Genomic DNA, 143,789 nt, shown 5'->3' with positions numbered 1-143,789 from the left:
CAAGTAGCTGGGACTACAGGCACATGCCACCATGCCCAGCTTTTTGTGTGTGTGTGAAGTTAGGTTCTCACTGTGTTGCCAGGGCTGGTCTCAAACTCCTGGGTTCAAGCAACCCTTCTGACTTGGCCTCCCAGAACGTTGGGATTATAGGTGTGAGCCACTGCCCCCAGCCTAGTTCCTTCTTTCATAATGTAAGGAAGACTGGCAATTCCAAAGTTAAGGAGGACATTCAAAGGCAGCGTGTAAAAAGGACGATACTTTGGAAACCACCTGCTTACTCCTGCAGAAGGAGGGGGAGGATGAGGAAAGGTTTCATGGAAGAAACCTTTTTTAACTAAATCGGTCAGACTTAGTTAAGTCTGATTATCTTAACTAAGTTAACTTACAGGATAAGCGGGAGTTGGATGGGGGAAGAGTTCCAGGAAGAACTGTCCAGGCTTGGGGAATGGTAACTGCATTCCCCAATACACACACTTGCTGTGTGTGAAAGAAAGCACAGGGGAGAGGAGAAGAACTGGACAGGTAGGCAGAAAACAATTACGCTAGCTCTGAATGGCATGCTAAGGAGCTTGGGGTCATTGAAGAGTCATATGGCCAGACACGCATTTTAGAACGGCTGTTGTTCAGCACCTCCGTAGAGGAGGGATTTAAAGGAGACAGTATAGACCTGGGTTTCAAAGCATAAGGTGGTTCTTAGAGCCGTCCAGGTGGGAAACAGTGAGGGCCAACCTCATGAGGCAGGGCCTGTGGGACCTAGACGAGGCGACAAACGTGAGAGCTGTTTCAGAAGCAGGAAGAGACTGGGTACTGCTGGGATTTAGGAGTGAGAGGGGGAGAAATTATATATCATTCCAGGGTCTCTGGATTGGGCAACTGGCTGGATACATGACTGGGCAGACAGAGAATCCACTGGAGTAGGTCTAGAACAAAAGGCTAAGGAGTTTGATTTTAGGTATCTGGAGTCGGAGGATCCGAGGAACAGGTGAATGTGGGTGTGTGTGTCTGAATCTCTGAAGAGAGGCCTGAGCCGAACACGGGCTTGGGAGTCACTCCCATGCTCAAGCATCACAAAGGCGTGGATTCATGTGTGTTTGTATGTGGGTTTTTTTGTTTGCTTTTGGTTTTTGTTTTGTTTTGTTTTGTTTGAGACGGAGTCTCACTCTGTCGCCCAGGCTGGAGTGCAGTGGCCGGATCTCAGCTCACTGCAACTTCCGCCTCCTGGGTTCAAGCGATTCTCCTGCCTCAGCCTCCTGAGTAGCTGGGACTACAGGCACGTGCCACTACATCCGGCTAATTTTTTGTATTTTTAGTAGAGATGGAGTTTCACCATGTTGGCCAGGCTAGTCTCGATCTCCTGACCTCATGATCTGCCCACCTCGACCTCCCAGAGTGCTGGGATTACAGGCGTGAGCCACCGCGCGCGGCCCTGTTTGTACCTGTTTTATGCGCTACTCCACATCCAGCACTTAGAACAGCGCACACCGTAAATATCAGGAGTGAAAGAAACTGTCCAAGTAGCTGTGTAGGATGAGAAAGAGGTAACACAGTCACACAGAAATAATAACATGGGCATCTACCACCAGCGGCACCAAACACCAGCTCTCTATAGTTCAAGTTTAATAGAAGTTACAAAATAATTCCCAACTGATTTCATATCACAAGTTCAATACATTTATGCAGTTGTCTCTAGGGTAATAAGAAAATTTTCTTAATTTCCTATAGTGGAAAGGTCTATTTTGTGTATTTTCAACTGATTTTTTTTTTTTTTTTTTTTTTTTTTTTTTTGAGATTCACTTTTGTGAATCTTTTTTGAGTTTTACTCTTGTCGCCCAGGCTGGAGTATAGTGGCACAATCTCGGCTCACTACAATCTCCACCTCCCGGGTTCAAGCAATTCTCCTGCCTCAGCTTCCCGAGTAGGTGGGATTACAGGTACCCACCACCACGCCCAGCTAGTTTTTGTATTTTTGGGAGAGACAGCGTTTCACCACGTTGGCCAGACTGGTCTTGAACTCTTGACCTCAGATGATCCGCTTGCTTCGGCCTCCCAAAGTCCTGAGATTACAGGCATATGCCACTGTGCACAGCCTATTTTCAACTGATTTTTATGTGCTAAAGTGAACATCATGAATAAATGAGAAATCCACCCAACCACATGCAAACAGAAACCCTGCATATTTCATCTAATTTTTAAGAAATTGAAAAGCATAAGTTATATAATAATAAAAGGGCACATCTTGGTTTCCAGACCCATATTCTCATGACTACTCAACATCTGCATTTGGATATAACTCAAAGGCACTTCAAAATAATCCTGCTGAAGATCAAACCTGATCTTCCCCCAGCTCTTGGTGAATGACACCATCCTCCATGCAGAGTCAGGAGTCGGAAACCCAGGATTCATCCCAGGCATCTTCCTCTCCCTCACTTTTCACAGTCATAACACCTTCAGTCCTGCCAACTTTACGTCCTGTGAGCCTCTTGAATGTGGTCACTTTCTCTCCCCATCACCCCACACTGGTCCAAGGAACTGCCACCTCTCCCTGGACGTCTGCAATGGCCGACTCACTATCCATCACAACCCTTACCCTCTCTGCTCCTCCAGATGCCAGATGCTGGTCTGAGTTATTCGGTTTTTTCAAAGCACAAACATGATCACATTTCCCACCTGTGGAGAGCCTTCGTTGGCTCCCTGAGACTCATAGGAGAAAAACCTATCTGTGTATATGGCTGTATGGCGTTCATAGGCGTGGCCTCTGCCTCTCTCTCCAGCCTCATCCGGCTGGCTCTCCCCTGCTCTCTCTGCGCCCAGCAGCTCTTCGGAGCCTCAGGCATGTTGTGTGCACCTGCTGTTCCCTCCACCTGGAACCATTTTCTCATCAGCCTCCCAAATCCAGCTCAACCCATTTGTCTTAAATAACTCCACTTATCCTCACATCTCAGCTGAAACACCCCTTCCTCAGCTTCAGTTCTATTCCACCAGTAGGTGATTCCATGAAATTCCACTGCTATCTCTCAGAGCACATGATCTCACTTTATAATTACACCTATTCTTCACTGTATAATCATACATTCTTTTGTGTAATCAGACAATACCTGTTTGCTTTCCACTGAACCCCAGCCCCCTGTTTTTTGATCACTGTGATATCCCCACCACCCAGCTCTGTGCCAGGCACGTGTATAATAGGTATTCAGTAACTAATTGTTGGAGTGATGGGTGAATATGTGTGGGCATTCTATCATGTCCATTTCCAAAGGCTTTGGAATTATTAACCAAAAAGTATCTCCCCAAACGGAAGTACTGCATGTTTTTTGTTTTTTGCTCCTATCTCTCAGTTATTACACAAGCTCAAACAGAATGTGCCTGCACATGCTCCTTGACAAAGTGTTTGGCTATTGCAGATTCATCTGATTTAACTTTCCAAGTTGAACCAAAAAATCTAGAGCAGCTGGTGCGGTGGCTCACACCTGTAATCCCAGCACTTTGGGAGGCCAAGGTGGGCAGATCACTTGAAGTCAGGAGTTCGAGACCAGCCTGGGCAACATGGTGAAACCCTATCTCTATTAAAACACAAAAATTAGCCCGGCATGGTGGCAGGCACCTATAATCCCAGCTACTTGGGAGGCTGAGGCAGGATAATCACTTGAATCCAGGAGATGGAGGTTGTAGTAAGCTGCGACTGCGTCACTGCACTCTAGCCTTGGTGACAGTGAGACTCCCTCTCAAAAAAACAAAAAAACTTGAGCAATATCCACGTAAAAATTTCAGTGAGTCTCTTTCCTTAGATGTACCTCCATTACAAAGAAGAAATCAACTAGAAATGGCAAATGAAATGCTGTTATATTCTACCCTTTACCATAACACATAATATGAACTCTTTTTATTTATTTTTTACTGTATTTACTTTTTTTTTTTTTTTTTTGAGACAGAGTCTCGCTCTGTCACCCAGGCTGGAGTGCAGTGGCGCGATCTCAGCTCACTGCAAGCTCCGCCTCCCGGGTTCACGCCATTCTCCTGCCTCAGCCTCCCAAGTAGCTAGGACTACAGGCGCCCGCCACCACGCCCAGCTAATTTTTATATTTTTAGTAGAAATGGGGTTTCACAGTGTTGGCCAGGCTGGTCTGGAGCTCCTGACCTCAAATGATCCGCCCACCTCAGCCTCCCAAAGTGTTGAGATTACAGGGGTGAGCCACCACGCCCGGCCTAAACTCTTTTTAAATAAAAAGAAAATAGAAATGTTTTACAACATTACTGTAAGTAATCCATATATTATGGAAATTTAATCAGGATATTGCAGAGTAAATACTACAGAATATCAAAAAGGCAAGACAAGCTTTGTAAATATATTTTAAATAATTCACAACTGTATTTAGTGTTTCACAGAGCCATTTCCTCAATCATATAGAGAGAGGAGGTCTTATTGATCTTTTTATTGTCAAGGGATAGGCCCACATGCTTTCTATCCAGTAGCAACAAGTGTTCCTCGAATAAATAATGCCAGCCTCAAAACTTTCACCAAATCTCTCCTTTTTTCAAAAATAAATAGGAGAGCAGATGTGACAGCTCACGTCTGTAATCGCAGCACTTTGGAAGGCTGAGGCAGGAGGATCACTTGAGGACAGGGGTATGAGACAAGCTTGGGCAACATAGTGAGTCCCTGTCTATAAAAAAAAAAAGTTAAAAAATTAGCTGGGATGGTGGTGGGCACCTGTACTCCCAGCTACTCAGGAGGCTGAGGCAGGAGGATCACTTGAACCCAGGAGTTCGAGGCTGCAGTAAGCTATGATTACGCCACTGCATTCTAGCCTGGGCAACAGAATAAGGCCCTGTCTCAAAAACAAACAAAAAAAGTAACTAGGAGGCATTCAGTTTAAAACAATATCCACAGGCAGGTGGGGCGGCCCACGACTGTAATCCCAGCACTTGGGAAGCCAAGGTGGGCAGATCACTTGAGCCCAGGAGTTTGAGACCAGCCTGGGAAACATGATGAAATCCTGTCTCTACAAAAAATACAAAAATTAGCCAGGCGTGGTGGTGAACCTGCGGTCCCAGCTACTCGGGAGGCTGAGAAGTGGGAGGATCACCAGAGCCTGAGGGGGTCAAGGCTACAGTGAGCCATGATCATGGCACTGCACTTCAGCCTAGGCAAGAGAGTAAGACCATGTTTAAAAAAAAACAAAAATCCCAGAGATTGAATCTCCCATGTTTATAGATATTCTTGTTCCTTTTTTGCCTCAAAGAAAAGATTTATGTTTAAAGGGAGAATGTTGTTGTTTTTGCACAACGTTCTAAGACAGGACAACAGAACCCTCTGTTGAAAGGTGAAAACATTATGGCAAACAGAACCTCAGAAATCACTGCTGCAAAAGAAACCAACGTATGGGGAAGATGTTTAATGTGTTTGTTGCAGCAGCACCTGGAGAGTTGGTGTTGGATACACTGTACTCATTAAGTGAAAACCCTTTATGACTCAGTTGATGACAAAGCCTCATATCTTGCTTGCAAGAAGCTTCCTTGTAGAAGTTTTGGGAACAGGATTCATGTAAATGGCCATGACTGAGTTCAACATTCATAATGGAAATTCTTCCTCACGTTCCAGGTGATTGTCTTAATGTGGGTTTCCCCAGAAGTGGCCCTGAGGAAGGACTTCAGTGCGAGTAGCTTCTTCAGAAGTGGCGAGTGGAAAAATGCAGCAGGGAAGTGGAGAAGAGAGAAGCGGAAGGGAAAACAGTTGCTAAAGCTGCATTATCACAAAAGCCGCCCCTGTGGAAAACTGGAGCTCGGTTCCACTGGGGAACTCATGGAGCCAATGTAAAACCCGAGTCAGTTATTCCAGTCAAGTGGCAGGGGAGCTGGGGTATTTATACATCAGTGGATTCTTGTTTGAAGGTGGCCTCCAGAGTTGTTAATTTCCTGGCTCTTCCAACCTGTTGTGTGAGAGCCACAGAAAGCCCTTGGGCAAAGAAGGGCAGATGCCACAGCTGGAAGTCGGGGCTGTGATTTCTGAAGTAGTAGGAAGGGGTAACATATGGGCACCCATAGCATCTGCATAGTGACAAATCGTTCAAAATTAATTCCCACTTATTTAGTGCTTGCTCTGTGCATAGGCCTTTACGTGTCTTATTTCATCTTCCAACTCATAACAACCCTCTGAGGTAGGTGTAGTTATTAGGAATTCACCACGAAAAAGCAAAGGTAGCTAGTTTTTCCAAGGCTGCGCACCAGTGCACAGCAGAATATATTTGGCTGCAGTCTCAGTTCTGAACCACTACACTGTACCGGCAGGACTATCCCTGCCCTTCCACAAATACATACGGACCCCCGTTCCATACACAGTGGCGTTGATGCAAGATCACCATGTCCCTGCCGTCGGGCACTGTATTCTGCCTTTCCTGATTCTTTCACGTTGGCATGAGAGCAGTGCCAATTATTCAACAGTCAGTTGACCAAATACAGGACAACTTTGTGCGGGGTAGCAGAGCTCTATGGGCCTTTGACTGAAACTTCCAAATGAACATTCCATGTGGCCAGGACGCAGTGAGAAAGTAGGTTTAATGAATTTCCATGGTGTAAGAGTAAAGGCAGAGCCTGAACCACCCGAGCTTGAATGCAATTATAAGGGGGTCATCCCAGTGCTTTGGGGCACAAAGTAACTGTTATCTGAAGTCGGGAAGGAATTTCCTGAAATAGTTGGTAACTGTACAATGAAGCACATCATAAAAGCTTGCTGCCCTGCAGACCCTGGTCACAAAGACAAAACTGGACCAGTTAGAGCTTGAATTTAGACCATGAAATTATTTTCAGAGACTTTTCCTCCAATGGAGAAAAAAAAAATCCACCTCCCTAAAATAACCTCCCTTTAATAGACCGTTGCAGTTAATAAAAGGCTTTATTTTATGGAACCTGCTGTGTATTCGGAATGCAGTTGGACCAACCAAATTCCCATCCTTCTGAGAAAGTACAGTAATGACCTGTTATATATTCACGCATATAAGTCACAGCATTTTAAATTTTGTCTTGAGAAAAGCTGAACTCTTTAAAAGTTAAGTGCTAACTTTTCAGGGTCCTCATTTTTTCTTCTAAATTATGCAAAGAATCTCCATAGGGCTCTTTGTTTCCATGGAAAGCCCACTGCTAAGAAAAAATAAAACTCATTCGCCCTGCAATCCTTTTTTAAAACTAGACAACTATAAAATGATATTCAAGAGATAATCATAACAAATGCAGGATCAATTTTTTTTTGAGGGGGATGGTGTCTTGCTCTGTCACCCAGGCTGGTGTGCAATGGCGCAATCTCGGCTCACTGCAACCTCCACCTCCCGGGTTCAAGCAATTCTCCTGCCTCAGCCTCCTGAGTAGCTGGGACTACAGCTACAGCCACCATGCCCAGCTAATCTTTGTATGTTTAGTAGAGATGGGGTTTCACCATGTTGGTCAGGCTGGTCTCGAACTCCTGACCTCGTGACGTGCCCACCTTGGCCTCCCAAAGTGCTGGGATTACAGGCTGAACCACTGTGCCCAGTCAGGATCAAATATTTAGGAGAAGAATCCAGGAGGTCGGCAGACACTAATCCTCCAGTTTCGACCTGACACTGATTAATTCTCTGTCATACAAGTTGTTCATCATGGTTCACATTCTCTTGAGGCAAAAAAAAAAAAAGGCCGGGTGCGGTGGCTCACGCCTGTAATCCCAGCACTTTGGGAAGCCAAGACGGGCAGATCACGAGGTTAGGAGATCAAGACCATCCTGGCTAACACGCTGAAACCCCGTCTCTACTAAAAAAAAAAAAAAAAATTAGCCGGACGTGGTGGCGGCGCCTGCAGTCCCAGCTACTCAGGAGGCTGAGGCAGGAGAATGGCATGAACCTGGGAGGCGGAGCTTGCAGTGAGGCAAGATCACGCCACTGCACTCCAGCCTGGGCAACAGAGCGAGACTTGGTCTCAAAAAAAAAAAAAGAAAAAAAAAAGTGAACATACTCCACTCTCTGAAACAATTAATTCAAAGGAATATTGCTGCAGACTGGCATCTAGAACAATTTGGAACTCAAATTAGAGTGTGAAATGTTAGGGTCTTCCATATTCCAGCAGATAGAGTCTCCTGACATCAGCTTTTCTACAGGGAATTTGGTTTCTTGTGCCTTTAGCATAGACATTATAGAAGCGTCAATTGATTGTAGAATGAAAGCACATTTAAAGTACCACTGAAAGGAAACCACCAAAAAGAGGGACCCTGGGAATGATGGGCTTATAAACCCAGCAATGGGGACTTCTGACGTTCTGCGTTGCCCCCGCCCATTTAAACAACCAATCGCCTCCTTTTCTCTGGCTGAAAGTGGAGAAATGCTTGGAGACGGGCTTTTCTGAAGAGCAACTCAAATGCTGTGGTTGGTGCTCATTTTTAAAGGATGCTCTTTCTCTACTAAAACCTTTGCATTGATAAAGCAAGGAACAGTTCTCACTGGGAGAGGCCTAGCTGGAATTTCTATGACATAATAACTCCTGACCTGTGAAGACTTGGGCAGAGTAAACCAATGTGTGTAAAGGGTTTGTGCCCTGAGGAAAAACTGAAGTACTGCCACTGCCATCATCAGGACAATCTTGCGTAAGCTTTGAGCCTACCAAATGATATTACTTGCTCCAACCAGCACACATTGGGTGACCATAACACTGGGCTGTGCTGAACAACACTCAGAAATTAAAAAGTTGATTTTTTTATTTTAGCAGGGGATGGAGGATAAAGAGTGGTTTATCTTAGACCTCAAAAAAAAAGTATTTCCGGCTGGGTGCGGTGGCTCACACCTGTAATCCCAGCACTTTGGGAGGCCGAGGTAGATGGATCACTTGAGGTCAGGAGTTTGAGACCAGCCTTGCCAACATGGTGAAACCCCATCTCTATTAAAAATACAAAAATTAGCTGAGCCTGGTGGTGCGCGCCCATAATCCCAGCTACTCGGGAGGCTGAGGCAGAAGAATCGCTTGAACCAAGGAGGCAGAGGTTGTGGTGAGCCAGGATTGCACCACTGCACTCTAGCCTGGGTGACAGAGTGAGACTCCATCTCAAAAACATAAAAATAAAATAAAATAAAGGTATTTCCTATCTTCAATCTCAGCAGTTAAGGATCATGCAAAAAATTAAAAATAACATATAGTGATATGGAAAGGCTTATTTTAAAACAGTTTAAAACAGATGATAGATTACTAGTTTTCCAAGCCACCTTTGTATAAAGAAAGGGACATATACACATACACGTCTAATTATATACAAAATAATCTTAAGAGATAAATAAAATCCCAGAGTGATGGCTGCCTCTGGAGAAGGTCATAAAGGATTTCTTTTCTGTTTTTAACTTTTATTTTAGGTTCAGGGGCACATGTGCAGGTTTGTTATACAGGTAAACTTGTGTCATGGGTGTTTGTTGTACAGATTATTTTTTTACCGTGGTACTAAGTCCAGAACCCAATAGTTTTGTTTGTTTGTTTGTTTTTGTTTTGTTTCATTTTGAGACAGAGTCTCACTCTGTTGCCCAGGCTGGAGTGCAGTGGTGCAATCTTGGCTCACTGCAACCTCCACCTCCCGGGTTCAAGTGATTCTCATGCCTCAGCCTCCCGAGTAGCTGGGATTACAGGCGTGTGCCATGACACCCAGCTAATTTTTTTGTATTTTTAGTAGAGATGGGGTTTCACCATGTTGGGCAGGCTGGTCTCAAACTCCTGACCTCAGGTGATCCACCTGCCTCAGCCTCCCAGAGTGCTGGGATTAAAAACGTGAGCCACTGCGCCTGGCCTCAATAGTTATTTTTTCTAATCTTCTCCCTCCTCCTACTCTCCACCCTCAAGTAGGTCCCAGTGATTGTTGTTCCCCTCTTTGTGTCCATGTGTTGTCATCATTTAGCTCCCACTTTTAAGTGAGAACATGCGGTATTTAATTTTCCTGCATAGCTCCATCCATGTTCCTGCAAAGGACATGATCTCATTCTACTTTACGGCTTCATAGTAATCCATGGTGTATATGTGCCATATTTTCCTTAGCCAGTCTGCCATTGGTGGGCATGTAGGTTGATTCTATGTCTTTGCTATTGTGAATAGTGCTGCATAAACATATGCTTGCATGTGACTTTATAGTATAAACATCCCATTACTGGCTATATACCCAAAGGAATATAGTATATGTTTATACTATATAGTATATATGTTTCTGTTCCTTTGGGTATATACCCAGTAATGGGATTGCTGGGTTAAATGGTAGTTCTGTTTTTAGCACTTTGAGGAATCACCACACTGATTTCCACAATGGTTGAACTAATTTACACTCCCACCAGCAGTGTATGTGTTCCCTTTTCTCCATAACTTCACCAGCATCTGTTATTTTTTGACTTTTCAATAATAGCCATTCTGACTGGTGTGAGATAATATCTCACCATGGTTTTTATTTACATTTCTCTAATAATCAGTGATATTGAGCTTCTTTTCATATGCTTGTTGGTTCTGTGTATGCCTTCTTTTGAAAAGTGTTCATGTCCTTTGCCCACTTTTTAATGGGGTGGTTTGTTTTTTTCTTACACATTTGTTTAATTTCCTTTTAAATACTGGATATTAGGCCTTTGTCAGATGCATAGTTTGAAAATATTTTCTCCCATTCTGTAGGTTGTCTGTTTACTCTGTTGATAGATGTTTTGCTGTACAAAAACTCTTTATTTAGATCTCATTTGTCAAGTTTTGCTTTCGTTGCAATTGCTTTGGCATCTTCTTCATGCTATATTTGCCAGTTCCTGTGTCCAGGGTGGTATTGCCTAGGTTGTGTTCCAGGGTTTTTATAGTTTTGGGTTTTACATTTAAGTAAAAACTCCATCTTGAGTTGATTTTTGTAAATGGTGTAAGAAAGGGGTCAGTTTCCATCTTCTGCGTATGGCTAGCCAGCTATACCGGCACCGTTTATTGAATAGAGAATTCTTTCTGATTCTTTGCTTTTGTCAGCTTTGTTGAAGATTAGAGGTTAGAGGTGTGTGGTCTTATTTCTGGACTCTGTATTCTGCTCCACCAGTCTATATGTCTATTTTCGTACCTGTATCATGCTGTTTTGGTTACTATAGCCCTGCAGTGTAGTTTGAAATCAGGTAACATGACGCCTCCAGGTTTGTTCTTTTTGCTTAGGATTGCCTTGGCTATATGGGGTCTTTTTTAGTTCCATATGAATTTTAAAATAGTTGTTTCTAGTTCTGTGAAGAATGTCATTGGTAATTTGACAGGAATAACATTGAATCTATAAATTGCTTTGGGCAGTGTGGCCATTTTAATCATATTAATTCTTCCTATCTAGGAGCATGGATTGTTTTTCCATTTGTTTGTGTCATCTCTGATTCCTTTGAATGATGTTTTTAAATTTTCTTTGTAGAGATCCTTCAACTAGTGGAGGATTTGAAGTCAAGGATAGAATGAGGACACTTACTCATCTTTCTGTACCTTTTGCATTCTTTGACTTTTTGCCGTGGATGTGTATTTCTTCCTTTTGAGTACTAAATATTTGGAAATGTACAGCCTCTAGAAAGCAGGAGCAGAAGAATATAGAATTTGGAATGTGTTGTGCATGAGTAATACTGCTGGACATTGACGGGAGGCTGAGGCTTAATCCTGCTTGGAGACTCTGGACAACTGCACAGGACATAAGCCCTGGAATTATGCCAACCCAGGCTGGGGGGTCTAGTGGGGGTATTTATGCGCCAACTTCTGAAGGTCCACCGCCTGCTACAATTAGACTCCACTGAGAGCTGCTGGGCAGGAAGAGGTTATTGATTCCTGGGCACTGCAAGGCAGTGTGACTTGGGCTGCTGGGAAGGCAAAGAGTCTTCAGGCCCAGAGAGAAAGATCTGGGCAGCTGGACACTTGCACAGCACCCACGGCACTCCCGCAGGCCTCATCCTTTGAGTGCCACGACAGAGTGGCCCACTGACAGCCACTGAGTGCTCCAGCAGATACCCTTGGGACAGCTCCTACATTCCTAGGCCTTGAGTCAGATCAGGTAGAGCTTTGCTTGTGCTTTTCGGAGATGTTACAGGGACTCTGTGGAAAATAACAAGGCGATGGAAAGGATTGGGAATGATCATGAACGGTGAGCCTTGAACAGAAGCAGCAGCTCTGTGTGCCATCACTGCTCCCAGCATGGACACCAATGCTCAATCACACCGCTCTCAATCAATCCTCTTCAATAGCAGCAGCTCTCAGCTTATCAAAATCAGCCATAAAATGTCAACTACTTGTCATGTCTTTTCTAGAGGATGCAAACAGTTCCACCAGACTAGGGACTATTAATAGCATTTTTTTCTTTTTTAATTGATAAATAAGAAGTGTACATATTTATGGAGTACATGTGGTATTTTGATACATGCATACCATGTGTAATGATCAAGTCAGGGTAATTACGATATCTATCACCTCAAACAATGATCATTTCTTTTTATTGGGAACATTTCTTCTCTTCTAGCTATTTGGAAATATACAATACTGTGTCAGTAACTGCAGTCACCCTGCGGCGGTATTGAACACTACGTCTTAGTCCTTCTATCTAACTGTATGTTTGCATCCATTAACCAACATCCCCCACTGCTCCTGATTCCAAGCTTCTGGTAGCTACCACTCTACCTCCATGCAAACCACTTTTTAAGCTCCCACATATGAGTGAGAACATGCATATTTGTCTTTCTGTTCCTGGCTTATTTCACTCATGATGAACTCCAGTTCCATCCATGTTGCTGCAAATGATGGGATCTCTCATTCTCTCTTATGACCAAATACTACTCCATTGTGTATGTGAACCACATTTTCTTTATCCATTCACCTCTGGATGGACACTTAAGTTGATTCCATATCTTAACTATTGTGAATAGTGCTGCAATAAACACAGGGGTGCAGGTATCCCTTTAATAAACTGATTTCCTTTCCTTTGGATAAATACCCCAGAGTAGGGTTGTTGGATCATATGAAAGTTCTATTTTTAGTTTTTTGAGAAACTTTCATACTGTTTTCCATAAGGGCTGTACTAATTTAAATTTCCACTAACAGTGTTTAAGAGTTCCCATTTCTCCACATCCCCATCAGCATTTACTGTTTTTTGTCTTTTTGATAAGTCATTCTAATTGAGGCAAGATGATACCTCATTGTGCATTTCCCTGATGATGGGTGATACTGAGCATTTTTCATATGCCTGTGGGTCATTTGTATGTATTCTTTTGAGAAATGTCTATTCGGGTCTATTGCTCACTTTTTAATGGGATTATTTGTCTTTCGCTGTTGAGTCATCTGAGTTCCTTGTAAATTCCGAATGCTAGTCGTTTGTCAGATGAGCAGTGTGCAAATATTTTCTCCCATTCTAGATTGTTTCTTTACTCTGTTGATTGTTTCCTTTGTTGTGCAGAAGCTTTTTACTTTAACATAGTCCCATTTGTCTGTTTTTGCTTTTGTTGACTGTGCTTTTGAGGTTTCAGCCATAAATTTTTTGTCTAATGTCCTGAAGTATTTCCCCTATGTTTTCATCTAGTAGTTTTACAGTGGCAGGTCTTATGTTTAAACAGGTTTAAAATAAGTTTTCTTTCTAAGATTTGGTGTGTGGCCTCAGGCAACAGAGGGAAGGGGGGTAAGGAAGGGAGAGAGAGTATCTGCCTGAATCTCCTATACTGCTGTCACAGTGACCACAGACTTGCGACTTACAGCAACATGAATGTATTCTCTTAGAGTTCTGGAGTTCCGAGTCCAATACACAGCTCACTGAACTAAAATCAAGGCGTCAGCAGGCTGCATTCCTCCCTGTAGACTCCATGGAGAATCCATTTCTTTGCCTCCTTCGGTGTCTAGAGGCTGCCTGCACTCCTTGGCTGGTGACCTCCTCCTTCATCTTCAAAGCCAGCAGCAATTGGTCAAGTCCCTTTCACATCTCATCACTCTGAGCTCCTTTTCTGCCTCCCTTCACTGTTAAGGACCCTTCTGAGTCCATTCGGCCCACCAGGATAAATCCAGGATGATCTCTCCATCTCAGGGTTCCTAGCTATTCACTACCTTGGCAAAGTCCCTTCCCAGGTGAGGATGTGCACATCTTTGGGGGACCCTTATTTCTACTTACCACAGGTCCTTATCAACAGTATTTCATCATGTCTTAATTTTTCAGAAAATGGGCCTGATTCTATGCTATCTCCCTTATTCTTTATAATCTGTGTAATTTTTGAAACTCTAACAAAGCTATCTATGACTCTTAGCTCATTTGTTCACATAGAGTTTTACCAGATGTATTCCTCTGACTCTGACTTTGACAATTTTATTAAAGCATTATTGTGGCACTCTACAGAGATTGATACAGCCAAAATCCTACCCCAAGTTCCTGGTAATTAAGATAAAGTTTTAGAGCTAATCCAACACTTCCATTTAATAAATGAGGAAATAAAAGCCAAGAGATGCTACTCCTGGTCACACAGCTGGTCAGTGGCAGGCCAAAGATTGGATTCAGAGTTTTCAGAGCTCTTTCTATGGCGTTGTCTCTGGAGAGCTATGCATCCAAGAAAGCAACCGTGCTTTAGTGCTTGCCATTCCTATTACTATCACTGTTACTATTACTATCACCATTACTATTACTATCACCATCACCATCACTATCACCGTCACCGTCACTATCACCATCACCGTCACTATCACCGTCACCATCACTATCACCGTCACTGTCACTATCACCGTTACTGTCACTATCACCGTTACCATTACTATCACCGTTACTATCACTATCACCGTTACTATTACTATCACTGTTACTATCACTATCACCGTTACTATTACTATCACCGTTACTATTACTGTCACTGTTGCTATTACTATTACTATCACCATTACTATTACTATCACTGTTACTATCACTATCACCGTTACTATCACTATTACTATCACTATTACTATCACTGTTACTATTACTATTACTATCACTGTTACTATTACTATCACTGTTACTATTACTATTACTATCACCATCACTATCACTATCACCGTCACTATCACTATCACTGTTACTATCATCGTTACTATTACTATCACTATCACCGTCACTATCACTATCACCATCACTATTACTATCACCGTCACTATTACTATCACTGTTACTATCACTGTCACTATTACTATTACTATCACTGTTACTATTACTATTACTATCACCGTTACTATCACTATCACCGTCACTATCATTATTACTATCACTATTACTATTACTATCACCGTTACTATTACTATTACTATCACCGTTACTATTACTATCACCGCTACTATCACTATCACCGTTACTATTACTATCACTGTTACTATTACTATCACTATCACTATTGCTATTACTATCACTGTTACTATTACTATTACTGTCACCGTCACTATTACTATCACCGTCACTATCACCATCACCATCACTATCACTATCACCGTTACTATCACTATCACCATTACTATTACTATCACTGTTACTATTACTATCACCATCACTATCACTATCACTGTTACTATTACTATCACCATTACTATCACTATCACTGTCACTGTCACTATCACCATCACCGTTACTATCACCATCACCGTTACTATCACTGTCACCATCACTATTACTATTACTATCACTGTTACTATCACTATCACCGTTACTATTACTATTACTATCACTATTACTATCACTATCACCGTTACTATCACTATCACCGTTACTATCACTATCACCGTTACTATTACTATTACTATCACTATTACTATCACTATCACCGTTACTATCACTATCACCGTTACTATTACTATCACCGTTACTATCACTGTCACCGTCACTATCACTGTCACCGTCACTATTACTGTCACCGTTACTATCACTATCACCATTACCATCACTATCACTGTCACCGTCACTATCACTGTCACCGTTACTATCACCGTCACCATTACTATCACTGTCACTGTCACTATCACTGTCACCGTTACTATTACTGTCACCGTTACTATCACTATCACTGTCACCATCACTATCACTGTCACCGTCACTATCACTGTCACCGTCACTATCACCATCACCGTTACTATCACCGTCACCGTCACTATCACCATCACCGTCACTATCACTGTCACCGTTACTATCACTGTCACCGTTACTATCACTATCACTGTCACCATCACTATCACCGTCACCGTCACTATCACTGTCACCATCACTATCACTGTCACCATTACTATTACTATCACCGTTACTATTACTATTACTATCACTATTACTATCACCGTCACTATCACTATCACCGTCACTATCACTATCACCATCACTATCACTATCACTGTCACTATTACTATTACTATCACCGTTACTATTACTATCACCGTTACTATCACTATCAGCGTTACTATCACTATCACCGTCACTATTACTATCACTGTTACTATTACTATCACTGTTACTATTACTATTATTTTACCTGACTCAAACATCCTATACCCCATATCATGACTGTACCTCTTCTTTCATGCTTCAGAGCCAAGAATTTATTAGAAATAGTGATGTATCCAACTAAATACTCAATTTTCCAGGCTCCCTTGGAGGTAAGTGTGGCTTTGTGAACAATTCTAGCCAATCAGGTGTAAGCTGAAGGCCAGTACTATGAATGGGGAGCCACTGTGAGCGGCTTCTTATAAAAAGGATCCAACTGAAAGCGAGCAAGTGCGTTTTCTTCCTGCCCAGAGCGTGCGTGTGATGCTGGGGTGCTGTCATCTTTGAAGTGTGAGACAGCCACATGCTAAGGGTGACAGAGTGGAAAGTTACAGAGGGCACTGTGACATCAGAGCCCCTGCACCTTCCCAGGGCCACCTATCTCCAGGCTTCTTGGGACATGAGAAAAAGAAACCCTTACTTGCTTTAGCTACTCCAGTCAGAGTTCTGTCAATACTGCCAAAAGCAATCCTAACTGATGCAGATGGCATCAACAAACGCTGACGTTCAGAGAAGAGTCTAATTACATGTTTTCAATCTAATAGGAAAGGGTAGAATTATAGCTTGAATTCTCTCTGTCATTCTCATTCATTATGTTCACTGAGTAGGAACTCAGCTTTCTAATTTCCAGATTACATGTAAATTTTCTTTAAGATTTTGAGTTTGTATACTCTTTGTTTTAAATTTTCCAACTTGGTTTTTCTCTTTTCTCCCAAATTATGTAGCTCTTAACTAATTTTTTAAAAATTGTTGTTGAGACAGGGTTTGCTCTCTCTTCCAGGCTGGAGTGCAGTGGTGTGATCTCAGCTCACAGCAGCCTCAACTTCCTGGGCTCAGGTAATTCTCCCAACTCAGCCTCCCAAGTAGCTGGGACTACAGGCACGCACCACCATGCCCAGCTACTATTTTTTTTTTTTTTTTTTTGGATACAGATGGGGGTCTCCCTATGTTGCCCAGGTGGTCCTAAACTCCTGGGCTCAAGTGATCCCCTGCCTTGGCCTCCCAAAATCTGAGATTACAGGTGTGAGGCACCACACTCAGCCTAACTGCTTTTATAGTACATAGATCATTGTAGGTTTTAGACCAAAGAGCAATATTTTCCCAGCAAGAGTTCAGTTTAATCATGTTTGATAAAAAGTTGACTTGCTATATTGACATTTCTTTAGCTCTAAATTCACTTATTTCCAAGTTCCATACTCACAAAAATATTGTGAAAATACTGTAATAATTTTAATAAATACTTTGGATGCTGCTGATACATTATTTCATATTTCATTTTTAATTTTTGTTTTGTTAAAAGATAAAAATTTTAAAGTTATTTTATATCTTATAAAGATATAAAATTTAAAGATATTTTATAAATTATAAAGATATAAAATAAACACCTGTCAAAGATTTTATTGAACTTGTAATTAATGAGGGAACTAGTAAGACGTTACAACAGAGTGAGAGGTGAATTGAAGTATCATACTGACGGTCTGATAAGGAAGTGTTGAAATGAATTTACAAATAGATGCAAAAACTGGCAAAACCGGTCACTATACACCACAATAATCAGTTTTGTTTCACTAGAATATTTTTGCATTTCTATAGACAAGAATCATTTGTGTTACTATCCATTTTCTATGACTTGTAGTTATAAAGTAGCTCAAGTAAATGGAAGTCTGAATGAACTTAATCCCCACTGAATTAAATTATCTCCCTTGTCAGATATTATGTTCCTATATTTACTAGGAACTATTTCTGTGTTCTCTATTCCATTGACTCAACTATTTGACTTTCCTTATGGTTAGGAATAACCAGACAAAGGTCTAAACGTAAGCTGGAGGATAAGCATGAATTCAGGCTGTCAAGAGAATCTGTCTCTAGGTCCTTAGAGGAAAATAAATAGAATGAAGGAGAACTGAATACATGTGAATAGTTTGGGGTGAGGAAATACAGCCAGTTTTGGTGACATGGAATTTTGAATTTTGGGGAGGTAGCTGTATGATGCTGACTAATTGGCTGTTGAATGAGAAGTCAGGCAAGGCAGTGGATCAAAAGATCACTCATTTAAAAGGAGAAAAGACCTAGCAGTGAGACGAGAAAAACAAATGCAAGGTCTGGGCCATCAGTGCCAACTTCCTGATACTAAAACCAATTTCAATCCCATTCGGAGGGCAGCTGATGGTCTTCCTGGTGGGAAAAGAACCTGTCTCAGGCTGTATGTGAGTCAGGTGAGTGACTGCAGCTGGGAGAGACAAGGGCTTGGCCAAGGGAAGCCCCATCCACTAGCTACAGTGGCTGCATTCACAATGCAATTCCATCTCCCCTTTCTCCTTATGCCAGATCTAGACTAGTGGTTCTCAGATTGGAGCAGGCACCAGAATCACCTGGAGAACTCACACAGGTTGCTGGGCCCCACTCCCAGAGATTCTGACTCAATAGATCTTGGCGGGGGTGGGTGCTGAGAATTTGCATTTCTAACAAGTTCCCAAGTGAGGCTGCTGCTGCTGCTCCAGGGACCACATTCTCAGAACCACTTCTCTAGACTTTTTTTTTTCTTTTTTTTGAGACAGCGTCTCCCTCTATTGCCCAGGCTGGAGTGCAGTGGCACGATCTTGGCTGACTGCAACCTTGGCTTCCCAGGCTCAAGTGATTCTCCTGCTTCAGCTTCCCAAGTAGCTGGGATTACAAGTGCCTGCCACCACGCCCAGCTAATTTTTGTATTTTTAGCAGAGACGGGGTTTCACTGGCTGGTCTCAAACTCCAGACCTTAGGCGATCCGCCTGCCTCGGCCTCCCAAAGTGCTGGGATTACAGGCATGAGCCACCGCGCCCGGCCACTTCTCTAGACTTTAACACCAAAATGACCACCAATACATGAGAGATTTAAATGTATAAGAGGAAGCCTCGTTTGTGAATTTCCTCTGACCCTCTCATGTAGAGTCGATGTCGTCCCCCAGCCCCCACGTGCACTGATGAAGTGGCATTTGAGCTGTGTGCATCTGAAAGGCTATGTGAAAAGTAGAAGATGCAGGAAGTAGGTGAAGGGAAGGACAATGAACGGGTGTGGGAGAGTGAGAAAGTCAGAAAACTGCACGTCACTCTGTTTCTTCACTAAGGAAGAATGGCAGGGTGTGGAGATACGCCGGAGAGGAACACAACAAACAAACTCACCAGGGGCCTTGCAAGCCGCCCCTGAGAATGTGGGCATGGTCCCTGACAAACTCCTTTGGGTAAAGAGAGCGGGAGCCATCAACGGTGCTGCAGAATTGCTGGCTGCATAGCTTGTGATGGAAAGACCCGTTAACTGAGTCAGGAGAGCAGGTGTGGGGCGTGAGGCCGTGATCCCGAATTCAGCTGGAGGAGGCAGGGCAGGGACACGTCAGATCCCCTGTAGATCTGAAGGTCAGGGTAGACAGCTGGGAGGAGACATGGGTAACAGTAGGTTTACCCTCCAGCCTCAAGAGTAAAGAATAAGTCAGCAAAAGAAAATGAGTCTGCGCTGGGACCCCAGGAACACCCAACTTGAAGGAGTAGGTGGAAGAACAGGAACCAGTGGAGAGATTGGAAGGAACAGTGGAGAAGCAGGGCAACAGAGGCCAAGAGAAGTTTGCCACCAGGAGCTGCAGGATGCGAGCACTCCATCGATGAATGTCAAGGCAGTCCTGCCAGTGAGGTGGTTGAAGCCCCTGGGGCAGCATCTCCAGCCACAGGGCAGCTTTCCCCAGAACTCCATGAGTGCAGGTCAGACCACTGAAGTTCACAGGCGTGGGGCCTGAGGGTTCCTTGAGTTCCCACACTTGCTGGTCCATGACATGGAAGCCATGGGCATGCCCTGCCTCCATGAGGCAGCTGGGAAGGCCATGTTTCAGGTGCTCTGAGTGGCTTGTTACTGTTGGGGGCTGGGAGGCAGAGAAGAGCCTGCAGCAATCCCAAATCTCTGTCTTTACAAATATTGAATGTGTCTCTCTTTTTTGCAGCTGGTGCGCTATTTTAATGGTGTCCCAGCTGGCTCAGGGTGGCTCTAATCATGCATGAATATCCTGCAAATGAGAACCTCACTGTTATTTTGAAACGCTTGCTTTGAAAAAGAAGGTGTTATGTGTTGACTTGTGTCCGCCAAAAAAGAAACGTTGAAGTCCTGACCCTCTGCACTTCAGGATGTGACTTTATTTGAAAATAGGGTTGTGACAGATGTAATCAGTTAAGGTGAGGTCACACTGGAGTAGGTGGGTTCCTAATCCAGGAAGATTGATGCCCTAATATGAAGAGGCGGGGACACACAGGGAGAGCTCCATGTGAAGATGGAGGTGGAGACTGGAGAACATCTACAAGCCGAGGAACACCAAGCATCCCCAGCGGTCACCCAGAAGTTAGGAGAGCAGCCCAGAATAGATCACCCCTCAGAGCCCTCAGAAGAAACCAACTCTGGCAACACCTTGATTTCAGATTTCTTGCCTCCAGAACTGTGAGAGAATATATTTGTTTTAAGCCACTAGTGACTGGTTCTTTATTATGGAAGTCCTGGGAAACAAATGTACATGGAAAACTAGAAATCCACTTGCTATTAAAGTCGTACTCAGAGGCTGCATGCTGCCGTTTTAGGCATTAAAAGATTGATATTCATGGAAGGAAGTGTAGGGTTCTCAATCAGACTTGAAAAGCTTTTACTTGGAAGTTTTATATGCATTTCATATTTAATATTTTTTCAAATGCATTGCATCTTTAAAAACTTTATAATCTAAAAAGATATAAATTGTCTACTAAATCCCCCCATAGATAGGTGCTTCAAACCTCTTCCAGTTTATTCCAGTGTGCGTAGCAATATTATCATTCTTTCTATGTGTACCGTGACATAAAAAGTTGGAAAGCACTAGAAACTCTAGAAGAGAGGGTGTTGAGAAGAAGTGATTAGTGGAGCCAGATAGAATTGCATGTCTGGGACTGGGAAGGCGTGCATGTCTGCATGGTCAGAAAGGGTCCTAAAAATGAATGGGCCGATCCATGAGGGTGGGTGGGTGGCTGTTTCAAATCACAGAGTTTAAACGGAAGTGTTCACCTGTTTAAGCAAATAACGAGCCACAATGTGTGAGCCACCTCCTCCTTTGCTTCCTCCTGGCCAGTGCGATCCGTAACTGAATATTTCTGAAGCAGTCTGTCCCTTTACGTGACTTCATCATAAAACTTCCTATCAATGTGCAAACTGACAAGAGAGTTAAGGTCACTATTGTATGGATTTTCACTACCATATACATTTATAACTCCTTCTAGCATTTGTAATAGATAAATAACATCTCCTTATACACAAGGCACCACTGCAATGTCATTGTAAAATGACCCCACTAAAGGGTTGACTTATATACGCAGATTTTTTTTTTTTTTTTTCAGGTGGAGTCTCACTCTGTTGCCCAGGCTGGAGTGCAATGTCACCATCTTGGCTCACTGCAACCTCTGCCTCCTGGGTTCCAGCGATTCTCCTGCCTCAGTCTCCTGAGTAGTTGGGATTACAGGCACCCACCATCACGCCCAAGTAATACTTGTATTTTTAGTAGAGACAGCGTTTCGCCGTGTTGGCCTGGCTGGTCTCAAACTCCTGACCTCAGCTGATCCACCTGCATCGGCCTATATATGCAGATTTTTAAAAACCCACGTTGGGGCTCATAAAGTAGCATTGCATTTGCACATTTTCTAACATTAAGCTTTGTATGGCTTAAATCCCTATAGGAATGGGCTTTCCTCATTTCCTGGGAGGACACTGCGTGGGTTTCTAGACTATACTAAGGGTGGTGAGTTGATGTGGAGTAAGCGCAAATTCAGTCACCCCCAAGGCCAGGGTCTGGGGCCAAGGCAGCGGCTGTGCCCTGGAAACTCCCTGCTCTCGCCCCCTGTCCCGGAGGAATGCCCTTGTCTCATTTTTGTTGTTGTTGTTGTTGTTTGTTTGTTTGTTTTGAGACAGAATCTCACTCTGTCGCCCAGGCTGGACTGAAGTGGCTGATCTCGGCTCACTGCAACCTCTGCCTCCCTGGTTCAAGCGATTCTCCTGCCTCAGCCTCCCTAGTAGCTGGGACTACAGGCACGTGCCACCACACCCAGCTAATATTTGTATTTTTAGTACAGATGGGGTTTTACCATGTTGGCCAGGATAGTCTCGATCTCTTGACCTCGTGATCCACCCACCTCAGCCTCCCAAAGTGCTGGGATTACAGGCGTGAGCCACTGCGCCTGGCTATGAATGCATTCTTATGAGACTTGCTTCTGATCTGGGTATTTCACCCGAGACTATGTTTATGAGGTTCATCTGTGTTGCTGTAAGGTGGCTGTGGCTTGTTGCTTCTCGCTTCTTTGTAGAATTGCATTGCAGAAATTCTCTACTGTTTACCTTTTCTACATTGATGCACATTGTGGTCATATCCAGTTTTATGCTTCTAAAATCAGTGGTGCTGTGGACATCTGGTGTGCATCTCCTGAGCCCTAGTGTGTGCGTCTCCTGAGCCCCACAGAGAACAATTTCTCCTGGGGAGACCCCTAGGAGGGGATTCAGCCTTTCTAGAGAATCCCAAGTTGGTTTCCAGAAGTGATCAAACCAACCTATGCTCAAACGAGTCATGCGCAAACGTTTCCATTGTTTCACAATCTTGATCATCTTTGCTGCAGTCAGACTTTTCGATTTTGACAATCTGATGGGGATAAAATGGTATTTCACAGTACTTTAAGAGAAAATAGCTTTTTTGTTCCCAAATTCCCATCACCTATCAGAGGATGATGCATTTAGAAGCTCACAAACCTTGTATCTGGTGAATGAACAGCAGTAATGTAATGTGATAAATGCTGTAACAGAGGACAGCATCAAGAAGATATTCACCAAATAACCAAGTGTCCCTTAGGTCCTCAAATCCAGTTGCACAGCAGAATAATTCAGGTATCCGTTTATTTTCTTTTTGGCATTTTATTATGAAAAATTTCAGGCTGGGTGCTGTGACTCACGCCTGTAATTACAGCACTTTGGAAGCCAACGCAGGTGGATCACAAGGTCAGGAGCTCGAGACCAGCCTGACCAATATGTTGAAACCCCATCTCTACTAAAAATACAAAAATTAGCCAGGCTTGGTGGCGCGCACCTATAATCCCAGCTACTCAGGACGCTGAGGCAGGAGAATCACTTGAACCCAGGAGGCGGAGGTTGCAGTGAGCCAAGATCATGCCACTGCACTCCAGCCTGGGCAACAGAGCGAGACCCCATCTCAAAGGAAGGAAGGAAGGAAGGAAGGAAGGAAGGAAGGAAGGAAGGAAGGAAGGAAGGAAGGAAAAAAGAAAAATTTCAAACATACAGCAAAGTTGGAAGAATTTTTCAGTGAACACCATATACCCTCTCCTAGATCCTACCACTAGCATTTTACTGTACTTGCTGTAGTAGTCTGTTCTCACTCTGCTGATAAAGACATACCTGAGACTGGGTAATTTATAAAGGAAAGAGGTTTAATGGACTCACAGTTTCACATGGCTGGGGAGGCCTCACAATCATGGCAGAAGGAGAATGAGAAGCAAAGTCACGTCGTACATGGTGGCAGGCAAGAGCATGTGTAGCGAAACTCGCCTTTATAAAACCCATCAGATCTGGTGAGATTTATTCACTATCATGAGAACAGCACAGGAAAGACCTGGCCCCATGATTCAGTTATCTCCCACCAGGTCGTGGGAATTATGGGAGCTACAATTCAAGATGAGGTTTGGATGGGGACCCAGCCAAACCACATCACTTGCTTTAGGGGGATTATTTTTAAAAATACTGATTCTTCAGGGCTGAGAAGCTGATTCTATAGTTCTAGGACGGGGTCAAAGAATCTATTTTTCTTTCTCTGTTTCTTTGTTTTTGTTTTTAAACTCCCCAGGTGATTCTGATGAACAGCAGCCTTGGAAACGACTGCCTTAGGGAACTTGCTGCAACAAATAAAGAAGACAGATTTGTAATTAGCCTAGCAGTGCTCATTCTTTGTGGGGGGGGGGGATATTCTGCTGGGTGCTTAAAGCCATTTTCTTAGACCACCAACATTCTTAGAAAATGTGTCAGCCAGTGTCTGTTTTGTGGAGGTGTAGACAGGTCTCTGAGAGGGGGTGGGTCAGGTCCTTTCAGCACTGGATGCCAGGAAGGACCCAGCTTCAGTCTGCCCTGAGTTCCTCTCCAAACACAGAGCCGAAAAATGAACTTGCCTTTCAGATGCAAGCCAGATCTTTTCGACCTTTGGTTGCTGTTGTGGGCTGAACTGTGTCCCCTCAAAATCCTTCTGTTGAAGTTTTAACCGCTAGTATTTGGAGACTGGGTCTTTAAAGAGGTAATTAACCTAACATGAGGTCATTAGGGTGGGTCCTAATCCAATATGACCAGTGTCCTTGTAAGAAGAGCACATTTGAAGGCTGAGTGTGGGGTCTAATGCCAGTAATCCCAGAACTTTGGGAGGCCAAGGTAAGAGGATCGCTTAAGGCTAGAAGTTTGAGATCAGCCTGGGCACTATGGCCAGACCTCATCTATATGAAAAATTTAAAAAATTAGCCAGGTGTGGTGTCACACGCCTGTAGTCCCAGCTACTCACAAGGCTGAGGCAGGAGGATCACTTGAGCCCAGGAGTTCAAGGCTTCAGTGAGCTATGATTGTGCCATTGTACTCCAGCCTGGGCAACCGAGTGAGACCCTGACTCAAAAGAAAAGAAAAGAAAAGAAAAAGAAATTTCAACACAGACACCCACAGAAGATCAAGCAAGGGCACAAGGAGGGAGGCCTCAGGAGAACCCAACCCTGACGACACCTTGTTCTTGTACTTCCAGCCTCCAGAACTGTGAAGAAAATTCAGGATCTCTGTGTAAGCATCCTAATCTGTGGGACTTTGCTATGGCAGCCCCAGCAAACTCACACAGGTAGAGAAGAAGGCACTGAGCCTGGGATATGGATGGCAGGGCAGGGCCAGCCCAGACCCAAGTTCCCACCTCCCACACTACAAGAAACTGGCCTCAGTCAACAGCTGGTAACACATCCTTTCCACCTCACAAACACAAGGAATGGCACTGTCTGGATGTACGTGAGAAGGGTCTTCAGAACCACCAACCGATCCCACAGATGGCTGGCTGGTTGACCTGCAGGGCACAGCCTAATGAAAGGACTCTCGGAGACTCGGCTTCTCCCACATGGCTCAAACTTGCTCCCTTTTTAGGAGTCTGCTTTACACAACTTCTTTCACAAATAGAGTGGATATAAACTTTGGCTCGCCCCTCCAAATTTTCAATCACGTAACATAAGTAAATGAGCTTCAGTTCTGCACTTTCTCCCACCAATCTTAATAGAAACAAGTGATGAATGTCAAGTTGCGACAATGCAGAATGTGTAAGCAGCGACTTTCATCAGATAGAGGCTGTCATTCATATTCATGACATTTACTCTCTTTATTCAGGCCTCCTAGGTCCAGGTAGAGCCTCATGACAATTTTGGGAACCTGCTTGATCGCAGTGGGATATGTCTCCTGGCACTGAGCCATCGCCCTCACCACCGGCCACCCTGGCCACACTTGCCTCCCACAGTTGACCAGGCCCCTTGGCGTTTCATTTTCTCAGCACATTCTTCATTTACAAGGCTGCCCCTGCAGGTCTTCTGTATTTGGAAAGGTCATCACTGGATGGATAGGAGTCAGTTTGTATGTGTACCACTGTTGCAGGAAGAGCAACTTGAGTGAGTATTGTTTTTTGAGGCGAGAGTTCCACAGGTATCTCTCTATCTGTTTCTTGTTGTCCTGAAATTATCATCTGATTTTTCAAACACCTCCAACTGCCTTCCTACTCCTCAGTAATGGGGTCTGACAAAGCCTGTATTCCATAATATTCCAGGTTTCACTCCATCCCCTCTGTTTCCAAGCTGTATGTTCTGGTGTTTCTACTCATAACACATCATCGCCTTTTCTGTTTTGCAATCCTGTTTTCCTTCTTCTTGTTTTTTGTATTTAAACAATTCCTTTGTTTCAACTCAAGTTATCTTCAATTGTTCATTGAGTCTAATTCTATGTTGTAACAAACACCTTTAAATATTTCTTACCTCTCCAGTCTCCAAAGCTCTAATTCTGAGAGCTGATTTGGCTTGTGAATATCCTCCCACAGGGAAGAGGCCAGGGTAGGAGTGATGGGGGGCAGTCATTTTAGGATTGAAATCCCCACATCGAGCAAGAGCACTTTTACGAAAGCTTGTGAGGATCTGTCTGATCCAGAATCAAAGACTGACCACACCTAAGGTGTGGCTGGTGTGGTATGGCCGCTGACCATGTGCAAAAGTGGCATTCATCTTGAGGTAGAGAGCTCCTTAAATGTGGGCAAGTGTCTCTTCTGAACCCTCAATTACTCATTTGAAAGCCTTCCAATTGCTGGAGGTTACCATGAGGGAGGAGATGAATGGGAGTGCTTAGCCACCCATTTTTATTGGGAGCCAGAGAAGAGGGGAGCTTAAAATGAAGAATGTGAGAATACACGTATGCATGTGCAAGTGTGTGTACGAGTGTGTATGTTGATGGTACAGGGGTAACACTGGGCTGGGCACGGTGGCTCAGGCCTGTAATCTCAGCACTTTGGGAGGCCGAGGTAGGCGAATCACAGGGTCAGGAGATCAAGACCATCCTGGCCAACATGGTGAAACCTCATCTCTACTAAAAATACAAAAATTAGCTGGGTGTGGCGGCGTGTGCCTGTAGTCCCAGTTACTCAAGAGACTGAGAACTGCTTGAACCCAGGAGATGGAGGTTGCAGTGAGCCAAGATTGTGCCACTACACTCCAGCCTGGTGAAATAGCAAGACTCCCTCTCAAAAAAAAAAAAAAAAAAGAATAACACCGTATCTCCGGTAGCGACAATATTCAGAAAGACAACCTTGCCTATGCATACTAATTGTGGTCGGTTTCAGGTCGGTTTCAGGCCTGTTTCAAAAGTCTTATTGTCCCATCTTCCAGTGCCCCCTAAATCTCCATCTGGCCCTGCCCTGAAATCTTCAACTTTGGAATTATTCTTCTGTGTATGGCTCTAAAAGTTCAAGTTAATCAGCAAAAGCATTGTCTAGTAGCTTCATCAGCTATTAACACCTTGATGCCAATTGGCTTATCAGACTGGGAAGACTTGGAGCTGAGCTATGTTGTCTGGTAGCCTTGTGTACCACTAACACCTCCATGCCAATTGGCTTAGATTGGGCAGCGCTAGAGCTGGGTTTTGGGAAGTGGGGAGACATAAGCAACTTTAGAAGTGTGGAGGCAGTTGTTTGATGAGAGAGAGTCCACCCTGGTGGGAGTCTCAGGGAACCACCAGAAGGTAACACATAAGGGTGCTGGGTCCCTGACTCCCAACCAGAACCCATATCATTGACTTGATTTAATGCTTCTAGCGTCTGAGAGCAGAGAGAAGAGAGACATAGCACTGACATAATCTGCAAAGACTGATTTCAAAGGAAGGAAAAGAGAGGTTGCTTTTGGGAGATGTTATATGTAAAATGTTTATTTAGAAACAGAATGCTTGTTCTCTGGTGCTGCAAACAAACAGCACTCGAACATAAATAATTATCTCAGCAAGGCCATTTTTACTTTCTGCAGAAAGGGTGCTCATCGCAGATGAAACAATGTGGAGAGCACACCTCAACAAAGGAGGGAAGCAATTTTTATCCCTTACACAGTTTGTCCCTGCAACTGTGTCCTGTCTCCGATGGCTGGAGCCAGACCTCACAATCGAAACTAAAACCTGACTGGCTAACAGTTTAAAACTTTTCTAAATAGGTAAAAGTAATGGAAAGACAAAGGAAAAGAGGAAGTTGCTTGTGCCAAATAGGGAAGGGGCATAAGCTGCGAGCTGGAACGTACATGCCTGTGAGATACCATAAGTATCTTGGTTAAGGTACAAGGACATAGAATGTAGTACGTGCCTGTGACCATGTTTAACAGCTACATATGATAAGGCTTAACAAAGAGTTATTAGCACAAAGCAAGGAGGCTTGATGGAAGATAGTTTTTAAAAGAAACTATTATTTTTTATCATTTATGATGTATTCTTTAACAAAAAGAGAAACTTTGAAGAGGAATTTTTTACTTTCTACAGGAGAGAACATTTCCAGGGGCTTCCCTCCTTCCTGAACTTATACGTTTTCACACCAGATTTTCTGCTCCCTGCCTCATTATGCCACTCCTGCCCAACTCTAAGTACTTACACTCTCGTGCAAAACGAACTTGTCTTTGCTCCCAACTGTAAAGCCTTGGATAAGATATGACTCATATGAACACATTCAGTCCTAACTAAGGGACAGCGTAGACCAGCAGGACCACAAAGACTGGGGAGCTCCGACGTCCACCCGTCTGCACACTCAAGAGAGGCGATTTGCTGTAAGCCCAGGTAGCTTTAGGACTCCTCCCTGCCCAGGCCACTTCCAAGGCCCTGTACTTAATTTTGTGTTTGTAATTTTGAGTTGCTAAAGAAGCTCCCCCACTCCCCCTTCACTCTGAAAGCTGCCTAAGTCCCAGGCCACACAAAACTAATGTCCACTCTTGAGTATCAGCCTTGGCCACCACTCAACAGGAGCACGCAGCCAGGTGTGCTTCCATTAGGGTCTTCATTTTAACTAGGAAAAGCAAACTCCTCAAGTTCTGCTGGAATTTTCCTAGCAACTCTGCATTGTGGGCCATTTAAATGTCCTTTATCAGCTGTTTCTCTTTTTTCTTATCCCCCTTTCTCCTTCATATTCTAGACCCCTCTATTTGGAGATTATGTATCCCTTCCTGTTCGTAACTCCACCCACATTGATAGAGAAACAGGGCCCTTTGATATGACACAAAAGACAGGGAGAAGTGTTTTGAAGGGAAATGTTGGGTTTTATTTTGTTGTTGTTGTTACAACTATCGTGACTCTTAGAATCCATGGTCAGCCAATATGCATTTGAGTCCATTTTTGACTGAAGTCACTGGCATGAAATGACCTTCTGGACCAGCCAAATTCACAGGGCTGCCCCCATTCGAATGCTTAATTACTTAATGTGTCTCAAACACATACATTCTGGAAACTCAAATGACTCTGCTCAAGAATGGCTATGTCATCGTAGTGGGAGGAGATCCTGAAACCTCTAGGATGATGATTATTATTTAATAACACACGGGGCACCTCTTTTACCCACCCCCCCCCCGCCCCCGCCACACACACACCTAATCACACTGTCAGCCCAGAATGAAGTGAGAAGAGTCTGGCTTTATTTCAAGACCAGCTAGTTAGCTCTTCTGAGTTGCAGTAAACGTTCTCACTCCCTCCACCCTGCCCTTGTATCTGTAATTCATCTTGATTCATAATGTGGCCCATTTAAAGAGGCGGTGTGTGAAATACCGTCTACCAGCGGCGGGGTTGAGCAGATAAAATGTCAGACATTGTAGCGGGGGCGCTCCCGAATAGGACGTTTCAGTCTTGGGTGAGAGCAGGGTGCTCCGCGAGACCCACCAGCTCCTAGGTCTAGGCCAGTCACCCAAGGCCGCCTGGCACAGGAAGGCATAGTGGGTGGGAGCATTTGGGTGGCATAGCCCAGAAACCACAGGAATCGGAAGGGAAAGGGAGCAAATGTCAATCCGTGATTCTTCGGAGCAGCTACCCATCTTGGTTTCCAAAGGACGCCACCTTGGTCTCTCAGAAGCAGCGGCTTCCCAGGGACCGACACGAATCCGCACACAGCTCGCGCTGAAATTTCCCCGGGCAGGCGCTGTGATCTGTCCAGCTCTCCTGCTCTCCGCCTCCCTGGCGGCCTGTGGGCCTGTCATCTAGAAGGCTCCCAGCTTTTCCGCGCTGCCGTGGGAATGGGAGCAGGGAAGGCTTTGAGAATGCAGGCATGAAAGGTGGTGTTCTTCCGCAGCCCTCTGGGCACCCCCCACTTCCCGGAGCGCTGGGGATGCTAAAAGGAGCTTCCTTGCTTCCCCACACCTCCCCCCGCCGGCGTTCTGGCAAGATGGCCAAACGTGAGCAAATAATGTGTGCGGGGGCGGGGGAGCCGAGCACAAGGTGGAGAAGCCGCGGGAGCGCGCGGAGACCCCCCGCCCGGCGGCCCCCCGCAGACAGGGCCGCGGGGGGCGGGGAGGGGGCGGCTAGGCTCGCGGGAGCTCGCCGGGCCGAGCGCCTCCCAGGAAGGCGGGGAGGGGAGCGCCTGTTTACCCAGGAGGGCTGTGCTGATAGCACGTTCCTCGAGTTTACTTTGCTTTCCTTGAGTTTATTGTAAAGGGGTAAAGTTTTCGGATCCGTCACGTGACCCTGACAGGTCCTGCCTATGGCGCGGCAGACCACCCACGCCGAGGGCCATGGAACTGCTTAATAGAAACAGGCTTGTAATTGTGAGTCCGCGCTGCACTCCGCCGAAAGCCTCCGGCGGCCCAGCGCGCCGGGGTTTTTACACTTTCCGTTCCTTTTGTAAAGACGGAGGAGGAGGAGAAGAAGAAAACGGAGGAGAAGAAAAAGACGACGGGGAGACAAAGAGACCCGCAGCGACAAGGCACGGGGGAGAAGAGGGGAGAAGACGGAGGAGCGGAGGACGAGGAAAGGGGGGCCAGGAAAAAAGGAATTGATGTGAAATCCAAACCCAGCGTCCGCGCCATCGGCACCCGCGCTCCGAGCAGGGGTTGACGGCCGGCTATGGTGAGTGCAGCCAGCGCGGCGGCCGCCGACGCCACCTCGCCCTCGCCCTCGCGCGCCGTGCGCCCCGGGCGGCGCGGGGACACGGGGACGCGGGACGCCCCGCGCGGCGGACGGAGGAGCGAGCCCCGAGCGCCGGGCGGGAGGGGCGGGCCGCGCGCCGGGGCCGTGGGGCCGGGTGGGCTGCGCTGCCTGGGCGCGGGAGCGCGGGTCCCGCGCCTCCACGCTCGCTCGCACGCCCGGGCCCCCGCCCCCGAGGCCAGCCCCGCGGGGCGGGGAGGAGGGGCTGGCCGCGGCGGGCCCCGGCCGAGGAACGGCTCCGAGGGGAAGTCTCACGGAGGGGGTCGCCGGGGCCCCCATTTTCACGCCTGAAAGGGTCGCCACCTTGGCTTCCGCTCATCAGCCTGGTGGTGGCTACTGACTCGCCAGCGGAGGCAGAGCTGGTGATGGAAGGGCTCGTGCGGAGAGTGACAGCGCCGAGGGGAGGGGGCTCGAGGCGCGCGCGCGGAAGCCGCTGCAGCCGGCTCGCGGGAGCAGCCGCAGGGAAGGGCGCACGCTCGCGCCCCGCAGACACGCTCTCGAGCCGGCACGCACGCCTAGGGGAGCGGGACACCCGGGCTAGAAGAGACGCACCTTACCCACCTCCCCTCCCACGCTGCGGGAAAAAGGCCAGAGGGGCTTTTGGAGTTCAGGAAGGGGCGGTGGGTAGGAGAGGTGATGTGTGTGACTCTTGCGCCCACCGATTCCGGCGCTCGAGTGCCTGCCACCCTTACAGAGGTGGGCGACCAGCCCTGTGCTGAGAGTGCAGAGTGCGGCCTCAGGGGAGCCCGGGGGCGAGCAGGACCGATTCGCACCTTACAGACCTGGGCCCAGCGCTGAACCCCAAAACCCCCAGAGACTGTGCCTCTGGGTGACATGCGCTGTGTCTCCACGTATTTACTAGGTTCATGTTTAAAATGATGCTAGCGTGTGGATGAGCACACTCTCATGGAAACTGATCTGTTTCCATCACCTAAGAAGAACCACATGGGTGGGTGGCTGTGGAAGACACCCACAGACCTGTTTTCCTGCACCTGGGAGAGAAGACCGTCTTCCTCCCTTTTTATCCTTTCTTCCTCCCTGGGGAGGAGAAATACAAAAGAACTAGACATAAATAATAAAAAGCCACAATGGGTGGCTCTAAATATTTGATAATTGGATCACTGAGGTCTTGAACTACCACAATAGTCCTTTTTCAGCATTCTGTGTGTGTTCATTTCTTTTAGGTTTTTCTTTATTTCTGTGTTTATTGGCGACAGTAGTTCAGCATGCAATTAATCTCCTCCACAAAGAAAGACAATGCTTTATGGTGTCATCCTTTGTTATTGCAACTTAAAATTTCTGGGTGGTACTCAGGATAAATTGTTGCCTCAGGTGCATGGAGTGCCCAAGTTGTAAAACAAGGGGCCTTCAATTGTGAGTTTGTGTGTGTTCCAGTTGTCACCCAGCTTCCTTCCACAAGGCTATAAAATGCCTTTAAGTCCATGATCTGTTTCAATTAAAATGTTGAATCAAGGTAGACATGAATAGGCCCCGCCATTCTCAATTTGGGGTATTAGCTTCATTTCAAACTCACTGTGAGAGGTGTATCTAATTTCTGGTTATAAAGTAGTCATAATCTGACAAGCTATTTGAACAAAACTTAGACCCATTTGGAATTATTTTGTGAAAAGAAAAAGGCTGTTTTACAAATTCAACTTTCTACAGATAGATAAACTGATGAGGTTAATCAATGTGGATTAAAATATGTCTCCCGTTTTTATCTTCATTCCTCTCTCTCTCTCTCTCTCTCTCACACACACACACACACACACACCTTTTATTTTCTCCAGCCTCTGCCACAGTGTATAATGCCCTATTGAGACGTGTAGGCGTGATGTGTAAACCGGATTAGCAGTATGAAAGAAGGACACACAATAAGCTGGAATTGTTTTACTTCCCTTTCATTTCTCATGCCTATATTTCTAATAAATTTGTTGCTCCAGCAGTGGGTCAAAGGGATCATGTTGCTCAGCTTCTTTTTCATGCAGGACCCAATGGCAGAGATCACTGAAATGAATGGTGTGCCTCCTAGCAAACGCAAAGCTTGATAGAGATATATTAGACAGGGAGATAGAGGCGAGGCGAGGGAAGGATGCAAAACATGTTCAAAGTCTGGGTGTTTCAGGAATACATCTCTATCCATTAGAGGAAAGCAATGTGGGTAAGCATATATTTGGAGAAAGGGGGATCAATGCAGGGGTCAACGCTCTGTTTTCTTTCAAGTTCATAGTAGGCTCTGAACATTCTCTCAGCAGTTGGTGACATGCTTAGCAAGAGAATACCAGTAGCTTTTGGCAATACATAAAGTCTAATTCCCCTTTCAAGCTAGCATTTAAACCTGGAGTAATCAATGTGGAGATTTCTGGGACCTTCTCAGGACACTCCCCTCTGCCGCTTTCCCCACCCCCAGCTCACTGTAAGCTCAAAAAATGCCAGTGCTCCCGGGTTTGTGCTGTAGACCCCTCATTTACTCCTTTGTGGAGTTAGGAGCAGCTTCCCATTAAAGGAGATCAGGGGTAATTAGCAGCATTATTTTGACAAGTTGGCTAGAGCTGTTCCCTTTCCTCCAGCCTGGGGAGGGGGGGTAAATAAGGGGAGGAAACAGAAGGTGGAAGGGAGTAGGGGAGGGGAGTCAAGCCCAGTAGTTTCACATTTTGTAGCTGCTGAATCTCCCCCCACCCTGCCTCCAACTTCCCTGAAACCTTTTAGACTCATTTTCTACCATTACCTTTTAAGAATATACAAAAGCTGCCGGGCGCGGTGGCTCAAGCCTGTAATCCCAGCACTTTGGGAGGCCGAGACGGGCGGATCACGAGGTCAGGAGATCGAGACCATCCTGGCTAACACAGTGAAACCCCGTCTCTACTAAAAACACAAAAAACTAGCCGGGCGAGGTGGCGGGCGCCTGTAGTCCCCGCTACTCGGGAGGCTGAGGCAGGAGAATGGCGTAAACCCGGGAGGCGGAGCTTGCAGTGAGCTGAGATCCGGCCACTGCACTCCAGCCCGGGCGACAGAGCAAGACTCCGTCTCAAAAAAAAAAAAAAAAAAAAAAAAGAATATACAAAAGCTGCCAATGAGAAAATAATAAGGCATTCTTAGGGGGCCAAGAAAATGTGGTGGATGGTGGCACATTGGCTTGAGTTGAGTCGACTCAACTCTTATTCAAGGTACCTGCTTGGAACTTCTGAAGCCCTGCCTTGACCATCACTCACATCCTGTATCCTGGGCTCCCTATGCAGTAAAAGAATATTGCATCAAATCCCCAATGCCTCTGTCCATCCCACCCTCTCAACAAGAATACTGAAGGACTTAAAATCATGTTTGCAATTCCTTGTATTTCTGGAAAAGAGTATGAAACTCAGTAGGCAAAATTATAAATGGCCCCAGGGTCAAATTACTGGAATACATTTATACTCTGCAAAAGTCAGCCAAATTACATTGAATTTTAAAGACTCATTTGGTTTGATCTGAGAAACCAGCGAAAAGTTAAAATCTCAATGTGGTTTTTCATAACTCCACCAAGTCTGCCTTCCACAATTGCTTACCATTGGAACATCCCAACACAAAGGGCAGATGTTTTATTTCATTGTCATCATTTGGATAATCTGATGTCACTTTTGAAATGTGTGTGGCGTGGCCATGGATATTTGTAGTATTGGAACAGAGAAGTGGGGAGATGTGAGGGAATCCAGAGAGCTTAAGGCATCTTAAGGCTTTGAAAACTACACACTGCAATGAAAAGTCTTGGATCATGACCGGGAGACCAAAATGACAATTTATGCATTGAGATGAACTTTACCTGGAAAGGGGAAATGGAACACTCAGCTCTTGCTTCACAGAGGCTGGCAACTCCTGCTGGCTGATAAGGCCCTAAGTTCTCACTTATTTGGTAACTGTCACAAGGGGTGCCACGAGGCAGAAGGGCCATTTAAAGGGACTGTCTTCCCGGAGGACACCTTAGCAGGTCTGGCTGCCCTAGTCAGCCTCATCTCAGGTCTGTGGAATCCTTGTGGTTAGTTGAAGTTAACAAACCCGGTGTGGCACAGCAGTCCCCTGCACAGGGCATGCATATTAAAGCCAACAATGCTTACAAATGTAAATAAGGGCAGATTGATTAGGAACAACATTATCGCTGGGAATGTCGCACTCGCATGCATCAGCAATGAGGCAAATTGGGGGCAGCCTCAGCCCTGACCACCCAAGTCGAGCAGGCTTTTACACTGGCTCCTCTTCCCTTTCTTAAAACGTTACAGAAACAAGGCCAATTAGATCCTCAAAGTAATTCATCTCTGAGTATGAAAAAAGCAGACCACAGGGGAAGCGGCGGGTGGGGGGTGGGGAGATTAAGATAGCGCTCGTTAGAGCCGAGGCTCTAGAGTGCGTCCTGGAACCCACGGCGAGAATTTACAGGCCGGGACCATTGTCTGAGATGCTGAAAAGTTAACCCATCAAACAGCGGGTGAGTGGGCTCGGGGCACTGAAAGCTCCGGGGATCAATGTTCAAAACGTTTAGGAATTAAGTCAAGTCGAACCACTGTGTGCTTGCTTCTGGAAATTGCTTTTTATAGCCTGAGTGGAAGAGGCTTTGCCACTGAAATGACCTGCATGTGGCAGCCGCGGAACCAGAGGACATGCAGCCGCGCGCGGAGAGTGATGCGTCTCCATTAGGGGCACACTGCTTACCATTTCCTTCCAGAATTCCTTCATCCAAGCAGCTATACCGAAATCCCTCTAGTAAAAGATTGAGACGAAACACTAATAGTTTTGGGCCAAAACGTGGTGGAAAAGTTTGAAAAGACAAACATAGCAAGGAGTCTATGGCTACATGATTCCTTGCTCTCCGGCAAGCTTGAAATATAAAAAGGCTGACATGCAAAACTAGGGGTACTACCCCCCTCCCCCAGTTTTTAAAAAGCAATTTCCAGAAGCAAGCACACAGTGGTTCGACTTGAAGTGTCTGCATAACCGTTCAGTAAGAAAAGCTAGACTAGTAAACCTCTTTTCCTGTTTTGTGCTATTTATCAAACCTAATAAACATCAGGATCGTACTCAAAAGATGAAACTGGAAATGTGTGGAGCCGTCTGCGCTCTTTATCAACGCAGTGTCACTTTCGTCGCACGCCGCCCGCCTGCCTTCCGAGCTTCCGCAGCCCTTCCCTGAGCCACTCACAAAATCACGTGCTCCTTAAGCGGTCTGAGTTTTGAATTTCCGCGCTGGCCCGGTGCTCAGGTCCCCCTCCGGATCCCGCGAACGCCCCCAAACACCTCCACCCCGTCTCTCTCTCTTCCTCGGGACCTCCCGCCCTGCCCCCGGTACCGCACTCGGTTTGCGGGTTAGGGGGTCGGGGGCAGGGCCTCCCCCTGAAGCCGAGGAGAGGCTGGAGGGAAGGTGGCCGGGCTGGTGGGGGAGGGAGCGGGGCGAGGGAGGAAGGAGAAGGCGCAGGCCGAGGGAAGGAAGCGGGGAGGGGAATCCGCCGGGGAGGAAGGAAGGGGGCGGGGAGAGCCAGCGGACGGGCCCCCTGCGGGAGCCGCATGGACCGCCCCGGTGGCCGGCGCGCCCCGCCGCAGCCCCCAGCGCGCCCGGGCCGCCAGCGCCGTGCCGCCGAATGGGCAGGGACTCGAGAGCGCGACCATTGGCCGGCCGCGGGGAGGCGGCGCGGGCATTGGGCAGCGTAAGGGGGCCGGGCCGCCTTCAGGAATGTACTACGGCGCGTCCGGCACGTCCGTCCGCGCCGGCTGGGCGCGCGCCTTGCCTAGGCTCCCGGGAGGCCGCGCTGGAGGCCCGGAGCCCGCCTGGCGCACCCGCCTCCCTACCTGCTCTGCCCCGGCCGCGCGGGCGCGGGGAGTCCCGGAGCCGGGCACGCGCGCGCGCACCCGGGCACACGTGCGCGCGCACACAAGGCCTCCCGGCGCGGGGTCACGTGGCCACCGGAGCTCCGCCTTCTCCCTGCTCCTCCCCCTTTCCCTCCATCTGGGTTTCTTTCTTTCCTTTCCTTTCCTTTCTTTCTTCTTTTTTTTTCAATGAACACACACCGTGTGCATCTTAAAGCCACACCGCCCCATTTCACGACTTCACTAGGCTTCTTGCTACTGCGAGTGCTTCTGCAGTTCAACCCCGTTTTTTTTAAAAAAAGAAAGTGAAGCAAATGAAGGGTTTGCGGGGGCTCCTACCGCAGGGAGGAACGTAGTAACTTGCAAACGTAAGAAAAACACATTCCACTTTCCGAAAACAAAATTTTTTAAAAATAAAAAGCCTAGTTGTGTAGACGTGCCTGACTCCAGGATCCACCTCAAAGGGTCGCGTGTTTTCCTCCTCCGCGGGAAGCGAATCCCCGGGATGTCTTGGTGACACTGGACGCGGTGTCGGGACAAACCCTCGCGATCCGCGCACAGTTTGTTTTGAATGAATCCAACATCGGGGCATTTATAATCTCCTACGTCATACTATTATTAAATATAACATGCATACCGGGTTTTGTAAAAAACTTACTATATAAACATCTGGTTAATAAAAAGGGGGGTACAAATGAACCCAAAATAATCAGGAAATTTACTCTCTCAAGGAAGCAATTACGTTTCTCTGAGTTGTAAAAAAGGATTCTGTTGTTTCTCTTTTACTTATGTCACATTCGAGATTCAAATAAAAACGCCTCTGCCTCTACAAGACTGCTTCGGTGTCTGGATTCCACGTTTATAGAACACTGACTCCCTCAAACCAAGACTGTACTGTCGGTTTTTTTTTTTTTAAGTTGGGGGAGAAAGCGGCGGGGGGAGGGCAGACGGATTTGAAGAAAGGGTGGCTTTTCCCAACGTCTTTGCTTTCCTCTTTAACTTTCCATTCTGTTTATCTTAATGCGAGGCGTTGTTCCCTGCAAGAGCCTAAGTCTTCCCTTTAGTTATAAAATAAAAGAGAGGAGGAGAAAAAAATCTGGCACACACTGGCGCACTATCCAGCACGCTGTCATTATTGGTGCAGGCCTGGGAATGCGAGCCGGACCTCCCAGTATTTGCTGCAGCTTGAGGCCAAGGTGCCTCTGAAAGGCTTTTCTTTGAGGAATTTCAGAAATTGTTTAAGCGCTTAAAAAAATATTACATTTCCCCCCGTGTCTACCGCGAGGCAAATGTTCGTGTGTGTGCGTGCGCGCGCGTGTGTGCGCGCAAAGGGCATCCCACAAAAAAGAAGACACTGTTGAAAAGAAAAGGAATAAGAGAGAAAGGAGGGGGAGCATTCCTTAATGGAAGTATTGCATGCGAGAAGGTTGGCGCTCTCTGAGGCTGCCCCGAAGCCGGGGATGCACACACTGGGTTGCCTACCTGGGTGGTCTCTCTACTTTGGTGAGCTGTTGCTAAGCAGCTAATAATAGTCATGTTTGCTGAGTAATTTCTGCCCTCCGCGAGCCAATCGCGTCGCAGAAACCCAAGCCATCTGACAGCCCCGGGGGCGGGAGCTCCAGCCTTTTTCTCTTTCGCTCGCTCTCTCCCCCTCCACCCCCTCCCCTCCTCCTCTTCTTTCTCCAAATGGAGAGAGTTCTTTTTTTTCTTCTTCCATCTCATCTATTGAATCAAGGAGCTGCTGCGGCCGCTGCCCGCTGCACACACACAGAGCGGAGTCCCCAGGTCCCGGGAGCGAGAGAGGCGCGCTGCACGGGGACAGAATGGTCCAGCGGGTTGCCGAGGAGCACAAGAAAGCAGAGTCCGGGACCGAGCAGCCACCGCGAACCCAGCAGCCAGAGCCCGAGCAGCCCGAGCAGCAGCTCCTGGATCCGCCACCGCCAGCAGCAGCCACCGCGGGAGCAGCGGCAGCGGCGGCTGCCCCGGCCCGGCAGCGCTGAGACCCGCCGGGCACCCTCGGACCCCGCGGCGGCGGCGGCTCTGCGCTTGCCCTCCGCGGCCGCTCGGGCGACCCGGGAGGCGCCGAGGGAGCCAGCGCAGCCGGCGGGAGCGACGGGGATTCGCTGGCTCTTTCTGCAGTGAAGGGGTCGCGGCGCGGGGCGGGGGGCGGGTAGGGGGTGTTGGGGACCGCAAGGAGTGCCGCGGAAGCGCCCGAAGGACAGGCTCGCTCGGCGCGCCGGCTCTCGCCCTCCCGCGAACTGGATGTGGGCAGCGGCGGCCGCAGAGACCTCGGGACCCCCGCGCAATGTGGCAATGGAAGGCGCAGGGTCTGACTCCCCGGCAGCGGCCGCGGCCGCAGCGGCAGCAGCGCCCGCCGTGTGAGCAGCAGCAGCGGCTGGTCTGTCAACCGGAGCCCGAGCCCGAGCAGCCTGCGGCCAGCAGCGTCCTCGCGAGCCGAGCGCCCAGGCGCGCCAGGAGCCCGCAGCAGCGGCAGCAGCCCGCCGGGCCGCCCGGGAAGCCTCCGTCCCCGCGGCGGCGGCGGCGGCGGCGGCGGCAACATGGCCTCGGCTGGTAACGTCGCCGAGCCCCAGGACCGCGGCGGCGGCGGCGGCGGCAGCGGCTGCATCGGTGCCCCGGGCCGGCCGGCTGGAGGTGGGAGGCGCAGACGGACGGGGGTGCTGCGCCGTGCTGCCGCGCCGGACCGGGACTATCTGCACCGGCCCAGCTACTGCGACGCCGCCTTCGCTCTGGAGCAGATTTCCAAGGTGCATTTCAGACTCTCTCCTCTCCTCCCACTTTCTCTTCCCTCCTCTAACTCTTTGGGATCGCCCCCGCCACACACACACACACACACACAAACACACTCTCACTCTCTCTCTCACACACACACACTCACACCTCTCCAGGAAAAGCAGCAGACAAGTGGGGATTGAAAAATTCAAACCCTCCCTCTAGTACTTGGAGGAAAGGGCTGTCTCAGGTCCGCAGGGGGTGGAGGTGTGTGCTTGTGTGTGTGTGTGTGTGTGTGTGTGTGTGTACACACGCCCTCCCCGGCGTGCCTTTTCCGGAGCACTGGAAAGCCGTCCACGGCGGACCACCTCAAAGGCGGCCGTGGTACTGCCCTGCCCCGTGCCCCCTGCCCTGGAACTCCCTCCTCCTGCGCCCCTGCTCCTATTTGCAGCCTAAACCCCTGTAATGCTGCCACATTTCTTAACATCTTGGAGGGGGAGGCGGAGTGGAGAGAGGCGGAGAGAGGAAGGGGGGAGGGAGCCGAAATAAAGGTGGTTTCCTTTTTTGGCAGCCGGTTTTGCTTTTGTTGAGCATGAAATCTCTGCTCCCTTAAAAAATTATTCTCGGAAAAAGACATTCCCCGTGTTTTCCAGGTTTTGAGCCGCCTCTCCTCAGGGCCTGGTAGGGGGAGGGAAAGTTGTAAACAAATTGCCACCTTAAATTCGCGGTGCGAGTCTGCGGAGCGGCCGGGTTCATTGTGTTTACGAGGCTCGCTGAAATGTGTGGAATCCGGGGAAGGCGAGCACCCAGACGGGGGCCCGCCGGGGCCGCGGCCAGCGCCGGGGAAACGCCGCGCCGGGGAGCAGCCTGCGCCGGCCTGGGCCCTTCCCTGTGCACTCGGCTGTTTTTTACGTTTAACCAGAAAGGAAGGGAGAGGAGGGAAGGATCCATGTGGCCGCCCTCTTCCGATCACAAATATTGTCGTAAGTTGCAGATGGCTGCCCCACTTCCTAATTCAGCTCACACAGCCTCTTCCAACGCTATGGAAAAGCGTCGGAGTGAACTCCGGCGGCCGCGCTCACCACGTGGATCCCCACTTACTACCACTCTAGGCGGGGGTCCAGTTGGGGGAACCCGCAATATGTTGTTCCCAAGCGCGCTCGCCCCTAGCGCCCGTCCCCGAGGGTGATGGACGGAACAGGACTGGTTTGCTGGCTCCTGAACCTTGGGTTCCATCGCTGGGATTACGCAGCCCCTCCCTTCTCAGGTCTGGGGTGACTATTGCCTGTGTCTAGTGGTTTCTCTCCTCTCTACCTCGGCTTCCTCTTCTCCTGTATTGCAGCCCCAGTGCCCCAAGTGGTACTCAGGGATCCCGCGGGTGGGGGCGCCCTGATGTCCCCGAGGTGCAGCTCCCACGCTGCGGCCCGGCTTTGATTTATGACCGAGCCCGCCCCCCCCCCCATGACGCTCAGGTCCGCCGGGGCTGCAGCCTCGAGGGCGAGTCCGTGTGCCGCGGCCACCTGCGCCCCCACGGCTGCTAGGGGCTCACCGGGCGGGTGCGCGCGAGCGGGCGTGGGCGCGCGGGCCGCGACTCCCCGGCGCTCACTCCTCCCTTCTGCTTCGTCCCCAGGGGAAGGCTACTGGCCGGAAAGCGCCGCTGTGGCTGAGAGCGAAGTTTCAGAGACTCTTATTTAAACTGGGTTGTTACATTCAAAAAAACTGCGGCAAGTTCTTGGTTGTGGGCCTCCTCATATTTGGGGCCTTCGCGGTGGGATTAAAGGCAGCGAACCTCGAGACCAACGTGGAGGAGCTGTGGGTGGAAGGTAAGAGCGCCCGCCGCGGCGCCCGCGCCCCCGGCCCGGTCCCTCCTCGCGGTTGATAGAGATATTCGCCAGCGCACACCTAGAGCCCGGCTGCGGCCGGCGAAACCCCCTGCCCGCACCCGGGGGATTGTTTATTGTTTGGGCGCCTGGCCGGGAGCCAGGCCCGCCCGACAAAGGCCGCGCTGTAATCTACTCGGGGCGCTGCGCCGGCCGAGGTGTGGTGGGAGAGAGCGGCGGGGGCGGGCCGGGGGCGCGGGGCCCCTCCGGGACGGACCACTCCGCGCGCCGGGGGCTCCCGGGCCCGCCGCCGCCGCCGCCGCCCGCCTGGGCCGCGCCCCGAGACGCGCCCCGGGGCTGGCCTCTCCCGGCCGGGCTCCCCGGCCCGGCTTCCTTCTCCTCCCCACCCCCACCCACCGCGTCCAAAGAGAAAGGAGTCGGGGGGAGCCAGAGGCCACCCCTCCGGCTGGCTGGAGTGTGCGCGCCCCCGGCGGCCGCGGCCGGCGCGCTGGGGAGGGCCGGGGGCGGGCGCAGCGCGGGCCTGCGGAGGCGGCGGCGTGTGTGGTCCTGTTTTTGGACCGCTTTCAACTCTGAGGGAAAAAACCATTTGTCTCAAGGTACAAAAAAAGCGGGGTGGGGGTGGAAGGAGTGGAAAAAAAATAGTAAGGCACAGACTGGAACGCATGTTTGCAAAGTAGATTAATGTTTCCTCGCGGGTGGGGGCTTTTTACATGGAATTATTCTGGGAGAAGGCTGCATTCTGCAGGCAAAGGAAAGAAATGTTTTAAGAACGCGGGGTTGAAGGGACCTCTTGGAGGGGTTCTGCCAGTCTTTTTTCCACGGTCCTCAGTTTTAGAGTTCTTGGGACCTTAGCAAAGCAGTTGCAGATTTAAAATAGATGTGTATTTTTTCGAGGGCAAACATTTTTACATTATTTTGGTGACACGGGCTTCCATTTTTTACCCTGCTGGTTGTTTCTTATTTATCTTTTTGGCAAATTCCAAATCCTGCTATTTGGAATCATTTTAACCCTAAACACCACTTGGGGCATCCCTTATCTTACAAGAGGGTGGTAGGGGAGAGCTGAGGTGACTCTGTAGATATTTCAAACCAAAATGCTGGAGCGTTCCTCCGGACAGCCTGTGGAAGCTGCGGACTTCTGCGCCTCATCGCTTCAATGATCCCTTTCAGGATGCTGTTGGAGACGAACCCTGGAGAATATTTCCTTAATCTCTCCTTGTTTGTGAAGATTCAGCTTGCGGAGTTTTGCAAGCCTGTGGTGGAGTTGGAGTATTTAATTGAGAAGTGACAATTAAAATAATAGTCTACATAATTAAGACAAAACATTCCTGCCTTAAGTAGTTTGGTAATTAATACAAAAGCGTTCTTTGGATTGAATCCATGGAGTAATTTACTTCAGTTCAGCGATTCAGTATCGCTGATAGATAAAAGAAGGGTTTTATCGAGCAGCTATTATGCTCCTAGCAACAAGTTTCCTGAGCACCTATGATATCCCTAGCACTGTGTTAAGCACCGTAAGAGACTCAAGTGTGTGCGACACTGCACAATTTAAAACTGTTGGGATTCGATGCATTTGGACTACATTTGGGTTCACAGTTGAAATGGGCTGTGAAAGTTACAAGAGGGTGGTAGGGGAGCTTCCATGGAAGTGGTGAGGCAGACTAGGGGTGGGGGGAGAGAATTGGAGACGGTGGGGGAAGGAGGGCATTTTAGGCAGGGGCATGACACACCAGCAGGGGCCCCAGCTGAGGAGTTTGGAAGTGATGTGATTGGCTAGACTGTAGGGGCACTGCCATAGATTCTGGGACAGAAGAGGGCCTGAGAACAGGGAGGGCCGTCTCATCCACCACTTTCCACCACTTGATCCAACCTGTATTTGTTGCCATCTGATGAGGATGACAAAACGCGATTTTGTGTTCTTAGCAAGTTTTCAGTGGACCTTTAACACGTCGAAGGAGAGAGAATGTGATTTATTTTCTTAACATTGCATATTTCTGGAAATAACTTGCTTTCTGCATAACACGACCCATTTCAAGTCCCGGAAGGAGATGCAGTGTGCTTCCTAGCAGTTTTATGGGAGCTGCCAGTTGTGTAGTGAGAGGGAGTAGAGGTTTTCTTTTTCAGTGGACTGGATGAGGACACGTCTGAGGGGCACGCTCACTTTGCTTACTTTTGGCAGTTCCAGCATGGCTCATTGGTTCTTGGGCCAAATGTTATTTACTCATTACTAATACTATCACTTGTTGAGCAACTGCCATGTACCAGGCATTTGTTATATATTATCACATGCCTTACAACTCAATAAAATAGCTGTCTATTATTACTTTATTTTGTTTTTATAACATGATAGTGGATGTAATATCTTTATGATGAGGATTGTCCCATTTTACAGATGGGAAACTATGGGTTGCTGTGTGTCTCCAGGTCTGTTTTGCCTACTGATGACATAAGTCACTTGTTCTCCTGTTGCCCTGTCCTTGATCTCTCATTCATTCATTCATTCATTCATTCATTCATTCTGTGCTAGATTCTCTCTCCCCCTAAAGAAGAAGCGACAGTTTCGTAAATGCAGATAAACCCAACTAGATAGGTGACAATACGCACTAGCCATATAGATTTAATTTCATTTGAAAGCAGAAGTAACTGTGTGGAGATCTTGTTTGTGACACAGTGAGCTGAGTGTTCACGTCAGCAGTAAGTAGTGTGAGCATTTGCATTCAGAAGTGAGAAATCTGCTGTCCTAGACCTCAGTAGACGTCCGTGAATTGAATTGAGTAGCAGCTCCAAATTTAAGTTCATTTTGTGCATCTGTCTCATAGATAAATTCCTCATGGCGATCAGTAAAGAAATCTGTTAGATGGTGCTTTGTTAAGAGGTACGTTGTTCTGAAAGTTCTGGACATGAATTTTTATATGAACTGGGCGAGAACAGAGTGCTTGCTACACAAATAAACAAAATGGATAGAGGTAGCATATTGCCCTAGTTAGAAAACAACAGAAGAGAGTAAAGTATGAGATTTTAAGGGGAGAGGGATGCTGAGGGATAGTTTGGAAGAACCTCTTTCTCTTGTGATTTAAAATCACAGGAGCGTGTGTGTGTATGCACATTGTCTTATTCTGCATATCCTCCTATCTGCCAAAGTCATGTTAATGTTATCTTTTTAATACAGCCAGCAAATTAAAGGGATCCACTCGAAAGGCTGTATCTTCAAATTGACTTGCATGCTTTGTTTAACATGCTGGGGAAATGTGGCTTTATAAAGAGTTAGACTACATCAGCCGCAATGTGCAGACTAATATATGCTAGATGAGGAAGAGTCCGTGTGCGTGCGCGGGTGTGTGCGTGTGTAGGCATTGGTGATAAGAATGATTGTATTCTGTTGTTAAAATGTCCATATAATGCTTGCCTTTTAAGAAACTGTCAATTACATGTTAAGATATCAGCTTGAGTTTTAGGGTTATAGTGTTTGCAGATGAAAATTGTCAAATCAGTTTCACATATATTGTGGAGTAGTGAGGTTTGATAGAGAATATGTTGACTGATGCAGTGGACATCTGCTATTGCAGAAACACACGACCATGGCAGCAAGGTGGGGGAGAACCTAATTGTCATTGTATAAAAATAGAAGCGTTCATTCTGCACATGTTCTCAGTACCACCATTGGTTCTGCACCGCCATTGCAGAAAGCTCTCCAGAGAGATGTTGGTGAAAAGCCACAGTCTCTGCCCTCAGGGGAACTCCGTCCAAACATTCAGCAGGCACATGGACTGGTGTGTGGGTGGTTAACATGAAGGACAGCAGTGCCAAAATGGCAGGAAAATCGGGGACATCTTCCAGGATGGCCTCAAGGGTGGAGGCCTGAGCCAGGCACAGGGGCTGGAGGGGAGAGGGTAGGGGGCTTTCCAGGCAGAAGGAACAGCATGGGCAAAGGCTCAGAGAACAGGAATGTGGTCTCCTGGAGGGCAGCCATTGCCTCCCTTTGTGGGGTGGTTGAGATTGGGTGGGAGCCTGGAAGCTGGGCTGGTCCCTCGGGGCCATTTCACAGAAGTCTCCCTGCTTGGGCTGGGGGCTGTCAGCCCTTGCTGCTAGCCATCCCTGTCTCCTGAGTGTGCTCACATGTTGGCCTCTAGTGTTTTCCCTGGAGCCATGAGTGCTTCACCTGGATCTCGCCCTTCTGGGCACAGACTGGTATTATTTTAAATCTCGCCTGTTTCTTTGTTGGTATTTCCTTTTTGTTGAGCAGTTTTAGCCCATCTCCCTCAGTATCTATTTCTTTTCATATCAACTCCCTCACTCCAGCCCTCCCTCAGACACAAGTTTCTTGCCAAGCTTCTCCAGTGATAGAACATTCATTTATCTCTCTGAGCTTTTTGTTTTTTCTAAAAGTTTGCCCAGCTCCTGGCCTCCTTTTCTGCAGAGGGCAGCAGCCTTGAAATGAATCCATATTGCCTTGGTGTTTGGATGTTAACATTGCTGCAGGCCAGTGTCAAGCGGGGAGGAGGCAGGTTGTGATTTTGACTTTTTTTTTTTTTTTAAGGAAAATAGAAGAAATTGTGTTTTTAAATACTGCATGATATGTGTAAGTGCTTTCAAGTTTGTACCTTGCTAGTGTTAACTCTTTCAGTGTTCTTGAACTCAGGCAGTCAGTTGTAGGAGATAACTGAGTTTCACCACTCCTTCAATTTGGAGCAAGGTCCCTCAGCCTCAGGACTATTGACGTTGGGGCTGGATCATCCTCTGTTGTTGGGGGCTGTTCTGTGCACTATAAGATGTTTAACAGCATCCTGGCCTCTACCCACTAGATGCCAGTAGCACCCTCCCAGTTGTGACCACCAGTGTTTCCAGTCATTGCCAGATGTCACTGGGGGAGAGGGTGTACCAAATCATCTCAGTTGAGACCCACTGGTTTAGATGCTAAAAAGATTTTGACTGAAAGACCCATGCTGTGCAGATGGAAGACGTTTACCATGATGCAGTTGTGGCTACAATGCATTGCAGAGATGCAAGAGTATTAGTCTCTTCTTTAAGATAACTCCCCCATCCCATTCCTGTATTTACTGACCCAGATAACTGTTTTTCTTAGAATGACATTAAACATCAAAGAAAAACACTATGACGGGTCGAAAGAGGAAAGAGGCCGTGGAAGAAAGAAATGCTTTATATTTGAGTACCTTTTGGTGGGGGATATCTAAATTTGCAGAAAGACTGGTTCCACCTCGACCCCAATAGCCTGAAGGTTTTTAGCATGGGTGACCTTCTGGAAAGCTTTAATAGAAGACACCACTGCCCTTGTGTATGTTGAAATAACAGCTCCTTCCGAAGCCTGGCTAGCGTGTGAACTCTTTGGTGGTGTCATTCTCCTCCAGCTGCTTCTGTCACAAACCACTCTCCCATGTCCCCCCAGGAGCCCTTATGGAGCAGAACCAAGGGACAGCAAGGGACCAAGGCGTCCCAGCGAGAAGGGCAGAATGGACTCTGCTGTCATTGCCCTTCCGCAGTGAGCACCTGGTTTCTTTTCTCTGGGGCTGCCATTTTGGGGGCATTTCACAAGGGACAGGAAGAAAAATGCAGCTCCTTTCTGCTCCCTGGACCCTCCCCTGCCATACATGGTTTGAAAGGAAGAATATGTTTAGATAGGTATTTATTAGTTTCCACTAGTGCGTATGCACAGTTAGGTGGAAGAAGTTGTGGGGTCTCTTTCATATTTGGAGAAAAACAATTGGAAATGCGAAGTTAGCAATGATTGTTTAAAAAAGAACAAATAGCCCTCAGGTGTCTTCTCCACAGGGCAGTTGACCCTGCGAATCCTCCCCATCTCTTTGCTATCTGCCATTCTTGACCCTTCAGCAAGTTGAGGGGACAGGTTGGGTAATGGGGTGTTTCAGATACATCAGATGCCGCCCGGAGGTTCCAGAAGATGACAGCTTCCAGATGTATGAACAGCCTGATCCGTGTGTTTAGATTATGCGCCACAGCTGATGCCGAGATTAATGCTGGCTGGACAAGCCACGGGAGATTTGTCTGGTTTCCACAATGCCATGTTTATGTTTCATTTGGGTTTCTCCTTCAAAGCTGACCTGCCTGTGACCCCAGGCTCTGTCCACTCGGGGCAAGCCGAAACTCGTCTGCCCTGCTCTCCTGCTTGTATTGGGGTAGGGGAGAGTCACAGTTGGGCAGAGAAAGGGGGCGCTCTGTGGCCGCCTCCCGCCTCACCATGCTAGCTATCTGCCCAGATTTAGCCCTGATGAGTGTTCAGTTCTACTCGGGGATGTGTTTCACTGTAAAAGGTTTTTTGGCTTTTAAAACAAATATGGAAATATTATAAAATAACTGTAAAGGGGACCAGATTTAATAGAAGCCTCTTTGCATAAAGGTAGTATTTTAACTTCTGGCACTCTTTTGACACTATTTAGGGGGAGAAAAAGTTGAGGGAATTCCAGCTACGTCAGACACCCCCACATAATAACCATAGCTGTGTTGTCCTATTATGATACTATTAATGTTTCCTGTGCCCCTCACTGGCTCCCAGAACCTCTGCTGCCTCCTCCCCCTCCCCGCTTCCCTCCTGCCCTTTCTCCCACCCACCCACTCTAAGCTGCCCACGTCATTTCCTTCCAAGTGGATCTCTGCAGTTACTAGTGTGAACTCTGAAATGGTTGTAAGTCTGGCTAATCACAAACTAAGAGGAGGGAATGAGAACATTTATTATTTCAAGCCAGCTGCGGGAGATACTAGATACAGAGCTGCCATTTGCATCCTTGGCATTCTTATTTTGGTTAGGGTTGGTTCCAAGACCACACTCTTTGATGGGCTCTTGGCAGAAGATGTGATTACCCTGTTGAAGAATCATGACTTTTTTTAATGGACTGCTGAGGCAACTTTAAAATCCATTGACACGTTTCTTCAGCCCATACCACACCGCCAGAGAGAGCGGGAAATAAGTCTTGGTCCCCTGTGCTTACCGTGGCGCATGGACAGTGGAAGAACCGGGTTCCGTAGCATTTCTGAGATGGTGAGTGGAGCGCAAACCATGGCTCTCCCTCCCAGGTGCCCCACTTCAGGTTTTCCTTGCTTAGAACTCCCGCCAAAGCCAGTGGGCACAAGGAGCTTGGCTAGATCAAAGACGATGGAATTCCTTCTCCAGATTTTATGGTCCATCCTCACCAGAGGTCTTGGTTGACATCCAGAGAGCAGAGGGCTTTGCTGGTGAGGGCACTTCTGCCTGCAGGAGGAGGAAGCTCTGCGGGATTCTCTCGGTGGGAACATTCCTTGAATACACAGATATAATCAGGGTCATCAAAATATAAACACTTCTGTTACTTTCTCGTCTAATCTTTGAATTTGGGTGCTTATGATAATACTTACTGGATTTTTTTTCTCTTAAATTGGATTTAGGGCGCTTTTTTCCTTTACACTGCAATGTCTGATGCCTTCCGTAAGCAGAATACGGCCATCGAGAAACTGCTGGGCTGTGGTGGGGGATTGTAGGAGTCTGGTGTATGGGAAGATGCGCCCCCCATCCTTAGTCCCTCCAGGAAGGAATATGACTGTTTCATTTGGGGTTTAGAGTGTGGCTGGAGAAACAGCTGACATGTGTTAGGGAAACTATTGTTGGTGGGCAGTCAGATACCTGCTAATGAATGGCAAGTTTGTTGTTGGAGAGATTTATAATGTGGGGGCAGGACCTTATTTCTAATCCAGAAACCCAGGTGTGAGTTGGCCCAAATAGTCCGCTCTGCATGTGGGTCCTGTAATGCCACTGCTATGAAAGCAAGGCTAGTGAGAAGCAGGTCCCCATACCACAGTGCAAGCTTTATTTATTATTGTTAGGATAAATGAAAAGAAGCAGTAGACTTACCCAATTTAGCAACCAAGATAGTTTTCAGTTATTAATGAAACATGTACAAAAGTAAGCAAAAGGAACTGGAAATGGGCTTTGTTAAGTCAATGTGCATGGCTTTTTTTTTTCCCCTTAAATCATTGCTTAAGGGCTTCTGGCCCCTAGCTCAGGAATCCTGCCCAAAAATGCCAGATGTATTACACAGTCAAGTATTGCAATGTAAACACCGCTCCGTGCCACGAGGCAGGGTGGTCCATCTCCTATTTAAGAAGAGTGCGATATTGAGAGGATGGGGGCTGGGGGTAAACCCTGCGCTTTGCAGTGAGCACCGTAGCGGTTGTGTCATTTGTGTTTTTGGCTGCACAGTCAAGATTTGAAACTACAACACCCAGATAAACACATTGGAATGGCAAAGAATAGCAACTTGAATTGGGATGCCAAACAAATCAAGATGTGGCTTGGATAGGGTTGCTTCATTGGGTCAGAGAAGTGTATAAAATGTGGGACAGAATGGAGGGTGGGGAGAGACAAGAGTGCTCTTGTCACAGCAGCATCTTTAAGTTGCGTGAGCGTCCTGTTTTTCATTTGCTGGTGGTTAAACGGAAAGGTGAGCGGAAGCGAGGCCGAGGACCCGAGCCTCGGGGTGACCTCCTCTGTGGGAGGAAGCCCCTGGGGTGGGTGCACCTTCCAAGCGTGGAAAGCTGACGGGTCACAAAGCCAGTCTGGTGTTGTGCAGCCCGGAGGGGTGTAGCCCACAGTATATTCTGGAGTAAATGGCCTTCCAGTTTTCTCCTGCTTTCTGCGTTTCTGAAGTAAGGAGTCTGCTAATGATGATTGTTTGGAGGTGAGAAAGTCACTGGCACTTTGGGCCACCCTCCGGTAAAACATGTCGTACGATGCTGCCAGCAATGACAAGAAATCGGAGTGCCCAGATAGTACCTGTCCATCCAGATAGCCTAATACGAAGCAGCCCTGAGACTGACTACGTTCGGGGTTTTTAAAAATTAATATGCACATGTTTTGTGAGTTAGGAAGAAATAGGATTTCAGTCTGAATTTGGGGAATTGTTGAAATACCTGCACCAATATTCTCCCGATTAAGAAATTTATTCTACAGAGTGATCTGAGGAAACAGCTCTAAGAAATGGTGATGATAAATACAGGAATTTTGAGATGAAGGAAAATGTAGGCTTCTTGACTCCCTCTTTCTCCTCCCACCACTGTTTTTTTTTCTTTTGTGAATTCTTCCACATTCCCACCCCCACTCCCTGATTTCCTCTGCTCCTTTAGTGGGAAACCAGCAACCTTCACAAAATAGACTCAAACATCACACAGCCTCTTTATAAATAGAGGCTTTCTAAGAGAAAATAACAAAAGCATTTTCCTAGCTGCCTAAGAAATTCTTTCTTTCTTCTTACTTTATTTTCCTCATGAGATTTACATGTTGTTGTAATAAATAAAAAATGATAAATACGATAGCATCATTTTGGTCTACACATGATCCAGAAAAAAAAAATTGCACATGTTTAATACCTTGCTTAATTGCAAACAAAGCTTGCAATTTGAGAGAATTGGGATTAGGGCTAAATATCTATTAACTGCTCTTTCTAGAGATTTGGGGAATAGGATGACCCTTTTTTTTTCCTTTTTTTTTTTTTTAATAGGCTACAGTTTCACATGGCTCCCAAAAGAAATCTCTCTCCCTTTTTGTTTCCCACACCAATTGATTTATCATTTTGCTTGCAAGCAGATCCAGAATGTTAGGGCAAGAACACACTCACTTTTTTCTCGTAACTTTTTTGTTGCGGACCGAAACCAGTTGACTTGAATAAATTTTTCTGAGGCCTGAATGTAGCCAGCAACGTGGAAAAATCTTGCCATTCAGGGCCGTCTGAATGTACATTTCAGCCACACAGTAAGCTGCATTGGGAGGCGCTGGACTGCTAAATGCAACCATTTTTCGCAGCAGCGAGTTAGACAGGTGATTAGCATAATTAGCACTGAGCAGCTATACATATGGTAATGCTGAGTGTGTAAATGCCAGCTGCGGTGTAAAATTTATGTCAGGGGTCGGCAGGGCTGTGCGAAAGTATTGTGTTCCAGCTGCAGGTCAGGGCCGCCAAAGCTTACCTCCTTTTCTCTTGTTGGTGAATACGCCAAACAGAAGAGAAAGACAGAAATATAACAGATACGGCTTTGATGGGACAGCCCAGTTCTGTGCAAGAGGGACTGCTCTATAAAATACACACTCGCACACACTTGCAGAAATCCCATTACTTTCTGTAGAAATTGTGTGTTTACTTCACGCAGGGTCCAGATGAGTGGGGCCAGGATGGAGGTAGGTAAATGATTCCCTGGGAGGAAAAAAAATCAGTCATTGAAGTTTTAAAAGGAGTTAAAAGTTCTGTTTTGTTTTTCTCTCCATCCTTTTACCCCCCACACCATTCCGTCCACCACTCTCCTGCCCACATTGTCTTATTTCACGTTAGACGGGGGGATATCCTTGCTGGATGGGATAGCTTTGGTCCTTCAGAAGAAGAGGACTAACCATTCTGGAGGTGTTAGCCTTGAACAAAATATAAGGTTTCAGCAGTGCAACTCTTCCCAAACTGTTTGACTAGCTTTAGAAAAGGGCTAGAAGGCTTTTTGTGGGCTTTTTGTTCTTCCTCTGGGTAGTTATACGTACTTGCCTACCCATATTTACTCTCCCTACCTCCACTGTCAGACTCACCAAATTCTTCATAGATTAAAAAAAAGAGAGAGAGAATCACATAGGTTTCTTGTTTGAAAGAAGAATAGTCTTGAATGACTCACACACTTTGAAATGCATGATGTGGGACTGTATTGCTATGATGAGTTTATACATTTTGCACTCCAGGCATTTCTCTGCCACGCCCCCACCTCCATCCTCCCCCCTTTTTTGGTTGGTGGCTATAAGGAGTGGTGGTGTTGACAGAATATAGTTCACACCACGCTGACCCGGTGATGAAACTTCCTCACGGCACCAGGGGGTCCTTATGTACCGGCCCCTAATCCAGCTAATCCTGATGGCAACAAAATCATGAAAGTGGCCCCCAGTGACGTGAGTCTCCCTGCACAGATGCAGAGGGAAGGAACAGTGCAGGAGATAAATGAGGCCAGCGTGGTGTTCCCCGGAGGCCAGGGAGCCTGCGTGCGAAGGTGGAGACTCGCATTGTCTTCTCCCCCATGCGGGCTCAAGTGGGAGGCCAATGAACAGAGGCGCAGGCTGGATAATGGCAAGAAGACTGTCGAGAGCTGAGAGGCGATGTCAGCCCCACAGAAGCTGGGAGAAGGGAGCTGGGGTTAATGTTATGCAGTGCCTGAGTGCTGTGATGGAGAGCCTGCCGGGGAAGCACTTGGGTTTTGTTGTTGGTGGTGGGTTGCTTTCTGTTTCTGTTTTTTTAATGAAGACTTTAGGAGGTTTCAACTAAGCTTGATGAAAACACGCTGTGTTGGTTCCTGGGTTCTGCTGCCTGGTGGAGTGTGGCCTCTGAGCCCGCGTGCGCTTCCTGCAGAGCGACGGGACCTGGGTGCGCCTCTGCCTGCCTGTGGCGCTGGAGCGGCCTGGTTGCACCTGAGGTTGTGGTAGAACCTGGGACAGTTCCCAGCTTGGAAGGTATAGGCCGTTCCGGATGGAAGACATTTCCGCCTGTGCCCTGCAGGAAGTCAGCGACGTTCTTGGGCCTGTCTCAGGTGGCGCGGTGCACAGCCCTCATTTGCCAGTGTGGCAAGTAACCAAAGAAGAAGGGGCCTCCTGGCAGATGCAGTGTTGTCTTGGGAACTCGTGGCTCCGTGGGAGCTGGTGGGAGCCGCGACAGGCAGCAGGTCCAGCGTGGGCAGAGTGCCGGGCTGACCTGATTGCATCTGACAGGGCGAGCAGGTCTGCGTCAGGGAAAGCCATTCAGAGGCAGCAGCCTGGGCAAGGCTGATAACAGATGGCACTGCCAGCAGCTGGTGGGGGCGGGGACCTTGCTTCCGGCACATGCGCGGTGCGGACCCGGCGCCTGCGCACTACCTGCGCCCAGCCTGCCGCGTGCGGGCCCGTGCGGGTGTCCTGTTTTCGTTCCCTTTTGGTGGTTGTCCTCTCGCTGGGCTCACTTCACGAAGGCACTTTCTCTTTGGGCTAACTGTAGCGTTTTCCCCATGGCAACACGCAGGGGCACAATCTCACAAGGAGAAAAGGGGAAAAACGGCCCAGAAATTTGGGCAGCGGTTGGCTCCTCCTGAATAAAAGAGATGGGTGGTGGGAGAGGACTAAAATTCACAACCCGTGAGTTTTCAGCCAGTTGCCCACATGACTGGATCTTCTTTTTTTCGGTTATAAAAAAAGAGGCAGTGGTAATAATTTTGCAGTTACGCCCGCTTAGAGATTTGTACTTTTTCGACCTCACAGTAACTAAATGCAACATTGAAAGGAGGACCTGAGCAACTAAAAGAAAAAGAAAATCTCTCTAGAGGCTGTTAGATAATTCATGGGATTAATCAAATGCAAATGCAACGCTTGCATATACACAGACCCTATTTTCCTAATTGGACTCTGAGTGGGTACTTTTCAGGCTGAAAGGGTCATTTGTTTTGACTGATTGACTTTTTGAGGCTTTGGGGGGAATTAATAACTTATACAGATGACTGCCTGTTCCCAAGGCTCTGTATTGAGACCGCGCATTCATTTATTCATTCAGCACACTTGGTGTGCCATGGCCCTGCCGCCCCTCTGCGTCCCTCACATACGGAGGTGCATGGGCAGGACTTGAGTTTTGTGGAAAATAACTTTAGTTGGTCCCTCAGATCATCTTTATGTGGATCACAATAAGCTTTTGCTAAAAGGTTTTTGTGTGAATGCCACAGACGTTTCTTAAGCTCTGTGCAGAAGGCTGCGCTGAAGAGAGGGGCACAGCAGGGAAGCGTGATGAGGGAAACATCGCTTGTCTACAATGGATTGGAATCATACTGACCTAGAAGTATGGGCCTCTGGGTCAGCTGGCATCCCACCTGAGCTAGCTAGCCTTTCCTCACTTTGGAAAGGTAAGCCTGGCTCTATTTGGGGATGAGAGGGTCCTCAGAGCTTGATCAAAAATACTGGCAGAAGTGATGCTTCTTTTGCCTTTCAAAGAATTGGCTTAAGCCTTGGATTTCTGGAGAATAAGATGGCAGAATTTGCAAGTAAAGAGGCCTAGGGCTGCATGGTCTCTGTGTGCTTTCATCTGCACCCTCTAAGACAGGCCCCTCTGGGGACCAGAAGGAAAACGAGGCCTGTCCACTGCGGCCCCGGGAGCCCTGTTGAAAAAACCTGCATCTCCTCACTGGGTGAGAAAAATCTTTGGGGCAACGTGGTTGTACTTTAAATAAAAATACGGATTATTGTCATGTTTCATGCGTTCTAAAATTCTAGCTGTGAGCATAATACAGGGTGAGTGTCCCTTATACAAAATGTTTGGGACCGGAAGTGTTTGGGATTTTGGATTTTTTGGGGGGGTGATATTCACACATATACATAATGAGATAGCTTGAGGATGGGACCCAAGTCTGAACATGAAATTTGTTTGTGTTTCAACTGCTTTATGCATCTAGCCTGAAGGGAATTTTATACGATATTTAAAATAATTGTGTCCCAGAAACAACGTTGGTGTACATTGAACTGTCTAACAGCAAAGATGTCACGATCTCAGCCACCCATGTGGACAATCTGGTTGTGTGGCATTCCCGTCCTTCCTGACTTAGAATTTATATGCTAGCGATAAGCAATCATTTTCTTAAACTAAATCACACATATGTACTTACCAGTAAAAAAAAAAAATATATCACATTCCATTAATGCAGTGAAAAAATAATGTGTTCAGGGTATCCAGGCAGCCCGATAGCATCACCAGATACCTGCATCAGCGGCTAAACGACGACAGCTTCCGGCCTCCACCTGCAATGCTGTGTTTTCACTGAGAGGTTGCTGTACACCATGTTTTATTTTCTTAGGCGAGAATAAACGTCAGAAGCAGTGGAAGGCTCAGGGAGTGGGTCCTGTAGGGGTGAGGAGGCATCTGCTGGATGGCTTTTCAGAATGTTTCCTCCAGCATCACAGGCCTCATTAGCAACAGACCTCTTAGACGTGTCTCTTTGATTTTAGGAACTGACGTGATTTCCTGTTTGGTTGTGAATGCACAGTGCGTTAGTTTTCAATAAGCCCATCACACATTTTCACCAGGTCTGCTATAGTTACTTTTTGTGCAGTGGTGACAATGTCGTCTTCATGGTTGTGAGCCTATTTTGACTGTGACTGACTACATGAGGTCAGGTGTGGAATTTTCCACTTGGAGCATCCTGTCGGCACTCAGGAAGGTTTTGGAGCCTTTGAGACTTTCAGATTAGAGATGCTTAACCTGTCTAGTGTGCTCTGTGGAATTTGGTGCTCCTAGACTACTTCCTCCTGCTGTACTCAGGTTCTCAGCTGGTGCTCAGAAGCCATGAGGCTTGCAGCGCAGTTGGATTCTGGGTTGAAGGGTCAGTTCTGCCTCTTACTAATACGGTGGGTAACCCTGGGCAAGCCACCCAAACTCTGCAGCTGTGCCCCCTCCCCTGTAACATTAGGGCAGTGAAACAATTTTCTGTGACAAGTGCATGGGTGAACAGACGCTTGCTCAGCTCTCGGGTAAGGGTCTGGGAAATTTCACACACATCGTCAGCTCAGGCTCACACAGTCCTGTGAGGTTTGTCACAGCATTTGTCATCCGTTATCCTCAGCAGCGTCAGGGACTTGTCCCAGATCTCTCTGCCAGTAGTGGCAGTGCTGGGGTCTTCCGGTCCGCATGCTCACCTCCTGCCTGGGGTCTTCCGGTCCCCATGCTCACCTCCTGCCTGGTAGTGCTGGGGTCTTCCGGTCCCCATGCTCACTTCCTGCCTGGGGTCTTCCGGTCCCCATGCTCACCTCCTGCCTGGGGTCTTCCAGTCCCCATGCTCACCTCCTGCCTGGCAGTGCTGGGATCTTCCGGTCCCCATGCTCACCTCCTGCCTGGTAGTGCTGGGGTCTTCCGGTCCCCATGCTCACCTCCTGCCTGGGGTCTTCCGGTCCCCATGCTCACCTCCTGCCTGGCAGTGCTGGGGCCTTCCGGTCCCCATGCTCACCTCCTGCCTGGTAGTGCTGGGGTCTTCCAGTCCCATGCTCACCTCCTGCCTGGTAGTGCTGGGGTCTTCGGGTCCCCATGCTCACCTCCTGCCTGGGGTCTTCCGGTCCCCATGCTCACCTCCTGCCTGGGGTCTTCCGGTCCCCATGCTCACCTCCTGCCTGGCAGTGCTGGGGTCTTCCGGTCCCCATGCTCACCTCCTGCCTCGTAGTGCTGGGGTCTTCCGGTCCCCATGCTCACCTCCTGCCTGGGGTCTTCCGGTCCCCATGCTCACCTCCTGCCTGGCAGTGCTGGGGTCTTCCGGTCCCCATGCTCACCTCCTGCCTGGCAGTGCTGGGGTCTTCCAGTCCCCATGCTCACCTCCTGCCTGGTAGTGCTGGGGTCTTCCGGTCCCCATGCTCACCTCCTGCCTGGTAGTGCTGGGGTCTTCCGGTCCCCATGCTCACCTCCTGCCTGGGGTCTTCCGGTCCCCATGCTCACCTCCTGCCTGGCAGTGCTGGGGTCTTCCGGTCCCCATGCTCACCTCCTGCCTGGCAGTGCTGGGGTCTTCCGGTCCCCATGCTCACCTCCTGCCTGGTAGTGCTGGGGTCTTCCGGTCCCCATGCTCACCTCCTGCCTCGTAGTGCTGGGGTCTTCCGGTCCCCATGCTCACCTCCTGCCTGGGGTCTTCCAGTCCCCATGCTCACCTTCTGCCTGGCAGTGCTGGGATCTTCCAGTCCCCATGCTCACCTCCTGCCTGGGGTCTTCCGGTCCCCATGCTCACCTTCTGTCTGGCAGTGCTGGGGTCTTCCGGTCCCCATGCTCACCTCCTGCCTGGTAGTGCTGGGGTCTTCCAGTCCCCATGCTCACCTTCTGCCTGGCAGTGCTGGGATCTTCCGGTCCCCATGCTCTCCTCCTGCCTGGGGTCTTCCGGTCCCCATGCTCACCTTCTGCCTGGCAGTGCTGGGATCTTCTGGTCCCCATGCTCACCTCCTGCCTGGTAGTGCTGGGGTCTTCCGGTCCCCATGCTCACCTCCTGCCTCGTAGTGCTGGGGTCTTCCGGTCCCCATGCTCACCTCCTGCCTGGGGTCTTCCGGTCCCCATGCTCACCTTCTGCCTGGCAGTGCTGGGATCTTCTGGTCCCCATGCTCACCTTCTGCCTGGCAGTGCTGGGATCTTCCGGTCCCCATGCTCACCTCCTGCCTGGTACAGCTGGCCCCAGCTTGATGTAGGAGCAGCAATGATCAAAATATTTCCAAAGACATAAAGAATACAGGTTCAAAGGGCTTTGCAAGTGGAAAGCAGAACCCAAGTATAAAACGTTATTTTGTGTCCCAGGATCCTGAGATAATGATTTTTCTGGAGTCTTCTTCAGAGGGGTTGTTATTTGATTGTTAATATAGGAGGACTTCAGAATATGATGGACGTGCGTATGATTATTTTTATAGTTTATTAGTATTGATACATAATACTGTATATATCTGTGGTGTATATGTGATGTTTTGGTATAAGCATATGATGTCTAATGATCAGATGAGAGTAGTTGGAGTGTCCATCACCTCAAACACATTCATCACTTTTTTGTGTTGAGAACATTCTAAATCTTCTCTTCCAGTTATTTTGACATATGCAATATATTGTTGTTAACTGTAGTCTCCCTACTATGCTATGGAACACTAGAATGTATTCTTAACTGTATGTTGGTACCCATTAACCCACCTCTCTTCATTTCCCCTCATTCTTCCCAGCCTCTGGTAACCCTCATTCTACTCTCTATCTCCATCAGATTAACCTTTTTTTTTAACCTCTCACATATGAGTGAGAACAGAGATGCATATTATTTTTTTGCATTGAGTTTGTTTTTAATTCATATCTCTACCAAGTAGCTCTCATATCTATTTTTCTCTTTTTTTTTTTTTTTTTTTGTGTGTGTGTGTGTGTGTGTGTGTGTCACATAGAAGATTTTGTTTTTCTGGTTTTTGTTTTGTTTTGAGGTGGGGTCTCATGCCGTTGCCCAGGCTGGAGTGCAGTGACACAGTCACAGCACACTGGACCCCCCCAACTCCTGGGCTCAGGCGATCCTCCCACTTCAGCCTCTGAAGTAGCTAGAACTCAAGGCAGCCTCCACTACTCCACAGCTGTTTTTTTAACTTTTTATTTGTAGAGATGAATATGTTTATCTGTGTTGCCCAGACTGGTGTCGAATCCTGGCCTTGAGTGATCCTCCCACCTTGGCCTCCCAGAGCGCTGGGATTACAGGCATGAGCCACCATGTCCAACCATAGAAGTTTTTAATTATACTCTTTCATTGTAGAAAAATTAATAGAAATAAACTTAAAAAAGCAAAGCAGGTAAATATTACCCATAGCCCAGCCAGGCACAGTGGCTCACGCCTGTAATCCCAGCACTTTGGGAGGCCAAGGAGGGCAGATCACAAGGTCAGGAGATCGAGACCATCCTGGTTAACACGGTGACACCCCATCTGTACTAAAAATACAAAAAACTAGCCGGGCGTGATGGCGGGCGCCTGTAGTCCCAGCTACTCGGGAGGCTGAGGCAGGAGAATGGCGGGAACCCGGGAGGCGGAGCTTGCAGTGAGCTGAGATTGGGCCACTGCACTCCAGTCTGGGTGACAGAGCAAGACTCCGTCTCACAAAAAAAAAACAAAAACAAAAACAAAGTTATTCATAGCCCACCACACAGCAAAAATGGCTATTAACTTGGTTCCCTATACCTACATCTACGTAACAGATACTGGATTTAATAGTGATTTTCTTCTGCACTATTTCATGAACATTAGATTATTTTTAAAATACATTAGGACTTTGATCCTGAAAATGGACAAGAGTCATGCCTGAAATCCCAGCACTTTGGGAGGTGAAGGCAGGAGGATTACTTGAGCCAAGGAGTTTGAGACCAGCTTGGGCAACATAGTAAGGCCCCCGTATCTACCCAAAAAAATGAAAAAGTAGCTGGGCATGGTGGTGTGTGCCTGTAGTTGTAGTTATCTTGGGGACTGGGGGGCAGGAGGATCGTTTAAACCCAGGAGGTTGAGGCTGCAGTGAGCTGTGATTGTGCCTCTGCACTCCAGCCTGGGTGACAGAGCAAGACCTTGTCTTTAAATAAAGAGAAGGAAAAGAAAGGAGAAACCTGTTTCTCCAACACCACGACCTTCATCTCAATCATCTAAAATGGGTTCTGTGGAGCTTCCTGGGCTCAAAGCTTCACACTTAGGGATGATAAGGTAGACAGCAAGGTAATGAACAGCTTTCAGCTGTCATTCAGCAGTGATTTAGGATAGGTGTTTGCTAGGGTAGCAAATGTCAGACGCGTCTGTAAAATTGCTCTATCCTGAAGGGTTTCTGTTTCTGGCAGCTTGTTCCAGAGCGTGTTGGGTGAATACTGATGTCAGGATATATGAGTGTCGTGTACTTTATGACACAGTTATACCCAGGAAGGGGCTGAGTCTACCAGTGAACGTGGTAAATGACACAAGACTTAATGATGGTCTCAGCAAGCTCCACCACACTTGCCTCCCTTCTCTCCCTGCAATAAGCCAAACCTGGGGCATTTGCAGCTGCTAGTTCCTCTACCCAGAACGCTGTTCCTCCAGCCCTTCAAAGTCACCTAAATGTTGTTTCCCTTTAGGTCTTCCCTGCTATCCCATTTGAAGTAGCTTTTCCCCTTCCCCACCACCCAACATGGCATCACCATCTTTGTTTTCTCCATCACACTTGTGCTATGAAGGTATCTTACTGCTTTGCTTGGCTGTTGCCTGTTCCCTTCACTGGCCAGCACGCCTCTTGGAGAGAGACCACACTGACTGGTTTTGTCCACCACATCCCCACGGCGTACGACAAAGTACCCACCCACAAATGCTTGCTGGATGAATGAATCACGTTATGGCTGTTGGTCAGATAAAATGCATGGCAACCAAACGTCATTAAAGTTTTTGAATCATTTTGCAAAACATTCATATTTGGTTAAATGTAAGATGAAAGATTAGATAAAATATGACCATGTAATATGTAAAAATGAATTGAATTGAACAGTACATATGGCAGAGGTGGTTGAGAAAACTGTAGAGGTCAGAGTCTCAACTCTCGTTGCTTGGCCACCCTGTAGCGATAGTCTTGGTTGAAACATCATGTTGGCAAAATTGTGTTCATCACTAGAGCAAAGAGATGGAGGAGAGAAAAGTTTTCCAATTCTAGAGAAAGGACAAATCTATACCTTTATTAAAATGTTTATGTCAATATACATCTTAAAACATCTAAAAAGGGGACATGATGGAGACTCCCCGGGTACATTTTATATCTTGTAGAAAATAAGTGCCATTTCCGAAACACCCTGTGTTTCCATTATGAGGTTGGTCTGGAAGAGTATGGTAAAAAGTTCTTAGCAGCGCAGACTTTGTGTTTGGTTTTGCTATTTTTGTGCACACTGCACTCGGGTCACCTCGAGGGCTGTACAGTTAACAGGCAGCTGCTCTGCTACGGCCTGATGGGCAGAATCCTACAGAAGCCGGGCTGTCTGTCATGGACTGCTGCTCACTGGAACAGCACCCAAATCACCATCCTAAGGGTGCGGGCTGTGCTTTGTCGCTGTTGTTTTTTAGTTTCGTGGATTTAAGTTACCTGATATTCTAAACTTCAGTAAATGTGCAGAAGGTGCTACTTTGTAAGCAGAATGAAAAACCATGCGCATGCTCGTGTTTGAGGAGGCAGGTAAACATGGGAATGACTTCTAGGTTTGTGGCGTGAGATGTGATAACACCAGGAAAAAAGAAGGGGTGAGCAAAGGCTGCGTTGAGCTCCTTGATGGGCAGCTCTGCAGCTGTGACCTCTGGACTCATAACTGGCTTTTTAGTCTCAGATAACTTCTGCACTTCTAGGGCTTGTGGGCTGGCTCAAATTCAGTGAATTGGTTGGAAGTCTGCGTGGTGTTAAGTACTGTGCTTTGTGCTAGAGTGAGCAAGGCCCTGCCTTCAGGCAGCTTTCCCAGGGCTTACAGAAAAGGGCAGCCGAGTAGGGAAATGCTTCTCTGTGCCAGTTGTTGCCCAGTGTTTTCCCGTGGCTTTTCCTTAACTTCACATTGATTGCAAGGCCCTCGGCAGTCCCCCCTGGCATTTTTCAAAGTTTTCTGCACACAGAAGTTTTATTCCTTTTTATTAACCGACGGATACTTTCCTCCCTCCTTCCCGACCCCACACGCAGTATGTTAAACCTCACCTCACGGGGCTCCTGGCCTTGGCATCCGCGTGGACCTGCACAGAGGGTCCTGCCAGGCGGTGAATTTGTACTGGTTTTCCTAATGAGGGCATTATTTGCTTTTTAGCCTGCCCCCTTGTTTATAAAATATGCCAAGAGAACTAAACAACCCGCTGTTCCCAGTCCTTATTTACTTGTCCAAACCAAATGTTTATGTCCTTGAATACTAAACTTGAAGAAAAAGGATTCCTCCTCGTGGGAAAGCTATGATCACTGAGTTTTTTCTAAACTGTAGCTGCAGGCCTGCTTTTCAGTCAACATGCAACTTATCAGTGACTTTAGGGACAATTCAGACCCGCTTCCTTTGCCCTAGAGTGTGGGGTGGGGGAGCTCTACGTTCCCGGGTCTGTAACTGTTAATATCTCCCTGAGACACCTCCTGGGCCAGGTGCAGCATTCGGAGCTTGGCTTGGCCCAGAACCGTTCATTGAACATAACCTTGGGCCTAACGATGTAAAAAGGAGAGGAAGAGAAAAGGCAGTTGGCAGTCACAGTGATGATGGTTTTCTTTGGTCACCTGTGCCTGCGCTGGCTTTGGGCATGCCGCGTGCTGGCCAGCTTGCTGGAAAGCCGGGTCGGTGTGAGGCAGGACTTCTCGGCCTGGGCAGCAGGTTCAGGATCACCTGGGACGCTTCCGGAACACAGGCTGCTTGCCCCCAGCTGACTCAGAACCTGGCACCTGTGTTTTCTGGATGCTGACCAGGGGAGTCTGATGGAACCAGGTTCCAGGGACTGCCCATGATGGCTGTGGCTAATACATTTTGTTCCTCTCAAGTGGAATTTCCCCATGGGCATCTGACTTGAACCACTTTATCTTCTCCTGGCAAGTTTTGTGCGGAACACACACTTGTCACCTGTCCTTGTTTCTTTTTCCACGAGGAGAAACATTTCCTTGTTACCTTTGCCAGATTACTTAGGAGAAGAGTGTAAATTGAAGCCATTTATCTTGAAATGTGCTGCAGGGGCACGTTGTTTATACAAGTGAAAGAAATTGTAACAGGGTTATTTGGTCTGGTCTGCAAGGAAAAGGTGTCTCAAGTTTTCCTTTCTGCTCCCCCCCTTCTGCTCCCCCTTTCTGCACATAGTATATTAGTTAGAATTAGGTTTGCGTCTGTGACAGGCGGGACAGCCATTAATAGGCTTAGTGAGTATTTTTTATGTTTACTATTGGTAAAGTTAACAATGCCATTAATAATAAAGTGAATGTTACTGCTCACACATCAGCCAGTCTCATGACCAGAGTTCATCTATTGTGTATCCTATGGCAGGTAGTCAGATAACAGATAAAACGTGAGTTTGCAGTGATTTTGCTATTCTAATTAAACCTGTACATGTTTGTCAGTTGGAGGACGAGTAAGTCGTGAATTAAATTATACTCGCCAGAAGATTGGAGAAGAGGCTATGTTTAATCCTCAACTCATGATACAGACCCCTAAGGAAGAAGGTGCTAACGTCCTGACCACAGAAGCACTCCTACAGCACCTGGACTCCGCGCTCCAGGCCAGCCGTGTCCACGTATACATGTACAACAGGTAATGCCCACCGCGCCCACCCACTGATGAGCAGCAGGTAAGGCGGTGGGAGAAGGCTACTGGTGTAGGTCCTGTTATTTTAGTAAATGGAGTTGCCCTGGAAATGCACCTGGAGTATTAGTTCAGATAGCTTTGCAATGAAAGGATTTTTTTCATCTTGATTTGTTTCTCCAGTGTGGTAACAAAGCAAGTGCATTACTTGATAATGTATTACCAGTAAGTATCTTGGCACTGTCCCCAAATGAGAGTGACCCTGAGCCCGTTGGGGTCTGTACACCAACGCTGTAAGATGTTTCATTGCTTAAGAGATTTTCGGAGCAGTGATACTTTGAGTTGCCCTTAGTGAACTCACAATGCGAAAAAGAAGAGCTGTTTCTTGTGACTTTGTACTCGTGGTTATTTTGTGTCACACAGCGTGTTGGGGGCTGAGCCACCATGGGAATTGTTGCTGACACCTTTTTATATTTTTTTGAGACAGAGCCTCTGTTGCCCAGGCTGGAGTGCAGCGGTGCAATCTCGGCTCACTGCAACCTCTGTTTCCTGGGTTCAAGCAGTCCTCATGCCTCAGCTTTCCAAGTAGCTGGGACTAGAGGCACCTGCCACCACGCCTGGCTAATTTTTGTATTTTCAGTAGAGATGGGGTTTCACCATGTTGGCCAGGCTGGTCTCGAACTCCTGACCTCAGGTGATCCACCCACCTCAGCCTCCCAAAGTGCTGGGACTACAAGTGTGAGCCACCATGCCTGGCCCGCTGACACCTTTTGAAAAAGTCATCTTTTAGCATCATATTGCTGATTTCACAATGCTGTGAGTAGAGTAAAGCATTAGGAAGAGTTCAAAACTCGGTCCTTTTTCTCATGTATCTAGACTGTCGGTTACTACAGGGCAGGGGCCACCTCTCACCTGTTTTCACCCCAGCATTGAGAACAGAGTGGGCATTCAGTTTGTTGATTGCTATTGAGGTTGGCATCACTAAACCCCATTTCCAGGGGACCTCTGAGTTGATGTCACCCAACCCCATTGCCTTCCCTAGGCTTTCAGCACCTCTTCACTGAGGCCTTCACTAGTACCCTTTATTCTTCCTGGAAGAGGTGAGGAAGGAGCAGTGTAGGCATATTCGGCAGCCAGGGAGAACCAAAGAAGAGAATAAAATTAAGATTTTTACTTGTCCCTGCTCTAACCTCTGCTTACGTTCCAGCTTGACAGGATCCTAGGGACAAGCACAGCCAGGGGCAAGTCACATGTCCATGTCTTTGGCACATTCTTGTTTGCTTATCTGTGACCTGGGCTTATGGTCATGTGTGTTGGTGTCCTCCGTGGTCGCCAGAGCAAGATCAGATATATGAATGCAAGGGCCTTAGAACATGTAAAATCATGTTTCTGCCAGGCAGACTTGCCCTGCTGGTCTGTAACAAGCATTGTAGGGAAGCAACTACCCAGTGTAGTTTTGCAGAATGTGAAGTGGCATCCCTGATGGCTCCCTGGGAGCCAGGAAATGCGTGTCCTAGGGCCACTGCAAGCATGGCCAGTGCATTCTTAGTGTGTGTCACCTACATGCTTCTGGAGAAGACGTGAGGGTCTGTGCAATTAAATTACACTCTTAAGCTGAGATGGGTCGAGAGTAATTTTATGCATTGGAATGAACTTTAAGAACGTGTAGTTCAACCCATCCCACGTTCTAGGTGAGAAAACTGGGAATTAGACTAATTAGAGCATTTGTCCAAGTTCATGCAGTTATGAAATGAGAGAACCAGGTTTCAAAGCCTTTTTCTGGCTTCAAGCCCGTTAGTTTTTCTAATGCACAGTGATGCCCTTCTCAAGCAAGTGTAGATGAGAGTTGATCAAGTAATATAAACTGAGAACCAACTCACGCTGGATATTCTATGTTGATGCTATGTAGAATTACAATAGAAATACGTCCATGGATGGATGGCTGGGTGGAGGATGGAGGAGAGATGGGTAACTTAGGCACAGCTCTCAGAGAGGAAAGACATGAGTATAGATAGACATGAACAGAGCAAACGGGGGCGGTCCCCATGACAGCTGCGCAGGAGATCTGGCCAGCCAGGGCTCTAGAGTTCAGGAGAAAGGGGTCATTTTCAACAAACTTAACAGGGGGGTGACATTTCAACAGGGTGCTGAGAGACAGATAGGAAGGCACAGGGAAGAGGACACAGTAAGCTCCCGGGGTGAAGACAGTCCTGCCGTAGGAGGCCAATAATAGAGCAGTTGGGAGGGAGGTTTTTACTTTTTTTTTTTTTTTCTTCCCTTGGACTTTTCCATCCCCACCGCTTTCAAATTTTCTTTTCTTTTTTCTTTTTCTTCTTCTTTTTTTTTCAGTTAGACTGATCTCCCTAACACACTTGGAAAGATATGGGCGTATATAACGCTTTTCTAGAGACAATAAAACTCCAGATTAATTTTTCTTTCTTTGTTTGTTTGTTTTTGAGAGATGGGATCTTGCTCATCTAGGCTGGAGTGCAGTGGAGCAATCATAACTTACTGCAGCCTCGAGCTCCTGGGCTCAAGTGATCCTCCCACCTCTGCCTCCCGAGTAGCTGGGACTATATACGTGTGGCACCACGCCTGGCAATTTGTTTTTCATTTTTTTTGTAGAGACAGGGTCACTCTCTGTTGCCCAGGCTGGAGTGTGGTGGCACGATCACAGCTCACTGCCTCAGCCTTCCAGGCTCAAGTAATTTCCTGTCTAGAGCTGGGACGACAGGCGTGCACCACTGCGCCCAGCTATTTTTTTAAGTTTATTTATTCACTCACTCATTCATTCATTTATAGTAGAGCTAGGGTCTCACTTTGTTGCCCAGGCTGGTTTCAAACTCCTGGCTTCATGCTGTCCTCCCGCCTGCACCTCCCAAAGTGCTGGGATTACAGGCGTGAGCTGCAGCACCCAGCCCCAAATTAATTCTCGATCTGTGTATGTATTCACGTTTCTGTGCGATAGGAATAGAAGAGACTGTGAAGTTAGAATGTGGCCCACCTGGCACATGTTGTTGTTTATAATATTAATGGTTAAGAGCAGAAGCGTTCATTTTGAACACTACCCATTCAGGACATGATCTGCCAGTAAAACACCTCCGCACCTGAATACGTGTCAATACTTTGCAAACCTAATTTAATCCCCACCTATTTTGAATTTGTGATAATTCAGCTGGGCTGCCCTGAAGTTGTTTAATGTATGTAGAAAAGCAGATTAATGGTGTAAACAAGATTATTGGGAGAACACTTAAGAAAACAAGACTTTTCAAGTACTTTGGTAGCATTCATTTACATAAACACCCTACATGTTAATTACGATTGAGTATTATCTATTCATTAAAGCAAGCTTGCTGGGTCTCTACTTGGCAAAAGCGCTGCTCGTTTTGACAGATGCTTAAAAGTGATCGAAATTGCAGTTCTTTTTATATGTTCTGTCATTCCGAATTTGCACTCATTTTCTTACCTTCCAGTGAGAAATGTTTGTCTCTGCTTTTCGTTTTATTAGGCAGTGGAAGTTGGAACATTTGTGTTACAAATCCGGAGAGCTTATCACAGAAACAGGTTACATGGATCAGGTACATTTTCTTCTTGTTGGCAAAAATTTCTCAGGAACACCCCAATAGTATGCCTTAACCTAACACGTGGCCTCTTCTTTTTAACTTCGACAGATAATAGAGTATCTTTACCCTTGTTTGATTATTACACCTTTGGACTGCTTCTGGGAAGGGGCGAAATTACAGTCTGGGACAGCGTACCTCCTGTAAGTGTGTGATCGCGCTTTCTGATGTCTGTGACTTCTCTAGGACTCAGTGTTTCTGATGTTGCTTATCATTGCTTGTTCCATTTCGGTTTTGAACAAGAAATAAAAACATTGAAATTCCATGTGCATTTTTTGAGTGAATAGTCGGGGGAGAGGGGATTTCAGCAGAATGTTTTTTCTCTTTTCAAAAAACAGTTCTGTAGGCGTCATTAAATTTCATTCACTTTTACCAACCTATTTATATGCAAATAAAATGCAAATTATTGCAGAGTACGTGTGATTTTTTAACTCTTTAAAATGTTCGTAGTTTCGAAGACTAGGCATTTAGACACTTATTTTTTAAGGAGATACTTTATTAGTGGGTACACGTCAGAATGAAATATTTTAAGTCTGAGATCTTCCTGTGAAGTGAAATGCTAACCTTTCTTCAGATCACACTAATGGCATTTAAGGGGAAAATCCAGTATCTGTGAAGGCCACGGTGGGGAATACTTCACCGTTTAGCAGTTGGATATTATATATACCGCATCATTTAGAGAATAATTGTTAATCAGCATAGACATTTTCAGTTAATTATGCAAGAGTGAGAGCTTGGGTTATTGTTTCTGTCCTGGCTTGCACGTATCTGCAAAAGCAATTTGCAGTGGCCATCCCCTGACCTTCAGTGTACAGTTTTAGATGGGAAATAAGGGGTTTTGTGTTTTCTGGTTGGGAGATTCCGAATAATGACTTCAGCCTGGTTAAGCAGCTACAGTGTGGTTTGAACCACATAACAGGCAGCCAAAAGCCTTTCTGGTCTGTCAACAGCACAAATTCAAAAGTGAGTGTGGGGGGAAGTGGCTGTGATGGTGGTGATGGCAGAGGCCGCAGGGGGCTTGCCCACTCCATTGCCAGGCTGTCAGAGAGCTCATAAGTATGGAATTGTTAAAGGTAGCAGGGATCAAATATTTTGATTGATGACATTTACAAAGCATTTATTAGGCTGCCAAGTGCTAATTTGACATTGTGACACCCTCTTTTAAAAAAAAAAAAATTAATTTTGGATCTGTCTTTTGGCTAATTTTGTCTGTAGATATTAAATATACAATATCAGCAGTTAAAGATTGTTCAGTGCCCTCATTAATTTATGAGTCCTCTCTCTGCTTAGCATCTTCAGTCATGAATTATTTTCCTGACCTAAGTTTGCATGCAGATATGCTGGAAAGGAGCATTTGTTTTGATGCCAGAGTCCCAAAATTGCAGCATTGCCAGGAGCCTCCTACAAGGCGGATGCAGTGGGTGCAGCCCTGTGACTTTACGATGAGTTTAGAAGGCTCTTTTCATGGTCTCGTCTGCTGATTTCTTTCGCAGAGGTAAACCTCCTTTGCGATGGACAAACTTCGACCCTTTGGAATTCCTAGAAGAGTTAAAGAAAATAAACTATCAAGTGGACAGCTGGGAGGAAATGCTGAATAAGGCTGAGGTTGGTCATGGTTACATGGACCGCCCCTGCCTCAATCCGGCCGATCCAGACTGCCCCGCCACAGCTCCCAACAAAAATTCAACCAAAGTGAGTGTCAGCAGTGAGCGCGCTCAGAAGGGGTGGAGAGCAAAACACTTTTTTGTGTCCATTCATCGTTCACTTTATTATTTTCATTTTTAACATTTCATTCTCCACGATCGTCTTTGTCTATGGAACTAAGTTTGTTTATAGAGCTAAATTTTGCTGTAAGATTTGCCATACGCCTCTCATTAGCCCAGCTATTAATGTTCTCTCTGAAACACACAAGCCCTTAATGCACTGGATTTTAACAAGGCATGTGACCTGCCTACTAATTCCCATAATTATGTGGCTGTCTTTTTATTTTAGCCTCTTGATATGGCCCTTGTTTTGAATGGTGGATGTCATGGCTTATCCAGAAAGTATATGCACTGGCAGGAGGAGTTGATTGTGGGTGGCACAGTCAAGAACAGCACTGGAAAACTCGTCAGGTAAGCCAGCTCCCGAAGACAGTCTATGCCCTCTCGTCTTCCTTTCTTCAAAAGCCACTTCCCTCCTGACATCAGCAAGTATATTTGTGTTAATACTTAAACCATTATCCTTGCTAGCTGGGTGGCGTCCTAGAATATTAAGAAATACTAGCAGACTGCAACAGCTTGAAAAAGCACCTTGTGGGGAATTTTTCAAGAATGGATTTGTAGTTTTCATCAAGACCGTAGTTCCTGACTGTAGGATTTCAGGAGATCGGCCCATTATGTAGAGAAGCGGGGCAGGTGTAAAGTAGGCCGGGAGACACTGGTCAGAGAGAGTTCATGGTGCAAGCTGCACAGTGTCAGACTGTTAAAGGAAAAGACGAAGAGCCAACGGCTCAATAAGAATTATCCTTTGTGCACTTGTGGACTCTGGTCAGTCAGGTGTCTGGCATTTCGTGTAAGATTTCTCCCCTGGGAACACCGTCGTCTGGGATTTCTGCGCGGCGAGTATGCTTCGCTGAGCCCGGTGTATCTGCTCAAGCTATCTGCTCCTCTCCCCTTCCTGTTTCATGGAATGGAAACTGTGAAAGGAAATTGCCTATTAATTTAATTTTGGGGTCTATCTGTAAAAGGTTTGTAAGGTTACACCTTTAATATGGTACCTCAATCTATTAAATAAAATAACCATCCTGGTTCCATTTTAATGGAAACATGTGCTCACGGAGAAGGAAGAGAATTGCAGCCAGTGAGTTGGGGGAACTGGCTGGGGATTTGAGGCAGTGGAAACAGCTTCCTGGGCGTACTGATGATGTGCCTTCCCTTGGACTGTGCCACAGCGCTCATGCCCTGCAGACCATGTTCCAGTTAATGACTCCCAAGCAGATGTACGAGCACTTCAAGGGGTACGAGTATGTCTCACACATCAACTGGAATGAGGACAAGGCGGCAGCCATCCTGGAGGCCTGGCAGAGGACGTATGTGGAGGTAAACCCACCTTCGAGTCGGCCTGCAGACTCGCTGGTTACGCAATTCTTCGTTTTCACCATTATTTAAAACATTTCTTTCCATTCGCTTTATTTTCAAAATGTTGCAATTCCGGGAACTTGATGGCATGAAAACTTTTTTCCTCTTCTTTGATATTGAAAATCCTAGGATACTATCGAAGAGACCAGTTCTAATTGGGGTGCCCTCAGACATGTTTAGTAAGCGGTTGTGAACTACAGAACTAAAGCACCTAACAGTGTTTAAAAAAACACTTGGTTAGCAAAGGTGTCTGGAAAACATTAGCAAGGCATAGAATCTGTTCACAGCTGCAGGCCCCTTGGCCAGGTCATGTGACAGGAGCTGGCCTTTGTTTCCCAAGCAGTGACCTCTGCCAGGCTGCATGTGACCTTTTAAAAGTGGCCAGCAAATGAACAGGGGGAGGAGGGCCGTACGAATGGGTTGTTTTGGATTAGGGGGGAGCTGATGGGACCGCAAGTCAATTGTGAAGTTACAGAGAAGAGACGAGCAGTCTCAGCCCTGGAGTAAGTACAGCACTCGGAGTGAACTCCATCAACACTGGCCCTCAGCAGCACCCACTGCCGCTGATTAGCCACGGCCCTTGTCCTCAAACAGGGTTCTTTAATGTTAGCCCAAGTTCAGCTTCCCTCCCTGCCCTGGAATCACGTAGAGCTTTTTTAAAAATGCATTAGAATAAAAGAAGGCCTGGGCTGTGTCACCTGAGGTCTGTGCTGTCGAGGCTTGTGAAGCGTTCATTACATTTGGGCATTTCACCTTCTCTTGTGACCACAGGTGGTTCATCAGAGTGTCGCACAGAACTCCACTCAAAAGGTGCTTTCCTTCACCACCACGACCCTGGACGACATCCTGAAATCCTTCTCTGACGTCAGTGTCATCCGCGTGGCCAGCGGCTACTTACTCATGGTAATGCTCAGTGCCATGCTCTGGGGGGCTGGAGTTTGGTTTGGTTGTTTTAGTCTTTACTTTTCCATGACCGCTCCTGCTTCTTAACTGCTCTTAACATCCACGTGCATCCGGGCCAGAGAGAGCGTGGCGTCACAGTGGTTTAAAAGTGGTCGTGTAAAGCGTTTTTCCCATTTGCCGTTGGCCTACCTTTGACTCCTATCATTTTATGTGACGTCCTTGATGTAAAGTTTTGTTGTTGTTGGATTTCATAAGTTCTGCCTTTTGATTTGGGGTGATGGGTGGGGGGAAACATCAGAATCATGACACATTCTAATGTTCGGCTTTTGTTCTGTGCCCCCATTGTTCTGCTTGCAGCTCGCCTATGCCTGTCTAACCATGCTGCGCTGGGACTGCTCCAAGTCCCAGGGTGCCGTGGGGCTGGCTGGCGTCCTGCTGGTTGCACTGTCAGTGGCTGCAGGACTGGGCCTGTGCTCATTGATCGGAATTTCCTTTAACGCTGCAACAACTCAGGTACTAAAGGAGCCATTCATCCGCTGTCCGTTGACAAACGCCCCGGTCCCCCAGGCTCGGCCCAGCCAGCCTTCTGTGTGTCCTTCTCACCAGAAGGGTCTTGCAGCCTTTTCCACCAGGATGCTACTGGCCTCAGGGAGATGCTGTCTCTTGATGCCGTCTGCCCTGAGGGCAGTGGGTGGGAAGTCTGTTGGACTTACTGGTTAGTAGAGACACTTCGCGGATAGGAATGTATGTCATTGACCAGGGTTGTGGCTCTCCAACTCTGGCATTGGCATGGCTTGCAGGGCTTGTGAAAGCTCAGATTGCCAGGTCCCACTCCCGGGGTTTCTCAGTAAGTCTGGGGCTGGGGCTGAGAATGTGTACTTCAGGGCAGTTCCCAGTGATGCTGGTCCATGGACCACACTCTGCGAATCGTTGCTTAAATGAGTTAGATTCCTTCTCATGTACTAGCCTAAAAAAATGATAGTACACAGACCTTCGAAGTAGAAATGTGCAGGCTCTTCTGTGCCTGAAACTGCTAGGCTTTGGGATGTCGGGTGAATTCTTCACCATGAGGTCACGAAGCTCTGCTTTGGGAGCTATCAGGCGCTGGTGGCAGTGTCCTAACTAGCTTTAGAATCCTCTGAATTGGATCTCACGTGTCTAATGCCAGCATCCTCTGTTTTTGCGGTAGGTTTTGCCATTTCTTGCTCTTGGTGTTGGTGTGGATGATGTTTTTCTTCTGGCCCACGCCTTCAGTGAAACCGGACAGAATAAAAGAATCCCTTTTGAGGTAATGCAAAATAGCAAAAGACGAGAGCTTTGGGGACATAGCAGCTTCCTCTGTTCCTATTTGTCCTTTAATTTTCCTCAGTCTGGCCCAGTGAAGATTTCAGTCCCATGTCAGATGATGTGCCACTGGCTGCCAGGCAATGAAATCAGCTGGAAGACCCTCCGGACATGTATTTGCTATGAGACGTCCCAAGAGCTGCATTTGGGGTGCCTTTGGGAATATGGGTGTTTATTTTAGTGTGGCACTTTACCCCTAGCTGCCATACCTTTCCAATGCCTGCTTTTGCTTCTCTGGAGATGTCCGTCACTTAGCCATCACCTTGCTCCACTCCCTTTTAAAATTAGACTTCAGCGTTAAGTCATTATCTTGCAGCTTTCTGCTCTGGACGGTAATAACCATGAGGAATCCATGACTCCGTAGATAGTACTGAATAATGCTGGTGTTAGAGGGCAAGGCAGGTGGCTCTTTCTCTTCCCCTCATGCCAGCATAAGCTACAGTTGTGTGACTCTGCCACGTATCTGCTCACACAGTCTGTGCTCCAAGGGGACCCTGTCCAGTGCAGCTCTCAGCGCTGTGGTTTCTTATTCCCAGGACAGGACCGGGGAGTGCCTGAAGCGCACAGGAGCCAGCGTGGCCCTCACGTCCATCAGCAACGTCACAGCCTTCTTCATGGCCGCGTTAATCCCGATTCCCGCTCTGCGGGCGTTCTCCCTCCAGGTGAGCTTCTGGTGATGAAGGCTACGGTGATCCTGAGCGGGGCACTGACTTCCAGCATCCCATGTCTGCGGTCTCTGCTAAGGCACTTCAGTTACTTACGAAGTGAAATAGAAATGCCTGTGTTTGAGGCTCTGTTGAACTGGGTGGATGCTTCTTTAAGCTCATAACCGTGACACTCCCTCCAAAAAACTCAGCACTTCTGGAGTTTTTCCTTCCTTTCTATCCCTATGAAGCCCAGATGCCTGTTGCCTTATAGAGTGGCCCTGTCCTTTGTATGTGGCTTTCAGGGCTACTCTGTGTTGTCCTCTGGGGTCACCAGTGCTGAAGCCAGCTTCTGGGCCATAGCCTGCTTTCAAACACCACTCCCAGTACCTGTGCTTACCCCTTCTCCCGCTGCCCACCTCATCCCAAACAGGCCACCTTTTCTTTTGCTTTTGCCAAAGCAGCCCCAACCCAAGACAGTATTAAGCTGAGGTCGCATGTCAGACGGCACTGCAGGACCACGGACGGGCCAGGCTGCCGTGGAGAATTTCCTGCAGGGTGTTCCTCGGCGGGCCCTCACTTTCCACCTCCCTTTCCTAAGTTGGCCTCCACAGTCTCTCCTGTCCCCTCTTCTCTTTCCTTTTGGTCCCCTGCTCCCCTCTCAGGCTGCCCAAGCAGATTCACAGTCCCTCTCACTTCCCATGCGGAGCACGTGGGCCCCTCATGACTTGTCCTCTCCTTCCAGGCCAGGCTGTCACCTCCAGAGGCCGTAAGGATATTTGCTAATCAGAGACTCAGCTTCTGTGAATTGTGAGCACGGACAGTTCCCTGGGATGGGGATAGAGCTGTAGTCCTTCTGTGCCTGGAGTAAATTACTGACATTGCCCTTGAGCTACTTGAAACGCATAGGAATCCTAAAATGAGTTACTGCGGCTGATAGAGCAGAGACTTCACCAGTTTGTGCCATGGTCTTCTGGAGCCCAAAGTGGCCTGGAGTTTTGATATCTCAAGATGTTATTGGGGTTTTGTGAATTAATTTCAAATTTTAAAACCTCGATTGTTTCCCCTTTCTTCTCTGTGAAGATATGATATATAATTCTCAAGCTGGCCAGGTTTTTAAAGGAAACGACATTTGTGTCACTTTGTAGCCTGCTGTTACGATGCCCAGTGCACTCACACAGCTTTACGCTACTCACCAAGAGCTCTTGCAGATGCGAGCAGGAAGAGAAATTGACCAGTAATGCATCTGGTTTCTGCTTATATTTTGTCAATATGTTTAGCTCTTTCCTACTCTTTTACGTTTGTCTTATACGATGAACCAATCAATCACGTATTTGAATGCCATTTCACTAGATACCAAGGCCTGGGCAACTACTGATCCTACTGGGTTTGGGAATCGAGGCATCCTTAGTCTTTAGTGTGAGGCACAGTTGGATAAAAGATTCTATGCCAATGGCCATAACCACCAGCCCCAAAAGAAACACAAAAAGAAAAGAAAACAGGGTTTATTTGTATTATAAATCTACATAGAAGTAAAAATAGTGAATCAATGAATAATGTTCAGATCTGACGCTCGAACCAAAGCACAGGACAAGGAAACTCTCTGATTGCTCAGTGGCATGAAAGGTGAGCCAGACTCGCAGCGCAGCTGAAGTTGTAGAATGCCTTTGTGTGCAGGCGTGCATCTGCTCAGCACCCTGTGGTACCCTAGTCTCGTTTCATGTGCAGCAGGTGCTGGTATTGAGAAACCATTCTAGAGTCTTTCAGTCGTGGGACCCTCTCTCCCCATTCTCTCTCCTCTCCCCTTCTTTTCTGCTTGCCTTTTTGCTCACTGTCCTTCTGTACCTGCTCACACTCCTTCTTTTCTTCTTTTCTCTCTCATTCTCTCCTCTGCTCTCTCAGTACATACTGATGGCTCATCGAGGCCGACTGTCCTTTAACGACACCCTATGGTGTGGTGGTCTGAAACGCTACATGAGGTTTCCTTACGAGGAGTAGCCTTGTAGAAAATCCAGTGCGTTAAGTTCTCCCAAGGTAAGCACCTTACAGAGACGAAAATGAGTACTGTTGGTTTTTGTGTTTCTGTTTCAAACCACGGCAGTTATCACTGTAGAAAATTGCAACTATAGTTTCCAAGAGTCCTCATCTTATTAAAGAATGCCTCCCCGTGACACTGGTTCATTCTCTGTCAAAAAAAAAAAGATTGCTGGGCACGGTGACTCATACCTGTAATCCCAGCACTTTGGGAGGCCGAGGCAGGCGGATCACCTGAGGTCGGAGTTCAAGACCTCCTTGACCAACATGGAGAAACCCCGTCTCTACTGAAAATAAAAAATTAGCTGGGCATGGTGGTGCATGCCTGTAATCCCAGCTACTCGGGAGGCTGAGGCAGGAGAATTGCTTGAACCCAGGAGGCGGAGGTTGCAGTGAGCCAAGATCGTGCCATTGCACTGCAGCCTGGGTGACAGAGCAAGACTCCGTCTCAAAAAAAAAAAAAAAAGAAAGAAAATGCAAGGAAGAGAGTGAGCTTGCAATGGTATTTGCAGTGGCCATCAGAAGATTTTCCCTGGTTCTGTTTTAAATGTATTGACCCTCAAATTTAGTCATTATGTAGCTTCTCTTTCTGTTGGTGAACAGTATCAGGTTTGACTCTGGGTGTTCAGTTGTGTTTATATTTGCAAGATGCCACAAATTAAACTTCAAAAGGGAGTGACTCAAGGTGGTTCTGTCCAATAGTAAACCTGCGTTACCTTCAGAATTTTCCATATAAACTCCAATTTTGTAGACTGACCAAATAGTTAGGTTTTTTTTTCCACAAAGAAACTGTCTTAAACCTCATCAGCCTTTATCTATCTGCCTAAATGCCACCTCTACACCAGGAATCACTGGCACCAGCTGTAATTCTCTGTAATGAACTAGGGCTTGCTGGTAGCCCAGTAGTGTTTATTCTTCAATGAAAACTCGCAGAACAGAACCCCTTGTTGTTCTATCTGGTCTAGGAGGGTTCGACTGGAACCTTCTCTGCACGTGTCCCAGCCTTAGCTGCTTTGAGGGGATGGGCCATTTCCTATGAGCACAATAACTAGAATTGATTCACAGTTACAGTATCACCCCCATCATCTTCTCTGGTTTACTTACACTCTCTTGCCTTTGCGACAACCCTCTTCACTTTCTGAGCAGCCCTTGCTGGTTATTTTACTATTTTGGTGTCCATCTGGGAACCTGGCGTTGAGAAAATACTCCCCCATACATGTAGTAGGTTATGAGAAAGTCAGTTAGATGGGACTCCGCTTGGGGTTCTTCTCTCATCCCTTAACTGCCGTCAGGGACATGGAGCAAGGTGCCCAGCAGGCTTCTCTGACCGATGAGTCCTGGTAGCCAAGAAGCTGCCCAACCTCTGTGGTGGTGGGTGTGGCTGGCAGGTGCCCATCCCTGCACCCGTGGGGTTCCCTGTGTCACAAACCTCTGCTCTCCTCATCCTCATGAACACCTGTCCAAACCGGGATGCCCAGGGTCTCTTCTCTACATTCCACTCCTCAATTCTAAACATGACTGATTATAAAAGCTAAAAGGATTCGGCCCCCAGGATTACATGCTCCTGGAAGATCTCCGTTAGAATCCTACCTGTTCTTGCCATCCCCTGCTGTCTCACGGTCATGGATCCTAACCCCGTCCACAGACATCCTCTCGGTAAGGGACCAGATCTCACAAAACTCCTGGTTCTCAGCTGCGCTGGGGGCTTTGATCTGATTTACTGGATAACCTCAGGCAGGTGACTTGACTGCACTTGGGGGACGTTATCAGATAATACTGTCAACAGCAGCGAGCACCCCCTGCTTGCTGTGAATCAGGCATGAATGACCTGATCTTCATAGCTTCTCCTTTCTCTTCCCCAAAGTGAATCTCAAACCCCAGCCGTACTGAGGTGCCTGCGCCAGGTGTCTCCTCTAGCACAGTCTGTGTTTTCTTCACAGGAAGCACCTACCATTCCCCTGCTCCTGACTGACCTCTTTTTATTTTCTTTTCTTTTTCTTTTTTTGTTTTTATTTTTTATTTTTTTGAGGTGGAGCCTCACTCTTGTTGCCCAGGCTGGAGTGCAGTGGTGCGATCTCGGCTCACCACAACCTCCACCTCCTGGGTTCAAGCGATTCTTCTGCCTCAGCTGCCCGAGTAGCTGGGATTTTAGGCACACGCCACCACACCTGGCTAACTTTGTATTTTTAGTAGAGATGGAGGTTTTTCCGTGTTGGTCAGGCTGGTCTCAAACTCCAACCTCAAGTGATCCTCCTGCCTTGACCTCCCAAAGTGCTGGGATTACAGGCGTGAGCCACCATGCCCGGCCCTCTTTATCATCCTCTAAACCCTGCTGAAGCCTCTCCCAGAAAGCCTGCCTTGACTGATCACCCCTACACCCCACTGAGTTGTTCTGCAGCCTGGCACCTGCCTTTATGACACCATCCATCATTTGGGATTGTCATTTGCGTATAGGTCTTGCTCTGTGAGAATTGAGAGTAGGATTTTTCTTATCTTTGTGTCTTCAGCACCCAGCACAGTACTGGATTTTTCTTTTTAAAAGATCTTTCTCTCAGGTGAATTCTCCTGTCACAGTGGTGATGAGCTTATTTGTGTAGGCCTGTCAGACAGGTCTTACATACATGAGAGTGGTAAGCTAACATGCTTCATGTATTTCAATTGATGAAGGATTTTCAAGATAGACCAAGAAGAAAGAGGTTGGGTCGTTTTTAGAAGAAGACTCTTGACAGGGAATTAATTATTAGAAGACATCTCTCCAGAACTCAGGCTTGCTGGTTTACCTTGAGCATAAACTCCCAATTCCCATCCAAAGCCATTTGTGGAAGTTCTCCCTCGATTGTGTTAGGTGCCAGTTACAGCCAGGTTTTCTTTCCTTACCCTAGGACGTTTATCAATTTGACGTTTGTGAACTAAGCAGTTCTTTGAGAAGCCTCGTTTTTTATTTTCTTTCTTTTTTTTTTTTTTTTGAGACAGAGTCTCTCTCTGTCACCCAGGCTGGAGTGCAGTGGTGCAATCTTGGCTCACTGCAACCTCTACCTCCCAGGTTCAAGCGATTCTCCTGCCTCAGCCTCCCAAGTAGCTGAGACTACAGGCGCCCGCCACCACGCTCAGCTAATTTTTGTGTGTGTTTTTAGTAGAGACGGGGTTTCACCATGTTAACAGGGATGGTATTGATCTCCTGACCTCATGATCCACCTGCCTCGGCCTCCCAAAGTGCTGGGATAACAGGCGTGAGCCACCGTGCCTGGCTTCGTTTTTTATTTTCAAAGCCATGTCTGTCAATGTCCTGGCTCCTAAGCGTCGCCAGTGCGTTTCTCTGTGGTGCCCCCTCTGCCATGCCCTTCCGAGCTAGGTCGACTTTCCACTGGCCTCTGTTGGCTTCGTCTATTAACAGCCCAATTTTGTAATTTTTACTAGGTCAGCAGGAGATTTGCCAACACACTGCAGAATCTAGCCCTGTGTTTATTCTAGGTTATAGAGTGACTTTTGAATCTATACTTATTTATTCTGCCTACTATAATCACACACAGGAATTTCTTTCTGCTTAACTGTCCTTGGCCTTCTCTGTTTCTTGCTCTCACACCCCACTGGCTACTCCAGAGGCTGTTTGGAATTTGCCTATGAAAACCTCAGGGGACACGTGCGAAATGGGATTTCATGTTTTAAAGGGGGACATTTTGATATACTCGCTCCACTTTATATAAAAATGTTTAACTGTAAAATCAGGGTCGCGTGACCTCTTGGAAGCATTCTGGAAGGGAAATGCTTCTGTTTTACATTCTGTCTGGAGCGTGCTCTCTGTTCTCCTTTGTGGATTCGGTTTGGTTAGGTTACTGCAACACGTTAGTAGTGTAGTTCCCAGGTGTGTGCCTTACCGGTTCATGGAATTATTAGAAAGTCCAGAAATAGTCAAGACTATTCTTGTCACATCGGCTCTTGATGATGTAGCAAAAGAACCTCTTAACATCTGTCATAGTTTCAAACACGTCAAGAGGAAAGGGAAAGAAAAATACTGTTTAAAAGCGTCTTTATTTTCGAAGCGGTCCTCCGACTGGGCGGAGGGGTATTGGTGACCTCTGACTGGGCGGAGGCGTGTCGGTGACCTCTGATTGGGTGGAGGGGTGTCGGTGACCTCTGACTGGGTGGAGGGGTGTCGGTGACCTCTGACTGGGTGGAGGCGTGTCGGTGACCTCTGACTGGGCGGAGGCGTGTCGGTGACCTCTGATTGGGTGGAGGGGTGTCGGTGACCTCTGATTGGGTGGAGGGGTGTCGGTGACCTCTGACTGGGTGGAGGGGTGTCGGTGACCTCTGACTGGGTGGAGGGGTGTCGGTGACCTCTGACTGGGCGGAGGCGTGTCGGTGACCTCTGATTGGGTGGAGGGGTGTCGGTGACCTCTGGGTGGAGGGGTGTCGGTGACCTCTGACTGGGCGGAGGCGTGTCGGTGACCTCTGACTGGGCGGAGGGGTATTGGTGACCTCTGACTGGGCGGAGGAGTATTGGTGACCTCTGGGCGGAGGCATGTGGGTGACCTCTGGGCGGAGGCGTGTCGGTGACCTCTGACTGGGCGGAGGGGTATTGGTGACCTCTGGGCGGAGGGGTATTGGTGACCTCTGATTGGGCGGAGGCGTGTGGGTGACCTCTGACTGGGCGGAGGCGTGTCGGTGACCTCTGACTGGGCGGAGGCGTGTCGGTGACCTCTGACTGGGCGGAGGCGTGTGGGTGACCTCTGATTGGGCGGAGGCGTGTCGGTGACCTCTGATTGGGCGGAGGCGTGTCGGTGACCTCTGATTGGGCGGAGGCGTGTTGGTGACCTCTGATTGGTCGGAGGCGTGCTGGTGACCTCTGGGTGGAGGCGTGTCAGTGACCTCTGACTGGGCGGAGGGGTATTGGTGACCTCTGATTGGGCGGAGGCGTGTTGGTGACCTCTGATTGGGCGGAGGCGTGTTGGTGACCTCTGGGCGGAGGCGTGTCGGTGACCTCTGATTGGGCGGAGGCGTGTTGGTGACCTCTGGGCGGAGGCGTGTTGGTGACCTCTGATTGGGCGGAGGCGTGTTGGTGACCTCTGGGCGGAGGCGTGTCGGTGACCTCTGATTGGGCGGAGGAATATTGGTGACCTCTGGGCGGAGGGGTGTTGGTGACCTGTGACTGGGCAGAGGCGTGTTGGTGACCTCTGGGCGGAGGCGTGTTGGTGACCTCTGATTGGTCGGAGGCGTGCTGGTGACCTCTGGGCGGAGGCGTGTTGTGACCTCTGGGCGGAGGCGTGTCAGTGACCTCTGACTGGGCGGAGGGGTATTGGTGACCTCTGATTGGGCGGAGGCGTGTCGGTGACCTCTGGGCGGAGGCGTGTTGGTTACCTCTAATTGGGCGGAGGCGTGTTGGTGACCTCTGGGCGGAGGCGTGTCGGTGACCTCTGAATTTCTTTCCTGTTCCCAGGCGGCGGTAGTAGTGGTGTTCAATTTTGCCATGGTTCTGCTCATCTTTCCTGCCATTCTCAGCATGGATTTATATCGACGCGAGGACAGGAGACTGGATATTTTCTGCTGTTTTACAAGGTACGTTTTCAGACCGCTGTGGCCTTTTGGTTGGGTGCAGAATTGTGCAGCGAGAGAACTCTTTCAGCCTGTGGACTTAGGAACGTGGGTGACAGGGTTTGTGATGGCGTGGAGGATACAAGGGAGAGATGGCACAGAGGCTGCCTCCCTAGGGGGGCATCAGAGTCCCCTGGGCTTCCTTCTCCCCTGCCCCAGCCGAACAGTCTCACAGCCCTCGGGATGCTGGTACCGATGACCCCTTTGCCCATCATGAACTGATGTTGCCAATTGTGGGAGCACTTCATATCTCCGCGTTAGAGCAGAACAAGATTGAAAACCACCGTCTAGAAGATGTGTAGTCCTTTGGTGGTGGTTTGATTTTGTTTGGAATTATGCTTTGAAGGATTCGTCATGATGGAACTTGCTTTTGGAAGCCAAATTTAGGATCAGTTCTCCATGTGGCCTCCTCAGACTGACTTTTATCTAGTTCACCAAGCAATGATGTTATCAGCCAGGCGATGTTTCTGGAGCTCAGCAGTGTAACGTTTGTCTTCCCAAGTCAGGGCTGTGTAAAATGGGTTCCCCGTACGCAGTGAAAATGGCAGAATGAAAGCACCGTTTCCCTCTTTCAGCATAACATTGCATCGTGCTTCCCTCCTTTCAGCCCCTGCGTCAGCAGAGTGATTCAGGTTGAACCTCAGGCCTACACCGACACGCGCGACAATACCCGTTACAGCCCCCCACCGCCCTACAGCAGCCACAGCTTTGCCCATGAAACGCAGATTACCATGCAGTCCACTGTCCAGCTCCGCACGGAGTACGACCCCCACACACACGTGTACTACACCACCGCCGAGCCGCGCTCCGAGATCTCCGTGCAGCCCGTCACCGTGACACAGGACACCCTCAGCTGCCAGAGCCCGGAGAGCACCAGCTCCACAAGGGACCTGCTCTCCCAGTTCTCCGACTCCAGCCTCCACTGCCTCGAGCCCCCCTGTACCAAGTGGACGCTCTCGTCTTTTGCTGAGAAGCACTATGCTCCTTTCCTCTTGAAACCAAAAGCCAAGGTAATCTGCCACAACTTAAGACTCTTCCTGTCTTCAAAAAAATAACAGAACCTTTGGAGCTCATCAGATTGCTTCTACTTTTCTTCTTTTTCCTTAAAAAAATTCATATAAGTATGATATATTTCAGTCCTCCAAAAGTCAACACTTTTAGAGCATAGGGCCATTTTAATGAGGTTATCTTCCGTGGGAGTGAACCTCCATGCAGCGAATCTTTTTATGAATGAGGTTGTTTAAAAATGTGATTATTGCCAGGTGCGGTGGCTCATGCCTGTTATCCCAGCGCTTTGGGAGGCTGAGGTGGGAGGATTGCTTGAGCCGGGAGTTCGAGAACAGCCTTGGGCAACAAAGGACGACCCTGTCTCTACAAAATATTTTAAAAATTAGCCAGGGACAGGTGTGGCTCACGCCTCTAATCCCAGCATTCTGAGAGGCCAAGGCCAGCGGATTGCTTGAACCCAGGAGTTCGAGACCAGCCCAGGCAACGTGGTGAAACTCCATCCCTACAAAAAATTGGCAGGGCATGGTGCTGTGCTTATAGTCCCAGCTGCTTAGGAGGCTGAGATGGGAAGATCACTGAGCCCGGGGATTCAAGGCTACAGTGAACCGTGATGGCACCACTTCATTCCAGCCTGGGTGAGAGAGTGAGACCCTGTCTCAAAAGAGAGAGAGGAAAAAAAAAGGCATGGTGCTGTGTACCTGTAGTCCTAGCTACTTGGGCAGCTGAGACAGGAGGATCACTTGAGCCCAGGAGTTGGAGGCAACAGTGAACCCTGATCGTGCCACTGCACTCCATTCTGGGAAACAGAGTGAGATCCCAACTCAGATAAACAACAAAACAAGGCTGGGCATGGTGGCTCACGCCTGCAATCCCAGCACTTTGGGAGGCTGAGGCAGGTGGATCACCTGAGGTCAGGAGTTCAAGACCAGCCTGGCCAACATGGTGAATCCACATCTCTACTAAAAATACAAAAAAAAATAGCCAGGCATGGTAGTGCACACCTGTAATCCCAGCTACTCAGGAGGCTGAGGCACGAGAATTGCTTGAACCTGGGAGGTGGAGGTTACAGTGAGCCGAGATGGCACCACAACACTCTAGCCTGGGCAACACAAGACTCTATCTCACCAAAAAAAAATATATATATATATACACACATACATATACACACATATATGATTAACAAAAATGTGATTACTGTGATTTTATACTTTTTCTCTGGGAGAACAACTCCTACAAGCTAAATCAGGTCAAGTGTGGTGGTGAAAACAAGGTATTAACTAGACAGCTTCTCTTTGTCCAGGCAGAGTCAGTGGTACTCCCTGGGATCTGTCTGACCTTGTACCTCTTCTGTTTCAGGTAGTGGTGATCTTCCTTTTTCTGGGCTTGCTGGGGGTCAGCCTTTATGGGACTACCCGAGTGAGAGACGGGCTGGACCTTACGGACATTGTACCTCGGGAAACCAGAGAATATGACTTTATTGCTGCACAGTTCAAATACTTTTCTTTCTACAACATGTATATAGTCACCCAGAAAGCAGACTACCCGAATATCCAGCACTTACTTTACGACCTTCACAGGAGTTTCAGTAACGTGAAGTATGTCATGTTGGAAGAAAACAAACAGCTTCCCAAAATGTGGCTGCACTACTTCAGAGACTGGCTTCAAGGTAAGACGCCGTGGGAGGGCTTTCATCCTTTTGCTCTTTTGCATGTTCAGCTTCAACAGGTTCCTTTGTCCTGATTATGAAAGTGTTAGAATGTAACACTGACGTGTTTCGTGGACTTGTAAGAGTTGCTCAAGAGTCTTACCTGGACTGTTTCTGCAGCAGCCTCCCAGCTCTGGGTTTTCCCTGTAAAATGATGCAGATAATTCAGACGAGCTTCTGTGAGAAGGTACAGATGCACGTTAGGAAAAGGGGAGCGTGTAACAGGTGGAGCCGAGGCTGCTGGTGCTTTCCTCTTGGATAGATGGTGGCTAGTTTGGTGACCACATGAAATCAAAGTGTGGCTAGGATTTCTAGACTGATTGCCAAATTATAGCTTACTGTACCAGGAGACGCTAGATAAGCAGTGGACATAGTCTGAAACTCCGTATTTTGACCGTCCTTTAAGAAGTTATTTTGCCTATTTCTAATTGACTTTGTTTTTAGAGCAGTTTCAGGTTTCCAGGAAAATTGAGCAGAAGGTGCTGAGATGGCCCATGTCCCCCTTCCTCACCCATGCACAGCCCCCCGCTATAAACGTCCCGCAGCAGGGGCTGCATTTGTTACAGCTGACGAACCTGCACGCTGTTACCCAGGCTCCATACTTTACGGTTGGGTTCATTTTGACCATTTCGTGATTTGGTACATGAAGTAAAGTTATAAATGTTTAATCACATTTCACATTATTTTATAAATAATCAAATTCTGCTTTAAAATGCCTTTCTTCGTGGGGTGCAGTGGCTCACACCTGTAAATCCCAGCACTTTGGGATGCCAAGGTGGGCAGATCACCTGAGGTCAGGAGTTCGAGACCAGCCCGGCCAACATGGTGAAACCCCATCTCTACTAAAAATACAAAAATTAGCTGGGTGTGGTGGTGGGTGCCTGTAATCCCAGCTACTCAGGAGACTGAGGCAGGAGAATCACTTGAACCTGGGAGGTGGAGGTTGCAGTGAGCCTAGATTGCACCGCTGCACTCCAGCCTGGGCGACAAGAGCAAGACTCCATCTCAAAAAATAAATAATAAAGTGCCTTTATTGGTTTCTTTGCTCTTAGAAATGTTTCTAGGAAATATTCATCAGCTGGAGGGAAAAAAAAGTCTAAATTTTCTCCTGACCAACTGCATAGAAATGTATGCAGTGATTCCAAGAACATCTGTTCATTTATTCTGCTTTGACACATGCAAAGCCAAGTAGAGAATCAGGATAATTATCCACCCAATTCAAGCAAAAACGCTTTTACTGGAGTACCAAATCATTATGGCTCCCAACATTTTTTGGCTTAGATTATCCAAATGATTGTCTTAATTTCCCACTTAATTAGGCTTGTTTAAACACAGATGGAAGTGCCTTTTTTGGTCTGAAGTCAATACACTTGTATGTAAAGACTCGGCAGCCAGTTTCCCTGAGAGTTTGCAGGAAATGGTCAACAACTTGAGGTTGGTGGAGGATGGTTCCATACAGCTAGCTTCTGACCTTCACTTGTGTTTACCAGAACTTTCTGCCTACATGTATACCCAGTTTGACTTTCCTTTTGGAGGAAGGTAAAGAGAACATGCCATGATTATTATCTATTAACAGCCTCCTGAGACAAACGTGAATTTGTTCCAAGCTTTATTTTTCACATTTAGTTTAGAAAGCAATGGTTTTCGGGATAATGAGTTAAAAGAGAGACAGTGGAGAGAGTCCCTGCTTTTCATTTTCCCTACATTGACCAAAGACATGCAAATAACTTGCCACAGATAACAAAGAGATCTGCTGTGCCCTGCCAGTCTCTGAGCAGAGGAGGGTTACTGTAGAGTGTATTTCAGTGTCTTTGGCCACTGCTCTGGAGGCTCAGTGTGGCATGCTAGGCAAGGATTGGGAAGGGGGTAAAGGGGGATTGTCTTAAGGCCGTGCAGGGTGTTAACTTTTTTATAGAGCATTGTAGATCATCTCTATACATTTCTTCCTTTATAGATGTAAAGCAGCTGGACTTGAGATTTCTTTTTTAAGGTGCATTGGAATCATGTTTTGATTGCTATGTGAACGGCATACACCTAGACCAAGTGAGATCCATTGGTGCTGAGCAGTCAGGGTCCCAGGCAGCCCTGGGACTCCAGGACTGACTCTTACAGGGTCCACTAGAGCACTCAACACAGAATGACCAGACCCTGGAGCCCTTTGCTGCCTACACGTTCTTTAGGCCTGTTGAGTGGTTGATGTGGTCTTTGAACATTTTTTCCAAGGAAACAATTAGCCTCGAGTCAGCTTCCCTTGCTAACGTTTTTGTGTGGTTTTTAAATGGGGGGAGCCTCATTGGTTTTTAATGGAATTCCTGTTAAAACCATGTTATCTCATTGGTCTTTATCAACATTCCAAAAGTTTATCTTTGATTTGTTTTACTCCTAAAACTACATAATGGTTAATTTCAAAACTGTCCCACATGTCACATCTTAAAACATACATGCAAACAAGGCAGAGTCAGATCAAAATCATGCCTCAAATCATGTGCAAATGTGTTCTTTTTTATTTCACACTGGATTATGCAAACAAAATTGTGATTAACATTTTATTTCTGGGGTTCCATAGCTGAAGGAAAATGGGCAATCGGGGTTACTCCTTTAGGCCAGAACTTTACACTAGAAATTACTAGCACAAGGTATTCATAAGGGGAGAACTTCTAGCTGACATGTTAAGATTTGCTGTAAAGTAAGTAAAATGTCACAGTCTTCTAGAGTGTGCGTGCGTTAGAATATGAAGCACTGGCTAAGGGGCAGTGGAAACCCAACCTTATCCCTTGTTTTGTGTCCGGGTCGTACCTTGTACCTGTGCTTAGGCCAGCCCATTGTTACTTGAGCTTTTTGGTGATTCATCAGAAAATACTGTAGTAATGGGGAAAAAACTTAACTGTTCCATAAAGTCGATCACTGTTTCATATTCATCTTTGAACCCCTGGTAGAGTGAATGGCACCTAAGGGACCAGCAGTGTAGATTCAGAGTTGAATCCAGTTTCCAACAAGGCTGACTTCCCCAAATAGGTTCTTTCTTCCTTTGCTTCACCCTCGGGTGTCCCAGAAGTCTTTGTGTGTGACTATCGTAAAACCGCCCTCAGATTTTGGGGACCCTGTTTGCCACCAGATGTTGCTGATGCTGGAGTTGAATCTGCTTGTCTTACTCCTGCCTTTGACACATCTTTGGGTACCACGGTGTGCCCCGGCACTGTAGGCCAGTGAGTGGCTCCGTCTGCCTCTGCTGACTTGCTGCCTGGGTTTGAGCTCCGTCCAACACTCACCTGCTGCGTGGCCTTCTCCAGGCTCCCCTCTCCAAGCCTCAGTTCCTCCATGTGTGAAGCCGGAGTGACAGACTGTAACGGGGCTGTCCCTTGGTAGCTGTGATGCCCAGCGCTGCCCCACACTCACCAAGCATGAGCCTGTCTTCAGGATTAGCCAGTTAAGGGAGAGGAGCTTAAAGCCCAGGACGCGCCGTGACGTCATGAAAACTGTTACGGCGAGGAAAACAGATGAGGCCTCCCTTTTTGAGGGGAAAGGAGGAGCAGTAATTTTTCTTCTCCTGTTCACTTTTTTTCAAAAACAGGAAGAAAGGGCTTTCAGTAATAACATAACATCTGCTCGGTGCTGTGTGTGTGCATGCCTCCCTATGAAAACCGTGTGTCTGAGAGGTACGCGGCCCACCCGGTGGTCTCCTGTCCCGTCTCCCCTCCACGCTCACCCCGACACAGCCTCCTTTCGTTACTGTCATCCCCAAATTGTTCCTCTAGCCAGTCGTGTCAGAAGGAGGGTTTCACTTCTCAGAGAGACGGAAGGGGGCCTGTGCTCCCCCTCCCTCCCCCCACTTCAGACCCCAAGAGCTTAACCATTCTGAGCACTAACGCAACCAGATTTTTTTTTGAAGCCTTTGAAGTCATCCAAGGCATGTCCTGAAATGAAATAAACCCTTCTCCCTTCTTACTAGCCGTGTCCAACCCATACATGTACAGCTTGTTCAAAAGCTGTGGTTTCCTGAGCTGCTGGGGTTGGGAGTTCTACTTGGGAGGTGGCTGGGAGGGGCAGGGGTGGGTGAGGGGGTGGGGGTGTCCCGGAGAGTGTGCGCACCAGCCAGCACTCAGACCCTAAGGCCGGGTCACCGGGGCCCTGTTTTCTCTTCCAACACGCTTATCTCTTTACAGCTGCAGCCAAACCGTCAGGTCTGTAATGATGGTTTTGATTACGAGGCCAAGCGCAGCTGTGTGTGGTGGGCTGGCGGGCTCGCCCATCCCCCAGGCCCAGAAAGCTCTTTCCTCCCCCTCCCCGGCTTGTGGTTTGTCATCTGTTCTCACAGAGCCTCCTTGTATTGGCCTGTGGCTTCCTGTTCTCAATCGGATCCAAATTTACCCTGTGAGGTATTTCTCTGCACGCACATGAGTGCCTTCCCTTCCTTCTCCTCCACCCCCTCTCCTGAGGAAGGGTGGCAGAGAGGAAGAGAGCAGTCGAGAGTGAATAGGTGTTGGCTGTGATCTTTACACAACCTGGCAGCGGATCCCACAGCTTGTGTTAGCTCCACAAGTCGAACAGATGGAACAAATTGACAGAATCGTGTTCGCTCACCCTGGGCTCCAGAAGCAGCTGAGCTGCTGTTTGAAGTTGGGAGTTTGAGTATGCTTTTCCCCTCCACGTGGAATTTCTGGGTGTGCTGAAGAACCCGTGACTTAGCACCCCGAGTGGCACGAAACGGTGAATGACCCTGGTGGGTATCTCTCCGCCGCACTCCTGCCGCCTTTTGTAACTGTCATGGGGCGGAAGGAGGAGAGCGGTTTTCCTTAAGATAAAATAGGAATATTTGTTTCACAGAAACAGATCATCTCCTTCCCCGTTTTCAGCAGTGGCTGGCAGCAGCTGCAGTTCATTCATGAAAGTCCAGTGCTGTCAGTCAAAGTGGATGTGGAACAGAGGGCGTGTTTCTGATGGACGTCTGAGAGCCCCTTGCCCTGCTCCCTCTCCTCAGCCCACCCCGTTAGGACCGGGGTCCTTCCGGCTGCGAGTTATAATGTGTTACAATCGTTTGCCATTTCTAGGACTTCAGGATGCATTTGACAGTGACTGGGAAACCGGGAAAATCATGCCAAACAATTACAAGAACGGATCAGACGATGGAGTCCTTGCCTACAAACTCCTGGTGCAAACCGGCAGCCGCGACAAGCCCATCGACATCAGCCAGGTACTGCAGCTGCTGCGCACCGAGGGCGCGTCCGGGGCTGCGGGGCCGCTGCCCTGGTGGAGGCCGCTGCACAGCATGTGACCCCACCCTGTGCTTTCTGGAGACCTGAGGCACTGGGAGCTGGTAGAAGGAATACTGGGTCACTCTACTTCACCTCCTCCCACCAGCTCATTGTGTGACCTCAGGCCAGCCAGGGCGCCTCGCTTTCCTCATCTGTCAAATGGGGCAGGCGTGTTCCTGCCGCCAGAGCAATGGTCAGAATGAAGTACAGCCGAGAGAGTGCAGGCTCTTTCCAGTGTTGGAAGTGCAGCAGCGTGTGATCCTCTCAGTTCCAGGACTCGGTACCCCATGTTGGCCTACATGGTATTCAGGCTTGGAAAGATGGGTTTCTTGGGTAGCGGTCATTTGGATGAGCAGAATTTGGGGTAGGTGGGTGGGTTAGGAGATTGGAGAGGCGATAGCAGGATAGGAGGGTTTGTTACATTTGAGATCTCCGGGTGGCCCGGGCCCCAGGAGTAGACCGATCGCTCTGTGATAAGTGAAGCAAATGGAAACATGCACCCTTGGAATCGGAGTGGCTGCGCCATTTTGCTCACTCCTGCAGTAATAACTGTGTCTGTTTGGGAATCATATTCTCCACCTGTGTCTGCATCTTCTTCCTGCCGTTTGCTTTCCAGCGTACCCCTTTCGGTTCCGCAAGTGTGTTCAGGAGTGTGTTTGACTCTTCCTGTTGCACGGGGCCCGGGCTAGGGCTGCTTCAGCTTCCTCAGAGCCTCTTCCCTCGGCTCTTTGTAGCTTGCTTGCTTCACCTTCAGGCAGAAAACCGTCATACTAATGATCTTCTCAGCAGCTCTGTTTATCGTCTCCCCTTTTTTGCTGGCGTTCAAGGTGACAGATTTACAAAGTACATTGTTCAGAGTTGTTAGGGAGTGTGAAACTCCGAGCTCACAGCAGCAGGCAGCAGACCGTCACGTTTCCCAAGGATGCGGGCAGAGGAGTCTGCCTCAGAGACACCAGGGAGGTGCCCAGGCAGCAGGGCTGGGCGAGGGACCAGGGACACTGTGGGACAAACGGGATTGGGCCGGGCCCCCAGATACCATCTCCTCCTCCTGGGAAGGAGAAAGGCGAGCCTCATGCACGGAGGCCACAGGCTGTGCTGTGTGATTCCAGGGACGTGTTGAGGACGTACAGTTGTTACATATCCTGTGGATTAATTGAATCCAGATTCCCGAAGTCCAGTTCTCTCACTCTCTCCCTGGTCCTTTTTCCTTCGCTCCTTCTCTGGGAGCTGCTGTCACTGGTGTTTTCATTTTGTTTTAAAAAGACCCAAAGTGAGGAACGAGGCCCGAATCTAAAATAAACAGGAAACAGAATTTTTCTCTGTCTATAAAATATACATACACATACTGAGTCCCACAGAGCTCCCCGCCTCAGCCACAAGCCTTCCTGCAGAGGGAGCAGATTTGGCCACGCAGACGACGCGGCCTGCCGAGTCCAGCGACCTCCGGGAACGAGATCACCCTGCGAGGCTGAGGGTGTGCACTCGTCCCTTGCACTTTCTGGCACTGGGCATTTTTTGAATCCACAGGTCATAGGAGGCTAGTGTTAGCAAAATTGATACAGATGTTGTTTTATTTTTATAGCTCTCCTCCATTTACTGGGTGGCATTTCCTTCAGTGTTAACAACAGAGGTTAACTGCACACAGACGTGCATGGGGGTTCTTGCCAGGTTTCTCCCCCTTCCCCTCCTATAAATATGTTTCTCCAGATTGTTCATTCTCTGCCTTGGCTGCAGACGGTCTTTTAGCATATTCAGATTTAATTGGTTCAGCCAATTCCTGGGCCATCTGCAGAACTGTGTTTGTTATAAACACGCCAATGATTGCATCCTCTGATAAGTGCACATTGAAAGAAATCAAAGGTGTTCTGATGGGATTTTCGACACTTTCAACAGTGGGCATTCTATCCTTTGTTGTGATGCTGGTGCGAAGCTCGGCTTCTGTGCTCTCAAGGCAGAAGTATGTTTACCCCCAACCCCATTCTCAAAGGCCTCTGTTCTTCCCGTTTCTGTAGTTGACTAAACAGCGTCTGGTGGACGCAGATGGCATCATTAATCCCAGCGCTTTCTACACCTACCTGACGGCTTGGGTCAGCAATGACCCTGTCGCGTACGCTGCCTCCCAGGCCAACATCCGGCCGCACCGACCGGAGTGGGTCCATGACAAAGCTGACTACATGCCTGAAACAAGGCTGAGAAGTAAGTAGTGTTTTATCGGGGGCGCTGGGAGCTTCCAGAGGTGCCTTCCCTGGTTCTCCAAACTCAGCCACAGCCTTCGTCCGTTGACACTACCCAGGGTTCAAAAGTGTAAACAGAACAAACCATTTCTTCTCGTTTAAAACTCCGGGAGACAGACAAGGATGTGTAATGGGATACAGCCCCACACTCTATCACGTTGGGAAGTAAGCGTCTCGTCTCCGTGCGTAGCTTCAATGCTAAGACGCTCATTAGGCACTGCTCTCGCATGCCAGCTGTTCCCTGTGAACACCGGGGACGCCTCCAGGTTGAGTGTTATTTTACTATTGCAGAGTTTTATCGCTGAGGATTATATGTTTATCTTCACTTTGTCAACTCTGGTGTTGAAGGGATTTTTGGCACATCGGGTCATTCCTATAAGCCACCAAGCACCTGCAGTCTGTCAAAGCTGTTTAAACCGGAGCGGAGAAGTCTGTATACAACAGTGTCCTCTTCCTTTCACCTCTCAGCCCAGAGTTTGAAAGGTGGTTCTGTGTGGATTTCATTTGCGTTTCTGGTGGAGATATTAGTAGCGTATGCTTTGGATACCGGGCCAAGGGAGGATGTGAGAGAGAAGACGGGTCCCCTTGCAAACATGGCTGGAGACTCAGCGAGTAGTGCTTCCCGGGATCTAAACCCCAGAGCCCTGTGGCAGGCAGCCAAGGCTTGTCTTAATGAAAATTTATAGTTGAGATTATAATAGGGCAAATCATGTTTAGCAAGTCAACTGAATGACCCCAGAGGGTCTGGAACACACAACGGCAGTAACTAAATGCTTGTTGTGTAAGGATTTCTTCCCCTGTTGCTGAAGACTTAGCATTGCATTAGAAAAGCAGCATACAAGGTTTAAGTTTGTTCAGTCACTAAAAGGATAAGTTAAGCATTTTTCTCAGGAAAGCAGGACTCGAGTTATTTTGCTCTTGGAGGTGATTGACTCAAACTGCATAAACTCGGTATTTTCATGTGTGTCAAGAGAACAAAAAATGTTCCCAGAATGTAAGCCTGGAGTTTTTAGACCCCTCAGAAAGAATGACTGCTAGAAGATTAAAATTGAATGTTAAAAAATACACAGATCATAGAGTTAAACGTTTTTAAACCAAATGGGAAGATTGTAAAGGCCTGGAGGCTGTGATCACCATTGTTTGTCCTTTGTATCATGTAGAAGAGCAGTCAGTAAGCTTTCATGCAAAGTTCTTCTCACTTTCCATTGAAACTGTGATGCTCCTCTCCCCTGGGCTGCTCCTAACCTGTGCCCTTCTCTGTCCAGTCCCGGCAGCAGAGCCCATCGAGTATGCCCAGTTCCCTTTCTACCTCAACGGCTTGCGGGACACCTCAGACTTTGTGGAGGCGATTGAAAAAGTAAGGACCATCTGCAGCAACTATACGAGCCTGGGGCTGTCCAGTTACCCCAACGGCTACCCCTTCCTCTTCTGGGAGCAGTACCTCGGCCTCCGCCACTGGCTGCTGCTGTTCATCAGCGTGGTGCTGGCCTGCACGTTCCTCGTGTGCGCCGTCTTCCTTCTGAACCCCTGGACGGCCGGGATCATTGTGAGTGTATTATAAGGGGCTTTGTGGAAGTCAAATTCCTTTCAGCATAGCTCTTTCTGCAGCCGGGAAGTTTGGTTTATGTCTGGGCCTCTGGAGGAGGGTATAGCTTGCATCATCCGTAATATGTTTATTCTACTGGAGGTGGTGAGGGCCATGGTTAAGGTGGAACCTCTAATGGCCTCATTCTTAGGTCCTCTCTCCCGTAGCTAGAAGATTTTTGTGGAAAGATAGGGGACTTTTTAAAGCACACTTTCTATCACAACTCTGAGCATTTATTAAATCAAAACACTCAAAGCCTAGCTCATTTTTTCTTTTATTGAAAAGTGTCATTCTGTGACCTCATCCAGGCCTAATAATAACATAGCAGGTTCTTCTACGTTTAACATGGGGGGACAATCAGAGAAGTTAGGACAGTGACATATGGAGAAAATGATTTTGTGTGTTTTAAGTCCTGGGGGAAAATGATAAACTAATATTACGAGCCTGTTTTTTGGCATCCCTTCTCCAAAATACTCTCAGATTTGACGTAAGTTTCATGTAAAGTCCAATAAAACCGTGGCAGTGTTTAAATTCTGTGAACTATGGTGTAGCCTTTAAAATGCCAAAATTATAAAAACAGAGGCCAGATTTTGTGTCTGCACCATGAGTCTGTGCAGCAGGTACATTAAAAGGTAAATGTTTAGTCTGTGAGAGTTTTCATGGCACTTAGCAATTGATGTTGTCCATCTTTCATCATTCCTTCCCCTCCCTCCACCGCTGCCCACCGCCCACCCCCAGAAAAGAAAGATCATTTTTCTCCTTCTCTTCCATCTGGGTAACTTGTTGTTTATTTGTATCTTCTCCCCTTTGGACCAAGAAACCCCAAATCTAACTCACAGATTTCATTTCCATTTCCCCACAAATTTTTACAAGGAAGATGAAAGGCAAGAAGCTTTTCCTTGGATTTAGCAATTGGCTCAGTCCACCCCAGCTGTCCCCAGCTCTTCAAAGTGCGGGGGTCCTGTAACCTGACACGCGTCAGCTGACGACGACCTCCCCGCTTACCTGGCCCCCAGATCATCTTCACTTAACCTGCAGGTTCGCCCACAAAAGCAAAACTACTTTGACCTGCAAGAACTTTTATTCACCCCGTCCCATCCGCTTTCTTTAGAATGGAGAGTGAGGCAACCAAATACTTAATGATGGGTTCACGGATGGTTTCTGACGGCTGAGACCCAAGAGAAGGAGAGATGGATCTTGTTGTAATCTAGGTGAAATTCGTAGCTAAGTGGTGCATCCATGTTTGTGTAATTCCTCGTGGATTGCTGTGGTGGAGTCGTTCTGTATGTTTTTTGCTGTCTCCTTTCAAAGCGGGAAGATGAATTAGGCAGTAAAGGTGGTGTCCAGAGTTAAAGCAAGTCAGTCCGTTCATTGTTTTGATCTGAACCGAGGACACCTTAGCCCTCTGGCGGCCTCCCTTGTGGGCAGCCCCGGAGGGTGACCTGCCCACTCACTGATCACTGTGTGCCCCGCTCCAGGTGATGGTCCTGGCACTGATGACGGTCGAGCTCTTTGGCATGATGGGCCTCATCGGAATCAAGCTCAGCGCCGTGCCCGTGGTCATCCTGATCGCGTCTGTTGGCATAGGAGTGGAGTTCACCGTTCACGTTGCTTTGGTATGGGAGATGTTTGAAGCAGAAACTTTGTGAAAAACAACGGCTCTGTTTGTTTCCAAGTGGGAACCTTGGCATTCTCCCTGTGCATGGCAGCGAAGAGGCCTCCGGGCACAGGGGCCCCCTAGGAGAGCCTGTGAGGTTTCTGGATTCCTTTCCCTCGAGGGAGGCAGAGGAGAGGGGTGCGGAAGGCACATGGCAGTGGGCCCTGTCAGCCGTCGGCAGTGCAGGGTTGGTGTGTGGGAGTGGGCCTGGAAGGGCCGTGCTCACCTGACGTTGACTGTCGTTATACCCCCATGATTCCTGACATTGTGACGTTTGTTCGTAAGGCAGATGACGCGGTGAGTGTGTGGGTGGGCATACACAGAGTTTTAAAAACAACAGGAACGGTGGGGATAAAATGAGACCACGCTCACAGGCTTGGGGATGGCATCATTGAGGGTGAGGTGAGCTGGCAGCCAAGGAAGTACCCTCGGGCTTAGGAGTGGAGGCTCCATTGTTCAGCCCCGGGGAACTGGCTCTTCTCCCTAAGCCCACCCAGCTCCTCAGACCTCCCAGCCTCTGCATTCATGACAGCAGAAAGTAAGAGAACCAGTGTTGCTTTCAACAGACATTTTTTTCCCCTCTCTTTTTCTGTGCCTTGCCCTGTGAATGCTTTGTTGGAGGTAATTAAACTTCAGAAGGAGTCTTTAGCCCAAGAGATAAATCTGTCGTATACTTTTATGAAAGAATTATCCAAAACCTCACAACTGTGTAAATTATGTTCCATCTACAGATTAGAGCCTAAGAATTTGGGGTTATCAGTAGGCATTCAATGAATAAACGCGTTCACCTATTAAATACCGAGGTGCGACATACCCTAGCTAGGAAGCCAGCGCTGGGCTTGGACCGAGTCACTTCCGCCATTGCTTTTGCAATCTCCAGCGTGGGTTCCCTTTGGGCTCAGCACACAGCACATGCCTGTCTCCACACAGGCCGCAGCCTTGTGCCTTCTGCAGTCTCTCCAGGGCTATTGTGATACAATTGAGAGATTGTAAACTTTTGTGTTTTGGAAGGAATGCTTTGTTGAAGTTATCCCATTTTTTTACAGTGTATCATAAAAAGCCAATAATACAGAAACAATATTCTCTAAATTTTGAGCCTGCTCAAATTATTTTCTTCCTTTGAGCTGGGAGGAGGGACCATTTTTTTAAAAAGAAGAGTGCCAGCCTAGAGTTTAGAAAACCCATAATTCTAATACAGTTCTTCAAAAGGGAGATAAATTTGCATGTGAGTTAAGAATCCACAAGTTATTTTATTCTGATGCAAATGGAAACCACCTTTTTTGGAAGCTAGCATGGCAAACAGGTCTCCAGAGCAGATTTTTACCATGGAAATGCTCACTACAGTCTCTAAACTCCAGGACCTCGAGTCCAAGCCATTTTCAGTATTCTCATCCTCCGTGTGAAACTGCATTTAGAGTTGCCAGTTACTGCTCTTTTGAGGTTTGTAAAATGGTGGAATAAGGCTGTGAAGAAGTCTCTTCTTCCACGAATGTCTTCAGGAAATCAGTGGGTTCCCGTTCATTTGCTGTCTTGGTAACACAGAAGCAGCGTGTGACAGGGTCATCACGACTTGGCCCTTATGGCCTCATGGCCCAAATATGACATAAGGCAGCATGGCTGAAAACCCCACTGGTGCCTTCTGCCAAGAGCCGAAGGCAGCCATGTTGACCCTAATGTCTTTACCAACTCTGAAAGAGTAGAACCTGCTTGAGAGAAAAGTATGAAAACTCTTAGCACACCTTTGTATATTGGTATTTTTCATCTGTTAAGGAGAACGACCGTCTCAGTCCTTCTGCGGGTAGGTAAGGCGTAGAAACGCATCCTGCCAAAGACACCCAGCCCTCTCCTCTCGGCATAACCCAGAACAGCCTGAACTTCAGAGAGAGAACTTGTGCCAGGCTTAACACTCCCTGCAGGGGTCACACGTTCAGGCCAACAGTCTGATCTTCCAGAATTTACTCTGCAAAGTTCCCATTAAGTATCAACAGCATTCCTGGCCTGGAAGAGCCTTAGGACTGCAGGAGAGACAGGGATGCGTCCACACAGCCTTCGAAAGGGCTTGATTCGAATGCACGGTCCTGTGTGTTTCTTGCAATACTCTCATAGTGCTTAGCTGTACTACAAACACAGCCTGAAACAGCGACAGAAGGTCTCACCTCTGCATAATCGTGAGGACGTGTGTGTAGCACCCAGTGACTTGGGACACTGAGCTAAGCTCTTGGCCATCCAGTGCATTAGCCAGAATCCTGTTGCTGTGGGAATTGGAGGTCTCACGTGTGAGTGGGGTGAGATCATTTAACGGGGGGGACTTAGGGGTGAGTAGCAGTGAAAGAAGGGGACATTTCTGTCCATTTTATATAGTTTTGGTTTTACTGTGTTCAGGATTTATGTCAACACCAAATATGACCCAGTGTCATGAAGAGGTCATCTTAGTTTAAGTCTAGATGCAGCTAGTTGAGCTACTCTGATTACACATTCTAGCAGCTGAAACAGCAAGGTGTGAGCAGTTCTGAGAGCTTGTAGCATTTAGAACAGAGCTGAGCACTTACCATGTGAAGTCCAGGAACCTGATCTTGTGAACATCCTCCTTGCACAGGCCTTTCTGACGGCCATCGGTGACAAGAACCGCAGGGCTGTGCTTGCCCTGGAGCACATGTTTGCGCCCGTCCTGGACGGCGCCGTGTCCACTCTCCTGGGAGTGCTGATGCTTGCGGGATCTGAGTTCGACTTCATTGTCAGGTAAGCAGGCGTGTGCAAGGAGACATGTTTTAATAATCATTGTTATTGGGCCAGGTGCAGTGGCTCATGTCTGTAATCCCAGCACTTTGGGAGGTCGAGGCAGGTAGATCACAAGGTCAGGAGTTCAAGATCAGCCTGGCCAAGATGGTGAAACCCCATCTCTACTCAAAATACAAAAATTAGCCAGGCGTGGTGGCGGGCACCTGTAATCCCAGCTACTCAGGAAGCTGAGGCAGGGAACGGCTTGAACCCAGGAGGCAGAGGTTGCAGTGAGCCAAGATCACACCACTGCACTCCAGCCAGGGCGACAGAGCAAGACTCCACCTCAAAAAAAAAAATTTAAAAAAAAATCATTGTCGTTAACTCAGGCGATCTTGGTTGCTTATTTCCTTCTGTATCTGGTAGACTGCAGCATCTTGTCATTGTGACTCTGCTTTCTTTTGAATTTGTTAACTTAGAGATACTCAGAGGTATGAAGACAGGCTCTCTTCTAGAGCTGTCTTGCAGAATATTTTGGAAACAGAAGATAAAGGGTTTGGGACTGGCAGCAAGGACAGTTCCACAGCTTGAAGCCAAAGGATCACCCAATAGGTGGCCCGTTATTGGTGTCTCGGGTTAGAAACATCGGTAGAAAGAGATGCCAAATTTGACCTATGCTCCCTTTCCTTCAAACTGTAGACAGGAAAGCTTAAAAATACCTAAATTTGTCACCTGACTTTATTCTTCTAAGAAGTGAAAATGATGTGCCCAGATTTCATATTCAAGTCCCCACAATTAGGAAGCATTTAGCATTGGACTTTAGTGTCAACTCTTGGGAATCTAAGCCTAGTTTGGATCTCAAGGCAAGTCATTTCCAGTTGATTTAATTAAGAATACGACTTTGTGAAATATAAAAGAACAGTGAGTTTTCCTTCTGAAAAGAATTTGAGAACTGCAGAGGAGGAAACCACTTGCTATTTTGAGCAGCCTCCATAGCTTTGTGAGGGAGCTGCTCTCGGATGGAACCCTGCTGCTTTATGGAGCGCTAAGGCCAGAATCCCCAATAAGTAAAAGATAGTCCAGGATTAGAACCATGACAGGGCACAACCAGATGTGAGAAACGATGGGTTTGTTTGGCACACTTCAGTACTGCGAGGTGGCGTGTGCGTCAGAGAGAGAGAGAGAGAGGCTTCTCGTCTTTGAGTAAAAAGAAGACGGTTTCAACTAGAAGTTTTAGCCAAAGTTTTATTACGAGAGAAAGATGAGTCCATTGGTTGGCCTGTGGCAAAGCCCACTGGGCGGTTTGGCATCGTGGAGGCTGCCTTCCTAGAATGAGTGCCAAGCTTGCTTGTTGCAGTTTTTGCGTAGAGTGATGGTGAAGTGGGATCGCTGTAGACCAGCGCTTCTCACACCGATGTGCTGAGGAATCATCGAGGCTAAGTGCAGGGCTGATTTCGGGGGGCAGGGGGCGGGAGGCGGGGTGAGGGCTGGGTCTGCATCTCCAGCTACCTCCCTGCAGGGTCCATGGAGCTAGACTTCTCAGCACAAGCTACTGCTAAGCCAGCAAGCCAGTTCCTAAATTCCTGTTTGCCAATACCAAATAGATCGTTGCCCAACTGAGTTAAATGTTTTGGTCTACGTTTTATTTATTTTAGTTCTTAGTTTGATTTTAGCTTTTCCTTTGTTCTTAGTATCCACTTTTTCAGGCACTAACGTGTTATCGCTATGATATAAAAGCCCAATGTCAAGTAGAGTTTCTTCTGCATATTTACTTTCTCATTTAACACAAATATAACAAGCATCTCGTAAGTGCCATTTGCACAACAGCAAATAATGGGGACCCCCCATATCCCTCTGTGTAGTTTAAGGTCTTTTGGGGGCAGAGACGAGTTCACAGGCAAAACTAGGGGAAATGCAAGGTGTGCTGTGGTCTCGTGAGTTTACAGGAGGGTCTCACTCAGCCTTGTGGGGGGGCGCTGAATGAGGAAACTGAGCCTGAATTAGAGCCCCCAGCTGGAAACCTGGCAACCAGAATCCCAGCACTCTCCTGTCACCCGGGGTTGTTCCCGCCCAGAAATATCAGGGTTCCTCTTTCAAGCACTTAAAAGGGCTTCCCATTTTCTAGAACGGGATGGATTAACCTGATGAAGGCCTCACCAAGGTCAAATACATGAGCAGACACTGTATATGCTGAGCCGTCAGAAACCTAATTGGCCTGTTTATGCTTCAGCTAGATGGATGGGATGCAAATGTCTTCATGTGGCTGCTGATACGTGCCCCAGCCGAAAGTTCCAGCAGTTTACATTAGACCAAGACATTGGCTGCTTGGCTTTTACTAATGCAGTTCAGAAGTTTTGAGTGTTTACAATAGCTGCGAGGTATTTGTATTTTTGTAGGGATTCTCTCTCCTTTCATCTGATGTCAAAACATATATAGACATGGCAGCACTGGTTGCCTGTTTAATTTTATGAACCAGAGGACCATTAACAAATAGATATCTTGCCTTCCCTCTTCCCAGAACATCCTGATTCTCTCCCCCACCCCAGCCCACTTCCATCCAAGTTGCCCCAGAAATCATTAGTTCCAGAAACGCATCCCTGTGTGGAGTCCATGCCCTCCAGCCGTGCAGAGTGTCCGCCAGAGGCTGTCCCTGGCTGACAGGTTTACCTTGGTATTCATGAAGGATTCCAGACCTTAGCCCTCAATGGTGGGAAAGCAGAACTACTTGTGCACTCTTCTCCTCTGCCATGGTGCTGCGGCCTTTATGTTTGAATTGGCTGACGCAAAACAAGAGTATTCAGAGATGCTAAATTGTTCAACAAAAGATTGGCCGGCAGAGCAGCCCCGCCATTGTGGAGCGCCCTCGCCCAGCACAATGCTCCGGCTCCCACAGATTGGGCAGCCTTTTCTTTGCAGAAAGCTGGTTCCTGTGTTCTAAAAAGGTTGCAATTGGAGCTATTTGGTAAAACTGGAACTCACAGAATTCTAGGCAGAAAGTTGTGATTAATGAAAGCCCAGGGAAAGCCTTACCTGATATGCTAGAGACTTAATTAGAGATTCTGCCGTAAGATGCAGAAGCATTTCACAGTGGATTAGCAGCCTGCAGAAGGGGGCTGCTTTTCCTCCTGGGCTAAATTGTTTAAATTCTACACCCTTCACTTCATTTGTTTGCTTCTGCTGGGTTTTCATGAGCGGGGCCCCTCGGCATTGTGTTTGTGCTTTCAGTCTGCCCAGCCATTCAGGTCGCATTCCATATTTTTGTGTTTGTGTAACACATTCATAAATAACATTACATGCCATCAGAGTTCAGCAAATTAACAAACTGATTTTTTTTTCTTCCCTTCATGAACTAACACTCTGGGTTGTGGAATGTAGTCCTCAAAGCCATAAGGTAAAGAAACAAAAACAAAAGCTCACCTTGTGTTGAATGTGAACTGCGGTTGGATAACAGCCTCTTCAGTGGGTGGGTTTTGGTCGTCACTGGCGTTGCCATGCTGCTGTGTCGGGCACACGGAGGGTGGCGCGATCCACCCTGTCACAGCGTCTGTTCCCGTTTCCTCTCGATCTCCCAGGTATTTCTTTGCTGTGCTGGCGATCCTCACCATCCTCGGCGTTCTCAATGGGCTGGTTTTGCTTCCCGTGCTTTTGTCTTTCTTTGGACCATATCCTGAGGTCAGTAGTGACATGGGGATGTCCCACGTGTAGGCCGGCTGAGTGCTGTGTTAACTTTGCCGCTCTTCATGTCTACACTTCGCTGCCTCCCCACTTGCTGGTCGTTCTTCAGTAAACATCTGGGGCGTGTCTGTTTCCTCCTCGGTGTGCTGGCTTTGAGGGCTGGAGGGCGGGTTTGGTTCGGTTCCTCTCAACCAACCTGTTGCAGCCTGGGTCTTACAGATCTTTGTACAGTAAATGAAGACTTTCCCCTTGAGATGCATAATCGGACTTCACAAGGGTAAAAAGTACACATCCCGCCTTTCCAGTGTGGAGCAGAGGACAGTTCTGCTCCAGCTGCAGGACCGAGGATCCTCCAGGTGGTAGAACGGGGGAGGCTAACTCCCATTCTAGAACTGGGGACTCCCGGGGAGGCTAACTCCCATTCTAGAACTGGAGGCACAGTGCGCAGGGCCCCAGGGCAGGGGACAGAGGCCTGTGAATAACACCATGCTTTGAACTCTGAGAGTGGCCAGCAGGTAAATGGACAAGAACACTTGTAACACGGAATCCCCTTAAATAGGTGTCTCCAGCCAACGGCTTGAACCGCCTGCCCACACCCTCCCCTGAGCCACCCCCCAGCGTGGTCCGGTTCGCCATGCCCCCCGGCCACATGCACAGCGGGTCTGATTCCTCCGACTCGGAGTATAGTTCCCAGACGACAGTGTCAGGCCTCAGCGAGGAGCTTCGACACTACGAGGCCCAGCAGGGCATGGGAGGTCCTGCCCACCAAGTGATCGTGGAAGCCACAGAAAACCCCGTCTTCGCCCACTCCACTGTAAGTGACCCGCAGAACAGGGGGAGGGGTCTGCCCACCGAGGTAGTGGGCCCGGTGGTCCAGTGGGGCTCCTGTCCGCTTTGCACAGCACATCACACAGGCAGATGGGATGCAGAGATAAAGTACAGGCTAGGTCAGATCATAGGAGATGGCCAATATTCAACTCTTTTCAACTATAAAAATGCCATCTTCCTGTGGTTTGATCTCATAAAGGATAAAAAAGGGGCAGGGGCCAGTAATGTCACTGCACAAAGCAGTAGCATCTGTCTTGTTTGGGGTAAGGACATTTGGGCTTCAAAGGCCAGAGATAAAACATTCTTTGTGTTTCCCCGCCCCCACCTTAAGGTACATGTCATTTGAGTGATATTTTCTAAAACTGTAGTAGTAGTTTTATTGCCCGCAGAAGTAAGGTTTTTTTTTTCTCTCATTTCTGTTAGGTTTCATTGCCCTTGACACAATGTTCATTATTATTGTCTAAATACTTTACCGTAGCTTTTGTGGCTCCAAGCTCATGTTCCAGGTGACAGGAAAGAGCAGAGAGGCCGAGAACCACCCCTGAGTTCTTGGCCTTCAGTGATTCAGGAGGTCACCCGGAGCCTGGGGGCCCCTCCTCGGAGGGCCAGGGACCTGGGTCCTTCCCTCCACCCTGTGCTCCCTGGGATGGGCTCAGCCCCGAAAACTCAAGGAAGGTTCTGAGGCTCATGTTGCTCCACTGAGGACCCCCTGCTGTCCCTCCAGGAAATGGGTATTCCAGTCCCAGGCCAGAGCAGCCCTTCCGTGAAAGAGAGAAAGGCCAACCAAATAACCTGAATTGTCCTCCTCCTACCCCCCGTGACGACCCCGCTGAGCTGCAGTGTGAATCTGGTTTTGTTCAGCGGGAGCCTAAAAATAGGTACAAGCTGAACGACTTTGAAGTTGGTCACGGTCCTTTTGATTGATGTGGCCACTGTGTTGCTCTGTGCTTTGTATAGAGACGCAGAGACCAGATTCTTCACAATCAGATGAAGCGGGCTGCCCGCCACAGCCCTCCGCGGTGACGAGAGTGCCCTCTGCTCTCAAGGACGGGAGCCACCGGCCACACGTGGCTGGGAGAGCTTGAAATGTGGCCGGGGCTACCGAGGAGCTGGATTTCGGATTTTAGTTCATTAAAACTGAAGCAGCCACACGTCTGGAGCGGCTGCTATGTTGGACAGAGTAGGCAGAGACAGTCCTGCCAGCGTCCTGCACTCAGGCCAACCAGGGCCGCACACTTAGCAGCTTTGGGAGAAGAGCAGCTCAGGGCCTGCAGGACTGAACAGGGTGGGGGGCAGCAGCTTGGTTGCTCTGACCACAGCCCACATTTATGGGCAACAGCAGTACATGTCCAGCCAGCTGTGTCAGAGAAGGCCTGGAAACAGGATTCAAACAACACGCTCCTCTGCCAGGTCCTGGAGGTTATTAGAAGAACGGGCTTTTCTTTTGTGGGTGGAAGGCCCCCATGGGCTCCCCAGGGTTGACTGAGTCTTTGGTGAAACCCAAGGAGGGAGGTGTGGGAGCTGCGGGGACCATGCCCAGCCTGGGGCAGACCCTCCCCCGCCTTCTAACCCACCCTCGCCTTCTGCAGGTGGTCCATCCCGAATCCAGGCATCACCCACCCTCGAACCCGCGACAGCAGCCCCACCTGGACTCAGGGTCCCTGCCTCCCGGACGGCAAGGCCAGCAGCCCCGCAGGGACGCCCCCAGAGAAGGCTTGTGGCCACCCCCCTACAGACCGCGCAGAGACGCTTTTGAAATTTCTACTGAAGGGCATTCTGGCCCTAGCAATAGGGACCGCTGGGGCCCCCGCGGGGCCCGTTCTCACAACCCTCGGAACCCAGCATCCACTGCCATGGGCAGCTCCGTGCCCGGCTACTGCCCGCCCATCACCACTGTGACGGCGTCTGCCTCTGTGACTGTCGCCGTGCACCCACCGCCTGCCCCCGGGCCTGGGCGGAACCCCCGAGGGGGGCTCTGCCCGGGCTACGAGGGCTACCCCGAGACTGACCATGGCCTGTTCGAGGACCCCCACGTGCCTTTCCACGTCCGGTGTGAGAGGAGGGATTCGAAGGTGGAAGTCATTGAGCTGCAGGACGTGGAGTGCGAGGAGAGGCTCCGGGGAAGCAGCTCCAACTGAGGTGTGTGCCACTGACAAGGGCAGCCGAGGGACCTAGAGCCAGGCAGAGAGGAGGGCAAGGTTCTCCTGGGGTTCTCGGCATCGCCGAGGGGCCGCGGCACTCGGGCACATCCCACGCTGGACCCCAGTGACCTTTTATCCCCAGAGCAAGGCTGATGTGTTGGAGTTTTGTCATCCTTGGGGGACCGGCCCAGCTGCACACCGGGTCTCTTCCCCTGCTGCTGGCCTGCGGAGGGTCGGTGCGGTGCCACAATGGCACCAACAGCACCACCTTTTACCTGTGCCAGTCTGTATGGAGGTGCATGCCACAGCGAATTGGTCACATGGGAACGCATCCGTGTAACCAGCCCCCAGATGAAGGGAGAGGTCAGAAGCGGCCCTCAGGGACCCCTCAGGCCCACACCCCACTCTCGTGATTTCTAATACCAAGATCACTCCCGCCTGCTTTTGTACTTTATAAATATGGACTCGCATACCTCTTACTCTGTTCAACTTCCTTTTTTGTTTCCTTTTAAAGGGTGATTAAAATCTGAAGCAAAGAGGCCAAAGATTGGAAACCCCCCACCCCCACCTCTTTCCAGAACTGCTTGAAGAGAACTGCTTGGAGTTATGGAAAAGATGCCCTGCGCCAGGACAGCAGTTCACTGTTACTGTAACCGATTGTATTATTTTGTTAAATATTTCTATAAATATTTAAGAGGTGTACACATGTGTAATATAGGAAGGAAGGATGTAAAGCTATGATCTGGGGCTTCTCCATGCCTGCCCCAGAGTGCAGAGGCCACAGCGGGGCCTGTCCGTACTCAAGCATTGGGCTCCGTGCCACAACCAAGCTTCATTAGTCTTAAATTCCAGCATATGTTGCTGCTGCTTAAATATTGTATAATTTACTTGTATAATTCTATGCAAATATTGCTTATGTAATAGGATTATTTTGTAAAGGTTTCTGTTTAAAATATTTTAAATTTGCATATCACAACCCTGTGGTAGTATGAAATGTTACTGTTAACTTTCAAACACGCTATGCGTGATAATTTTTTTGTTTAATGAGCGGATATGAAGAAAGCACGTTAACCCTGGTGGCTTCTCTAGCTGTCGTCGTGTGCGGTCCTCTTGTTTGGCTGTGCGTGTGAACACGTGTGTGAGTTCACCATGTACTGTACTGTGATTTTTTTTTTTTTTTTTGTCTTGTTTTGTTTCTCTGCACTGTCTGTAACCTTTAGTAGGCTCTGACCTAGTCAGGCTGGAAGCGTCAGGATATCTCTTACTACTTTGTGCTGGTGAGGGCTGGCCCTAAACATCCACCCAATCCTTTCGAATCAGCCCGGCAAAAGCTAGATTCTCCTCGTGTCCACGGCATCTCTTACGATCATTGGCTGCCATCCAGGACCCCAATTTGTGCTTCAGGGGAATAAGCTCCTTCTCCCGGATCATTGTGATGGATGCTGGAACCTCAGGGTGTGGAGCTCACATCAGTTCAGCATCGTGGGTGTTAGAGAATTGGGTGACATGCCTGGTGCTGAGCTTTGGCTGGGCTGTGAGAGTATGTACACTCTAAAAAGGTGCAGCATTGTGCCCCTCTTGCAACCAACACACACGACCCCTCCCCCAACACCCCCAAATTCAAGAGTGGATGTGGCAGGTCACAGGTAGAAAAACCTATTTGGTTGATTCTTGGCCCACAATCACCCAGAAATGATGTTTTGAGTCCCTATAGTTTAAACTCCCTCTCTTAAATGGAGCAGCTGGTTGAGGCCTTCTGGATCCGTTTGCATCTTCTTTAAAAATAAGCGGTGAGCATGCTTTGTGGTGGTGCAGAGGCAGGCATTCTGCAGGATAAGAGCTCCACAGGGGTTCTTCGTGCACCAGCGTTTAGGGTGCGCACTTCCTAAATAAATCCAAACATCGTCTCCATGCTCCCCATCATTAGTGCTCTTTCAGTGTAATATGGGAAAGCAGGCGGGTAGATACACCCCACTGAAGGCTGTAGGCAGGGGCAGGTCTCATCCAGGCGTATTTTTAAAGTTGCTTCTGTACTGGTTCTCTTTTGCTCTGAGGTGCGGGCTCCCTCAGCTTGTAGCCAGAGACCAGCAGACGTCAGGGAAGCACCCAGTGTCGGCTCCCCCTCCAAGTGCATACCAGCACCTTGTTACAAGAAGTCAGAAGAAAGGGCGGGGTCCTTGCAGGGCTGAAGCCTGAGCTACTGTGAGGTGCTCACGAGTGGCAGCTCCTGTTACTCCTCTTTAAATTACATGGGAAATCTGAACGGAGAGGCAATGGGCCCCCAGAAATACCCGCAGCGTAGTGACCTCAGACCCTGATACTCACCACGAAACTCTAAAAGACGCAGATTGGGAGCCGCTTGTGGCTGCTGGCTGTGTGTGTGTGTGACTCTGCTGGGGACCCTGGCCACCCCCTGCTGCTGTCTTGGTGCCTGTCGCCCACACGGTCTGCTGACCTCACACCCAGCTCTGCTCAGAAAACGTGTCCGGCGTGGAGGAGGGACGATGCGAAATTCTGAAGTCGACTTCCCTCTGGCTCCTGGCGTGCCCTCGCTCCCTTCCTGAGCCCAGCTCGTGGTGCGCCAGGGCCTGTGCGGCCCCTGATTTCTGCACGGTGTAGAACTTCCTCCCATAGTCACATTGGCAGAGGGAGAACTGGGGGGCTGGCAGGGAATTAGAATTTCTCTCTCTCTTTTAATAGTTTTATTTTGTCTGTCCTGTTTGTTCATTTGGATGTTTTAATTTTAAGAGAAAAGAACTTTGCTGATATTTATAATTTTGTATCATAAGAATGTTTTCCTCTACAGTATTTGTCATGCCAGTTTATAACAAAAAAAATGCAGGGATTTTATTTCTATTGGAAACATTACAGCTATGTTTTACTTTGGGACAGAATTTTTATTTGTATAGAGTGCTTACTAATGTTAAATAGTTCAGAGTATATAACATTGACATTAAGGACTCATGGTAGGTTTTAGGGGAAGGAGTTTAAAGGAAATAAATATTCAAACTGGGTCTCATTGCCAATTTTGGTGGAAATGAGTTTGTGTCATTTCAATTACAAAGATAAAAGTATGCCATATAATTTATTTATATGAAGATTTATTTTTGTAGTGTACATAGTAGTCATCAAGTCTTTTGACAGAAGTATATTTTTAAAGAATTTATATGTGATGAATCCATAATGTCTGGAACTTTGCTGAGACATGAGTGGGGCACAGTTTTCATTGTAAATTACAGCAAGGAAAGAAAATGTTTACCAGTGTTAAGAGAGTCAGAGCAGAATGGATATTCATGCGATTGTCAAGTGTTTATTAGTTACCATTGGTGACCTAGCATGCTTCTCATTTCAAACCTTGGAAGGTGAAAATGTACAAACTCTCTAAATATTAATGTTCAAACACTGATAGAAATTCTAACATGAATAAAAAATAATATAACTTGTTGGTTATATCTTTGTTTGTAGAATGCTTTTTTTCCTTAAAATACTTGGGAGAGGCGGTCAGTGTTGGAGCCATCAGAAACTGTTTCATCTTGCTGACCTTGCGACACTCTTTTTTGCTGTGTCTGATGGAGACATTTTATGTTTTTCTCCTTTTTGTTTTGTATAAATAGTGGGTACAAGCATAGCTCTGTTACATGGATGTATTACAAAGTGGGGGCTGAGCTTTTAGTGTGACCATCATCCAGACAGTGTACATTGTACCCATTAATTCATTTCTTATCACCCAGCCCTATTTTTGTTTTCTCATACCAAGAAACTTCCTAAGTTAACCATCAAAATTAGTCCTTCTGTCATCTCTCTTAGCGTACTTATTTCCCTTATGTGATGCCTAATAATGAGGGAACATAAAGAAAGCCAAATTCAAAGATGATCCTCATCAGTGAAGGTGTCATACTTCTAACCAGTGTCAAAGATAATAGGGAACTGATTGAACCCGATAAAGAACAGTCATTGAGTGTTTCCTGGTAAGCAATGATTTCATCATAGGCATGGAGAAAAACATGGCCAGGAATAGCATGTCCATGTTACAGCTGTGTAAGCAAGGAGTGGTGGGGCTGAATAAGGTCCCCACTGCCTTGCGCATGGGCCAGTTGCAGAGCGGTCAGCGAGCCACAGCCGGCTGGCCATGTCCTGTTGTACAGGTTTATGAGGAGACAGCCGTGCCTGTTGCAGCACATATTGTTGATGGCTGCTTTGCTGCTGCAACAGCAGAGTTCAGTAGCTGCCACACAGACTATGGTCTGCGGAGACTGTGATATTTACTATCTGACTATAAGACCCCTGCCAGTCCGTCTCTAGACAAGGCGACATAGGCCAGTACTAGTCAAGTGTGGTCCATGAATCAGCCTGCCTGGGAAGCTTGCTAGAAAAACCGAATCCAACATCACCCCAGACCTACTAAATCAGAATCTCGGCGTGAGGTCCAGGAATCTCTGCTTTAACCGTCTGTCCTGGGGGTTGTGACGCACCAGCAGAGGTGACCCCAAAATTCCAGCCGAGTGTGGCCAGGTTCTATCATGTGGCTTCGGCTCCTGGGCCGGTGCGGGCTGGATCTGGAAACAGCACAGAGATACCGACTCCACTGTGTAGTTCTTTCACAAAACACATGCTCCTCTGTGGGTGAGCCCAGGCCAGAAGCGTGGCTCTTAGGTCTGGGAGTCCAGAGTGAGGAATTCCCTTCTTAGTGCTCGCCCCATGGTGAGGGAGGACCTGGGTGGAGAGTGCAGGCCCCTTTCCTAGAGGGGAGGGGGAGCCATGCCAGGCCAGACCCGCTTCCGCCCTTCCACGGAGAGGGCTCCCTGTCACCCACTTGACTGGCTTGGGCAAGTCTCTTAAAACCCCAGAGCCTGTGTGTCCTCATCTGTAAATTAAAGACATAAGCATCCCTTGAAAACTTCCGCAGGGCGGCAGCAGTGATGCTGGTGACAAGGTCTGGACCTCAGGGACTGGCCAGAGTCATCTGAGTGAGAATCAGATAGCCCCGTCCTGAGAATGCCACTCTGAACCCCAGTTCAGTCACCAACTCTGCCTCAGGGTTCCCATCTTGAAAATGACAAGGGCTCGCCATAGAAATGATGGGCACTGCTATGGGAATAGTTCGTGTTTACTGAGACCCTCTTGGGAGGCATTTGAGGTAGCACGGTAAACTCTGACCAGGTCATGTTCAGGTAATACAACGCCCTCAGTACTACACATAACAGATAAGTTGGCTCATTTAAGTTACAGAGAATACGTGCTCCCTGAATCTGAATATGGAAAATAGTAATTGCATTAATTGGAATTCAAACTGGGACAGGCTTTCCCCAAGACATGTTTAATACCACCAAAATGGCCATTTGCTACCATCCAGTTTTATATTCTTAGTTAGCTAACTAACTAACTTTTTAACCACGTTGGCCTAGGGAGAAGTTTTTAATCAGATTTATGCCCCCAAATCCACCATATTTATTCAGGACTTGGGTCAACATAGCGCTCCATTGTTTTTGGCACAACAGAGGTATTTCACGGCGTTGTGAAAGTTGTGTCCTGCGATGTCTCGGCAGCAGCCCATTGTAAAGGCAGGTGTTTCATTTTTGGTAACTGGTAACCGGCCTCCCAAAAGGAGAAGTGGAGATGGTCTGTTAATCATCTGAGAAGAGTATTTGCCAAGTTTTAATTACTTTTAACGAAGGTTGCACATAATGAGAACATGCCTTGAACATGAATCTGTTTCATCCTTTGCACTGTTGTGACGGAGGGCATGTCAGGTCCCATTTTCTGCGTAGGTTCCCTGCCAGGAAATTCCAACCACTGCCACCAGAAGGATCTGGAAGGGATATTCCGGCCTGTTAGGAACATGGTGGGCCTCAGGAAGGGTGAACTATAGAGATGGCCCAAATCAAGCTTGGTGCGCATGGGAAGCACATACAGAAAGCGTGCACTTTGGCACCGTGAGGTGGTGGGTGTATCACGGATTCCTGCCCGCTCTCGGGGAGGTCCCTTTTCGGGGGGGGGGGGCACAAAAGGAACAGGGCCCTTGAGGTGACAGGCTGTAGAGAAAACCAGTTTTGTGAAGACGGTGTTTGCCCTGAGAATGAGTCGGGCCCCTGCGAGCAGTGCCACCCTGCAGAGACAGCCGCAGCCGCAGCCGCAGTGCCAGCACTGCCATGCGCACATGTCTCACAGGTGACCCTGGAGCGGCATGGGTTTGCAGTGCATGGATCCACTTCTACATGCTGCTTCTTCCCACTCTGCCCACCCTGAGGCAGCAAGACCGACTCCTCCGCCTGCCCTCCTCCCTCCGCTTTTCTTCCCTCTCTCACTTTCCTCCTCCTCCTCTTCTCCCTCATCCCCCTCCCCCTCCTCCACCTACTCAACGTGGAGACAGGGAGGATGAAGACCTTTGCGATGCTCCACTTCCACCTAATGAATAGTAAATAGGTTTTATCTCTTCCTTATCAGTTTCTTCGTAACGTTTTCTTTTATCTCGCTTACTCTACTTTAAGAAAAAGTATGTAATACACGTCATATACGAAGCGTGTGTTAGTCACCGTGTTACAGGTAAAGCTTCTGGTCGGCAGTAGGCTACCATCTTGGAGTAGCCTAGGTCTTTGAGTCAGAAGTTATACACGAATTTTCAACTGCTAGGGGATCAGCACCTCCAATTCCCACGTTATTCAAGGGTCCACAGTGCATCCCACTTTCCTGGAGAGTGTTGTCTTAATTCATCTGCTTCCCATCCACAGGGCTTGCGGCCAAAGATATAGGAATGTGATGTAAGCTACCAACAAGGCAAACCATAAAGTCCAAGAAGAAAAGCAAGCACATGAAACACCTAAGCCAACAGCACCGTCTCTCAGGGCAAACTCTCTCTTGACAAAATGGGTTCCCTACAGCCTCTCGCCGGAAGGGCCCTGTTCCTTTTGCCCCCGCAAAAGGGAATTCCCACAGAGTAGGCAGGAACCAGTGATAATAACACCTCCTCGCGATGTAGAAAGGACAACAGCTTGTATTGCTATGGAAAGGGGGATGGTAGATAATAACCTGTTTTATTTTTATAAGGAAAAATTCCTGTAGTGGGAGAAGGATTGATGAGCAAGTTCTAACTGGTGAGTTATTATGTAATAATGAGGAGTGCGGCATGAAGCCCAAGTCAAGATGCCAGAGAACCCTCTTGATAATTACAGACCTCCGTCAGCAGCAGTGGTCGGTGGACTTGTGTTGAGAGCCTATTTTACAGAAAGAGGAGAGGAAAAGCAAGACAAGGCAGGAATGGAGACCACCAGCAGGCTCTCCGCTGTGGTTTAAGAGCGAGAGCAGAACTATCCATTGGTGAGGACTGGGTCAGACATCAGAAAGTGAGGCCAGGCCAGGCGTGGTGGCTTAAGCCTGTGATCCCAGCACTTTGGGAGGCCGAGGCGGGCGGATCACGAGGTCAGGAGATTGAGACCATCCTGGCGAACATGGTGAAACCCCGTCTCTACTAAAAATACAAAAAAATTAGCCAGGCGTGGTGGTGGCGCCTGTAGTTCCAGCTACTCGGGAGGCTGAGGCAGGAGAATGGCGTCAACCTGGGAGGCGGCAGAGCTTGCAGTGAGCTGAGATCCAGCCACTGCACTCCAGCCTGGGCGACAGAGTGAGACTCCATCTCAAAAAAAAAAAAAAAGACAGTGAGGCCAGTACTGGGGAAAAGAACAAGGTACCACCGAAACCAGGAAAAGGCCATTGAAATTAGGGAAGAGTACGAAAAACGATAAAATGGAAGGGTGCCAAGAGACAAAGACCTTCTCCTTCAAAAAAACCCATGGACTGCAAAAGCAGTGGCCAGCCCCGATCCTCACATTGTGACCGTGCGGTGTCCACAGGCATACTCGGCCCTTCTGTCAATAGATGCTTTTGCATTTCTCACACAGCTTCCATTTACATGGCAGCATGGTAGGTTACCACGAATCATGGAAGCTTGTCATGAATCATGGAAACTCATCATAAGCTGTAAGAGACCTTTGCCATCTTGTATCCAGGAAGCCTGGAGAAGTGATATGACATGTCCAGTGTTAGCTAACAGCCCCGGGCGTTGAGTCAGATTGAGAACCTGGATCTCTGGAGTCCAGTCCTATGTTTTTCTTTCTTAGTGTCCTCGTTTTTTTCTGTTTGTTTCATGTTGCTAATTCCAACATTATGGTGACTGCTGTCTACACAACGACTCTAGCAGTGGAGTTTCCGAGCCTCTCAGCCATGCGTGTGTGTACGCAGCATCACATGCAGACGGTATATGTTTGCTCTAAAGGCAAACAGCTGCAGTGGAGGAAGCAATTAGCAAATTTCTGAATTATCCTTCTGATTTCACTTAAATTCCAAAAGCTAATTGGCCAAAATGTTCCTCCTTAATTAGAAGCAATTAATATGTGAAACCAGGTTTCTATTTCACAAGAGAGTGTGCATTTCACGATTGAAATCGCGTAGTTCATTTACTAATGGCCTCTAATGGCCTGTAATCGTAAGGCAGACACAATTAAGGTGGGATTTTCAAAGTGTAAGTACGGAAGGAAGCCTGAATGTATGAATTATTCTTCTGCTGCTGAGAATCCACTTTGAGCTGTAAAGTATCCACTGAGGGCTGTAAAACATACATCATGCATGCACACCCTTGCCCAAACACATCCACATGCATAGGCAGTCCTGACCTGTTACCTTTGACCCCTTTTGAATTCCCTCCTCTCTACTGTCACTCCCTCTCCCTGGGAAGACTTGTCTTCTCTCCCTGACTCCACCAAGACACCCACCCTCGGCACCAATGCCAACAGAAATCTATCCATGATAAAAACGCTGATAGTCGGACCCCATCTTGGGTAGCAGTAATACCAATAACCAAAGCCACCGTTTCCTGCTCAGTATGTGCCATGCTATAGCTTCTCTCACTAGGTGAACCCAATAAATAAGATGTTGGCAGAGACTAGAAATAAGCAGGAAAGAGCGCGAAGATGCAGGAGGAAATACGAAAGATGAGAAAGACGTGGGGCAGGGCGGCAAGGATGAGAAATAAGGAATTATGGAGGTGAATTCAGAAGGATAGAGGAAAGGGCCGCGCTTGGGTTAGAAGAAGTCAGCAGAGTTGAGGCAAGGACAGGCATTTCTCACTACACCACCCAGGTGGTTTTTATGAGAAAGGCGGTGTTCTAAAGTGAAAGTAGAAAGATGGATCATTAAAATGCAGCATCTTTGTTTTATGTACTGATGTTTTCCACTATTTTCCTTTCGTTGTTCAAAATCAGAGCATGATAGATGTGTTTAGAGTAGGGTCCACAAACTACAGCCTGCAGGCCAAATCTGGACCCAACTTGTTTTGGTAAATAACGTTTGCGCAACACAGCTCTGCCTATTTATTTATGTCTCGTCTAGGCCTGCTTTTGTGCTATAATGGCAGTTAAGTGGTTGCAACAGAAACCACATGGCCTGTAAAGCCTAAAACATTTACTATCAAGTCCTTTAAAGAAAGAGTTGCCATCCCTCCCTGATCTGGAGCGTAACATCTCCGCACCAAACCAAGCAGGCACTTTTAGCCACTGTAGAGACCGCTGGTGCTGTTTCTTGCTACTCCTCAAACACACCAGGCACTGTTCTGCCTCAGGGCATGCACTTATTCATTCCTGCACCTGTAATATCAGTCTCCCAGGCAGACACGTGGCTCATTCCCTTATGAAATTCAGGTCTTTGTAGAAATATCATCTTTTCACTGGGACGCTGCCTGACCACCCAGTTTAAAGTTGCAAATCCAGGCCGGGAGTGGTGGCTCAAGCCTGTAATCCCAGCACTTTGGGAGGCCGAGGCAGGCGGATCACGAGGTCAGGAGATCGAGACCATCCTGGCTAACGTGGTGAAACCCCGTCTCTACTAAAAATACAAAAAAATTAGCCGGGCGTGGTGGCGGCGCCTGTAGTCCCAGCTACTCGGGAGGCTGAGGCAGGAGAATGGCGGGAACCCGGGGGGCGGAGCTTGCAGTGAGCCCAGATTGAGCCACTGCACTCCAGTCTGGACGACAGAGCGAGACTCCATCTCAAAAAAATAAAAAATAAAAAAAGTTGCAAATCCAATCCCCACCCCCACCCAACATATCCCCTCTTCCTTTACTACTTAATTTTCTCCATAGCACTTACCATTATCTAACATCCTTTATATTTGCCAATGTATTTGTTTCTCTTTCTTACACTACGAGAACAATGTCCGCTCTTGGAAGACAGGAATTTTTTACTGTTGTATCCACTGCTTATTCCCAAAATCTAGAACAGAGCCTGGAACATAGTACTCTCGGTTTAGTACAGTATTTGTTTTTTTAAAAAATGAGACCTACGATGCGTCTGCAGTATTATTCCTGTTTCACAGATGAGAAAGCTAAATTCCATGAGGTTCAATGACTTCCCAGAGATTGCAGTGCTGGTAAGGGTGAAAGGCAGCCATGGATTCCTGAGTTTGCTAAAGGATCGCAATGGGAACGGTTTCTGGAGCTACTGGTTGCTTCCACTGCTTGCTCACGCTGAAGCTAGCTCAGAGCATAGCACCCTGCCTAGACCCAGGCACCATGCTAGGTTTTGTGCAGGATAAAAACATGAATATGACAGTTCCGGACAAAAAGAACCTTAAAATCTACCTCTTTCTATCTCTATAAATATACATCATCTATAAAACATAAGGACACATATGTGTATTCTTATTTTAGTGTGCTTTATTTTTTATTATGAAAAAATTGTAAACACACAAGCAGCATAGAATAACAAAGTCCCTGTATCCACCACCCAGTTCTGACAATTAGTAACAATAATTCTGTTTTATCTGTCTCCCTTGAATTTTTGGCTATTTGCTGGAATATTTTAATGCAAATTCCAGACAGCACACTACTTCACCTGCAGTTATTTCAGTATACATCCCAAAACTGAGGAGAACTTTTTAAAAACCTAATCACCCACTATTATTACAGCAAACAGAATTAACAAGAATTCCTTCACATCAAGTCATATCTAATTCACACAGAAATCTCCCCCAATTGTCCCAAAGATGTCTTTGTGTGTGTATTTATTTTCTTCTATTTTTTGATGTGAATATTTATTTTTGAGATACAGTCTCACTCTGTCACACAGGCTGGAGTACAGTGGAGTGATCTCGGCTCACTGCAACCTCCACCTCCCAGGTTCAAGCAGTTCCCCTGTCTCAGCCTACCAAGTAGCAGGGATTACAGGCACCCGCCACCACACCCGGCTAATTTTTGTATTTTTAGTAGAGACGAGGTTTTGCCATGTTGGCCAGGCTGGTGTCGAACTCCTGGCCTCAAGTCATCTGCCTTCCTTCACCTCCCAAAGTGCGGTGATTACAGGAATGATCTACCATGCCCAGCTGATGTGAATATTTCTATAATAAACCTGTCTTGTTTTGTTTTGAAACAAACAAAAAAAAGCTACAATTTGTTATGTTATGAAGAAACATGTAAGATAAAGTAAGGTAAATGCACAGCTAAGTTATAATATATAATATGATGCATTATTTTATTTTATTTGTGTTTTATAGAGATGCTGGTCTCACCATGTTGCTCAGGCTGGTGTCAAACTCCTGGGCTCAAGTGATCCTCCTGCCTCAGCCTCCCAAAGTGTTGGGATTACAGGAGTGAGCCACCATGCCCAGTCTACGATGCATGATTTTTGAGAAGGAGTATATTAGGTACAACGAGACTCAAAGGGATGGAAAAGATGTCCTGGAAGACGTGGCATTTGAATTTGGCCTTGAAAGCTAGGATTTCAGCAGACAGAAATCATGGGAAGGGCATTATCAAAAGGAAGTAAGAGCTTGAGCTAAGTCCCAGAGGATAAGAAAGTAGAGGTGGCCGGGCGCAGTGGCTTGCTCCTGTAATCCCAGCACTCTGGGAGACCGAGGCAGGTGGATCACCTAAGGTCAGGAGTTTGAGACCAGCCTGATCAACACGGTGAAACCCTGTCTCTACGAAAAATACAAAAATTAGCCAGGTGTGGTGGCGGGCACCTGTAATCCCTGCTACTCGGTAGGCTGAGACAGGAGAATTGCTTGAACCTGGGAGGTGGAGATTTCAGTGAGCCGAGATCATACCACTGCACTCCAGCCTGAGTGGCAGAGAGAGATTTTTGTCTCAAATAAAATAAAATAAAGTAGAGGTGCGTCTGAAAAACAAACAGCCCATTTTGCAGGAGCAGTTGCCACCCATGAGCTGTGGTTCTGAGTGTGGTTCTAGGACTGGCAGTTTCAGTGCCAAGTGAGAAACTGCTAGACATGCAAACACATCGGCCCCCTCCCAGCCCCACTAAGTCGGAATTTCTGGGTTGGAGGCCCAGAAATCTGGGTTTCAATTAGCCTTCCAGGAGATTCTTAATCTTCTGAAAGTTAATAAGTGCTCCATGTAAGGTGCACTGGAAGAAGGTGAGGTTGAAAGCTAAACTGAAGACAATGGCCATTATCTGGTTGCAAAGCAGTGACACCTTCTCGAAGACTGTTGAACAGATACGTGATCGTACCTGTGATTTAGAGCTCCGCCAGATGGATGAGAGGTGCAGAAAGAGAACCTTGAAGTGGGAAGCTCATACGAACCTTTTATATTGGTTGCAAAATGGAAACAAAGAAGCAACCTGTTGTTCATCATAAACGTGTTTCCCAACATCCATTCACTATTCGGGTCCCCATAACCTAATTTCCTTCTAGAGGAACCATCCCATTTCCCACTGTCAGTCTTGTTTGGTTCGAACAGCGCTGCCTTCCTCGCAGGATCCAGGGTTGTTCATGTGACTCAGACTGTCCAATAAGAGCATCACATTCTCTTGGCCAACGTCATTGGTTTAAGGATAAAAGCATGGACCAATCAGAATGTGTTACATGTTGTGACACTTTGAAACACAAAATGTGCCTTTCCATGGGTCTTTAATCTAAAAATCTTCAGCTTTCTTAAGGGAATTGAGGATGGGGGCCTTTTCTAGAAAGGAACAAATACAGCAGAAAACAGATTCAATGAAGGAAGAGAGAGAAGCCAACTCTGTTCACATCACTTGAACCCTGGGTCAAACTGTACCTAAAGCTAAATCTATTTCTGCTAAACTTTCCTTTCTAACGGGCCTTTGTGCTCAGGGCAATTGGAATGAGATTTTTTGTCTTGATTGACCCAAACTCAGTCATGGCTCCGGACTTCAGATGAAGGAGTCACAGATTCATAAGATGTTGGCAGGCTTTGGACTATGATTCAGAGACGAGAGGGAAGGTCACGGGCAATTGACAGTGTTGCAGGATGGATTTCATGAGAAGCAGGCTGTGAGAGGGAGCCTTGTGTGTGGGGAGAGCACCCAGGGGTGGTCCCGGGTCAGCGCCTATGGGGGAGTGAAGAAGCAGCACTGCGCCCTGGGGGAAGTCAAATTGCCATGCGGCTGAGCCTATGAGGAGCTGAGATGCCCTTTGGAGTTGGCTCAGGTTAGGGCAAGGAGGCCAGAGCCTCATGCTCTCACACTGACCGTCATTGGATGCAGGCGGCCACCAGGAGACATGATCTTGGGCCAGATCTTGGGTCTCTCTTCCATACAGTCTCAAGGAAGGACTCAGCTGAGCCACCGGCCAGCGCACCCCTGCAGCGGGGGACACGGTGCTGAGTCAGGGTGTGGGCGGAACGGGGGACACGGTGCTGAGTCAGGGTGTGGGCGGAGCCGGGGATACAGTGCTGAGTCAGGGTGTGGGCGGAGCGGGGGACAGAGTGCTGAGTCAGGGTGTGGGCGGAGCGGGGGACACGGTGCTGAGTCAGGGTGTGGGCGGAGCGGGGACACGGTGCTGAGTCAGGGTGTGGGCGGAGCGGGGGACACGGTGCTGAGTCAGGGTGTGGGCGGAGCGGGGGACACGGTGCTGAGTCAGGGTGTGGGCGGAGCTGCGGACACGGTGCTGAGTCAGGGTGTGGGCGGAGCGGGGGACACGGAGCTGAGTCAGGGTGTGGGCGGAGCTGCGGACACGGTGCTGAGTCAGGGTGTGGGTGGACGAGGGACACGGTGCTGAGTCAGGGTGTGGGCGGAGCGGGGGACACGGTGCTGAGTCAGGGTGTGGGAGGACGGGGGGACACGGTGCTGAGTCAGGGTGTGGGCGGAGCTGCGGACACGGTGCTGAGTCAGGGTGTGGGCGGAGTGGCGGCGCTCAGGACAACGAGGTTCCCAGTGCGGTGAGCAGCGTGAGGACACTGAGCCTTGCAGCTGGAATGAGGAAGTGGGAGGAGCAGATGGCATCAGAGAGAGGACAGATTTCGTTCTGAGCTGGCGGCATTTAAACGCTGGAGAAGGTGTCGACCTTGGGAGTAGAAACCACGGTTGATGAACCCTGGCCCTGATGAACCCTGGCCCGAGGAGAGCGCAGACAGAGAGACTGGGGAGCTCCAAGCTCAGGGAGCGGAGGGAAGAAACTTTGGAGCCCATAGGCCGGGCGCGGTGGCTCAGCCTGTAATCCCAGCACTTTGGGAGGCCAAGGCGGGCGGATCACGAGGTCAGGAGATCGAGACCATCCTGGCTAACACAGTGAAACCCCGTCTCTACTAAAAAATACAAAAATCTAGCCGGGCGCGGTGGCGGCGCCTGTAGTCCCAGCTACTCGGGAGGCTGAGGCAGGAGAATGGCGGGAACCCGGGAGGTGGAGCTTGCAGTGAGCCGAGATCGCGCCACTCACTCCAGCCTGGGCGACAGAGCGAGACTTCGTTAAAAAAAAAAAAAAAAAAAAAAAAAAAAAAAGGAAGGAAAGAACAAAAGAAAAGAAAATAAAAGAGGAAAGGAAAGGAAAGGATAAGAAAAGAAAAGAAAAGAATAAATTTGGAGCCTATGAAGGGGAGGAAAGGAGTAGCTAAAGAGGTAGCAGAAACAGATGATAACAATGTAAATAGTAAACGCTTATAGACTCTTGACTGTGTGCCGAACAGTATTTACCATGGAACGTTGTTCTACATTCTTAGCTTGTATTGTTTCTTCATAGGAAACAAAGGAGGTGACGGCCAGTGAGTGGGGTGGGGTCATCTGTGATGAGGAGTTAAATTAGGGAAGTTAAATTAGCAGTTAACTTACGGAAGCATCTGGACTCTGCGTGTAAGGCAGGTATTTTAAAAGTCATCGAAAAGGAGTTTGTGTGTTTGCTGAAGAATTGTGTCCCCACTCTCCTCATTCCTGTTCTTTTAACAGCTTTATTGGGTTATCATTCACATACCATACAATTCACCCATGTAAAGTATATTATAATTCAGTAGTTTTTATATTCACAGCGTTGTGGAACCATCACCATAGTCAATCTTAGGACAATTTTGTCACCTTCAAAAGCAACTCCATATCCTTCGGCACTCACTCCCCCACTGTCCGCCACAACAGGTGCCTGTCCGCCTGTGCAACCCTAGGCAATCATGAATCTACTTTCTGCCTGCTCTGGATATTTCCTATGAACACAGTCTTACAGTATGCAAGCTCTCATGGCTGGCTTCTTTCACTTAGCATAATGTTTTTTCCAGTTTCATCTATGTGATAACATAAATCAACACTTCATTCCTTTTTATGTCCAAATAATATTTCATTGTATGACTATCCACATTTTGTGTGTCTTTCATCAGCTGATGAATGTGTGGATGATGCCTGCCTTTTGACTATTATGAATAATGCTGCTGTGAACATTTGTGCACAGGTTTTGTCGAACGCTTGTTTTCCATTTTCTTAGGTGTACACCTAGGAGTGGAGTTGCTGGGTCTCTGTTTGGCTTTTTGAGGAGCCACCAAACTCTTTTCTGCAGTGGCTGCACCAGTTTATATTCCCACCAGCAGTGGAAGAGTGTTCTGATTTCCCCACGTCCTCACCAACATGTGTGATTACCTGAATTTTCTTTTTAATGGACTTTTTTTTTTTTTTTTGAGACGGAGTCTTGCTCTGTCGCCCAGGCTGGAGTGCAGTGGCCGGATCTCAGCTCACTGCAAGCTCCGCCTCCTGGGTTCATGCCATTCTCCTGCCTCAGCCTCTCGAGTAGCTGGGACTACAGGTGTCTGCCACCTCGCCCGGCTAATTTTTTTCTTTTGTATTTTTAGTAGAGGCGGGGTTTCACTGGGTTCGCCAGAATGGTCTCTATCTCCTGACCTTGTGATCCGCCCGCCTCGGCCTCCCAAAGTGCTGGGATTACAGGCGTGAGCCACCGTGCCTGGCCATCTGAATGTTTATTCTAGCCATCCTAATAGGGATGAAATAGCATCCCAATGTGATTTTTTGGGTTCCTTGTAGATTAGACTGAATTTCTTGCCCATGCTGACATTCAACTCACATGCAAAGAGACAGACACACACACATCCCACATGGGGAAGTGAGCTCAGGGGGACAAACCAGGGTAGTCCCTTGGGAACGCCCAGCTCTGAAAGAGGAGAGGCACACAGGGAGAATAGGAGTGTCTGGCGTCTGAAGGCACAGGGTAAGAATAAAGCCAAGCACTTACCATCCTAGGGAATGACCCTACCCTCGACCTTCCACTTCAGCAGTGCAGAGATATTCTCCATTTGGTTCTCGAAGTGGCCATGGATTCAGTCCACCCCATGTTCTACCCCTGCCCATCGCCGCCACCTGTTCTAGGGGGTGGGGTGAGGAAGGAAGGAGCAGGAGGGGTCCTTTGATCCCAATTAACACACACATTTTGCTTCCAAAGCTTATTATGCACTTTATGCCAAAATTTGAGTTGGACTCAACCAGTATATGCCAAAGTCTTCTCGGGACTTGGAGAAAACGGATGATGCATATGATGCTGTGTCACAGATGATTAAATAATACTACCAGGCAGATCGGGCAGGCTTTGGGAAGGGGTAAGCAGAGCCTAGAAATTCAGAGGCAGGAAGGATCACTGTGGGCTGGCAGGGCCATTTTGATATTTCTGTGGTGGGAGGGGCTGGGTTCTGAGATGACCTTTCTGGCAGGGCCGTAGTCACCTGCCACCCTAAGAATGAAATTCTAGGAGAGGATGAAAGCAGAGACGGTGTCCAAAATAGATCTGACGTCTTTGCCAAGGACTTTACACTTATTCTCTGTGCTTTACATTTATTCTCTATGGAACCTTTAGAGCAGGCCTGTGTGCCAGACATGAAGTGCCAATTTGCAGTCGAAGAAGCTGAGGCTGAGAGAGAGTATCAGTTAGGGTTCAACCAGAGAAGCAGAGCCAATAGAAGACATGAGAAATAGATAGACAGACAGACAGAGATGATAGATAGATAGATAGATAGATAGATAGATAGATAGATAGATGATAGATAGATTGATAGATAACAGATGATAGAAGATTGATAGATGATAGATAATAGATGATTGATATATGATAGACTGATAGGTGATAGATAGATGATAGATGATTGATAGACAATAGATGATAGATGATAGATGATTGATAGATGATACATAATAGATGATTGATAGATGATAGACTGATAGATGATAGATGATTGATAGACAGCAAATAGATGCTAGATGCCAGATAGATAGATAGATAGATAGATAGATAGATAGATAGATAGATTTATTTATCTACATTTGCTTATGCAAGTCTGGGTTGTCCTGAGGACAGACAATCAGAAAGGGGAGATCATGAGCAGGCTGGAGACCCATAGGCATGAGCTGAAGCCTCTTACTCGTAGAGAATCTCTAAACATAGGAAAGCCTATACCTTCTTTTAAAGGTCTTCAAACTGATTAGGTCAGGCTCACCTATAATAACCTCCTTTTTGATCAGCTTACAGCGGATCGATCAGGGACTTTGATCATATCTGTAAAATACCTTCACAGCAGCACCCACATTAGCGTTTGAGGGAATACCTGGGAGAAGGTGCATGCATGCTACAAAATGGCCACTGCTTCCCTTCTATCCTCCAATTCTCCAAAAAGAAAATTTCTTGCAGCCCACCCTAACCAGAAACGTACTCAAAAGAGAATGCTGGGGTCTGTAGCTGAGCCTATCCCAGGTAACGTAACAGAAGCTGTCACCACCACATATCACAGAGAGGTTAAAGAACCCTGTTGGTCAGGATTCCATTACAGGGAACAGATTTCACTCTCCCTAGTTTAAAAAAATATTTATTACAAGGTAATGAATGGTTTACAGAATTATTGAGATGGCTAGAGGGAAAACTGTGGGATGAGATTTCAGAAGCAATGCCAATACCACAGAAGCAGACCACCAAGAGGGTTTCTGCCTCTTTTAAGATCAAGAAGCCACCAGTCAAACTGGAAAGTCCTTGACAACTCCTGAACCAAGCCACCAAAACCATGCTTCCCAGGAGAAATACCAGTAACAACACAGAAACGGCCTCGTACTCATTTCTGCTTTCTGCTTTCTCTGACTGTACCAAATGGGTAGGACCTAAACACTAGGTCCTAACCCCTAGCTGCAAGGGAGTCTGGGAAATGTTTTCAGTTTCTCGTCTCTGAGATACAAGTTGAATGGACATAGAGTACCAATCCACTGCCGTAATATACTCAAGATCCTTCTGTCATGAAGGAGCAAAGTCAGGATTCAAACCCAGGTCATGCTCTTGACCTCCAGAGTGCACTTCATCCCATGATCTGGAATGGCCTTTCTTCCCTTGCCATAATGGGGGCTTCTCTCAGTCTGTTTGTACTGCTGTAACAAAATACCACAAACTGGGTAGCTTCTAAACAAAGACATTCGTTTCTCAGGGTTCTGGAGGCTCAGAAGTCCAGATCAAGGTGCCGGCAGGTTCAGTGTCTGGTGAGGGCCTGCTTTCTGACTCGTAGGTGGCCCCCCTCTCAGTGTACCTTTGTAAGGCGGATGGGGCAAGGCAGCTCTTCAGGTCCTCTTTTATAAGGGCACTAGTCTCATTCATGAGGCCCTCCCAAAGGTCTTGCCTCCCAATACCATCACACTGGTGATTAGGCTTAACATGAGACCTGGGGGGACACAACTCACATCATAGCAGGCCTCTTTCTTGCAAGTATTTCTGGTCTCTACTAAGTTGACATTTACTGCCTATATCCACAGTTTCCATTCTTGTCATCAGCTGCAGAATATTCTGGAATAGTCCATACAGGAGGAAATGAAAATGATCGGTTGTGTCTCCAGCCCATCTGCATCGCCTCAGGATTGGGAAGGCTGCAGTGTGTACAATCCCCTTTTCTTCCCAAGCCAGTCATGTCAAAATGCTTCTGTTTATGGATGTCACCAAAGCAGTTACTGGGCAATTCAGTCCAGTGGTCTCAGGGACCCCTGGAAAGGTAGGAGGCACTTGGAAAAAAACAAAACACAATCTATGGCCATGATAATAGAAAGTATCTGTAGTGAAAGCCCTACCTTCCTCGGGTCTTCTCTTTGTGTCCTAATCTACCAGTCCCACACCCCACAATTCCTAAATAAGCCCCAGTGAACAAACCTGGGCAGGTTCTGGGCAGGCACATGAGTGCGGCAGCACGGCATTCTCAAAGGAGCTGTGTCAGCCATGGAGGGACAGTTCCTGAATGAAGACAGACAGAAAGACCTGCACGAGTCAGTGATGCTCATTCACAGTGGAAAGACCCTGGAAATAAACAGTGTAAAGGCTCTCAAGGGAATCAAATTCACATTCCGGACAAATGTCCCTGTATTAGTCAGTTCTCGCACTGCTGTAAGGAACTACCTGAGACTGGGTAATTTATGAAGAAAGAGGTTTAATTAACTCACGGTTCCACAGTCTTAAGAGGAGGCATGGCTGGGGAGCCTCAGGAAACTTACGATCATGGCGGAAGGGGAGGCACGTCTTCACATGGCTGGAGAAGAAGAAAGAAAGCAAAGGGGAAAGTGCCACACACTTTAAACAACTAGATCTCGTGAGAACCCCCTACCATGAAAACGGCAAGGGGGAAATCTGTCCCCATGATCCAGTCACCTCCCCCAGGCCCTTCCTCCAACATGTGGGATTACAATTCAACATGAGATGTGGGCAGGGACACAGATCCAAACCACATCAGTCCCTAATAGCCAAGTTTCAGGTACATGGTGCAGGACTCCAAAATTTATAAACCCAAACAAATGGATTTTTCCCACACAATTGTACAAATCCTTTGTAGGGAAGCATTTGCACGGTAAACCTTTGTTTAAGGGAAATAGCCTTTCTTCAGGTGGCTCATTATGTAAACACTGCACATTTGTATTCAGCTGTATACATCTAAGGGTGGCATAGCAAAACCTGTGTACATATTTATTTGTGACAATTTATCTGGAAGTTTAGAAAAATCCTTGTGGGTCTGCAGAGACCATATATCTACTGATACTGAAAAATGTTCATGACCTATTATCAATGAAAATGTGGATTACCCAAAAAAGTAGGCACATTATAATCCTGTTTCTGAAAAAAAAAATGTATCTTTATATAAAAGTAGAGGCAGGCCCGGCATGGTGGCTCATGCCCATAATCCCAGCATTTTGGGAGGCCTAGACAGGTGGATCACTTGAGGTCAGGTCTTTGAGACCAGCCTGGCCAACATGGTGAAACCCCGTCTCTACTGAAAATACAAAAATTAGCTGGGTGTGGTGGCATGCACCTGCAGTCCCAGCTACTTGGGAGGCTGAGGCAGGAGAATTGCCTGAACCTGGGAGGCAGAGGTTGCAGTGAGCCGAGATGGTGAGACTGTACTCCAGCCTAGGTGACACAGCAAGACTCTGTATCAAAAAAAAAAAACAAAAAATGTACATTTTTATTTTATTATTATAGTAGTCATACAGATGAAATTTAATATTGATTACTGATATTAACTATATTATTGAATAATTATAATTATTACTTAATATGTCATATATTATTCATTGTATTATTTCCTTATATTATTTTAAAAAATTATTTTAAATTACTTTTAAAATTTGTTGTGGGTTGTGGGTACATAGTAGGTATATAGATTTATGGGGTATATTAGGTGTTTTGATACAGGAATGCAATGTGAACTAAGTACACCATGAGGAATGGGCTATCCATCCCCTCAACGTTTATACTTTGAGTTGCAAACAATCCGATTAACACTCTTTAAGTAATTTTTAAATGTACAATTAAGTTATTATTAACTATAGTCACCCTATTGTGCTGTCAAATAGTAGGTCTTATTCGTTCTTTCTTAGGTTTTGTACTAACCATCCGCACCTCCCCCAAGCCCGGCGCTCGCCTTCCCAGCCTCTGGTAACCATCCTTCTACTCTCTGTGTCCACGAGTCCAAATTTGATTTCTAGATTCCACTAATAAGTGAGAACATGTGATGTTTGTCTTTCTGAGCCTGGCTTTTTTCACTTAACATAATGACCTCCAGTTCTGATGACTGCTTTGAGGGATTTATACTTTGCGTGTATCAGTATTTTTTGTTTGTTTATTTGTTTTTTGAGAGGGAATTTCACTGTCACCCAGGCTGGAGTGCAATGGTACGACCTGGGCTCACTGTAACCTCCGCCTCCCAGGTTCAAGCGATTCTCCTGCCTCAGCCTCCCTAGTAGCTGGGATTACAGGTGCCCGCCACCACGCCCGGCTAATTTTTGTATTTTTAGTAGAGCCGGGGGTTTCACCATGTTGGCCAGGCTGGTCTCGATCTCCTGACCTCGTGATCCGCCCGCCTCGGCCTCCCAAAGTGCTGGGATTACAGGCTGAGCCACCGCGCGTGTATCACAGAGCCGTGTATCAGTATTTTTAGGTTAGTCTGTCAAAAACACCCTTGATCTGCCCGAGACACACGTTAAAGAGATTTCCTGATTGTTCTTTCTCCCTTGCCCTGCTCGTCTGGCTCCTGGCTGCCCTTTGACCCGGCGCCTCTCGCTGGCTCTATTCCTTCTCCCCCGGGTGCCTTGTGCGGGCCGCGCCCTCTCGCCGCGGGCCACAGCGGGCAGGAGCCGGGGCAGGAACCAGGACAGGAGCCCGCAGGAACCAGGTGTCCGCGCCCCGCCCCGCCCCGCCCCGCCCCGCCCCGCCGCGGGAGAGGCCGCCCAGAGCCGGGGCCGCCCAGAGCCGGAGCCGCAGCCGCCGCGTAGGGAGGGCCGGGCCGGGCCGGGCCGGGTGCACAAAGGGCCGCTGCACATGGCAGGCAGGCGAGCAGATGCCAGCAGACAGCTTTTGTGAGTCCCTTCATGTTAATTAACTTTTGTGAGAACCTTCATGTTAATTGACTTTGCTGAGCTTTCCCCAGACTTGAAAGCTCTGGAGTGGTTTGTTTTTGTAAAATGCTTTGACTCCGGGGAGAGCCGCTTCAAGGGGGAAAAAGAAGCAACAAAAAGAAAGAAAGGGAAAATTTTTCAGTGGGGCTTTGCTTACCAGCAAATGTCTTCCCCTTGGCTCCGTCTCCCCCTCCCCCACAAGCAGGGACTCAACCATCGGAGAGAATTTTAATGGCCTTTTTCTTACCCTAAAACATAAACCCCAAGCAGACCTCCCCGTGGCAGTGGGGGCTCGGGGGGCCGCCTCGGGGACGGGACAGGTGTGTGCAAGCAGGGCCGCCTGCGTTTCCAAGGAAGCAAGTCAGAGTGTGGGGGGCCCTGGACTAATGTACTCCCAGTTTAGAGAAATGGGGACATGGAGCTAGATTTGTGAGGGCCAGTTCTGCTGGGTAACAAGGGTGCTCACCCGCAGAGCCTCAGGCCCCAGAGTGAGATGCAGGGGTGGGCCTGCTGCTTGCCAGACCTTCTTCCTGGGACAGGACCGGTTGTTAAAGTTTAACCGAGGCCAAGTAAAAAGACACAGTGCTGGAAGGTGGAAGATCTAGCCAGACACCCAGCTGTTTGTTAATATAAACGCGGCGCAGCATCAAACCACTGACTGACCTCTTCTTCCCCCCAACATCTTATTATTTTGAACAAACGGAAAAAGTTGAAAGAATTATGCAATTAATACCCATATACCCACCACCTACTTTCTGTAATTAATATTTTGCTATATTTGCTTTTATCAGGCGTATGACCACCTCTCTGTCCCCCTTTTACCTGTCCACCAAGTCGTCTTATTTTTAAGAATTTCAAGTAGTTGCCAACATCAGTATTCTTCAGTCATAAACAGTTCAGCATGTTAGTTATCTAACCCTAGTTAGACAACTAGAGTGCCATCTTTGTTTATCACTCATGGATTTTTTAAGGTAAAGCGTACATACAGTAGAATGCATGAATAAGTGGAACTTTGATGAGTTTTCACAATGCATACAGTCTGCTTTTTCTTTTTCCTTTTAATTTGAAGTAATTTTGTACTTGCCAAAAAGTTGCAAGCACAGTCCACAGATCCCTTATTTGCTCTTTACCCAGATTCCCACTTTTTTAACAAGTTGCAAGGAAGTCACATACATTATATACCTTTATTTCTTAATAATTCTGCATTTTCTAAGGACAAGGCTGTTCTCTGATTTAGAAAATTTGATTTTGATATAACCGTTTTATTTAAACTTCTGTCCATGTTCCAATTTTGGACAACTGCCCCAGTAATTTTCTTTACCACATTTTCCTCTAATACAAGTTCCAGTCCTTTGCGAACTATGGTTTCAGCTTTACTAAATCTCTTTCATCTTGTTTAATGCTTTTGGCTTAAATCCTACTTTGTCTTAATTTATCATAACAATCCCTGAATTCTTATTTTTTCTATTAGCCTGGTAAATTTTTGTTTTTATTCCTTCTTTTTTACTCGTTTTGAATCACTGTGTTTCAGGTGTGTCTTTTGATCACAACATAGACTTTGGTTTTGCTGTATGAGCCAATTGTTTTGTTTTGTTGAGACAGAATCTTGCTCTGTTGCCCAGGCTGAAGTGCAGTGGCATCACAGAAAACTTTGCCTCCCGGGTTCAAGCGATTCTTGGGCCTCAGCCTCCTGAGTAGCTGGGATTACAGGCGTGTGCCACCACGCCCAGCTAATTTTTGTATTTTTAGTGGAGACAGGGTTTCAACATGTTGACTAGGCTGGTCTCGAACTCCTGACTTCAAGTGATCCATCTACTTCAGCCTCCCAAAGTGTTGGGATTACAGGCATGAGCCACCGCCCCGGCCCTATATGAACCAATATGAGAATCTTATCATAATAGGTCAATTAAGTCTATGCATATTTAATATGACATGTTTAATCTCGACTCTATCATATCACTTCATGTTATAGTTTGGTGTATATTTTATACTATTTATTATGCTTCTTTCTCTATTTAGTATGTCATTCATATTAATTTTTTTTGAGACAGAGTCTTGCTCTGTTGCCCAGGCTGGAGTGTATTGGTGCCATCTCAGCTCACTGCAACCTCTGCCTCCTGGGTTCAAGTGATTCTCCTGCCTCAGCCTCCCAAGTAACTGGGACTACAGGCACACACCACCACAGCCGGCTAATTTTTTTTTTTTTGAATTTTTAGTTGAGACAGGGTTTCAGTATGTTGGCCAGGCCGGTCTTGAACTCCTGACCTCAGGTGATCCAGCTGCCTCGGCCTCCCAAAGTGCTGGGATTACAGGCGTGAGCCACCACGCCCAGCCATTAAGGTTAATTTTTAAAGTTTCTTTTGGTATTTAAGAATATTTTTGTTCTACGTTATTACCTTTGTATTCATATATTTTATGTTATGGTTTTCCTAACTCCTTTTTTTTCTTTAATCTTTTATGATCTAACCTGTCAGTGGTGTCTTCTGATTCCCACATATTACAACTGGCAGTGATCTTATTCAGCCTTCCCTGACCTCCGGTTCCTGTCTCCTCCCACTTTTACTGGTATTCTTCCTCTCTGCCAGAACGTATCATTACATATTTTCCACCCGTGTTCTCTCCCTTGTTTTACTCCTGGCTCTGCAATTAAACATATTAAGTACTCACTCCTGGTTATTTTGCTGAAATTTCCTCTATGATCACTTAGTTGGATGAAGTCTACTTTCCAGTGTATTCTTCAGGAAGGGCATTAGCACAGTGTTCCACGGTTAGCTTGGATGGATGTTAAATCTGTGACTGGCACTTTCTTTCCTTGAGTCCATGAAAATGCTGCTTCCTTCTTGCCTGACCTTTTGTGTGGCTGTGAGAAGCCTGATGCCCTGCCTGATTTTCTTTCCTGTAAGTAACTGGATCTTTTTGCCTAGAGGCTCTGATGACTTCTTTACATTGTCTTTAAAGTCTCATCATTTTACCAGGATATGTCTTAGGGTTAATTGTCTGTTGTCAATTTTCTTATTTACACAGTAGGCTTGCTCTATATGCAGAATGAATATTTTTTTTTATTTCCAGAAAGTTCTCTTGGAATATAAATTTGAATATTAGCGCTGTTGCAATATTTTGCTTTCCTCTTTAGAGAGCACAGTTATTCATATGTTGGACCTTTTCTATCTGCCTTCCATTTCAACCACTTTCTCTCTGACCCTTTTACCTTCTTTACCTCATTTTAAATCTCTTGGTCATTTGCCTACTTTTCTTCAGTATCCCTTATTAAATTTTTGTTGAATTATATTTTCCACTGGGACTTATAATTTGTTCTTATAATTTGTTCTGAAATAATTGTCTTTTTCTTTTGATATCTTTTTTGAGATTAGTCAATTTGTATTGTATTTCTTCCTGTTTTATGTCCATTTCTATTCTTGATTTTTTAAAAATTGTGATTCTAACATTTTAAAAAATCCATCTAAATGTATTTGGTTTAGATATTTAATTGAGTTTGGAGAGTTGTGTAAAGTTTTATTCTACTTTCTGAATTTTTTTTTTTTGAGGCAGGATCTTACTCTGTCACCCAGGCTGGAGTGTAGTGGCACAAACATGGCTCACTGCAGCCTCAACCCCCCAGACTCACACAATTCTCCTACTTCAGCCTCCCAAGTAACTGGGACCATAAGTGTGCAACACCATGCCTGGCTAATTTTTTTTTTTTTTTTTTTTTTTTTGAGACAGAGTCTCGCTCTGTCACCCAGGCTGGAGTGCAGTGGCCTGATCTCAGCTGACTGCAAGCTCTGTCTCCCGGGTTCATGCCATTCTCCTGCCTCAGCCTCCTCTAGTAGTTGGGACTACAGGTGCCTGCCACCACGCCCGGCTAATTTTTTGTATTTTTAGTAGAGACAGGATTTCACCGTGTTAGCCAGGATGGTCTCAATCTCCTGACCTTGTGATTCGCCCGCCTTGGCCTCCCAAAGTGCTGGGATTACAGGTGTGAGCCACTGCGCCCGGCCATGCCTGGCTAATTTTTTTAATTTTTTGTAGAGATGGGGGTCTCACTATGTTGCCCAGGATATGAATGGTTTTTTTAGAGAACATTTTCATCAGTCAAACATTACAATTAACACTTTCTGTTTTCTTCTTACATTTGCTTTATAGGAAGTCAATTTGATTTTTTTCTATTTCTGGGTGTTTTGTCAAGAGGTTTCCTAGTTGAGTGTCGTCTTAAGATAGTTTAACTGAAGTGCAATTTATTTAATGGAAGATATTGTTGGCAGTTGTGGTGGTGATGGTGGTAAAGAAAGGGGACTGATGGATGCAGTTGTCAGCTGGTAAATGTTTAACAGCCAGATCTCCAAGAAAAAGTGGCCTGATTGGTTGCATTTGCTGTGCCACGTGCACTCCCACTACAGCTGATTTTAACCTACCAATGGGGTGTCACCGGACACAGAGTTGGGAAGAGATGATAATAATCAGTCCTCGTGAGCCGTTGTGTTTACCGCACATTTTATTTCTCTTTAATTTTGTTTACCGCACATTTTATTTCTCTTTAATTTGCCCGTCTCACTTCCTTCTCTGTCATGGCAGCGTCTTCAAGGGCGTATCCCTTCTCTGATTCTTTCCCAGCAGCACTGCTCCTTCATGGCTGTGGTTTCCAGTGCCGTTCACTGCAAGCCCCCCTCCTGGAGCTGTGGCTTTCCACTACTATGTCCCAGACGTGTGTTCAATACTTAGACACTTGCTGTCGGGCTTTTCTGGGGTAATTTTGCCTGCGCTTCATCAGTATCTTCTACTTCCCCGTCTCATTTTTTATGGGCCTCTGAAAGCCCCTTCTCCGTACTCTCAGCATCCACAGGCTTGTAGTGGTGATGCGACTGTCCTGGGATTTGGTATTTATTTCTCTATTTACAAGTAATGTGAAGATCATGGTATTCTCTGCCTACTAATAATGCTAACGGCATGAGTCATGTGTAGTTTTGGGGGTCTTTTTGGTTTTGTTTTTTTAAGAGCCAGAGTCTCACTCTGTCACCCAGGCTGGAGTACAGTGGTGCAATCATAGCTCACTACAGCCTCGAACTCCTGGGCTCAAGCAATTCTTCCTCAGCCTCCCAAGTAGCTGGGACTAAAGGTGCATGCCACCACACCCAGCTAATTTTCTTTCTTTCTTTTTTTAGAAACGGGGTCTCACTATGTTGCCCACGCTAATCTTGAACTCTTGGCCTCAAGCAATCCTCCCAGCTCAGCCCATGTGTGGTTTTATTGACACTCATTGGTGATTTTATATTTTGAGGGTGGATGTAGAAGAGAGATTTGGATTTAGGCAGCCACCAGTATCTCCCAGCCCCTTAGTCTAAGTCTGTGTGTCCCGGTGAGTAAAGCATGGTTTTAATATCCAGTCAGATTGATTAATATGGTGAGTGGTAAATGCCATCCCTACGACTCTGGGTCAGTGGGGTTGGTGAATCGATCCAACCAAAGCTTCAGGTCAAGTTTCATCCAGCTGCTGCTGCCAGACTGACCTCAACATATGCCAACAAAGGCAGTGACAGAAGCAGAGGGCGGGGCGTGTGTCAAAATAAGAGCGTTTTGAAGCTGTTTTTAATTTTGGTGCACAATAGAATAAGACAAGTCCTCAATTTAAAGCTATTCCGTGTTCCTGTGGCCTCAGTCTTCACAAATGCATGTAATCTTCAATTGTTACTTCATCCCATCCCAAAGTGTCCCACTTATTAAGGATTTATTCATCTTTCTGTTTACCGCAGTGCCTAGCAGAGATCCATGAGTAAAGTTGTTGATTTATTAATTTTATTTTACTTTGATTTTATATTGTAAAGCCTTTTTTTTTTTTTTTTTTGAGAACCAACATAGTAAAATCATTGACTCAGCAACGCACACAGGCTGCAACTCCACATGCTCATACACTAGGTCATTCATTCAGTCAGTCAACAAACATTTTGAGCAGGAGCTCCAGGGACTGTTTTGAGGAATACAGTAATAAGAAAATGAATCTGGCTGGGTGTGGTGGCTCACACCTGTAATTCCAGCACTTTGGGAGGCTGAGGCGGGCGGATCACCTGAGGTTGGGAGTTTCAGACCAGCCTGATCAACATGGAGAAAACCTGTCTCTACTAAAAATACAAAATTAGCCGGGCGTGCTGGTGCATGCCTGTAATCCCAGCTACTCAGGAGGCTGAGGCAGGAAAATCGCTTGAACCCGGGAGGCAGAGGTTGTGGTGAGCCAAGATCGTGCCATTGCCCTCTAGACAGGGCAACAAGAGCGAAACTCCATCAAAAAAAAAAAAGAGAGAGAGAAAATGAATCGGACACAGATCCTGCTCTGAGGTAGCTGGAATCTCTGTTCCTTTCTGCCTCCAATTTCTGTTTTAATTCTGTAATCACTTAAGCAATTGAATGAAAATTTGAAAATCCAATTTATTGTTTGCATCTATGTATTTTGTCTATAACTTTAATTTTTTGCTGACATTGAAGCAATTTGTGATTTTTATGTATCACTGCCATTGCTATGGTAAAGCACCCACATTGGATTTCATTTCCATTTTCATTTCTCTGTTTTAACACATCATAGGCACAACCACGGTTTCATAGACCTGGAAAAAAAATTCTGCTTTCTAATTGACTTAAAATGGAACACTTTCCATAGAGTACATAAACACTGATAGAGTTTTGAAGTTCATCTCTTCATTTCTTTTTAAGAATGTACTGTAAACTTTAGCATGTTGTTTTGATGGAAAGAGATAAATACATCTGCAGAAAGACTACAGTATTTTTAAAGACTTTACTCCAAGATTGCCTTCTGGTAATGGGAAAAAAAATCAGACTTCAAACTCACTAGACCTAGGGTGGTTTGGTTTGGTGAGGTAACATTCCAGGTGGAAATTCTGAAACTGAAAGAGAGTAACACAAATCAGATGTTCATCCAAGGGATTGAAGATGTGTGTGTGCATGTAAACACAGCCTCTGGATTATCAACATGTGATTTTCTTACAGCGATTGTCATGCACAGCATGATACAGGCTGCTCTCGGTAAGCAACCGGCTTTGAAGCAATCCATCCTGCTTGGCTCCGTAGATCTTGTAATTTTTTTTTACCCGTGATACATTTACCAACATCCCCCTGAATTATACATCCCACTGCAGACTCGTGCTATGCGCCTCCTCCTTCCTTCGCTGGCTGGGTGAGGGAGACCCTGTGTGATTTCCTAGCTTCACTGAAGGGGAAAAACACTTCCCTACCCCTCATCTTCAACGTACAGTTACAAAGCGGCCTTGCTTGGGTGATACAAAAGTTTATAAAGAAATACGATTAAAGCTGGGGTGGCTCCACTGGGCATTGAGATTATGGATGACTTTTATTTTTAAAATGTTTCTCTATACTTTTCAATATTTTTTCAGTGCATGTGTGCTACTGTTTCCAAAATTATTTTAAGCACACAATGTTAAACACACACACACACACACACATAAAAGCAAATATACCAAAATGATACGGTTATGGGAGTTGGAGTGGCTTTTATATTCTTTATATTTTTATGCATTTTCCAAATACTGATTTTCTCAAAGAAACAAATTATATACACAAAATAACCTGGGAACTACCAAAAAGAAAGGATTTTCTTTATGGAAGTTAATAAGCATTATGTAGCAGTCTTTAAAATTCTATCTCGGCTGGGCGCGGTGGCTCACGCCTGTAATCCCAGCACTTTAGGAGGCTGAGGCAGGTGGATCACGAGGTCAGGAGATCGAGACCATCCTGGCTAACAAGGTGAAACCCCGTCTCTACTAAAAAAAATACAAAAACTAGCCAGGCGAGGTGGTGGACACCTGTAGTCCCAGCTACTCGGGAGGCTGAGCAGGAGAATGGCGTGAACCCAGGAGGCGGAGCTTGCAGTGAGCTGAGATCGAGCCACTGCACTCCAGCCTGGGTGACAGAGCGAAACTGTCTCAACAACAACAAAAATTCTGACCTCTTAGCATCTAGATTCCCATTGTTTTCACACTCCAAGTATCGCTTCTTGATACATGTTAACATTTAATTTGAAATCTTGCAACTTTCTTGACTGCTTAAGTATTTTCAACATTTCTGACTATTCACTCTGCATCTTTGAGGCTTCTGAAGAGCAAACCTATTTTTCTTTCTCCCCAGAACACACACACACACACACCACAGCCATACACATATACACACAAATACACCTCACAGTGGCAAGCTCTGGCTAGCAGAAATATGATTTGTTTTGTTGGTTTGTTTTGCTTTGCTTGTCTATATTTTGAAATTTTCTTCACTGTAGCAGTATTGTTTCTGTAATAATGAACAGTTTACCTGTTTGTTTGTTTGTTTTAACAATAAACTAAACATCCAACATTTGCCTCCCAGGCAAATATATAAAACACCATTCTGTATTCTTACCAACACTTGGCATTATCAGAAATTTCCAATTCTGGAAATCCAGTGGGCATATAGTGTTATCCAGAGTGGTGTTAAGTTGCATTTTCTGATTATTAATGAGACAGCCATTGGTGTTTTTGTCTAGCTCTGCATAAAACCTACCTTGTTTTTACATCACAATTTTTAAAAAATAATAAACCTTGATATCTGGTAAGGCAGCTTCTCCAACCTTGGTCTGAATCTACACTATCCAGTATGGTGGATACTCTCTACATGTGTTTATTGAGCCCTGGAAGTGCAGAGTGCAGCTAGTTCAAATTGAGACATGTTGTAAATGGAAAATACACATCAGATTTTGAAAGTTTAGTACCAAAAAAGAAGATTTACTGATAATTTTTATATTGATTACATGTTGAAATGATATTTTGAGTGTCCTGGGTTAAGTAAAATATGTTATTAAAATTAATTACAGTAATTTCCTTTTACTTTTTAAAGTGTGCCTACTAGAAAATTTAAAAATGCATAATGGCACCAGGTGCAGTGGCTCACACCTGTAATCCCAGCACTTTGGGAGGCCGAGGTGGGCAGATCACGAGGTCGGGAGATCAAGACCATCCTGGCTAACACGGTGAAACCCCGTCTGTACTAAAACATACAAAAAATTAGCTGGGGGTGGTGGCAGGCACCTGTACTCTGAGCTACTCGGGACGCTGAGGCAGGAGAATGGTGTGAAGGGAGGCGGAGCTTACAGTGAGCCGAGGTGGTGCCACTGTACTCCAGCCTGGGTGACAGAGCGAGACTCCATCTGAAAAAAAAAAAAAAAAAAAAATGCATAATGGCTTACATCTTTGGCTCAGGTTGTATTTCTCTTGGACAGTGCTATTCTAGAACAATCTGATTTTTTTATTTCTTCTTAAGTCAAAATTGGTACATTACTTTTTCTCCTACAAAATTTTCCATTTTGTCTAATCTTTCAAATGTATTAGCATAAAGTTGTTCATAATAATATATTATGATCTTTTAAAATGTCTATAGCATTTGTAGTGGTGTCTCCCTTTTTATAAAATTTCCAATTTGGGTTATTTGTGGTTTCTCTCTTTTTCTTGATCAGTCATACCAGAAGTTTGTCAATTATTAATATCTTTAAAGAACCAACTTTTGACCTTGTTGGTCCTCATTTTATATGTTTACTTTGTATTTCACTAACTTCTGCTCCTATATTTATTACTTTATTTCTATCCTCTTTATGTTTATTTTGCTGTTTCTTTTTCTAGTTATTGAGATGGAAATTTGAATTGTTGATTTTCAGACTTACTACATCAACAATTTTTCTTTCAACTACTGAGCAAAGTGTTTTAACATTTCCTCCTGTGATTGTGGGTTTATCTATTTCTTATTTTAGGTGTCAATTTTTGTTTAATATATTGAGGTTATACTATTAGGTACATACAAATTTAAATTTATTTTTATTGTGAATCTAGCCTTATATCATTATGAACTGGCTCTTAAAGAATACATAAGTAATTATGAACAGACTATTGATAGAAATACGGAGGTAAAAGCCTTTCTGATGTAGTCTCAGACGTAAATGAGGTGTGTTATCGGATGACGGGGGAACGGCTATCCTTATTTTACAGTGGCAAATGATTTGACTGAATTGTGTTTGTGTGCTAGTGTTTTGTGGAAGGTAGGACTTGCAAGGGATTAACTGGATATTTTGCTGAGGAGATTTCTAAGCAAAGTGATGAAGAAGTGACTTGGTTCTTTCCAGTTGCTTGTAGTAAAATGCAAGAAGAGGGAAATGAATTGAAAAAGGAATTGTTAAGCAGAAAGGAACCAGAGTTTAAAAATTTGGAAAATTCTCAGTCTGTTCATATTACAAAAAATGAGAAAGTGGGCACTGAAGAGAACACTAAGGGTGTGGTGGACCAACCGTTTCCTAAAGAGATGAGTGTGGCTGTGTACCATGAACTTAATCAGCCATTTCAACAAAGGCCAAGAATACAGATGGGATTACACCTGCAGAGACACTGCTAGCTGGGACTGAAAAAAAAACAGAACATGGGATGGAATGAAGGCAGGCCGTGAATTTGTGCTGTCCTCTAGGAAAAGGGATGAAGGACCCTGAGGCAATTTGGAGGTCCTCTGCCTCCAATTTGGAGGACCATTGCCTTGGTTTCAATAGTCCAGACAACCTCCAGCCAAAGACATGGGGGCACGATCTTTGCCTGGCAGAGAAGTTAGGAGTGAAACTTCTGGCCAGGAGAGCTGCTGGGGTAGGACCTTTACCCTGGTGGCTCCGGAAGGAACCAAACCAAGGAGGGCTACTCCCAAGCCTTAAGATTTCATGGAGTTTGCCTTGGAGTTCGGCCTTGCTTGGGACTGGGTCACCCCTTTCTTCTCTGTTTCTTGCTTTTGGAATGGGAATGCCTATCCTATGCCTGTCCCACCAATGTATTTTGGAAGCATACGGCTTCTTTGGTTTCACAGATTTGCAGCTGGAGAGGAATTCTGCCCCAGGATGAATCATACCTCGAGTCTCACCGTACCTAATTTAGATGATATTTAGAAAAGACTTTGGACTTTAGACGTTAGAGTTGTTGCCAGAATGAGTTAAGACTTTGGGGGATGGAATGAATGTACAGATGCTCCTTGACTTAGAACAGGGTTATGTCCCAATAAACCCACTGTAAGTAAAAAAGATCGTAAGTAAAAATGCATTCAGGAGCCTGATAAACCCATGGTAAAGTCAAAAAATCAGAAGATGCTCTTCAGCTTACAGTGGGGTTATTGATTTCCTGATAGACCCATCTCAAAATTTAAAAATTGTAAGTTGAACCATCATATGTCGAAGACCATATGTATTTGGCACATGAGAAGGACATGAATTTTGGGGGGCCGGGGGTAGAATGCTATGGACTGAACTTATGTGTCTCCCTAAAATTCGTATGTGATGACCCTAGTTTCTGATATGATGAGGAAACGGATGTTCGCTCTTTAGACCACCCAGTCTATGGTATTCTTTTTATATCATCTTGCACTGACTAAGGCAGGCATTTATAAAACACAGTTGCTCTGGCACTAAAAGGAACAAATTATATGCAGCAATAAGGATGGGTGTTAAAAAATGTTGTGCTGAGTGAAAAATGCCAGACCCTCCCCCAACATATCCTCTATGTAATTCCATTTCTATGAAGTTCTATAATTGGCAGGACGAATCTAATGTATGCGATTGAGATCAGATCAATGGTTGCTTTGGGGGTGTGGGGCGGGAGTCACCGGGAAGGGGTACAGGGAAACTTTCTACGGGATGGACGTACTCTGTATCGTCCTGAGGATATTCATTTGTCAAACCCCATGGATCTCTACCATTAAGACCTGTGCATTTCACTGTATGTAAATGATACCTCAGTAAATGGAATATGTGATATAGTGTGTGTGTATATACACATGTGTGCGTGTGTGTGTATCTGTTCTTCGCCCTACCCCTTTTCCATTCCTGTCCTAAGAAGATAGAAGATTTAGGAAGTAGAGAATGCAGTCCCAGAGAAAGGAAGACAGCCCCAAGGATGGCCACAAAAGAAGTCCTAGAATGACCGAGAAGGAGAGTGGCGGGCTCCCGCGGGGACATCTGCAAGAAAATAGTGGCCGAGATGGATGACTTCATGAGGGAGCTGGAGGATGTTCCTTGTGGGAAGTTGTACCAGGAGGTTATTAAAAGGTGTGAGAAAGAAAACTAAGGAAAAAGAAAAGAAAAGCAATCATGAGCACGGGGGCCAGAGGCAGTAAGGACAGAGGCATGGTCATAATGCCCTACAGTGCTCGGTTGGGAGTAATATGTACGTAGGCAGGATAATGTAAATGCTATATGTTATTTAATCCTACAATTTGTAACATAATTCTATTGAAGGGCTGCTGAGGGAGGGCTCCTTGACCATCATGTGAAGTTAGTAGTTAAAACGGATGAATCAGAAGAGGTCAGGGTGCACACATTCCTTAGAATCATGAACATGTGAATGCCAGGAAAAAAAATTGCTTAAAAATTATGTGGACTTTAAATTCTATCTACTAGGCCACATTCGTCTTTTCTAGTAACAAAGTTGAACCCTCAAAGGAGGTTCCTAGGGCAGTTTGAAAAGACCCAAAGCTGTTTACTAATGTAGTTTATTAATTGAAGTGGCCCTGGAGTCACACACCACAGGTACCACAATTTGTCATGACATTTGGCCCTCCACGTCCAAGGGTTCCACATACACGGATTCAACAAACCTCAGATCAAAAGTATTCAAAAAATAAATAAGAAGAAGAATGCAACCATATGACACCGTCCAGCTGCCTGACTGCCTCTTCGCCTCTCCCGTGGGAACTCCAGCGTCTCCTTGGCTCGAAATGGACCCCACGGTTCCAGCACCACTGGCGGCTCCTGCACCTGTGCTAGCTCCTGCAAATGCAAAGAGTGCAAATGCACCTCGTGCAAGAAGAGCTGCTCCTGCTGCCCCGGGGGCTGTGCCAACTGTGCCCAGGGCTGCATCTGCAAAGGGGCGTCGGAGAAATGCAGCTGCTGTGCCTGGTGTGGGGACAGCCCTGCTCCCAGATGTAAATGAAGCAACTTGGGTACAAACCTGGATTTTTTTTTCATACAACCCTGAGCCATTTGCTACATTCCTTTTTCTATTAAATATGTAAATGACAATAAAACACTTTTGACTTGAAAAAAATAATGCAACAATATGAAGTAATACATATAAAAATACAGTGTTAACAACTATATACATAGCATTTACATTGTTTTAGGTATTATAAGTCATCTAGAGATGATTTAAAGCATATGGGACAGTGTGTGTGGGCTTTGTGTACATACTGGGCCACTTTATGGAAGAGACCTGAGCATCTGCTGCTTTTTAGCATCCACGGGGGTCCTGAGACCAATCCCCTGAAGACACTTAAGGTTGGCAGTACTCATTTATTTGTTTACTTGGTTTCAGAAGTTCAGACGAAAACCAGGGAAGCAAAAATTATTGAAGGTAGCTCTGAAGCAAGCAAGAGGGAGAAGCCCTTACCTCCCTGCTGTGGTGGGGTAGGAGTCCCTTTCCTGAAGCCGTTGACAAGACTAGACCTCTCTCACACATCCCCCACCGCAGCCTCGTTATCAGCCAGTCTGTTCAATACGGTGTTTCCTCAGTTCAGATCTTCTGTTCTGAAACCCACCATCAATTTAATAACAGCTTTGCAGCTGACAAGTCTGCTTTGACCTGAATTGCAAAATGTATCTCAATTTCAGAAATATTAATATGTAGAAAAGCACGTATCTCTCCACCAAAGAGTCTGTTACAGGACCCTGGCTTGGGTCTTGTTCCACACCTCCCATCTTGGCCTATTGGTGGGTATTTTTGTACAGCTGAACGGTGAGTCCATGGTGCATTCCCAGAGCCCCCCAACAGCTCAGGCCTTCATGCTCTTGGCTATACCAGGTGTTGGCTGCCCACAGCTCTCAGCTGAATTCCTCTCTATGATTTGCCTTCAGCTCAACACAGCCACTTTCCCGAGTTCATGCCCCTTCCCCAGGACAGCTGCGTCCAGTGGGCGATGGGGCAGCGGTGCGAAAGCCCTGCCTTCTGAGGGCTGTTTCCGCTCCAGACCTGCCCTGGGGCTGGCGAAGGCCTCGTGGAGACTGCCTCGCAGCTCAGCTCCTCTCTGCCTCGTCCTGCCTCTTTCTCTTGCTTCCCAGACGTTGATCCTGAGAGTACCTCAATAAACTTCAGGGGCAAATCTCAGAATCAGCCTCCTGAGGTCCCAACTGGGACAAAGTCTCATTTCAGCCTCTTGTCGTTCCCTTCATGCCGCAGGCATTTCAGGGGTTCATGACTGACAACCCCGTCCAGTCTCTGTGCAGACATGAACCCATGACGCCTGGAGCCCTCCCTGACCTCCTAAGGCCCTGAGCTGCTGCTTTTCTGGGCCGGGCCCATCATGAGGCTCCTGACAGATGAGGTGAACATCCCGCTCTGCTGCCGACGTGACATGTGGCTTCTGCAGATTGCTCACGTCCCTCCGCCTCAGGTCCTCATCTCTCAAACGGGAGGATTCAGGAGGAGGACTGTGGTGAGGCGTTAAGCACAGGCCTGGCACATGGCAGGGGCTCACTCCTTTCTCCTGCCTCCCATTCCAGGTCGCGCAGTATCCCAGCCCTCCACCTGACCCGCTCCTGTCTGAACATCCTGCCGCGAGTCAAGGCAAATGGGCTCAGCCACTGTCCCACCCCACCGGGCCTGGAGCGGACTCCCCGTGAGCCTGCAGAGGGGCGGGATGCTGAGCAGCAGGCCACGCGGGAGCGCCGGGGGTCTCACCCCAGCCCCAGGGAAGAGGCGGTTTTCTTCAGTGAACCAAGAGGGGATGAAGGGGAGAGCGCAAGCGGCCTCCTGTTCCCTTGGGAACTTGAGGGGGTGTCGGGATGTTCCCTTTCTGCACTCAGCTGGGAAAGAGCTGGTGGAGACTTTTCCCCTCTGAGCAGAGAGAGAATTCTCTTCCCCTCCCCCGCCCCGCCCCCGTCCACTCCCACAGCCACCAGTTCTCTGGGCAACCCTAGTTAGCAGTTTGGGCCTTTCTTTCTGCACACAATTGACGTGGAGGGCCTGAGCCTGGCCCATTCAGACGCCACATGGAACACTCTGTTTTTGTCACTGCACTCTCATCTTCGAGAAGCATAGCCTTATCCAACAGAAAGAGGCACAAGCGATCGGGCCTGACCTCTCCCAGTGTTTGCACTTCGTTCCATGGCACAGTGTCTTCTGTAACTTTAAGATTTAACATTTCAGATTATTTTCCACTGGGGCTCCCATCGATGCTGAGTTCTGGCTACTTTTTTCCCCTAACGCTGAAAGGTTCGATTCTTCCATCTATCCATCAACAAATCGCATTGAATGACGGTGCTCAGTGACCCAGGATGCCACTGGAGACAAAACGCACTATACATATTTTCTGGTCTCCCTGGAAAATTAGTGCAAACACTTTCATCACTGCGGAGAAGGGAAATATGCGCAGAGCTGTGAAGATCTGCTTTGTTTTTTGTTTTTCTAAGAGGAGATTTCCCTCCTTCACACAGTGAAATTTATATTGTTCTTTGTCTGCAAATTAACCAGTTAAGTAGAATTCCTGTATGTCTCTTTCCCTTTCTGCAAGCCAAGGCTCCTCTTTCTCTCCACCCTGTATCCACACGTAGTCCAGGGTCACCCCTGTCCCCCACAATGCTGCTTGAAATTTCGTTCCACTTTCGTCCTGACTCGTTCAAAGTAACATTGAAAATATTTTAATTCAAATTCCTGTCTCATCAGTCCTTTTTAAGTTCCATGTTAAAGAATCTTCTTTTCTAAGGAATGGTCTGTTTTTGATTCAGTGGGAAACATGGGCTGCTCAGCGCTTTCTCTCTCCTGCTAAATTTTCACTTTTATGAAGAGATCAGATCTCACCCTCTGGAAATGGAGCGGGAGGAGACCCAGGAGCTCTGGCCCTCCCTGCAGCCCTGCGTGGTGCTCCCTGTGCAGCCGCTACCCCTGTTCAGTGGAGAGGACAATTAATCTCCTACTACACAGAAGTGGTGCCCGAATGCACCAAGATGAAAATGTTTGTGTACAGGGTGGTCTATTTAAAACAGTTCCCATATGATGCAATGCAGCTTGACAAGGAAACTCTTTCAGATGACTCACCATTTCACAATAACAATTAGCATTTGAGAATCTTGCATAGAACACCCAGCAGAAGAATATTTTATTGATTTCTTAAGAGTTTCCACACGCTGGCTGGGGCTTCAATCAAGACAACCTATTAAAGACTGACGTCCAATTTCATTTGTATGAGTTCACAGTAAGGGAGATCAAGTTTAACAGTGCAAGAGAGAAGGACTTAGGAAATGCAGACTTCAAATTCAGATAAGCCATCAGTGGGACCTAGTTTTTCAAAAAACCAATAAAATGTAGGGATGCATTAATGAAAGCATAATATCTCAAATGAAGGAGGTGATAATCCCACTGTAATCTTTGATGGTCAGGCTATATTTGGAGTACTTTTTAAGTTGCAGGCAATGAATTTTAAAATAACCAGAAAGCATCCAAGGAAGACTATCTAAATAGTGAACACTCTGAAAACTAGATTCTCTAGAAGAACAGGATCCAGCATTACAATTGGGTTGCAGTCCTAGCAGTCCCTTACCAGCTGTGAGCTTAGGCAAGTTACTTAATCTTGCCTCAATATCCTCATCTACAAAAAAGATGATAGTAATTTTTAAAAACCCATACCATGGGGTTATTCTGAGGATTAAATATTCATACATAGTTAGTGGCAGAGTGCCTGCCTGGCACACAGCGTGTGCTCAAGAAATATTAGATATTGTTATGAATGTTGGCAACAAAAACAGTGATTATGATCACTGTTTTCCGTTTATAAAGTGACTTTATACCATTATGTTTTCTAATATTCATGTTTAATATGATTTGGTCATTACTATTCTCATTTTTGGAGGAGGAGAACTTTGGGGTCATCTGCCCTGAGAGGGCCTTTCCTTCCTGCTCAGCTGGCTGGGCACCAGTCTCTATGCCACCTCCAGGCAGTCCTCACAGCCTGGGGCGCCTCTGGCCCCCAGCAGCTGACCCTCCTCCTGAGGAGGGGCCAGCCTTGGAGAGAGGACCCCTGACGATGGATTTGGCCATATTTGGCCATCTTTGTGATCACAAAGCTTCCAGTCAGCCTCCACATTCAAATCTCATCGGTCCATTTATGCAAAAACAAAACAAAACAAAAAGTTGTGTGTATGTGTATGCACGTACACATCCATGTTCGAAAAAAAATACACTGCAAGGTTAACCCTGGTACTCTCTACGTAATGGATTATAGGTGTTTTTAAATCTTTCTTTCTCAAGTGTATTTTCTAATTAAAAAAAAAAATTTTTCACTATGGATTTATATTGCCTGGGAGTAAAGAACTAAGAAGTACTTCACAATAGCATGGGGTTGTTGTGACTGGTTCACAGAAACTAACATTAGAAACGCCCACAGTTTCTAAAAGATGATGCATGGGCAGAACCTGCTAGCATCCATCCAATAGCCATTCCGTCCTTCTCCCTGACCATGGTGATTTTGACAGAGCAGCACTGGGCCCCCAGATTACACACCTTCAGTTGCAGCCAGGGGTGGTCACATAGCCCGGTCCTAAGAGATAAGATGAGAGCAGAAGTCGCTGAGCGAGCCTTTATTCTTTTGTTCTTGTTACGATTTTCTTCTATCATATGCCTGCAGTAATAGGAAGACTGTTGTTGTTGCTGTTGTTGTTGTTTTGTTGTTGTTGCTGTTGTTGTTGTTGTTGAGATGAAGTCTCGCTCTGTCACCCAGGCTGGAGTGCAGGGGTATGATCTCTGCTCACTGCAACCTCCACCACCTATATTCAAGCGATTCTCCTGCCTCTGCCTCCCGAGTAGCTGGGATTACAGGTGCCCGCCACCACTTCCAGCTAATTTTTTGTATTTTTAGTACAGACAGGGTTTCACCATGTTGGCCAGGCTGGTCTCGAACTCCTGACCTCAAGTGATCGCCCATCTCAGCTTCCCAAAGTGCTGAGATTACAGGCATGAGCCACCACACCTGGCCCAGGAATAGGAAGACTTTGTATGAAGCATGAATTGCAGCATTTTTTTTTTTCTATCTAAGAAAACGTTACAGCCCAGGCACGGTGGCTCACGCCTATAATCCCAACAGTTTGGAAAGCTGAGGTGGGCAAATTGCCTGAGGTCAGGAGTTCGAGACCAGCATGGTGAAACCCTGTCTCTATTAAAAATACAAAATTAGCCTGGCATAGTGATGCATGCCTGTAATC

General features: G+C 47.1%; 2 protein-coding genes and 1 pseudogene across 3 annotated transcripts in view; all 3 read left to right on the top strand.

Annotated features, from left to right (window-relative positions):
* Nucleotides 1-38,682: 38,682 nt before the first annotated feature.
* On the top strand, nt 38,683-106,859 carry PTCH1 (patched 1). Of its 2 annotated transcripts, none has more exons than XM_073021390.1 (24): nt 38,683-39,801; nt 41,397-41,589; nt 63,173-63,362; nt 66,862-66,931; nt 67,025-67,116; nt 68,467-68,665; nt 68,966-69,087; nt 69,906-70,053; nt 70,864-70,995; nt 71,353-71,508; nt 72,185-72,283; nt 72,876-73,001; nt 80,452-80,570; nt 81,214-81,616; nt 82,971-83,280; nt 88,368-88,510; nt 90,584-90,767; nt 92,071-92,351; nt 93,869-94,006; nt 96,644-96,786; nt 100,338-100,437; nt 101,000-101,254; nt 102,858-103,407; nt 103,924-106,859. In XM_073021390.1, the coding sequence occupies exons 1-23, from the start codon at nt 39,595-39,597 to the stop codon at nt 103,404-103,406; spliced, it is 4,359 nt and encodes a 1,452-aa protein (XP_072877491.1). In that variant the 5' UTR covers nt 38,683-39,594; the 3' UTR covers nt 103,407; nt 103,924-106,859. The 2 variants fall into 2 exon arrangements, with proteins under 2 accessions (XP_072877491.1, XP_072877492.1); XM_073021391.1 differs by lacking the exon at nt 38,683-39,801 and adding an exon at nt 40,394-40,749.
* An 18,532-nt stretch (nt 106,860-125,391) lies between these two features.
* Nucleotides 125,392-143,789, top strand: part of FANCC (FA complementation group C) — a 325,195-nt gene continuing 306,797 nt past the window's right edge. The window contains exon 1 of the mRNA XM_073021384.1: nt 125,392-125,497. The gene's annotated coding sequence lies outside the window, so the exon portion shown is untranslated. The remainder of the gene's footprint in view (nt 125,498-143,789) is intronic.
* LOC119624169 (metallothionein-1 pseudogene) lies at nt 137,581-138,571 on the top strand (annotated as a pseudogene).

Source organism: Chlorocebus sabaeus, chromosome 12 (assembly GCF_047675955.1).
Source record: "Chlorocebus sabaeus isolate Y175 chromosome 12, mChlSab1.0.hap1, whole genome shotgun sequence".
Classification (NCBI taxonomy): domain Eukaryota; kingdom Metazoa; phylum Chordata; class Mammalia; order Primates; family Cercopithecidae; genus Chlorocebus; species Chlorocebus sabaeus.
This window is presented reverse-complemented; position numbering and strand designations above follow the sequence as displayed.

What these genes read in the sequence shown, in the direction of transcription:
- PTCH1 (XM_073021390.1), top strand. Translation starts at nt 39,595, where the DNA reads ATGGCCTCGGCTGGTAACGTCGCCGAGCCCCAGGACCGCGGCGGCGGC. An exon ending in TCTGGGACAGCGTACCTCCT is followed by an intron (nt 67,117 to 68,466) that starts GTAAGTGTGTGA and finishes TTTCTTTCGCAG; the next exon opens with AGGTAAACCTCCTTTGCGAT. An exon ending in TCTTTGGACCATATCCTGAG is followed by an intron (nt 100,438 to 100,999) that starts GTCAGTAGTGAC and finishes CCCCTTAAATAG; the next exon opens with GTGTCTCCAGCCAACGGCTT.